The sequence below is a fragment of the Pelophylax lessonae genome (assembly GCF_965119305.1).
Source record: "Pelophylax lessonae genome assembly, chromosome: 2".
NCBI lineage: Eukaryota > Metazoa > Chordata > Amphibia > Anura > Ranidae > Pelophylax > Pelophylax lessonae.
This window is the reverse complement of record NC_138769.1, coordinates 582239551-582383729: the sequence shown is the minus strand read 5'-3', so window position 1 is coordinate 582383729 and position 144179 is coordinate 582239551. Positions and strand designations below refer to the sequence as shown.

The 144179-nt window shown below is 44.2% G+C and overlaps 1 protein-coding gene across 2 annotated transcripts; it reads left to right on the top strand.

The window, feature by feature from the left end:
- Window positions 1-50471: 50471 nt before the first annotated feature.
- Window positions 50472-122055, top strand: CSRNP2 (cysteine and serine rich nuclear protein 2). 2 transcript variants are annotated; one of them, XM_082246601.1, is made up of 5 exons: window positions 50472-50981; window positions 99690-99864; window positions 104340-104599; window positions 108203-108499; window positions 121053-122055. In XM_082246601.1, the coding sequence occupies exons 2-5, from the start codon at window positions 99705-99707 to the stop codon at window positions 121878-121880; spliced, it is 1545 nt and encodes a 514-aa protein (XP_082102727.1). In that variant the 5' UTR covers window positions 50472-50981; window positions 99690-99704; the 3' UTR covers window positions 121881-122055. The 2 variants fall into 2 exon arrangements, with proteins under 2 accessions (XP_082102727.1, XP_082102728.1); XM_082246602.1 differs by lacking the exon at window positions 50472-50981 and adding an exon at window positions 84913-85018.
- The last annotated feature ends 22124 nt before the right edge of the window (window positions 122056-144179 follow it).

Genomic DNA, 144179 nt, shown 5'->3' with positions numbered 1-144179 from the left:
AATGGCTTCACTATTTGGAAGCCAGGTACTGAGGGTACTGAGAAAGTAGTCTTACAGCAAGATATACCATCATACATGGATACATTTCTTTGTGTGAGTCGATTGGCGCTCATCCTCGATCCTTTTCTGTGGCTCAGATCCTAACCTTTCTTCAACAGGGCATTGATCAGAAGTTGGCCTTGGGTACCATCAAGGACCAGGTTTCTGCCCTGGCAATCTTTCAGCAACCCCTAGCCATGCACTCTTTCGTAACCTTCATTCAGGGGGTTCGACATGTGGCTCCACCTTTATGGTCTCTCTTGCCACCATGGGATTTAACTACTTTCGGTACTTTCGTTTCTCCAGAAATGTCCATTTCAGAATATTCGGGAGATTCCCTTGCCTATGTTATCCCAGAAGGTGACATTCTTGGTGGCTGATACCTTCGCCTGCCAGATGGTATACTCCCACTACCTGCTATAAGCATTCTGTTTTGTTGCAAGCAGTGTCAGAAGAAAAAAAAAATAACTCCACTCAATAGAGGGGTGGGGTGCTGTGTCCGTCAATGAACATCAGAGAAAATTATTTTACGGTAAGACAAAAATCCAATTTTTGCTTATCTTTACTGACATAATACAGCTCCAGAATCTTCTTGACCATTGGGACGTCCCAAAGCAGTGTCAAAACATGGGGTTGAGGGATAGAGCAGAAAAAAAAAAAATTCCTAAAGGCTAAACCTAGCCAACCAGGTAACATGGAGCTCACCTGAAAACAATAAATCCTCAAACTTGGTCCTCTCAAACAGCAGCCTGCAAAACTTTGCAGCCAAAAGCCGCATCCACAGATGCCTACACATCTACTTTGTAAAATTTGTGGAAGTGTGCACAGATGACCAGGTGGCTGCCTTGCAAACCTGCGTCACTGGCGCCTAATGGCAGAAGGCCCAGGAGGCACTAAGCACCCGCGTAGAATGCGCCTTACCAGAGAAAGGAACCTGAGCCTTGATTGAATAGGCCTGTACTACAGTCTGTCTGATCTATCTGGAAATGGTCACAGCAGATGCGGCCAACCCCTTGTGAGGTCCATCTGTAGGGAGAAAAAGTGAGTCTCATTTGCTAAATTACTCGGATGCTGCCAGGTACACCCTGATTGCCCAAACCACAGCCAGAGAATGCAAGGCAATCTCCGTAGGATGCTTAGGACACAGGGAAGGCAACACAATGTCTTAATTCAGATGGAAACCAGAGATAACCTTAGGAAGAAACATCTGACAAGGCGAAGCACCACTTTATCTCTGTGAACCACAAAAAAGGTGAACAAGACAAAGCTACCAACTCGAATTGCCACCAAGAAGGCTTCCTTCTAGGACAATGTAAGGAGGGGCATCTCCCAAATATTTTCAAAAGAAAAAAAAATGCTAGGCAGAAAAAAACTGAATGCCTATAGCAGGAAGTGGGAGTATACCCCCCTGGGACTGCCCCGTAGGCACGGTAAAGCTTTTTCCGGCCTAGTGTCCTACTCCTGTAGGGGGCAGCATAACCCAATGGTCATGAAGATTCTGGAGCTGTTTCCATCAATGAACGAAAGCGAAATCCCATTATTATAAAATAAATGGTTTAAATGTTCGTACAAATATCTATTTGAGCTCAAATAGAAAGGAAGAAAAAGTCACTGCAGTTAAAGAACATAATTAAGGGGGACACTTTATGTTCATTTTAAGAGTTGAGGGGAAGATGGAGTATGGTACCATTAGGCAGTTGGATTTATGCACAAATACAGCATTTTATAGCTTCGTTACCTCATCCGAAACGTCCAGGGGACAATTTATTACCAATAGAAAAATCTGTTCAGCTCTCCAAGAAATACTCAACACTTTAAGACCGGAAGGACTTGCCCCCTTCCTGACCAGGCCCTATTTTCGGATTCGGCACTGCGTTACATTAACGGACAATTGCGCGGTCGTGCGACGCTGTACCCAAAAAAAATTGACGTCTTTTTTTTCGCACAAATAGAGCTTTCTTTTGGTGGTATTTGATCACCTGTGCGATTTTTATTTTTTGCACTATAAACAAAAAAAGAGCGACAATTTTGAAAAAAAAAATATATTTCACATTCTGCTATGACATTCTCAAAAAAAAATTAAATTTTTTAAAATTTTAGGCCAATTTGTTTTCTGATACATATTTTTGGTAAAGAAAATTGCAATAAGCCTCGGTTCACACTAGGGCGACCTGTGAGGCGACCTGGTCGCCTCACAGGTCGCCGCAGGTCGCCTCACAGGTCGCCGCAGGTCGCCTCCCATAGGGAAGCTACGGACCCGTTCTAATAGGAGCGACACAAGTCGCTCCGACCTAGAAAAAGGGTCCGGAGCTTCTGTGGGGTGACCAGGAGGCGACCGCCATAGACTTCAATGTTATGAAGTCCGTGGCGGCCGCTCCGAGGTCGCGCCGCGCTGCTCGCACCGCGATCTCGGAGGTCGCCCCTGAAAGTAGCGTCGCACTAGTGTGAACCGGCGCTTAGAGTATTTTGTTTGGTTTGCACAAAAGTTATTGCGTCTACTAACTACGGGAAAGATTTGTCATTTTTTATGTCAATCTGCAATTTTTTTGCGGGACATTGTGGCGGACAGATTGGACCCCTAACTGACATTTTTGACACTTTTGAGGGTACCAGTGACATTACTGTAATCAGTGGTAAAAATAAGCATGGTTACTGTAATAATGCCATTGGCAGGGAAGGGGTTAACCCTGTGGGTGATCAGTGGGTTAAATGTGAGCCTAGGGGACTGATTCTAAGTGTGGGGGGGGCATGGCTTCTGAAATGACCATAGAGACGTGATCCTATATAGAAGGATCACATGGGCTCTATGATCATTTCAGGGAGAAGAATGGTCGGCTGAGCGATCGCGGATGTCAGGCAGCAATCGGAGCCACCTGACCCGTGCGTCGGCTTCCCCGCTGCTGAGTGAGGGTGGGAGTGCGATGCCGGCGGCGCGCGCTCTCCCCCTAGCTTCCCGCGCGCGACCGATATAGGTCAACGTCGGTTTGCGCAGGAGAGCCACCCTGCAGCAGTAAACAGGCGGGTGGTTAAAGTGGAACTTCACTCTCCCAATTAACATTGATTACTTTTAATCCTCATGCTGCTAGCATTAGTAAATCAATAGGAAACTATCTCATATTTACTTAGTTTAACATTTCTTCAGTTACTTCCTGGTTTCATGCCTAGGCAAATTATTTGATACATGCCAAGAGTCTTCAGGAGGGGAGGAGAGGTTTTCATAGCTCAGCAAACTCTCCTGCCTGCATACTTGAGCTAAGGGCGGGAAGTAAATGCTATATGAATTATTCCCCCTTACTCAAGATGGCCACAGCCAGAAATGCTAGGGGATGTTTTTTAAAAATGATTTCTCACCAAAATAAAGCATGGAGACATGGATGGATGGGGGAGTTTGCTTTGAATATTAAAAATGAATTTTAAAGTGTTTTTGGTTTGTGGTGCTCAGATACAGTGAAGATCTGCTTTAACTTCTCGTATTTATGGTGTATTGCCCCAGAAGGTTTTACGTACTTAATGACCAGGCCATTTTTTGAGATACGGCACTGCGTTGCTTTAACTGACAATTGTGCGGGCATGCGCCATTGTACCCAAACAAAATCAATGTCTTTTTTTTCTTTTGATGGTATTTGAGCACCTCTGCGGTTTTTATTTTTATTTTTTTGCGCGATAAACAAAAAGACCGACAATTTTGGGAAAAAAAAACGTTTTTTCTTTCTGCTTTAAAAACATTTTTAATATTTTTTTTAAAAAAATCACATTTCTTTATCAGTTTGGGCCAATTTGTATTCTGCTACATATTTTTGGTAAAAAAAAAAAATCCCAAAAAGCATATATTGGTTTGCACAAAAGTTAAAGCGTTTACAAACTATGGGATAGATTTATGTACTATTTTTTATTAGTAATAGTGGCAATTAGTGATCTTGCAGTGGACAAATCTGACACTAAGTGGCAGTTTTTGGAGATCAGTGATACCAATAGAGTAATCAATAATAAGCACTGTTAGAGCCGGTTCACATTAGAGTGATCCGACTTGCCGGGGCGACCTCACAAGTCATAGTCATATCATAGAAGTCAATGCAGGTCGCTCCGGGTCGCCCCAAAGAAGCTCCGGACCCTTTTTCTAAGTCGGAGCGACTTGTGTCTCTCCTATTAGAACGGGTCCACAGCTTCTCTATGGCAGGTGACCTACGGCGACCTTTCAGGCGACCAGGTCGCCCCAGTGTGAACGGGGTCTAACTGTAAAAATGACACTGCCAGGGAAGGGGTTATCGGGGGCGATCAAGGGGTCAATTGTGCTCCTGAGGAATTTTTTTTTTTTTTTTTTTTTTTTAACTTTGGGGGGAGTGGACTGACTGTAGTAAGACAGAAATCAGTTTCCCGGATTAGTAGGAACACACAATCTCTCCCTTCCTGTTTGACAGAACAGCCGTCTGCCTTGTTTACGGCTGTTCTGTCAGTCTTCTTGACAATCGCGGCCGCTGGTCTCGTGGACTGGCTTCCGCTGTGCCCAATCACAGTGGGAGCACGGCTCTGGCGGCACACGCGCGCCCCCTAGAGCCTTAAAGCAAAATTGCGTACATATATGTCATTTTGCGCTTAACGGCTGCCCTGCTGCAGTATATGTACGGTGAGCGGTCCTTAAGTGGTTAATTAGAGAGACAAAACCAAAAATATCCCCATATGTGCACATGTAAGAGCAAGAGCTTGGGCAGCTGAAGAGTGAACACCTGAGACTAAAGTTGGTGAGTTTTTCCTTGGTAGATCTGAAAACAAAGGAGACTAGTTTTAATGTATTTGCAAGGTGGTATATAAGCCCGGTAATGGCTAAGAAGTGTCAAGGAGAGTTGTGTTGTGCCTTGTGTTGGAGGGGATGTGACGATATAGAAAACTTTTTGACACGCATTGTGTGCTAGTGCCAAAAAATAAAAGTATTTTAGGAAGGGATTATACAAGAAATAACAGGCAAGCAGGTAGGTGGGATCCTTGAAATGCCAATTTCACTGTGCAGAAACATCAATGGCCCAGTACAGGAGGTCTTTATTTACTCAAATCTTTATTATTTGTATGTAAAAACATGGTGTGGGCTATCTAGTGGGAAGTTCTGCCAATCACACGCTGTTTAACACCCCTCCAGTCCATGTTTATTATTTGTATTTGCTTAGAATTACAGGGAGGTGATACCTCCATCAATCAACAGGTAATGTCCTGCTTCCAAATGTGTTAGGTGTTTAGTGGATATGAAGGAGGGAGTAGGCTGTCATCCAGCATGTATATGCCCACATGTATGACTCTGCAGTAGGGATGGGTGAATGGTTTGGCTCAATCATGAGTTCATTCCAAACATTGGCCTGTTAGCTGAGCGCTGCACAGTGCATTCTGAGGTCTAATTGGGCAAGCTTTGCCCAATCAGGGTGCAGTGTAAGCTAGTAGATAAGGAACAGGGCTGGCAGGCCAGCTGCAACGTCCTTAACTGCATCAGCTATCAATGGGTTTCCCCGCTGACGGCTGAAAAACAAAGTGCCCCACCCCCCCCCAAAAGCACCTTGTCTCCTTGTTGATGGGGGACAAGGGCCTCTTCCTGACAATGTTAGGCTGTGGTTGTTATAGCCTGCGGGCGGGGGGCTTTTCGGAATCGGGAAGCCCCCTTTAACAAGGGGACCCCCAGATTCCCCACCCACAATGTGAATGTCACTGGATGGCCCCGCCCCTTGCCTATATAAGAACTGTCAAAGTGCAGAGCGGGCAGACCTCCCAAGAGGTAACAGCCTTTTTAATTTTATTTTTTTCTGGTCCTGCGGGCAGCGTGATTGATGATAGATTTACATCAAGTGACACTATTTGTTTGTTTTTTAAAAAAGGAGTTGTCAAAAACTTGTGGTTATTACTTTTTGACTTTACAATGTACACGATAGCCATTCACATGAGGGGGCGTGATCTGGGGGCCCCCTTGTTAAAGGCGGCTTCCAGATTCTGATAAGCCCCCTGCCCACAGACCCCAACAACCACAGCCCAGGGTTGTCGGGAAGAGCCAGAGCCCCCCTGCCCCAAAGCATCCACCCTCCCATGTTGAGGGCATGTGGCCTGGTGTGGTTCAGGAGAGGGGGGGGGGGTGTGGGGTTCCCTAAAATTCCATACCAGATCCGAAGGGCCTGGTATGGACTGGGGCAACCACGCCCCTTTTGTTTTTCTTTTCTTTTTTCAATACCTGGGTGCTGGCAATTGTAACCGTAAGTCATTCTAAATGGAATGTGACTAGTTTTTTTTTCCCCTCCTTTACAAATGTCATTTTTTGCTGTAGCATGTTTTATGCATGCTACAGATGTGGCACATTAAGGGGATCCCCAGGCACTATATTTAGAGGAGTTTTTCATTTTTATTGTTGCACTTTAAGCATAATTAAAATCACTGCTCCTGAAAAAAAAAAAACGATCATTTAAAAATAAAAATGTTATTGATCCATGTCCCCCAGGGCAGTACCCATACCCCTTTTATAGCCAAATGCATATACGCCTTCAAAATGGGCACTTTAGATTTTTCCTGTTTGGCTTCCTTAGACTTTAATAGGGTTTGCCGTATGAACATTTCCCCTTTTTTGAGAGTTCTGCTGCAAACCAATCAGGGGGGTGTTTGGCCCATCCCTACTCTGCAGTCACATAGGCTACACAGATCAGAAAAAGAAGAAAATGAACCCCTTGGAAGAGAACTGAATTTGGGGCATGCTCAGTAGAAGTGGCAACGGCTGGCTTACACAATCCTGGGCAGTGAACAGCAGGATCACTTTTTTTTTCAGAATACAGAAAATGAATTCCATAGTGACTGAGTATGAATAGCATGTAATATAGTACATGTTGACATTTTTTTTAATGACATTTTACAGTAAATATCACAGCTCTCTTAATTCACCTGTTATTTAAGCATATTAAAAAGACTCTATCACCAACTTAAAAAAAATGAAGGTAAAAAAAACAGAAAAATAAATAAATTAAATCCCAACTTGCAGCATTCTTTTCCATGGGACCAATTCTCTGCCCTTCTAAAGCATATTTCCACTTTTGCAGTGAAGTTTGAGAAAACAATACTATACAGTACGTGTGTTCCTATTTACACAGCATAAAAAGTTACCTTATATATGCTTCTCAGGACAAAGTATCATGGCTGATTTACAAGAATTTTTGAACAATGTCAGCGTAAGTTTGTACACATTACCTTTCAATGTAAGAAGCCTAGCTTCAAAACATGTAATCTGTTAGGAAGGACAGTGTCCAAATCTATTTACAACTGATAATGGAGATCTGCCTGCACAGTAAATACAGGCCCTATACCTATTTGGGACCTCAGTTTGGTTCTCTCTGCCCTGCAAAACCACCTTTGGACCCATCAGGGAACCTTGGATTACCTCTCCTGCAAGGTAGCCTTTATGGTGGCTATCACGTCTGTCAGATGTGCCTCTGAGCTTGTGGCTCCATTTCATAAGGAACCATTCCTCATTCTTTACAAGGATGAAAAAAATCTTGCACACAAGATCCTAATTTCTTCCTAAGGTGGTGTCAGCCTTCCACCTCAGTGAAGACCGAATCCTTCCTTTCTTATGCTGTGCTCCTATTCACCCAAATTAGATTATCTTTTGCTCTGGACATGGTAAAAGTCATCAGCGTGTAACACAGAGCTACATTTTCTATCAGGAAGACTGAATCCATTTGTCCTTCAGCAACTCGCAAAGGCTATTGTTTCAAGATCCACCCTTGCAAGGAAGATAAGACAATTCACCTCAAGAGCCGACACCCAAAGGGATAAAAGAACCTCCTGCACCAATATGTGCTCACTCCACCAGGTCACTAGAAGCTTCCTGACATCAAGGTTTGTTACCACCTGGTCTTCTTTTCATACCTTTTGCTAGTTCTACAGGTGGGCATTTGATTCTCTGTGGATGTAGCTTTTGGCTGCAAGTTTCTTGCATTAGCACTCCAAGCTGGGTCTGTTGACCGGTTATTGTTTGGTCTGTTGGCATACCTGTGTGTTCCCTTGTTAACCATACATGATTCAATGCTTGGGGACATCCAGGGTTTGAGTTTCAAGACTGTGTCCTGTGCTGTATAATTTAGGATAAAAGGAATTAAAACTTACCTGTAAATTCCATACCTTGGAGTACAGTACAGGACATCTTCCCCTCTGTTCCAGTGTTACTCTGCATTGCTTGCTGGAAGAAAAAAAATGCAAGACATAAAGCTCCGTACACACATACCGAATGTCGGCCGAACGATCAGCCGTCTTTTGTCCGGTGCTGTCCTGTCGGTTGAAAAGTGCTAAAGACTGCACACGAATTTTGTCGGTCAACAACAGCCGACTGCAGAAGTGATGCCATGTGATGGTTAACTTTCCGTTAATCGTAGAGATGGTTAACTTTTTCTTCTCTGAGCATGCCCAGTCTTGCTCATCTGCTGTTTGTTCGCCAGTCAGTACAGAATTCGGCCGACTAACGGCCGTTCTGGTGACGGCCAACAAAAATTTTATAGCATGCACACCTGATTCTGTTCGGCCGAAAAGTCGCAGTCAGTTGTCAGAAGCATCATACTAACAAGTCGACAATCGGCCGATCGTTCGGCGGCCGAATATTTACGGCCGACAATCGCTACGTGTGTACGGGCCTTTAGTCCCCCAGATTAACAACTGCACTTGCGAATGTACAGAACACGCAGCTCTACTTTTCTGTGGAAATTCAGTCCATTTTTATCTTGGGAAGGAAATAATCTAACCTGTCTCAGAGCAATGTACATTATGGGATGGCATGGACAAGCAGGTTGTCTGTCCAGAAACTTGATGGCCAACAGCAAGTGGGAGCTGAATTACCATTTCCTCAAGATAATATGCCAGAAGTTGGGTACTCCACAAATAGACCTATTTGCACTGCCGAAGATGCAAAACTTCTTCTATCCTTTGCCAGATCTGACTGAAGTAAGCTGGGGTGGACATGTTAACTAAACCATGGAAGGGTAGTCTGGGGCATGCATATTCCCCCACTCCACTGGTCTTGAGGTTCGTGCAGGGCCATCTTTAATATTGATTGGACCCTGGGCAAACATTTTCTTGGGCCCCCCATGCAATTTCGCTCTCCACCTTCTCTGAGACATACAATAAACAGCAGCTAGACTCAAAATCTGTTTATTTAATCAGATCAGGCCGCAGTTGCAATTGGTTGCCAGAGGTTACAGTGTATCATTACTGCTCACTAACTGACTGCTAGAGGTTACAGCACACACTATGGCTCACTGTTTATTTGCTCAAGGTTACAGCACATGACTACTGCTTGTTGATTGGTTTCTAGAGATTACTGTACAATAACACTGCTCACTGATTGGTTGCTAGAGGTTACCGAACATCCTTAACACTCACTAATTGATTACTAGAGGTTACTGCACATCCTTCTCGATCAATATTTGGTTGCAAGAGGTTAGTGCACATCATTACTGCCCACTGATTGTTTTTTTTGTGCACACCATGGACTGGGGAGGTGAGGGGACCCATCAATAGATAGAAAACTCCTAGGGATACTAGGATTCAGGGGATACTGGGGATACTTGGATCAGTGGCATTGCCGGGAAAAGGGGGTGATCAGTGGCAATACTGAGGGGTAAATAAGATCAGTGGCAGTGGTGGAGGGATGGGATTAGTCAGGAGGCAGTACACTGTGGCAAATTCTGAATCATGTAGCGCAAAGCAGGAAATCTTTGGCAAGTATATAGTGGGGGATTCTACACTGACTACCAATGTGAAGGGAGATTCTACACTGACCACCAATGTGAGGGGCAATTTGCACTGACCACAATGCAATTGGTGATTTTACACCCCCACCAATATAAAGAGGGATTTCTACACTGACACCAATGTAATAGGAGCATTTTTACCAACCACCAGTGTAAGGGGGAATATACAATGACCTCCATGTAAGTGGGAGTTTACACTGACAAACATTGTTGAAGAGATTTGTACGGACCACCAATGTAAGGGCAATTCTGCACTTACCACCACTGTAAAGGGAAATGTACTCTGATCACCAATGTAATGAAGAAGTTACACTGACAACCAAAGTAAGGGGGACATTTACACTGACCACTATTGTGAATGAAAGGATTTTTCACCAAGCCCAACGTAATGAGAAGATTTACCCTGACCACCAATGTAACTGAGACATTTAGACTGCATTCACATTTCTTGTGTCAGGAAAACATGCAAAATTGCTTTCCTGACACCACAGAAATGTGCTGCCCTTTGCCTGGTACACAGCAGTGGCATTCATTGTTAATGACACCTTCACGCATCTGCTGAGATGTGCGTATTTACATCCACCAAAATTCAGGGTGATGTGCCACCATGGTGTTTTGAAAAAGGTTCCCCCTCCAATTTGCTTACCTTTGCAGAACAGGCTGATAAGCTTAATGATCTCAGTTGTAGGCAGGACTTTCAAGTCTTTACCTCCCCAGTGGGCAGCATTCAACAGAAGTGAAGGTGGATATGACCTCAGGGTGTCATGATATACATATGAATGCTGCCTCTATTTACATATCAATGCAGCTGGTCCGCGGCTATTTACATATTAATGCCACACAATTTACATATCATTGCAGGTTATTTACAGGTAAACACAGGGTCTGCAGGTGAGTCATCTGTACATTGCAATAGGGCAGAGCTGACCAGCTATGGGACTAAAACTTTAAGGGAATTTAAACAGGGATAGTTGGCAAGTATGAGGCAGCTGCTTTGGGCCCCACAACAATGATGGGGCCCAGGGCAGCTGCCCCTTTTACCCTGCCTTAAAGACGGCCATGGGTTCGTGCAGCAGCTCGCAGGGGAACAGATGGCATTACTGGCCTTAAACCCCTTCTGGCCATGCAGACCTTGGCTCATGCTACTGTCTCTTCTGATGACTGACAAGCCTCCAATAATTCTCCAATTTTTATTCTGGGATAAAGTACACCATCCCAAATCGTAGGCTTTGATTTTGAGGCCATAGGGGTTGAGAGACGCTGACTAAAAAAAATTTTAGGTTGTTCGGCCAATGCTACTACTCTTCAGTTGTCCAGGAAGAATTTAATGCCACTTACCAGAATATTGGGAAAGTTTGCCCCCTTCGCCAGAGTCTATTACTTGGCTGCAGAGTTTTTGCAAGCAGGCCTAAATCTGGGATTAGGGTTAAATACGATGAAGATGCAGGTATCAGCCTTGTTGGTGATCATTATTGTGGTTTGAGCAGTTCAGTGGGAGATTTCCCTAAAGCTGTATTGAGGATACAACCTCCAAGCACGAACCTTTTTTCTACTAGTGGGATTAATCTTTTCTAATTCTGGAAATCCTTTCATTCTCACCTTTTTCTTCCACACAGCAATGCTCTTTGATGGACAATAATCTTAAAACCAAGAGTTTTAAACAAATCAATATCACGCTGACAGATCAAAAAACAGCAGCTGGCAAAAACAATTAGACAAATTGAATAAAGAAATATAAAACTACATTGCCGCGCTAAAAGTGACCAGTGAAAATCAAAACAAGTGTGTCTTTATAGCCGCGCTAAAAGTGACCAGTGAAAATCAAAACAAGTGTGTCTTGATAAAGTATGAAAATAAAAATAGTCCCAAATTAGTCCAAATCAGTGAAAAATGTAATGTGAAGGAGTCTCTATTCAGATGTTCTCAACACGCAAGTGTGCCACAACCTTGAATAAAGAGGACTATTACCAGAACATATGGACTAGTGATGAGCCAAACAACCCTCGGTTCGGTTCGCACCAGAACACCGCGAACAGAGGAAAAGTTTGTTCAAACAAACGAACCCCATTGAAGTCTATGGGACTCGAACCTTGAAAATCAAACGGCCTCATTTTGAAGGCTTAAATGCAAGTTATTGCCCCAAAAAATTGTATGGGGGTCCGGGTCCTGACCTGGGGAACATATAGCAATGAAAAAAAAAGTTTTTAAAGGAGCACTGATTTTAATGAGGCTTAAAGTGAAACTATAAAAATGAAAAATTCCTTCAAATATCGTGCCTGGGGAGTCCCCTGAATGTGCCTGTAAAGTAGTGCATCTCTACGATGTATGTAGCCTGCTGCAGCTATACTGACATTTCTAAAGCAAAAAAATGTCATATACAAATATACATACAAGTTTCAAATCGCATGTACTTGTCATATGGCTGCAGAAAAATTGGGTCTTGCTTGTTGATGGTGCCTGAACACCGTAACCCCCTTGCAGTTACTCTTGGTGGGTGCAGGAATGGGACCTGCTGGTAAGAATTCCATGCAAATTTGAAATCGCATGTGCTATGCAAGTGCCAAAAATTGGGCTTTTGTGGAAGGTGGTGCCTGAACACCATAACCAAGGCCTCGCAGTTACTCTTGCTTGGTGAAGGAATGGGACCTGCTGGTAAGAATTCCATGCAAATTTTAAATCGTATGTGCTATACAAGTGCCAAAAATTGGGCTTTTGTGGAAGGTGGTGCCTGAACACCATAACCAAGGCCTCGCAGTTACTCTTGCTTGGTGAAGGAATGGGACCTGCTGGTAAGAATTCCATGCAAATTTTAAATCGTATGTGCTATACAAGTGCCAAAAATTGGGCCTTTTTGGAAGGTGGTGCCTGAACACCGTAATCAAGGCCTCGTAGTTACTCTTGCCCTGCATAATGAACCCCTTCTGCCTCATTTCTGCTGCCCTTGTTCATGATGCCAGTCCTGGTTACCCCTACCCATCTCTTCCCTGGATCTCCAGTTTTCCCTGATTTTACATACTGTATTTAGTTAGCTTGTTAGGTGTTTTGGTTATATGGTGTTGGTGGTGCACTTGCATCTTCATGTTTGCTGTGTTTCCTGTTTGCTGGTGTTTGCATGTCTTGTTTTACTATGAACCACTTGCCGACTGCCGCACGAATATATACTGTGCCAGTCAGCCTCTCCTGGGCAAAGTGACGTATCGGTATGTCATTTGCCCACAAGCCTGTAGAGGGGGGAACGCGCCAGCGGCAGCACGCTCCTGCCCCCGCTCGTTCACTGACATCTCCGTTCGTGTAACCGGCGGCGCCAATGTCTGCCGGCCACTCGCGATCTCCCTCAGGAGAGGGAGAAAGACAGACAGCTGATGTAAAATTCTCCCTTAGATCATGACAGAGGCTATGCAATCCTGCTATGTAGGATCGTATGTCTCTGTGATGATCTAACAAGCCATGCCCCCTGACAGTTAGAATCACGCCCCTAGGGACACACTTAACCCCTTGATCACCAATAAAGGTAACCCCTTCCCTGCCAGTGTAATTTTGACTGTAACAGTGCATATTTATAGCACTGATTACTGTAGTAATGTCACTGGTACTCCCAAAAATGTCAGTCAGGGGTCCGATCTGTGCGCCGCAATGTCGCAGTCCTGCAAAAAAAATTGCAGATCGCCGCCATTACTAGTTTAAAAAAAAAAACAATAAAAATGGCATAAATCTTTCCCGTAGTTAGTAAACGCAATAACTTTTGCGCAAACCAATCAAAATACGCTTATTGCGGTTTTTTTTTTTTACCAAAAATATGTAGCAGAAAACAAATTGGCCTAAAATGTTAAAAAATTTTGATTTTTACATATTTATTTTGGAGAATTTCATATAAAAAAATGTGGAAAATATTATTTTTTTCAAAATTGTCGCTCTTTTTTTGTTTATAGCGCAAAAAATAAAAAAAATCGCACAGGTGATCAAATACCACTAAAAGAAAGCTCTGTTTGTGGGAAAAAAAGGACGTCAATTTCATTTTGGTACAGCGTCGCACGATCGCGCAATTGTCCGTTAAAATTCACACAGTGCCGAATCGCAAAATAGGGCCTGGTCTTTGAGCAGCCAAATCCTCCGGGGCTTAAGTAATTAATAAATTTACTTTACTATGTATAGTCTGGTTTCTGTTTTGCAGATTCCTGTCAGCAGGCTTAGCTGAAAAGGAAAGGATGGAAATTCCCTGGTTGTGCCAGAATATCTATCCCTAAACCACCATCTTTTCTCTTCAGAGAAAAGAAATAAAGGGGGCTTTGCATTTTGCTAATTTGCAAAAAGGTCTGTCTGAGGAAATTCCCACCTCTCTGTAATTGTGAAATATACTTTCGGATTTTAACTACACTCTGCCTCCTTTGCCTGCTGCCTGCTTTGAAAATCAGCTACTTAATTCAGAGTGCCCTTGAGTTAGACTGCCATTAAGAATTCTACATTGGACACTGCCCACAAAAGAATCTCTTCTGCCATGGATATTCATGAATATTTGTATGCGATGACCTTGGAGAGTCTGAGAAAAAAAGATAAGGTTAGAGCAATAGGTTTTAATTCTTACCAATTTGATGAATTTGCTGCTTGGCCCTTTGGCCCTGCTCTATATTGTTTTTCAGGAGCTGGTGTCTGTGTGGAGAACTTTTTCCTCTGGGAGGACCAAAGTAGACCCACCAAGAGATTCTGTTGGTTCCTCCACCACCACAGTGATTATTTTACTTTGGTGGCTACTTTCACCATGGTCTCTAGTGAAGCCACAGTTCCATTCCATGCTTGTAGAAGTAATTGCTGAAGGGGACAGAAGTGCAGTTGTGTCCACTGAATCATTGGTATGGATGCATTTAATAGGCCTAGGGCCAACATCAGGCTCCTGATTGATAAGCGTGTATTGGATTGAAGCATGACCATGGCCGACCAAATTTTCTCTCGCTCGTCTCTTGGGAGAAAAATCTTCTGCTCCACCAAATTAATGCGAGAGCCCAAAAATAGATGCTCCTGGACAGCTACCAAACTGGATTTCTGATGGTATGTTTAAGATCCAGCCTAAACTCTCTAGATGGCTGCGTGCCAACATCAAATTTTTCCATAGTTTCTCCTCTGATCATTAATATAGAGAATCAGTGCAATGCCTTTTAGACTCACAGGCACTAAAGCTTTCCCCATCACTTGAAGATGCATGGTGTTGATGACAGACCAAAAGGCGGAGCCCTGAATTGGAGATGCCAAATGTGATCCCCTGATCTCAAAGCCAATCTTAGGAAATTCTGGGACTGACGACCAATTGGGATCTAAAGATAAGCAACCTTCAAGTCGATTGATGCCATTTAACAATCTTGCACTAGAAGATTTGTTCAACTGTTTTAAATTGAAGAAAAAAAAAAAGTATAGGTTCCTTGACAGCTTCCCCACCAGGAAAATATGGGAGTAGAAACCCAGATGTTCCTCCTCTGGTGGAACTGGTATTACAAGTCTCTGATGCATAAGGTCCTGAATCAGGGACTTCATAGCTAGACCAGCTCTTTTAGAATATCCGTGCTAAAAAAAATAAAAAAAAAACCTCTTCAGAAGAGACCCCGCAAACTCTCTTGTAACCCTGGGAAGCAATGTTCAAAATATACTGATTTAAACTGATGTCCTCCTACTATGCGTGAAATTCCTGTAGTCTTCCTCCATGGAAAGAAGCAAGCCATTGGGATTTTTTGGGTTCCACAGCAGAATGGAAAAGGACTCCAGTGTTGTCCTTGGATCCTTGTGATGTCAAAGTTTTCTTTTTGCCCTTCAATACTTGCTGCTGAGTTTTTTGAGGATGAAAAATACTCCTGGAGGATTGTTATTTCTGTTTCCTCGTCGGAAAATACTTTTTCTTATTTTCTATGCGGTCCAGGACGTGATTAACTAAGACTATTGTAGCTGCAGCTCCAGGCGCCTTCCTTAAGATAGACCCAGCCTAGTGGTGTGAGCAAGTCACTAATGCTGACCCGCCCTGCTCTGTTTGCATTGTACGGAAACTAACAGCAGAAGCACCACTCTGAGTGCAGTATAAACAGCACCTTTAATATGACAATCAATAACTTACAGGATGGATGAAAGGGGTCTACATCAAACCCTCCAGGAATCAGGAGGCTGCAACACAACCAGCATATCCAGGCTCAGCAGGATCTGCACAGATGTCAGCTCAGAGCAGAAGGCTTCCCAGCCGCAGCAACGGGACTGCGTGTGTACACACCACCAAGTTCCTGGTATGGGCGTGACGTCAACACAGGGCATGGACTGGGCATGGCTAACGTGTTTCAGAGCCGCCCACGGCTCCTTCCTCAAAGCGGGTGGCATTGATATGTAAATTGTTAGAGCATTCATACGTATGTCAAACGCCTTGAGCCCTGGTCAACCATCACCTTAGCTGATTGCTGTTGACAGTGGGGATGTACAACACGTTCAGCCTGCCCCAGTCACTGAGCCTGCCATCAGCCTGCAATGCAAAGGTGAACAGATGGATGGATGGGGTGGGGGGGGGGGGTGTCCACAGGAAAACAGAGAGGAGATAACAGTTCAGAGGGCAAATGTGACCAAAGATCAGCAGAGGCATGTGGAGTCATGAGATGAGAAGGTTTGCGGTGCAGGGGACGGTTTAGGGTGCAGAGGTTTTCAGGGGGGGATTTAGAATGCACAGGTGTACTTGAGATAAGGTGGATAAAGATGCAGAGAGGCAGGGAAGGGTCTTTCATCGTAAATAACCCTGTTACATGGTAAATGCAAGGCTCCATTCACATCATGCAGATTTGACAGAACGCACACGTTTCCATGCTTCGCATGTAGGGCAGCCCCTCCCACTCTTACCGCAATGTGGCTCCACCCCCAGTTCATGGTGGTGGGCTATGTGAGGGCTACACCCTTTCTCTCACCCTTTCTCTTTAATTTAATTTGTTTAAATATTTTATTTTTTCTAACAAAAATTGTTTGCATTTTTATTTTATTTCCATAAAAAGGCCCACCAAAATCTTCAGCATCAGGCCCATGATACTCCTAATCTGGCTTGACTCCAATTCAGACCCAAAAAGAAAATCACCCCAAATGGGATGCCACAAAGCTTTACTTTAGAGGCTGAATCGCCTAGCCAGGTCTTTATCCAAAGAGCCCTGTGGGCCGAATTAGTGATCGCAGCTGACCTGGCTTACATTCAAATGGATTTGGTTGAGGCATCAGCAATATACCCTACAGTCCTAGACGAGGTAGAAAATTTCTTCCTTGAAGGTGCCCGTCTTAATGTGTGCTGGTACTCCAGATTTCTCAACACACAAGAGGAAGCCATTGCAGGTTGCAGCTTTTCTATGGACTGCCAAAATCTCTTAAGGAATAATTCCAACCTTTTATCTATCACCTCCTCATGGTTACCCATGTCCTCGAAAGCTAAATCTGTACTTTTTGAGACCCGGTAGAAGGCTGTGGCTTGGGCATCTTGTTCCACACTGCTGAAGTGTCTTCGGGTTTGGTCTCCTCCCAGAGTCTAGCCACATTAATCACTTTTCAGGTGTACAGACAAGGAGAAAGCCACCATCAAAACCAGGATGCTGGAATGAGGAGTAGGAGTGCTAGACCCTCCTGACATGCAGACCCAGCAAAAGGATACAGCCTTTTCCCTACGCCGATGTCACCGTCGCTGCTGAAGTTCCTGCCTCCTCCAATGCAGAGCCTGCAGAGAAAAGCATGGCTGTAGAGAACCCGTTCTAGAATCTCCGGATGCACTGCTCCAGACTGGAACTGGAATTTTTCCTCTTCCTCCATCAATTGTGGCCGGAACTGATGCCATACACCCAACGCGGGAGTCCCACCCATTCCAGAAGTGACACGGACAAACGTCGCTGCATGGGTGAGGCTTAAGGTGCCCTAGTGGGGACGCTGTGAAACCATGCTTGCTAATGTCTGTATTACAGGCTGAAGCCGTGGTCCTGTGAATTCAGTTCATTAAGGAGACAGCAAGAGTTAGAAGCGAGCTGGACACTCTTGTACCATTAACACTTTCTAATCCTTGGCCATACTCCTTATGCTGTGGACACTACTATACTAAAGACAACTTCTTGTTAGAGATCTCCCCAGGTGTGCAGCATTTTCTGAGCTGATATCGCGGAGCTTGTACCAGTCCCCACCACCCCAGCAGTCTCATCACATCACTCCCACTGCCAATGTCCGTATGCTACTATTGGATAGAGGAAACACAATTCTTTATAGCTCCATGCTTGTTCCCCTCCCTGGGCTCCTTTCACATCTCTCTCTCTCTCTCTCTCTCTCTGATTCTAGGCTCAGTTCCAGCATGTGGGGAGCGGATTTCTAGTGAAGAGGTCAAGCAAACCACCTCCCTCACTACTAGAATATTTGTCACCCATGCCATGTCATCTGTTTCCTGGCCGATTGGTTGCTACAGCAAGCGACACAAATGGTAGTCTTTAGCAATGGCCATATACCTTCTTAAAACAGCTGCTAAGCTTGTTAGACTTGTGTACTGTATCTTCTCTAACTTTTTTTCAGTCTCCTGTTGTAAGCCCTGTTCTTTTGGGACACCTTACATGCACTCCTTTAAAAACTTCAAACCAGGCAATTTAGATGAACAAAATAAAACAAGCTGCGCTGTGAAGAAAAAAGTGACTCGCTTATATCACTCAAAAATGTAAATATGAACATAAACATAAGTGACAAAAATTATATCAGATAGATGAAGTGTCCATAATATATGAATCAAATAAATGTGTGCAATAAATCATAAAAATATTGAGTCTCTCAATAATCCAGAAGTTTCCAAGAACCGTGAATGAAGAATATGAAGAAACAGTATCCACCAGTATGTGTATTGACCTCCACCAGTAGTATATACTGCTTACCAGATCAAGGTGAAAAAAGAGCCAAAGATATCAAGCATAAACTGTTATGGATATTCAGGGGCAGCTCTCCGCTAGTCATCCAAGGATTTAGACCGTATGGACAGGGACATCCACCATCAGATCACAATAGCCTTCTTGCCTTGCATCTATCTCCCTGGTGCTCCCAGTCACATAGGCTTGTCTTCCCCCAAGCGCGGGGGGGGGGGGGACCCCGATAGAGCAACTGCTACATTTTGGCAGGCTTTCCCCTAACCAACCTTTTTAGGGCCCCAATGAGCCCCTATGTATATATTGTGACAGGTCAAGACTCTGTCACGGTGAGAATGGTCATATAAAAGGACACAGGGTGTGCACAGTTGTTCCGTGCAGGACTACAGAGCATAGACGTGCAGTGGAGAAAACTGCTTTTGCAGCTTTCTACAGGTTTTGGTATTCCTGGATGGGGCTCTGTAGTTTGGAGATTCCATAGTGTCTTGAGTGGGAAAGAATCACCAACCCTGTGTTCATGTTTTGTGAATGACCAGCAGGGTGTGTGCTCTGGTGCACAAAGCCGTTATAATGGAGGTGAAGGATTAACTCAGAGCTCCTAGTTGGAGACAGCTCTGCCCAAGAGAGACAGGAGGTCTCTAGGAGTCCGAAGCTGCAGGTGGCAGCAAGAGCATGTGTGTGTCTGCAAGAGACAGGTGACGGCCTGAGGACTAAGGCCAGAGTGAAGCTGTCCGCTTCGGAGAATTCATGGTCTGGGGTCCAGTATAAATAGGAAAGGGAATGCTACTGAAAAGCTGAGTGAGAGCTTAAGAGCCAGGTGGGCTAGCATTTTCTGTTATAGATTAACTGTGTGGGAAACCCTATATGTTATGGACTTTCCTTATGCCGTTTAAAAAAAAATAAAAATGGGCTGCCATGTGCTAAAACCAAAGTGCCGACTGATGTGAATACCTTGAAAAACGCATCTTCCACTAGAGCTAATGGCCCCATGTTACAATATATATATATATATATATATATATATATATATATATATATATATATATATATATATATATATATATATATATATATATATATATACACACACACACACACACACACACACATTCACAAGTGTACACCCCTCACATTTTTGTAAATAATTTTATTATATCCTTCTCGTTCGCTGAACCACAATTCATGTGCCACAAGTAAAGGTAAGTCTTCCACCATGGACTGCCACCAAAGAGTATTGCCCACTTTCCTAATCGGGTGTCTCCTCACCTGGTGCGTTGGACCCCTAAAATAATCAAGGTGGTCAAAAGCGCTTTAATCACATAGGCAACAGGTCAGCAGCACCCAGGTCACATCTCCATATTCTGCAGCTCTTCCAAACAGCACATTTATCTGCAAAGAAGATCCAATAGTGTAGTATTGCCAGTGAGGTTTTAATAAAAGAATACAAATAAGCAACACTCACAGTGTGCAGATACATACATATACACAGTGTAGAGAGTGAGTGTACAGCTTGTATAACTGAAAAATTTTCTATCCCCCCAAAATAAAACACAGCCATTAATGTCTAAACCGCTGGCAACAAAAGTGAGTACACCCCTAAGTGACAATGTCCGAATTGGGCCCAATTAGCCATTTTCCCTCCACGTTATCATGTGACTCGTTAGTATTACAAGGTCTCAGGTATGAATGGGGAGCAGGTGTGTTAAATTTGGTGTTATCGCTCTCATTTTCTCATACTGGTCACTGGAAGTTCAACATGGCACCTCATGGCAAAGAACTCTCTGAGGATCTGAAAAAAAGAATTGTTGCTCTACATAAAGACTCTAAACTGAGTTGCAGGACGGTGGCCAAGACCATACAGTGGTTTACCAGGAAAGGTTTCACTCAGAAAAGGCCTCGCCATGGTCGTCCAAAGAAGTTGAGTGCACGTGCTCAGCATCATATCCAGAGGTTTTCTTTGGGAAATAGACATATGAGTGCTGCCAGCATTGCTGCAGAGGTTGAAGGGGTGGGGGGGGGGTCAGCCTTTCCGTGCTCAGACCATACGCCGCCCACTGCATCAAATTGGTCTGCATAGCTGTTTTCCCAGAAGGAAGCCTCTTCTAAAGATGATACACAAGAAAGCCCGCAAACAGTTTGCTTAAGACAAGCAGACTAAGGACATGGATTCCTGGAACCATGTCCTGTGGTCTGACGAGACCAAGATAAACTTATTTGGTTTAGATGGTGTTAAGGGTGTGGCACCAAACAGGTGAGGAGTACAAAGACAAGTGTGTCTTGCCTAAAGTCAAGCATGGTGGTGGGAGTGTCATGGTCTGGGGCTGCTTGAGTGCTGCCGGCACTGGGGAGCTACAGTTCATTGAGGGAACCATGAATGCCAATATGTACTGTGACATACTGAAGCAGAGCATGATCCCCTCCATTTAGAGACTGGGCCCTAGGGCAGTATTCCAACATGAGAACGACCCCAAGCACACCTTCAAGACAACCACTGCCTTGCTAAAGAAGCCGAGGGTAAAGGGGATGGACTGGCCAAGCATGTCTCCAGACCTAAACCCTTTTGAGCAACTGTGGGGCATCCTCAAACGGAAGGTGGAGGAGCGTAAGGTCTCGAACATCCACCAGCTCTGTCATGGAGTAGTGGGAGAGGACTTCACTGGCAACCTGTGAAGCTCTGTTGAACTCCATGCTCAAGAGGGTTAGGGCAGTGCTGGAAAATAATGGGGGCCACACAAAATATGGACACTTTGGGCCCAATTTGGACATTTTTACATTTTTGGACATTTTGACTTTGTAACTAAGGGGTGTACTCACTTTTGTTGCCAGCAGTTTAGATATGTGGTATTTTGGGGGGGTCAGAAAATTTACACTGTTATACAAGCTGTACCCTCACTACTTTACATTGTAGCAAAGTGAAATTTCTTCAGTGTTGTCACATGAAAAGATATGATAAAATAGTTACAAAAATGTGAGGGGTGTACTCAAATGTGAGATACTGTATATATGAAATGACCTGTGGGGGCGATATCTTCCTGAAAAGAGTAGAGAAACCTGACCAGCAGCATTAAGCCTTCCTTCTCATGAACCACTAACTCACAGGTCACTCAGGTGTAATAAGCTCAAATTGTAACAAATGGCTTCTACACACAAATACAGTTGAAATAAGCAATCGTTAGAAAATGGGATTTTTGACTTACCATAAAATCTATTTCTTTGATGTTCATTGATGGACGCAGCTCTTCATCTTCATGACCGTAGGGTTATACTGACCCCTACAGGGGTAGGACACTAAGCAAAGAAAAAAAGCTTGAGCACGCCTATGGGGCAGCCCCTGGGGTTATACTCCCACTTCCTGCTATAGGTATTCTGTTTTGTAACAAGCAGTGGCAGAAGAAAAAAAAAAACAACTCCAAAGAGGAGCGGGTGCTGTGTCCGTCAATGAACATCAGAGAAATTAATTTTTACGGTAAGTCAAAAATCCCATTTTCTCTTTTGTTCACTGACAGACACAGCTCTTCATCTTCATGACTGTAGGGACGTCCCAAAGCAGTGTCAAACATGAGGGGTAGGAACAGCAGAAAACAAACTTCCCCAATGCTAAACATAGCCAACAAGGTAACTTGGAGCTCAACTAAACAACTGAAGCTCATCCGAACCCCCCCAAAGAGGATAAGTCCTCTAAATAGCAGCCTGCAAAATGTTTTGGCCATAAGAAACATCCGCAGATGCCAACACATACACTTTATAAAACTTTGTGAATGTGTGTACAGACCACCAGGTGGCCGCCTTGCAAACCTGCACCACTGATGACAGAAGGCTCAGAAGGCACTAAGCTCCCGAGTAGAGTGCGCCTAGACAGAAAGGAGGAACCTGACCCTTTATAGAATAAGCCTGAACCAGTCTGTCTGATCCATCTGGAAATGGTCGCAGCAGAAGCAGCCAGCCCCCTGCGAGGTCCATCCGTAAGGACAAATAATGAGTCTGACTTGTGAAACGACTCCGTAGCTGCCGGGTACACCCTAATTGCCCAAACCACATCCAGGGAATGCAAGGAAACTTCCTTAGGATGCTTAGGCTTGGGACACAGGAAGGGCAACACAATGTCTTTATTCAGATGAGAATCTAAGACAACCTTTGAAAGGAACGATGGACATGGCCGAAGAACCACCTTATCTCTGAATCACTCGGTAAGGTATTTGACAAGACAGCGTGCCGCCAGCCTAGACACACTGCGCGCAGAAGTAATAGCCACCAAAAAGGTCCCCTTCTTGGACAACATAAGTAGGGGAATCTCCCAAATATTTTCAAAGGGAGGTTTCTGGAGAACCAAATTGAGGTCCCAGGGTGGCAATGGAGACCGCACCGGGGGGGGGGGGGACCGAATGTCTCACTACCTGGAGAAAGGTACACACCAAGGAGTGTGTGAGTGTGTGGCTAATGAACGTTGAAAGAAAATGGCCAAGGCCTAGACCTGGTCTTTGATTGTACTCAAGGCCAGACACTTCTGGGGATTCACACCATGCAATGTAGGTCTTCTAAGTACGATGGTAAATCTTCCTGGAAGTAGATTTTCTAGCTTTTAAAAACATAGGAATCACCGATTCAGACAGCCCTCTATCCTTTAGCACCTGGCTTTCAACAGCCAAGCCGTCAAAGCCAGTGACTAAAGCAGGTTGGAAGATCGGTCCTTGGGACAGCAGATCTTCCCTAAGAGGAAGTCTCTAGGGAGCATCGGCGACCAGCCGTACCAAATCAGTGTACCAAGACCGGCGAGGCTGGTCTGGAGCCACCAGGATGAACCGGAATCCCTTTCACCTTGATCCTGTGCAGAGGTTTCGGCAGAAGCTTGAGAGGAGGAAAGGCGTATATCAGACGATACTGACTCCAGGGAGCTACTAAGGCATCTGTGGCGTCGGCTAGAGGATCCCGAGACCGTGCGACAAACCTCTGTACTTTTCTGTTGAGGTGAGAGGCCAACAGATCCACCCGAGACACAACTGATGGAACACCTATGGATGAAGTGACTATTCTCCTTGGTCTAATGCCTGTCTAATGAGATAGTCCGCCTGCCAATTTTTAACTCCTGGAATGTGCACAGCAGAGGAGGCTGAAACAAACCGTTCTGCCCACCTTAGAACGCCGCTACTTCTCAAACCGCCAGAACACTTCTTGTGCCCCCTTGGTGATTGACATAGGCCACAGCCATGGCATTGTCCGATTGGATCCATACTGGACACCCCTGGAGACGACTTGTCCAATGATCCAGACAAAGTCTGATAACTCTGAGCTCCAGTACATTGATCTTCCAGAGTCCAGACCCCCCCCCTGAGCATACTCTGTACTGAGGGCGCCTCCCCACCTGCATAGGCTGCCATCTATGGTAACAACCGTCCAGTACAGGGGAAGAAATTATTTTCCCAGAAGAAGTGCCGGAGAATGAAGCCACAAAACCAGGGACCCCCTTGTGTTCCGGGTCAACAAAATCAGATCATCCAGAGGCCGAGGATCCACTTCACCAGAATCTCCTTTCGCAGGGATCTCGTCTAGAACTGTGCAAACGGGACCGCCTCGAAGGTAGACACCATCAGGCCCAGTACTTGCATGCAAGCCCGCAAAGATGACCATCTGCTGGACAGCAAAAGCTGAATTGCCTCCTGCAACTTGTGAAGTTTTTCCAGAGGACGGAACACTCTGGCCGAGTTCAGAGTCAGACCCAGATAGTCCAGGCACATAGATGGGACCAGAGCAGACTTCTGAAGATTCAGATTCCAACTGAACTCCCTCAGCGTTTGCAGAGTAATCTCCAAGTTGGCCACCAGAGCAGTGGAAGACTCTGCTCGCAAAAGCAGATTGCCCGGGCACCCCAGTATTATGATCCCACGCTGACGCAGTCATGCTAGAACCGGGGCTTTTGTGAAGACAAAAGGAGCGGAAGCGAAAGCAAAGGGTAACACCACAAATTGATAATGCTCCTCACCCATGGCACAGCAGGGAAAGCGCTGATGGGCAACACGTGGGGATGTGAAGGTAGGCATCCTTGATGTGGATGGAGGCAAGAAAATTCCCCCTGATGTAAGGATGCCACCACCATGTGAACAGATTCCATTCATTACTTCTGTAGCCGCATGTGACGGAATCCGGACACCGGGACTGGGTATCTCCGCCAGTAACCTGCTTCCTAAGCTCTGGAACATGGGATCCGGGAATCTCTGGCTATAGTTACCCCAAGAACTAGACAGTACAAGTTTTGGAGTCAACCAGAATCAAACTGTTTATTCAAAACACATGCACACAGAGATATACAATCTGACAACCCCTCCCCCTTAGCCACACAAACATACACATCCCATAATAAGCTTACTATAGGCAGACAGGAACAATAGAACAATGGAATGCAGGTATTCAACAACAACAAACCCCCAACCCACTAGCAAGAGTCTGATTAGTGCAGAGCAGACCTGACTGGGGTTCTTGGACACCCTGTGCCCCTAATAGACACAGGGTGACTTACACATAGGAAGGACTGGGGAAACTGGACGAGGAGTCTCCCAACCTCCCTAAAGCAATCTGGGTTCCACAAGCCCCCCAACCAAAGTGACTCACGTCACATATCTCCCCTTTCGGCAGGAGACTAACACAGAAGGAGACCCCAAACGGTTTGACTTCGAAGTTAGTCCGTAGTTCCAGTCCCCCAATTGAGAAAGGGGAAAAAAGTTGGTAAAGGCGCTACCTGTTTAAGAGGAGATTGAGGTGGGAAGATTGTAAACAGTGCAAACTTTAAACATAAATCTCCATCCTAATAAAAATCTTAAATCCAATTTTCAAACATACAATATATAAATAGTTTGCTGATAATAATTAAAGTGCATGTGCAAAATAAATGCTAAATTGGGTATAAATCAAGGCCCAAATAGGGTGCTCAGTGCCAAAAGTAATTGTTTATAAACTGTAAATAAAACAGAATTGTGCACAGTGTGTGATAGAAATTTATTATCTTATACAGTGCTTATAGTGGTTGATATCAGTGAGGAAAGTACCAGCGTGGGTGGTACTCAATTATTGTTACCTTATAAATGTGTAAGGCGACAGTGCTCTTAGGACAAAATGACACTTAAAAAATAAATAAATAAATCTGTCCCTATAAGTGTAATAAATCAGTGCCAGTGAATGAGTCCAATGTGCTATTTAGCAAGTAGTGATGCTGGTGAATTTCGTGCCTATACCCGTTGTGCCCACTAGGTATTGCACTCACCCTCCTCAAACCCTCGAAACAGAGTTGTTTGATTTGACTGGTGATATTGGTAACCTCGAAAAGTGAATGGACAGTCCGGGGAGTCTTTTTATGCCTTTTTTTGTGCCTCCAAGAGATGTTCTCACGATCTAGGTAACTCAAACAGACAAAAGAACCCCATGGTGTAGTACATAGCATAATACTGAAAACGAGTGTAGATAACTCACAATTTGGAATGATCACGATCAGTGAGAGACGCCGGGATACTTCCGCGTTCCACGGCTACAGCTACAGCTCTCCAAACCGGAAGTGACATTGACGTACGAGAACTCCGCCCTATGCGTTTCGTCATACAGACGTCATCTGGAGCGGCCGTCAACGTCACTTCCGGTTTGGAGAGCTGGTATTGGAGGTTACCAATATCACCAGTCAAATCAAACAACCCTGTTTTGAGGATTTGAGAAGGGTGATTGCAATACCTAGTGGGCACCACGGGTATAGGCACGAGATTCACCAGCATCACTACTTGCTAAATAGCACATTGGACTCATTCACTGGCACTGATTTATACACTTAAAGGGACAGATTTATTTATTTATTTTTTAAGTGTCATTTTTGTCCTAAGAGCAATGTCACCTTACACGTTTATAAGGTAAGAATAATTGAGTACTACCCACGCTGGTACTTTCCTCACTGATATCAACCACTATAAGCACTGTATAAGATAATACATTTCTATCACACACTGTGCACAATTCTGTTTTATTTACAGTTTATAACAATTACTTTTGGCACTGAGCACCCTATTTGGGCCTTGATATATGCCCAATTTAGCATTTATTTTGCACATGCACTTTAATTATTATCAGCAAACTATTTATATATTGTATGTTTGAAAATTGGATTTAAGATTATTATTAGGATGGAGATTTATGTGTAAAGTTTGCACTGTTTACCATCTTCCCACCTCAGTCTCCTCTTAAACAGGTAGCGCCTTTACCAACTTTTTTCCCCTTTCTCAATTCCTGTACCCTTGTTTTTACAAGGGTAAGTTGGTGGCAGCTTACACCTGCATATTATATTCATATACACCATAGCGCTGGTCACATTTGTTTTTTTTCACTCCAGTCCCCCAATGTCTGCACCCACACAGTACCCCAAATTGTCCAGAACAGATCACTACTCACCCAGCCAACCTCTGCCTCTCTCGTAGAACACAACCCCTGCTGGGGAGAAGTGCGGACTGGTCCTTCTCCCTGGAGTCCATTTAGCCACCGGAGAGAAGACAGGGTGACTGGGCTCACTGCATCATGCAGTTGGGGATCTGGGCGGACTACCCAGCATTCCTGGGGTACCCAGATGTAGACAGTAGTCTCATATACTTTTTCTCAATGAAAATCTGCCAGTGCTTGTACAACAAGGCTGACATCCTCCTGTCCCAATGCCAGACCTTTTTCTGGGGTTGTGTAAGTGGAAACCGAAGTCCCATCCACTACCACAGGAAATCCATCTTCTGTTAGTTGGGGCAGAGGCCAGCAGCACTCTGCCCTGTTGCCAGCACTTCTGCTGGATTGCTGTCAGTGAATACCGCAGTCCCATCCACTGATATCAGCTCAAGCTGCAGTTGTGAGGTGCCGATTGCATTCTCTCCCTGGAGCTCCTGCAAAGGTGACTGTTGTGGGCAGAGGCCAGTAGTGTTCTGCCCAGCTGCCAGCTGTTCCACTGGGAAGTATATAAAAACATCAGTGACTTTGCACAAATCCTTCAGGGCCACTGATTGTTGTATGCAGGGGTCCACAGCACCATGCTCTGAAGTCAGCTCTTCTGCAGGAGGCTCACCGGGTTTTTCCTCCTCAATAGAAAAATCTATTAAATCCCCAGTCTCTGGTGGTGTCTGGGGATCGAGATTCACCATCACCTGTCTGTGGACTCCAGAAGAGGTTACTGGTGCTGGGCAGAGGCTAGCATAGCTCTGCCCTGTTGTCAGCACTTTAGCTTTGGGAACAGCAATCTCCATAGTTTCCACTGCCGACTCATAGGCATGCTGCTGAATGTGTTCTAGCAGTTTCCTGTATGCCCTTTCCAGATGCTGTTCTTTCCATAGCAAGCGTTCTAGATCAGGTTCAAGCTCTGTGACCCCTGTGAGACCGAGCATAGCCTCTCTGTATTCTCGCAGGTCCTCAAGGGTAGGTTCCCCTTCATCACCAAACACACACACATCTGTAAGGCTCTCCCACAGCAATCCAGGGCCACCAAAGTCATATCCCTCCGAAGAGCATTCTGATGTCTCTGCTAAATATTTCTGCTCTGCATGCCATTGCAGAGCCCGATACTGATTGTCCAGCTCTATCTCCTGCTGGATCAGCCTGTCCAACTCGGATACCCATTGCTCCTGGGGCCGCTCTCCCAGGAATGCCATCCGCAAATTCTGTTGATCACTGCCCATTCCCCTGGGGTTGGAAAGCACTTGCCCTGGTATATACCAGCAAGCTGGAGGGCTCCAAGCCAGAGCTCCACCCAGATATGTTGCCTGAGCTCCAGGTATTGATCCGCAGACACCGTCCTGGGGTATACTGAAAGGGCGATCCGCAGCACCCCCTCGAACTCTGATGTCAGGTCCATATCTCCGTTGTAGCGACCAAAGTCTGCTATCCCGATCTTGGATCCCGGTGGAGGTTTGGATGTCCCAGACTGCAGGAAGCATCCCACCGCTTGCCACTAATGTGACGGAATCCGGACACCGGGACTGGGTATCTCCGCCAGTAACCTGCTTCCTAAGCTCTGGAACACGGGATCCGTGAATCTCTGGCTATAGTTACCCCAAGAACTAGACAGTAAAAGTTTTGGAGTCGACCAGAATCAAACTGTTTATTCAAAACACATGCACACAGAGATATACAATCTGACAATCCCTCCCCCTTAGCCACACAAACATACACATCCCATAATAAGCTTACTATAGGCAGACAGGAACAATAGAACAATGGAATGCAGGTATTCAACAACAACAAACCCCCAACCCACTAGCAAGAGTCTGATTAGTGCAGAGCAGACCTGACTGGGGGTTCTTGGTCACCCTGTGCCCCTAATAGACACAGGGTGACTTACACATAGGAAGGAATGGGGAAACTGGACTAGGAGTCTCCCAACCTCTCTAAAGCAATCTGGGTTCCACAAGCCTTCCAACCAAAGTGACTCACGTCACACCGCATAAAGCAGTTTAGCGCCTTGAGGTCCAGAATTGGAAGCACCTTGCCTTCCTTCCTGGGAACCGTAAACAGGTTTGAGTAGAAACCTTGAAAACGTTCTGACGTTGGAACCGGACCATTCACCCCTTGAAGTAACAAGTCTTGCACTGCCCCATAGAGATCCTTTAAGCCAGTGGTCCTCAACTCCGGTCCTCAGGGCCCACTAACAGGCCAGATTTTAAGTATTACCTTGAGGAGATGCAAACTAGAATACTGCAATCAATGAGCAGCAAATTATATCACCTGTGATATATTTCAGTTATCTTGCAAACCTGGCCTGTTAGTGGGCCCTGAGGACCAGGGTTGAGGACCACTGCTTTAAGCGATCTGGGGATAAGTGCAGGTTGGAAGGCAAGAACCTTTCTGGGCGATATGATCGAAACTCGATCTTGTAGCCAGAGCAAATGACTTTGTGGATCCACTTGTCCTGAATTAGGAAGGTCCACAGATCCGGAAAACAGCAAAGATGCCCCCCCAACCTTGATACGGGTGAGGGGGCCCCTTCATGCGGAGGAATTTTTATACGCAGGTCTGGCAGAACCCGATCTCTGTTTGCCCAACCAAGACTTCTTGGAATCTCCAGTGAAGGCCCTGAAGAGTTTAGATCCCTTGTCTTGAGACCCTGATGGACGAAAAGGCTGCTTGTGAGCCGAAAAACTGCATTTTTGACTTACCGTAAAATCCTTTTTCTCTGAAGTTCATTGACAGACGTAGCTCCATTTTCTTCTTAACCATTTGGTTATGCTGCCCCTACAGGAGTAGGACACTAGGCAGGAAAAATTTTTACCACGCCTATGGGGCAGTCCCTGCAGGTATACACCCACTCGCTCTGCTATAGGATTCAGTTTTGTTGCAAGCAGTGTCAGAAGTAAAAAACACCAACCCACTCAGAAGTAGAGGGGTGGGTGCTGCATCTGTCAATGAACTTCAGAGAAAAGGATTTTACGGTAAGTCAAAAATCCAGTTTTCTCTATAGTTCATTGACAGACGCAGCTCCATATTATTCTTAACCATTGGGACGTCCCAAAGCAGTATTTGCATGAGGGGTGGGAAAAAAACACAGAGAAAGAACGCAGTTCCCTAAAGGCTATACTCAGCCAACCAGGTATCATGGAGCTTAACCAAGAACAACTGGAGCTCACCTAGAAACAACATACACCCTCAAAGAGAAGAAATTGCTCTTTTAAACAGCGGCCTGCAAAACCTTGCGGCCAAAAGAAGCATCTGAGGTTGCCAAAACACGTACTTTCTAGAATTTAGTGAACGTGTGCCCAGACGACCAAGTTGCCGCCTTGCAAACTTGTATTACTGACGCATGATGGCGAAAGGCCCAAGAGGCACTCAGTGCCCTAGCAGACTGCACCTTCACAGGGAAAGGTGGAACCTGACCCTTGGATGAATTTACCTGTACCACCGTCTGCCTGATCCATCTGGTTATCATCACAGCAGACGCAGCCAATACCTTCCGAGGTCCTACCGTGAGGACAAAAGGAGAGTCTGATTTCCTGAAAGACTTCGTAACCACCAGGCAAACCCTAATTGCCCAAACCACATCCAAATAATGCAAGGCAATTTCCTTGGGATGCTAGGGCTTAGGACAGAGTGAAGGCAGCACAATGTCCTCATTCAATGGAAATCAGAAGCCACCTTAGGAAGAAATTACTGATTAGGTCGAAGTACCACTTAATCTCTGTGGACCTCCAGAGAAGGAGAACGGCAGGACAGCGTCGCCAATTCAGACACTCTGTGGGCAGAGGTAATAGCCACCAAAAAGGCTACCTTCTGTGACAGTGTAAACAGAGGAATCTCCCTAAGTTTCCAAAGGGAGGTGTTTGAAGAACAGACAGTACCAAGTTAAGATCCCACGGAGGTAACGGGGACCATATCGGAGCCACATGACTAACTCCCTGGATAAATGTGTGAATCAAGTATTGCGTGGCTAAAGGGTGTTGAAAAAACACCGCCAAAGCCGACACCTGGTCTTTAATAGTACCCAAGGCCAATCGCTACTCAACCCCTCTTTGGAGGAAAGCCAATACCCTAGCCACTAAAAAGGAGCGTGAATGCACCTTAATCGATTCACGCCATGAGATGTGCGTTTTTCGTGTACGATGATAAATCTTCCTGGAGGTAGATTTTCTAGCCTTCAACAGTGTAGGAATCACTGAGTCAGAAAGACCCCTATCCTTCAATACCTGCCGATCAACAGCCACGCCGTTAAAGCCAGTGACTGTAAAGCAGGATGGAAGATCGGCACTTGAGACAACAGATCTTCCTTGAGAGGAAGTCTTCAAGGAGCATCGGTCACCAACCGGTGAGGCCAGTCTGGGGCCACCAGAATGACCTAAATCCCTTCCACCTCTATTCAGCGCAGAAGCCTCGGCAGAAGTTTCAGCGGAGAAAACGCATAGATTAGCCGATACTGACCCCAAGGAGCCAACAGTGCGTCTGTGGCGTCAGCCAGAGGATCCCGAGATCTGGCTTCAAACCTCTGTACCTTCTCATTGACCAGAGAATCTAACAGGTCTACATCGGGTGTCCCCCACCGGACACACAACAGGTGAAACACCTCCGGATGCAGGGACCATTCCCCCTGATCCTAATGACCTAACGACTCAAGTAATCCGCCTGCCAGTTCTCCCTTCCGGTATATGCACGGCTGAGAGGGCTGGAACATAATTTTCTGCCCATATTGAGATCTCGGCCACCTCCCAGGCTGCCAGGACACTCTTGGTGCCCCCTTTATGATTGACCTAAACCACGGCCGTGGCGGTGTCTGATTTAATCTGAACTGGACAACCCTGTCCAGTGACTCAACAAAGCTTTATCGCTCTAGGTTCCAGAATATTGATCGGAAGTCCGGACTCTTTCAGAGTCCAGGTCCCCTCGACACACAGCTTTCTAAGTACCCCCCCCCCAGCCTGACAGGCTGGCATCCATGGATACCACGGTCCAACACAATGGAAGGAAGGGCTTGCACTGATGCAGGGCCAAGGAACAGAGCCACCACAGAAGAGCACTTCTTGTGTTTTGACTCAACCGAATCAGATTGTCCAAAGATTTTGGATCCTTGTTCCACTTGACAAGAATACCCCTTTGAGGTCTCGTGTGAAACTGAGCAAATGGAACCACCCCGAAGGTAGACACCATCAGGCCTAGAGCTCACATACAAGTCCGCAATGAGGACAGAGTGCTGGATAACAGCAACTGAATCGCCCTCTGCAACTTTTGCAGCCTTTCCGGGGGAAGAAACACCCTCGCAGAGGCTGAGTCCAGAGTCAGTCCCAGATAAACCCTTTTGGAGGCTGGGACAAGAGCAGATTTTCTGAAATTGATGGTCCAATCGAACTCTTGCAAAGTTCGTACAGTGATTGACAGATCGCCCACCAGAACAGAGTGGGAGTCTGCTCTTTAGAAGAGATCGTCCAGGTACCCTAGCACTGCAATCCCCCGCTGTCACAGCAATGCCAAAACCGGAGCCAACACGTTGGTGAAACCCCTGGGGGTGGAGGTGAGACCAAAGGGTAATGGCACAAATTGATCATGTTCCTCTCCTAGAGCGAAGCGAAGAAAACGCTGGTGTCCAGCGTAAATAGGGATGTGCAGATGTGTCCTCAATATAGATAGAGGCCAAAAAGTCCCCTTGGTGTAGGTACGCCACTACCCTGCGAATGGACTCCATTCTAAACCTCTGTACCTGCACAAAGCGATTCAGAGCCTTGAGGTCCAGAATTGGGCGCACTTTCCCTTCTTTCCTAAAAACAGTAAACAGGTTTGAATAAAACCCTTGAAAGTGTTCCCGAGAGGGAACCGGCACAATCACCCTTTAGGACTGCCGATCTTGAGCCGCCTCTCGTAGATCCCTTAACCGATCTCAAGATCGGCGTAGATTGGACAGGAAGAATCTGTCCGACGGTCCGGACCTGAATTTGATTTGTAACCTGATTGGAGCAGCTTGTGGGCCCATTTGTCCTGAATCAAGGAGGTCCCTGGTCCCAGACAGGAAACAAAGACGTCCTCCACCCCAGATACGGGTGAGGGCGCCCCTTGATGCAGATGGAGATTTGTCCACAGACCTGGAAGGGCCTGTTCTCGGCTTACCTGACCATGTCTTCTTGGAACCCCCAGATGACCTAAATGGCTTAGGTCCTTTCCCATGCGTGCTGAAGGCTCGAAGGGGCCGCCTGTGTGATCAAAAATATGGGCCCCGTCTATTACGCGGTGACTTGCCCTTAGCCGATAGAGGAGGAAGAGTACTTTTTCCACCTGTGAGTCCTTTGATCAGTTCATCCAACAAAGACCCAAATAGACGGTCCACCGTAAAGGGGAGATCTGATAGAGCCTTTTTGGAAGCCTGGTCCACAGACCAGCTTTTTAGCCACATCATGCGTAGTTACCATTATTGCGATTAGAACAACTCCACTGACTCGCGACAATTTTGTCACAGTAGGCGGGAAAAGGGAGTACCTTTGCCTCTTTTAGAAGATCTGCAGGCCCCCCCCCCCCATGTTAAAAATTTTCTGCAAAGCCGCGGCCTAAATTCGAGACCCGATCTCGTTGCGAGCCCGCTGTCAGCTCTGTAATCTTCATCAGCAGCTCAGACAGCTCGGTTAGGAGCTCTGGCAGCCTGGTCAGTTGCCTGGACAGCTTGGTCAGTCACTCAAGACAGCCAGCTCCCTCAGCCATGAGTAGGGCGTAAGCCTCAGCCTCAATGTATGGCCCGATCTGGCCGCATGAGCCATCTGCCAGGCAGCTAGATCAGTCACCTCATCTTGGTCAGGTATCCGGACAGCCGCAAGTAGGCCACAAAGCTGAGGACTAAATTTGCAGCCTGACCCAGACACGTGAAGTGCAGACCTGCGAATGAAGAAACATCCGCTCCCCCCAAGCCTATAACCACCACAGGGAGCACAGAGGACATCCCTCCCCCGGTCACTAACCCCCAGGGGACCGGGAACTTGCTCAAAGACCCCCCGTGTGTGATCCAGACGGCCCGGTCAGCAACAACCCCATCCACCCCCCCTTACTGGAGAAAATGGCAAAGCCAGCTCCTACCTAACACTGGGAGGGGGGGGGGCAAAAGACCACAGTGACAGAGGGGCTGGGGGGAAATGAAAGGGAACCCGGGGTCTAATCATCCCAAGGAGGGGCCCACGTCCACCCCGAGACTGCAAGAGCTATGGGGGGGGGGGGGCGACGACACTCCTACTCCATACCAATGACAATCGGGTGGGCACCATTTCGGACAGACTACCCCTCCACTCCAGGTGGGGGTGCTGACGGCTAAGGGGCACACTGCGACCCAGCGAGATGTTTCACTCGTGGGCTAGCCCCTGTCCATTGGGACTCGTGGTCGTGGTGAGGCCTAGCGCAGGGCTATAACCTACAACATGCTTACTGGCCAGACTTGGAGACCTTAAGGATCTAGGGTATCCAGTTCGAAACCCAGTCCGGCTGTTGATTGCAGTTCTCTCAGGAACATAACTAGCTAAAAAAAATTCAATTTTAACAAAAGGTTCCCTTTAAAATAAAAAAAACAGGCTAATACCGAAGTCCCAGTCGAGAACTAGGTCCTACTCCTAAACTAGGCAGAAACAAACTGAATCCTATAGCAGAGTGCGTGGGTGTATGCCTGCAGGGACTGCCCCATAGGCGTGGTAAAGTTTTTCCCTGCCTAGTGTTCTACTCCTGTAGGGGGTAGCATAACCCAATGGTTAAGAAGAATATGGAGCTGGGTCTGTCAATGAATGATAGAGAAAGGAAGGTCCCTATCTGTGATGGGACTCCTTACCCTTGGAAGCCTGAGGAAGAAGAGAACTCTTTCCTGCCCGTGAGGCCTTTCCTGATGTCATCCAAGGAAGCTCCAAACAGGCAATCCCCCACAAATTGAAGATCGGACAAAACCTTCTTAAAAACCTGGTCCGCAGCATTTCAGCCAGATAATGAGCCGCAGGACCATTGCTGAGACAGTGTGAATGCCGCTCCCCTGATTTCTAAAGAGGTGTCACAGTAGAACTGTAGCCCTTGGACCAACTGATCCACCAGCTCCACAAAAGCAGGAGGGAGCGATCTCTACTCCAGGTCCTGGCATAAAATGTTGGCCCATTCAGTTATAGCTTGTGATACCAGGGTGATTGTAAATACCGGCCTAAGTGCTGACCCAGCCACAGTGACCATATTCTATTTAAAGTCGGGAGTGGGAATGTTTTCTGTAACAAAACCATGGACAAGGCCGAGAGAGAGAGAGAGAGGGGGGGGGGTGTCCTGGGTCCCCGAAGTATCTTTAGGTCTGGATGCTTGTGACATTGTGACCAGAGTACAAAAGCTGCACGCAGGAGAGTGGGAGTCACCCAGATTGGGAGAATTGAAGCCCTCGTCATCCAGGGGGCCAAACCTATTGAATATGGTTGAGCTTAGGGGGGTTCCCTAATCAGTCATGTTTGCCAGGGCCATGGTGACTTGCATTACTAGGCTGTGCAGCAGAGGGAGGAAGACCTCAGGGAGACATATTACCCCCACAGAGCCCAGAAGGGTCCACGTGTCCGATGTCTGCAGGTTCAGCAGAAGCTTTTAGACAAAAGGTGTGGGCTGACCAGATGCCAGAAAGGGAAATGCCAACAGCAAATATGACTGCAGCAAATACCAGTGTTATCTCATTCCCCTATGCCAAAGTGAATCTGTGGGTGCTGCCAAGGACTGCATTGGGCGCCTGGCCCTGAGCAATATAGATGGTCTCAGTAGGCAGCCTATACCCACACATGCAGTCTACCCAACCCCAGTAAACACACACGCACAGTGCCATACCTAGACCACCTGGTAGGGGGGAGGAGGTGAGTGTATCCCCTGGAAAACTATCCTCTTGCTAAAGCTGAGACTTCTAGATAATGGCAGGAGACCTCTGGCTGAGACTGCTAGGTAATATGGCACGAGACCTCTGGCTGAGACCACCGTTCCGCTTGCCATTGGGTGAACACAGACTGAGTGATCAAGACCAGATCGTCATATGTGACCCCCTACTTTCCCACCCCCTCCCAACATCTCACAAACTGTTCTGCTTATGGATTTGAGCTGTTACAGCCAAATCTGATGTAGGGAGGAACTGCATGTGCTTGATGGCAGGTCTGTGAAGGACTACAAGGATCAATATTTATCCAGCCTACTGATTAAAGAATCAGTCATGCTCATGTAGCAAAATTACTCCCAACTGAGCCACGGTAGATTTAATTAGTTTATTCCAAAACTGGTACAGAGCACACAGCAACAGTCTACTCACTCCAGCTCAACTTTCTAAACAGCAGCAACCCAGTCTTTTCACTCACAGCTGGGAACCATGAGATAGTCTGCAGGATAAGTGAAACTAGGCTGAAACAGTCTATAAGTCAGGGCTTAACAAATTTGCTTTAAAGATGTTGTAAACCTGCTCTTATAACTTGTGCCTATATGTAAGTCTTAATTTTGCACCGTTTAGGAGATATTTACTTTTAATCAGGGCCGGTGCAAGGATTTTTGTCTACACAGGCGAAGGTGCATTTTGGTGCCCCCCCCCCCCCCACTGTCTACAGCCTCGCTGGTACCTCCTTTATGTTTTGACCGTAATGTGATGGAGCGAAGCGTGAATGACATTACACAGCATTAAAAATTTGGGGAAGCTGGCAGGTGAGGCAAACTAAAATCTCCAAGCTCAGCCCAATAGGAGAGAGGGCGCGGCTTTAAGTAATGCATACCTCTCAACACAGAATGCAAGGGACAGGAATATTACACGCAGAATACAGGGGGCAGGAGTGTAATGCCCAGAATGCAGGGGGCAGGGGTGCAATGCCCAAAATGCAGGGAGCAGGGGTGCAATGCCCAAAATGCAGGGGGCAGGATTGTAATGCCCAGAATGCAGGGGGGCAGGAGTGCAGTGCCCAGAATGCAGGGGGCAGGAGTGCAGTGCCCAGAATGCAGGGGGCAGGAGTGCAGTGCCCAGAATGCAGGGGGCAGGGGCGTAATGCACAGAATGCAGGGAGCAGGAGTGTATGCACAGAATTCATGGGACAGTGTAGTGGTAAGGAGAGTAAAAATCCCCACTCCCTCCCCTTCAAAAAAATAAAATAAAATCCAGCACTAATTTGTACACTCCCCCCTCCTCCAGGCTTCCCTAGTCCCAGGCCAATCCCCCCTTCTTCTAATTTCCCCATTTTAGCACTCATCCCCACACCCTTCCCAGCACCAATCCTCTACCCTCTTCCAGCACAAACCCTCCTTTCCCCCTATACCCCTCTCAGAATAAACCCTCTTCCACCCCCCAAATGCTCCCTCCTAGCACAACTCCCCATTCCAGTACAAATTCTCTCCCACCCAAGTCCCCTTCCCAGCACAACAAATCGCCCCAAATTTCTTCTCCCAGCAAAACAATCCCCTAATACTTCTTCTAGCACAGATCTTCCTGCTAGTGTAAACCTTTTCCACCCCCTAAATACCCCTTCCCAACACAAATCCACATCCCAGCACAAATACACCACCCCAAATCCTCTCCAAGCACCTTTCCCTCCCAATTCCCCACGCCAGTACAACTCCGTTGCTTAGTTCCATCATAAATCCCACCCAAAACACCTTCCCAGTACAAAACCTTGCCCCAAAAACAACCCCCCCCCCCTTTCTAATGCAAATCAATTAACAATACTTCCCAAATGTCCTGCTTTTTGTGGGACCTTCTAGTTCATACTGAACTGCATTTAAAATGCACTGCAGTTGCAATAAACAGTGGGTGTCAGTGGTAGCTTAATGACACCCCAAACTTAGGTTGCAAATGTAATGCGTTTGCCTGCATCAGATTGTATGGTACAGTAGTACCATGTGATCCGCATCCGGTGCGTTTTATAACTCTTGGTGCAGTCTGACACGATTTCAGCCCATTCAAACGAATGGGCTAAAATTACACGGCACCTGGAATGCATGTAAATCGCACAGGAACGCACAGTTGATTCCTGTGTGATTCGTGGTGTGAACTGGCCCTGAGTCCTGGAGCGAGCCCAATGCCACAAAAACTTCTGCCACCTGTCTCCACTAAACTTGCCTGGCAGGGGAGTACTAGTGTGGGCACCTGGAGTGATTGCCCTGCATCTCTTGTTCAGTGCCCATTGTCCTAAATGCCAATGTATTTCCTATGTAGAAGCCAGCATCTCTTTGATTTTTTTTTTTTTTTTGAGGGGGGGGATAAGAGAATACTGTATGTCCTAGGGGTGCTTTGGGAGGAGACGGGACTTGTGCTGGGGGGGGGGGTGGTCCAATTTCACATCCATTCTCCCCTCCTAGCACAAGTTCTCTCTCCTACTGAAACACTCCCTAAGACATACAGTATTCTCTTATCTCCCCTCCTCCCTCCTTATCACTCTTTTCCAGCTGTTCACCTTCACCCTCCCTCCTATACTTCCCTCTCCAAATTCCTCCCTGCAAGTGTCCTCTACATTGTAAAAATCACAGACCTCCGATCAGCCGGGAACATTCACAGCAGAACAGCAGTGTCTCCTCCTTCCCAGCTCCTCCTGTCAGTGTATAGGAATACATCACAGCCGAGGAGGGGGGGGGAGCAGTTCAGTCCACGCTGTGAAAGGCGGCTGGTGGGCGGGGACTCGTGCAGAGTGGACACCAAACACCCTGCACAAGCTGCGGGGTAGATGACACTGGTGCCCACACCAGCGAGCCCCTGCACACTTGCCTCTGCTCTTGAATGCGCCGGGAGTCCGAGACTCCTCTCCATTACTAATGTAGGAGTTATGGGAAGGGAATTCCCCGCCCTCGCCACCCTAGCGCCCTCAGGCGGCTGACTGTGCTGCCTTATGTGTAGCGCCGGCCCTGCTTTTAATGCAGCTGATAACGTCATCGGAGCATGTGCTCTGAAGGAACAGCCAGCCGTGCCGTTCCTTCAGAGCCCTGTGCTGTAAGCGACGGCTCCAGCAAGCATAAGAACACGAACCAGGACAGCCGAATATGTCTGCTGTGTCACCGCTGAGCGGGCGGCACTGCAGGGGCTTCGTTCTAAGGTATTTCATAATGAGCTAGTATGCAATGCCTTTGTCCTACAGGGTTTTTTTATCTTTTTGGGGGGTTTACAACCTCTAACTTTAGGAGCCAGTTAACAAATCTTAAGCATTTAACATGTTCCCGAAGGTGATCCTTTAACCCTTTCACAGCTAGAGCTTTTTTTTTTTGCGCACGTTTAAAAACGGAATTTTTGTAAAATCCGTAAAATTTCTTTCTCCGAGTCCTCCGACAGTCGCCGCCCACTCATACAGTCTTCACCAATGGGGTATTGACTTCCTCTCCTTAGGAGTAGCTAGGCATTAGACTTGTTAAAACAAAAGCATTTACATAGACACACCCATGGGGGCTGTCCCACTGGTCCATTACCCCCCTGCAATAGCCATCCCAACTCAGTTTGTTTTCTGCCTAGTTCAGGAGTAGATAGGCTTCCCTGTGCTGGGGCTACAGTCTCAGCCTTCTTCTTCTATTTTATGATTTTATTTTCTGCAAATGTAATTTTTTCTTTGCATTACTAGCTGTTTTATTTTGTCAGCGTTAGTTAGTCGGATCTTCAGATGAAGACGGCGTTTGCGGAGCTGGGAATCGGACTGGTCCTCCTGGTGCTCTGGGAGCAAGCAGTTAAGTGTATAAGAACCCCAAAAGAGGGGCGGGGCGGCGACTGTCGGAGGACTCAGAGAAAGGAATTTTACGGTAAGATTTTACAAAAATTCAGTTTTCTCTTACGTCCTCTGACAGTCGCCGCCCACTCATACAGTCTTCACCAATGGGGATGTCCCAAAGCAGTGTAGACATGAGGGGTGGGAAACGCAACCGTCAGAAAAGGCAACGCAGTACCCACATCAGAGAAAGGAACCTTACGTGAACAGCAAGGGAACCTTCTGGGCAACAAAAAAGCTCAACAGGAGCAACAACCCAGGAAAGCAAAAAACCAAGGGGGTAAACAACCCCAACAGCCAGGGACCCACACAAAACCTGGGTCCCCTACGGTACTGCTGCACAGAGAACTTTGCGGCCAAAGGAGGCATCAGCTGATGCCAGAACATCAATTTTGTAGAATTTGGAAAAGGTGTGCACTGACGACCAATTCGCAGCCTTGCACACCTGGGCCACCGAGGCCTGATGCCGGAAAGCCCAGGACACACTCACCGATCTTGTAGAGTGCGCCTTGACAGGGAAGGGCGGTACCCGTTCCTTTAACGAATAGGCCTGAACAATTGTCTGTCTGATCCATTTTGCAATGGACGCAGCCATGCCGTTCCGAGGTCCTTCAGGAAGGACAAAGAGAGAATCCGATTTTCGAAAGGATTCAGTCGACGACAGGTAAACCCTGATCTCCCTGACAACATCCAAAGAATGCAAGGTATTCTCCTTAGGATGCTTAGGATTCGAACAGAGCAAAGGTAAAACAATGTCCTCATTGAGGTGAAAATCCGAAACCACCTTTGGAAGAAAGGACGGGTTAGGTCGCAAGACCACCTTATCTCTATGAACCGCCAGGTAAGGGGAGTGGCAAGACAACGCCGCCAACTCCGACACTCTGCGAGCAGAAGTGATCGCTACCAGAAAGGCAACCTTTTTAGATAGCAGAGGTAACAAAATCTCCCTGATGTTTTCAAACGGGGAACGTTGTAACACGGACAGAACCAAGTTCAAGTCCCATGGAGGTAAGGGCTCCCTTCGAGGAGGGGCCAAGTGACGCACACCTTGAATAAAGGTGCGAATCAAGGAATGAGACGCCACAGTGCGCTGGAAAAGAACAGCCAGTGCAGATACCTGGCCCTTAATCGTGGCCAACGCAAGGCGCTGGTCCACACCAGACTGGAGGAAAGCCAACACTCTTGCCACCGAGTATGAACGAGGAAACCCCTGGACTCACACCAGGCAAAATCAGCTTTCCATGTACGGTAATAAATCTTACCAGACGAGGCTTTTCTAGCCTTGATTAAAGTAGGAATTACCTCTGCGGAGAGACCCCTGTCTCTCAGGACCTGGCTTTCAACAGCCATGCCGTTAAAGCCAGCGACTGTAAAGCAGGATGGAAGATCGGTCCCTGAGACAGCAGATCTTCTCGCATTGGCAGCCGCCACGGAGGTTCGACGGCCAGGTGAACGATGTCCGTGTACCAGGACCGGCGTGGCCAGTCAGGCGCCACCAGAATCACCAGTGTTTGTTCCGAGGCCAACCTGCGAACGAACCTGGACAACAACTGAATTGGAGGAAAGGCATAGATCAGACGATACTGATGCCAAGGCACCACCAGTGCATCCGAGGCGTCTGCCAGAGGATCGCGCGTTCTTGCCACGAACCTTTCCACCTTGTGGTTTAGCCGAGACGCGAACAGATCCACATCCAGGGATCCCCACTTTGCACACATCTGAGCCGCCAGACCCTGGTCCAGGGTCTGGCGGCTCAGATAATCGGCCTGCCAATTCTCCACATCCGGAATGTGAACTGCCGATATCGCCGGGACATGAGTCTAGGCCCAAGACAGAATACTGGTCACTTCCTGAGCCGCCCGGGCACTCCTGGTGCCCCCTTGGTGACTGATGTAAGCCACCGCAGTGGCATTGTCCGTCTGCACACGTACAGGACGGCCCTGAAGACGATCCGATCAGTGGAGCAGGCACAGCCTGATCGCTCTCAATTTCAATATGTTTATCGGAAGGGAGGATTCCTCCTCCAACCAAGTGCCCTGGGCAGATAGGTTGCCCAGGACGCCACCCCAGCCCGACAGGCTGGCATCCGTGGTAATCACCGTCCATAGTAACGGCCGGAAGGATTTTCCTTCCGAAACAGCTGGGGACAGAAGCCACCACAAGAGATCCATTCTGGTTTGGCGACTCAGAGACACTCTCAGGTCCAAGGACTGAGGTAGTCTGTCCCACCTGGCCAGGATCTCCACTTGGCGAGATCGCGTGTGAAACTGAGAAAATGGTATCGCCTCGAAGGCCAATACCATCAACCCCAGGGACCGCATACAGGTCCTGAGTGACGAGGATTCGTTGTCCCTGAGGGACCTGACCTCGGAATGCAGGGTCCGGAGCTTGTCCTTCGGTAAGAACACCTTTGCCTGAGCAGAGTCCAGAACCATTCCCAAATATGGGAGACGAACCGAAGGAGACAAGGTCGACTTCTGAGCGTTGATGGTCCAACCGAACTCCAGGAGCGTCTGGACCGTAGTGGACAGATCACGCAACAGGCTCTGACTCGCACTCGACCTTAACAGGAGATCATCCAGATATCCCAAGACCGCAATGCCCTGTGCCCGCAACAGGCCCAGAACAGGCGCCAACACTTTGGTAAAGACCCTTGGAGCCGAAGCGAGACCATAAGGTATCGCCACAAACTGATAATGATCCTCCGCGATAGCAAACCGGAGGTACCTCTGATGACCCTCGAAAATGGGGATGTGTAGATACGCATCCTTCAGGTCGATAGAGGCCAGGAATTATCCCGGACTCAGGGAGGCCACCACCGAGCGGAGCGATTCCATGCGGAACTTTCGAACGCGCACGAAGCGGTTCAGAGCTTTTAAGTCCAGAATCGGACGCACTTTGCCCTCCTTTCTGGGCACAGTGAACAGATTCGAGTAAAACCCCCGAAACCTGTCCCGATGAGGCACCGGGACGATTACCCCCTGAGCGAGGAGATCCTGTACCGCTTGATGCAGGTCTTGTAACCGCCCTGGGGTCAAATGAAGATTTGAGGGAAAGAATCTGTCTGCCGGCCGTGAAAGAAATTCGATCTTGTACCCTGATCAAATGATTTCCTGAACCCACCTGTCCGGAACTCAGAGCAGCCAAGGTTGGAGGAAACCGCGCAAACGTCCCCCCACCCCTGAAAAGGGTGAGGGTGCCCCTTCAGGCAGAGGCGGACTGAAATGCCGCACCAGCTTGGCCTGATTTTTGTTTGCCGGCCCAGGGCTTCCTCTGGCCACCCTGGCCCTTGAAGGGTCCCTTGTACTGTGCCTTGAAAGCACGAAAGGACCCCTGATTAGGTTTAAAGGCGGGACCCCGCTTACCGCGGAAAAACTTGCCCTTAGGATTCTGGGGCAGCAGAATGCTCTTGCCCCCAGTGACTCCTTTAACCAATTCATCCAGGGAGTCTCCAAAAAGGCGAGACCCCGCATAGGGAATATCAGCCACCGCCTTTCTGGATTTCTGGTCAGCCGACCAGCTTTTCAACCATATCAGTCGATGGTTAAGCACCGCGACACTGGACAGGCGTGCAGCCAATGGGGCCTCATTTAAGGCCGCATCACACAAATACATGACCCCTTGATAAATCTGGTCCACCATCTCCACGGTAGTTGGGGGGGGGGGGGCAAGATTCAGCCCCGAGAGTGCGTCTTAACACCTTGGTCCAATCCGCCACAGCCTGAGCCGCCATGACAGAGGCGAAAATAGGCTTTAGCATGGAACCAGCCACCACGTAGATATGGCGGGCAAGAGATTCCAGCCTCCTATCCGTAGGATCCCTAAATACCGGAGAATCTTCGGTGGGAACTAGAGTAGCCTTGTTCAATCTGGCTACAGTGTGATCCACTTGAGGAGCCACACACCAGCGTGCAACCGTAGTAGACGCAAAAGGGTAAAGAAGTTGAAACCTTTTAGGCACCGTGAAGGTGTGTTTTAAATTGCGCCATTGCTCATTCACTGTGTGATGAAACTCAGCGGGGCAAGGAAAAACCTGCGCCGTCTTGCGGGTCCTGTGTGTACCCAAAGAGGACACAATGCCCGGAGGATTGGGCTCATCCTCTAAATGCAGTGTTTCTTTAATGGCAGAAATCAGCGCATCCATAGCTGCGCTTTCCTCGGGCGTCCCAGGGGGAGATTCATCCACCCCTGTAACCTCCGCCTCCCCCTCAGACTCTTGCGGGTCCTGAGAAGAGCGAGACCCTGAAAGGGGCACGCTACCTGCAGCAACCATGTCACATTCGGAATCAGAAGAAAAAGAAATCCTAGGCCTTTTTCTAGCAGCACGTTCAGGATTCAGAGGAACTTGAATCCCCCAACAAGGCTGGAGGGAATTTGCTGTCCTGGGATTCCGTTGCAAAAAAGTTTTTTTTTTTTTTTTTAAAAGGTACCGGCCCTTTAAGAGCGCCGCGGACCCCGCAGCACACTGCTACAATGACTGTGGAACACAGACCCCCCGCAGGGACAAACTGAAAGCCAGGAAGATTGCACAAGGGAGGAATAGAAAGACAGCAGAACAGAGCCCCACAAGTGTGTTACCACCGCAGTCGGTCGCTCCTGAGTGAAGGAAGGAAGTGATGTCACCGCCAGAGACTGAACTGAGGCTGCAGGCTAAGGAAACATGGATGCCCATGTAAAGTAATGGGAGGCTTCGGTAAAATGGCCGCCTGACATGTGCTCAGAACGATCAAGGCGCCAAAATACACTACATACAATGCTGTATAAGCACCCATAGTGAAGCCAGACATGCTGCCCACACCTAAAATGGCGGACCAGCGGTTTTTAACCCCGCAGCGGTCGCCGCACGTGTCTGTACCTCCAAGCACCCTAAAGTGACACAGGAGAGGGATCCCCCAAAACCCCACACAGTGCTGGCTGTGAGAGAAAAAACCCCCGCAGGGACCGGGATCAGGGAGCCCAAAACGCACAGACATAGGGGACACCACAGACACACAGGACTGCCGACCCCAGACAGAGGCCCCACACAGAGTGTACTTACCTGTACCCGATGGCGTGGGGTGCCTCATATCAAATGGGAAACCACCCGCCCTCAGATGGCAGGGGAGTACCATCAGCCAGAAAACGCAGGACACCAGCAGTACACGGACGAACCGTGAATGTGTCCGGTGAGGTAGCCACCTCACAGGCTGCATCCCTGAGGACAGGGATGGGTCATTTGCAAGGCCAGGGCGAACACATAGCCTGCCAAACGCTCGATTGGCTGCTGGGATTCCATCTGATCCTCTGTCCCGGAGCACCAGGACGACCAGTCCGATTCCCAGCTCCGCAAACGCCGTCTTCATCCGAAGATCCGACTAACTAACGCTGACAAAATAAAACAGCTAGTAATGCAAAGAAAAAATGACATTTGCAGAAAATAAAATCATAAAATAGAAGAAGAAGGCTGAGACTGTAGCCCCAGCACAGGGAAGCCTATCTACTCCTGAACTAGGCAGAAGACAAACTGAGTTGGGATGGCTATTGCAGGGGGGTATTGGACCAGTGGGACAGCCCCCATGGGTGTGTCTATGTAAATGCTTTTGTTTTAACAAGTCTTTTGCCTAGCTACTCCTAAGGAGAGGAAGTCAATACCCCATTGGTGTAGACTGTATGAGTGGGCGGCGACTGTCGGAGGACGTAAGAGAAATAATAATTTTAGGCCTGAAGATTACATAAACCCCCTAAAATATTATATATTTTCTAAAAGCAGACAGCCTAAAGAATAAAATAGTGGTAGTTCCATTTTTTTATGTCACACGATATTACCGCAAAGGTCTAGGAAACACAAATGTAGCACCCTACAGGTAGGTTCTAGGCAAATGTATAGTGGGCCTTGTCTGCCTAACAGCAGGGCCATGATTTCTTTTTGCTAGGGTGTCATGGCTTCCAGGTGTGCCTGCTGAGAGGGGAGTCTCCCCACTGGTCCCTGTGAGAGGCTTCTCGTAGGGCATTGCAGGAAACCCAATCAGGGGACACATTCAGGCTTGTAACTACCCCAAAAGGCAGATTATGCCGCAAGGGATTCTGGGAGTGGGTAAAAGTTTGTGGGAAGTGCGTGGCTGGGTGTCTTTGGAGCAGAGTCCCAGGAGAGAGAGAACGGCTGTCTCTCCTCCTGTTTCAGGAGGAGGATTTCATGGGTGCTGCCTGAGAATCCAGAGAGTGCTGAGTTGAGCTGAGGGGGATCCGGTGTGCTGAGAACCAGCGGAGAGAGAGAGGGGTCCAGTCCTAGGAAAGCCTACACAGGTCATAAGTACTGGGGATTGCCCTTGGCGGTCTGCCTGAAGTGTTAGAGGGGACCACTCCGGAGAAGGTTCTAGGATCCAGATATAAGCTAGCTGTAAAGGGGGTACCTAGGTTGAGGACCCTGAAGTGACAGAGGGGGTACCTAGTCAGGGGACCCTGAAGAGTTAAAGGGGGCACCTGCAGTTTGGGCCATGAAGAGACAGTGTGCAGTGTCTTAGTTGAGAGTTGCAGCCATACAGGAATTCACAACAGTCTACCTCAAGCCAGAGCAAGGCTGGAGGAAGAAGTTAGTGACTTTGCAGTACAGCAGTGTCCGTAGCTCATTGTTCTACAGTCCTGGATCTTCTGGACTCAAGGTTGAGGATCTAGCACTTCTTTCAAGTTACAGTGTGTTCTGAGCGTCAGTGAGCACTGGCTGGCATCAAGACAGCGTTAACAGGCATTTTTCTGAGAAAGTCCCAAGTTGTACTTAGTTGAGCCTAAAGGAGTATCCCAATCATTCCCTTCTCCCATCCCCTAAATACAATAAAACAAACAAAGATGCCGGAGTTGTCCATGTCTCAGTGCTCACACCCAGGGTTGCAGCTCACATGGGCTGGAGAGGTAACCGGTAACAGTGGCAGACCCACATCAGGCCCGATGCCTGGAAAACCTGCTACACAAAATTTCAGTGAAAAAAAACATAAAAAGTTAAATTTAGGGAGCACAAAAATGCAATAAAATACCCAATTTTTTTTTTTTGCGTTAAATATAAAAGCCAAGGTTGAACCCAACATGTCAAACATTAAACATGTCAGTACCCTAGATTTTCCATTGACGACACTTTAAAAATCCACTGGTGCGCAATCATGTTGGAACAGGAAGAGGCATCCCCAAACTGTTCCCACAAAGTTCGGAGGATGAAATTGTCCAAAATGTCTTGATATGATGATGCTTTAACCACTTAAGCCCCGGAAGATTTTACCCCCTTCCTGACCAGGGCCTATTTTGCGATTCGGCACTGCATGATTTTAACGGACAATTGCGCGGTCGTGCAAAGCTGTACCTAAACGAATTTGACGTCCTTTTTTTCCCACAAACAGAGCTTTCTTTTGGTGGTATTTGATCACCTGTGCGATTTTTTTGATCATGCGCTATAAACAAAAAAAGAGCGTCAATTTTGCAAAAATAACAATATTTTTCACATTTTTTTATATGAAATTCCCAAAAAAAATGTAAAAATCAAAATTTTTTAACATTTTAGGCCAATTTGTTTTATGCTACATATGTTTGGTAAAAAAAAAAAAAAAAATCGCAAAAAGCGTATTTTGATTGATTTGCGCAAAAGTTATTGCGTTTACTAACTAAGGGAAAGATTTTTGTCATTTTTGTTGTTTTTTTTTTTTTTTTAACGAGTAATGGCGGCGATCTGCGATTTTTTTCTTGCGGGACTGCGACATTGCGGCGGACAGATCGGACCCTTGACTGACATTTTTGACACTTTTGGGGTTACCAGTGATATTACTGCAGTAATCAGTGCTATACATATGCACTGTTACTGTAAAAATGACACTGGCAGTGAAGGTGTTAACTTTATTGGAGAGGGAGGGGTTAAGTGTGTCCCTAGGGGCGTTATTCTAACTGTGATTGGCTGTGGCTACTAGTGTAAGAACAGAGATCAACGGTCCTACATAGTAGAACCGTGTGATCTCCATTCTTACACAGGGGAGAATGACAGGCGGCTTTGTTTACATTAGCCGCCTGCCTTTCTTCCGGTGTAACGGACGATCGCGAGTGTCCGCCGGGCACACGCGAGGGGGGGTCCGTGACCATGCAGGAGCGCGCCTCCGGCCCCGCGCTCGCTCCCTAGAGCCCACAGGCTAGCGACGTAGTACTACGTCGCTTTGCCTGTGAGGGGCTGACCGCCGCAGTAAATAGTTGTGCGGCGGTCGGCAAGAGGTTAAGAGTTCTCTTCACTGGAACTAAGGGGCCAAGCCCAACCCTGAATAACAACCCCACGCCATAATCTCTCCTCCACCAAATGATTTGGACCAGTTCACAAAGCAAGGTCCATAAAGACATGGATGAGTGAGTTTGGGGTGGAGGAACTTGACTGCTCTGCACAGAGCCCTGACCTCAACCTGATAGAAGACCTTTGGGATGAATAATAGTGGAGACTGAGAGCCAGGCCTTCTCATCCAATATCAGTACCTGACCTCACAAATGCGCTTCTGGAAGAATGGTCAAACATTCCCATAGACACACTCCTAAATCTTGTGGACAGCCTTCCCAAAAGAGTTGAAGCTGTTATAGCTGCAAAGGGTGGGCCAACTCAATATTGAACCCTGCGGACTTAGACTGGGATGCCATTAAAGTTCATTAACCACTTTAGCCCCCAAGCCGATTTTTGACACATTTTGTTCACAAGTTAAAATCAGTATTTTTTGCTAGAAAACTACTTAGAACACCTCTGTTCTGGAGTACTCTGGAGAATAAAATGGCGGCCATTGCAATATTTTTTGTCACGTGGTCTTTCAAACGCCATTTTTTTGGAAAAATTACATTTCACTGCATTTACAAAATACTAAACAGTGAAGTTAGCCCATTTTTTTTAAATTGTGAAAGATGATGTCACGCCGAGTACATAGATACCCAACATGTTATGGTTTAAAATTGTGTACACCCGCGGAATGGCGACAAACTACAGTCAATAAAAATCTCCATAGGCAACTTTTTAAAAAATTACCAGTTTAGAATTTGAGTGTAGCTCTTTTTTTTTTTTTACTTATTGTTCTCGCTCTGGTGATTGTGGCGATACCTCACATGTAGTTTTAACATCGATTTCATTTGCGGCGCGACTTCAGTATACGTTTTCTTTCGTGCGAGCTCACGGCGACGGGGGTGGCTAAACATTTTTTTTTTTCCTATTTATTTATTTTTTTTTTTTCATTTTAGCGCAGGTTTTTTAAAAAAAAATAAAAAATCTGATCACTTTTATTGCTGTCACAAGCACTGTAAACATCCCTTGTGACAGCAATATGCAGTGACAGGTACGCTTCATGGAGGGATCGGGGGTCTAAAAGACCATAGACCCCTCCACTACACTTCCATGTATTCAAAATGCAGCAAACAGCATTTTTTAATACATTCACTTTTTAAATCTGTCGCCTTTAGCAGCCGAGTAACCCGGATGTGACGTCATGGACGCCACCTCTGGGTTACCTCATTGGAGACCCAATTGAAGCCGCATCTGGCTTTGATCGGGACTCCATCCAGCCGGCGGACGGGAGACCTCGGCGAGGGGAGAGGCGTCCCCTCCCACTCGCTGCGGTAACAATCGAGCAGCTCCCGAGCCTCATCTCTCATTACCGCCGAAAAGCCGACCACCGGCTCTAAAAAAACGGTACCGGGGTGATGCCTCTAGCGAGAGGCATCACCCTGGTACAACCACTTAAAGTCAGCCGACGTAGGTCTACGTGGCTGGTCGTTAAGTGGTTGGCAGGTGTCCCAATACTTCTTACAATATCGTGTATGTGTTTGAGGTGCATACCCTAATGCAGTGATGGTGAAGCTTGGCACCCCAGGTGTTTTGGAACTACATTTCCCATGAGGCTAAGCTACACTGCAGAGTGCGTGAGCATCATGGGAAATGTAGTTCCAAAACATCTGGGGTGCCAAGCTTCACCATCACTGCCCTAATGCAATAGGCTGATGAGGTGAGGTGAATTTTTGATTCACCAATGAGTTGAGGTGAGGCAATGAGGTGAATTTTTTTTTTTTTTTTTTTTGTACCCCAAACTTCTTCATATAGGCTTATCATGCAGATGTCTTTTCCCATGACCCCGCAGACCAGCCTTCCCCTCCGGGGATCACAAGGCCTAGCACTCTATCATTTTTCCCCTCCTCTGCTATCAATCATCTCAGTCTCAGCTCTCCAGGCACACTGCGGCTGATTGGAGCAGGGAATTCAAGCTGTCTCCCATAGCAACCAATCACAATTGACATCTGACGCTCCCACACCATAGGAGAGCCCGGATGGTATTTTTAGGTAACAATTGCACTTTGGTTTTCATGTCTTCCCTCCAGTGTGAACCATTCAGCCTCACAGCGAAAACAAAAGCATCCAATCCTCCCCACAGCAACCATCAAACCTGACCACAACCAGCACACCAAACATCGCGAGACTTCCCGGCCACGGCAACGCCCCTACACTGTACAGTAATGGTGATCCCCGAGTCCTTGCCGGGTCACAGCCGTACTACAACCCCAGTCCATCCCCCCTGCTCCCCATATCATGTCACTTCATTACACCCATCTACATCTCCATCGTCCCCGACCCCGCCCACACACTGCACCATCTCCCATCATGCCTTGTGCCAGGGCGGACTACATATCCCGACAGCCCACAGGGGCTCCGGTGACGTCACAATGCCTATAAGTGGTTACATTGTAGCGAGCTCAACCCATTGTTACCGATGTATCGAGCCGGGGCGGACAGGGCTGGACGTGGCTGCTGTCCCTGATCTCTCCCACATTGAGATCCCTGCCCTCCTCCTTCTTCCATAACTCATTCACCGCCCTGTACTGTGTGTGTGTGTCCGAGCAGATCGAGGAGGGTATGATCCCGATCTGACACCCCATGTCATTGATGTAGTCGCCGATCTCGTCTCCCTTCCGCCCCGGCTTCGATCAGGCTCGCTGCTGACCAATGCTCCATCCGTGCACAACCTGCCCACCGACACCCCCATACACACAGGCCGGATCGCCCCGAGATTGCAGCAGCCCGGTCACATCCAAACCTCGGGACTCGCCCTTCACTAGTGTGATCTGCACGTCTGGGGTCCCATCGGACAGCCAGCCTGGGAGGAGGATCCGCGGACACAGTACGTATGGTGAATGTGGATGGACATTTAAATCCCCAGCCTGGGAGGATGGCCTCTCCTCCAATACACCATCCATGACTGGACATGGGGCCCAGGCTGCTGGGGGGAGAGCACATCATTCTCTACTATAATCAGCCATCTCCCTATAGAGATCAGAGTGCACTTCTATATGGGGGGCTTCATATAGACATCCCATAATAGTCTGCTCTGCTGGAGGCTCCTTGTATTGGTGTACACAGAGCCTGCCTGCCTAAGCTCAGCTTTGTTCCAGGATTTTCCCAGCAATCAGCTGCTACATAGATCTGTGCTAATGGCAGGCCTGCTGCAGAACCTCTTATTACTGCCCTGCCTGTCATCTGAACTTCCCAATGGAAGCCATTCACAGACCTCTGTAATGTCATCTTTCATCAAGTCCTGGTGAGACCTGTCATTACAATGGTACTTAGCTGTAGGGGATCCCACCACCTCCTCATCCAGTTATTGGAGTTGGGTTTAGTTCCCTGATGTGTGATGGAGTGCAGAGTATATGGGGGGGGGGATGGATAGCTGGCCTCTTTCTGGATCACAAGGGGAAAGGTTTCTGTGCTTGCTTGATTGACATGGATGACGTTGGGGAGGTGGCCGCCAGTGATAGCTGGAGTGCCTGGAACTCCTTTAATTTTATTGTTGTTGACATAATTAACCTTTTTATTGTCAGCTTTACCTTGTAATTACCTACTGGATGGCAATGAGAGAGCCTATGACTGGCCAGTCAACGTCTCTAAGTTTTATATCTTCTGTATATGTGTTTAAAATGACTGCATAGGTAGAAGAATGTGTATCGCACCTTATTTGCTGCACATTTTATTTTATTTGTTGTTTCTCATAAGTATAGAGAGAGTTTTACTATATATATATATATATATATATATATATATATATATATATATATATATATATATATATATATATATCCCTCCCTCTTGGTAATATGTAGTAATTGGCTGGTGGACAAGAACGAAAAAGCCCATCTGTTTAATATTTTACTTTTAGTTATTTCTTTTTTTAAGTATTATGTATATTGTATATAGTGGATTGGGTATACAAAAATATACATGAGTATAAAATGTACTGTCTGCTTATTTTTTGGTGAACTACTGTTCGAAAACAAAGGTTTACAGCTGTGGTTCCACATCAGGATTCTATGGAAGGGTTCCTCTAGAGATGGGGTCTCCAAACTTTCTAAGCCAAGGGCCAGTTTACTGTCCTTCAGGCTTAAGGGGGACCAGACTGTGGCCAGCGAGAGTAGAAAATGCCCCAACATTAGTACCTCTTCATTGGTTTTAATTTGGAGAAACAGTGCCAAATTGTCAGTATCAAAGGAAGAATTGGGACCCATTGATCAGTAGGAGGAATGGTGCCCCATCATTGGTGTCAGTTGGAGAAATAGTGCCCCAAGAGCCAGATAAAGGCAAGCAAAGGGCCACATCCAGCCCTCGGACTGCAGTTTGGAGACCCCTGCTCTAGAGGGGGTCTCCAAATCTTCTAAACAAAAGGCCAGTTTACTGCCTTTGAAACTTTAAGGGGGCCAGACTATTGGCAGTTGGAGTAGAAAATGTTCCAGCAACAGTGGGAGTAAGTAATGCCATAGGCTTGGTGGTCAGTGGGAATAAAAAAATAAAATACATTGTTGTCAGTGGGAGGAATAGTGACCTATAATTGGTGTCAGTGGGAGAATTAGTTCCCCATCTCTGATATCAGTGGGAGAAATAAGCCCCGTACACACGTACCGATTGTCGGCCGTAAATATTCGGCCGATTGTAGGCTTGTTAGTATGATGCTTCCGACAGCGCATTTTCAGCCGAACAGAATCTGTCGTGCAGGCATTATAATTTTTGTTGGCCAACACCAGAACGGCCGATTGTTCGCCAGTCAGTACAGATTTCGGCCGACAGACAGCAGATTAGCAAGACTGGGCATGCTCAGAAAAGAAAAAAGACAAGGAAAGTTAACCATCACATGACATCACTTCTGCAGTCGGCTGTTGTTGGCCGACAAAATTAGTGTGCAGTCTTTTGCAGTTTTCAACAGACACGACAGCCCTGGACAAAAGACGGCCGATCGTTCGGCCGACGATCAGTGCGTGTGTACGGGGCTTTAGTAGCACATTGTTGGTGGGAGGAATAGTGCCCTGTTTGGTGTCATTGGAAGGAATAGTGCCCCAAAGAGTTGGATAAAGGTAAGCAAAGAGCCACATCTGGCCTATGGGCTGTAGTTTGGAGACCCCTGCTCTAGAGCAGGGGTCTCCAACCAATGGGCCAGTTTACTGTCCTTCAGAATTTAGGGGGGAAGGCTGTGGCCAGCAGAAATTGTTCTGCTGTCAGTGAGACTAAACACTGCCCCCTGTTTGATATTGGGGTAGGAATAATGCCCAGTTTTTGTCAATGGTTGGATTTATGGCTCATTGTTGGTGTCAGTGGGAGGAATAGTGCACCAAGAGCCAGATAAAGGCAAGTAAATGACCCTGGTTTGGAGACCACTGCTCTAGAGGTGTTTAGGGATTTTCTGAGCAGTAAATAATGTATGCCTCTGAAAAAAAGTCCCCAGTTACACCAATGATCCTTTGGGGTATCTGTAAAGGGGGATTCTCCGCCCTGAGCACCAATGTAAGAAGCATTCTTCCCATTGACTATCACCCTAGTGTACTGTAAGCTGTAGATTATATCTATGCAACCGATATGTTATTTCAGTCTTTTCGGTGTTAAAAAAGGAGTATTTTTTGTTTGTCCCCAAACCCTTACTAGTCATTTGCTATAATTTCTCTTCCTGGACTATTTGAATTTTTGCTTTGTGAATAACTGAGGCCTAGTAGCAAAATGGCTGCAATCCCAGCCCTTACATAGGTCCTTATCAAGACTGCATTCTCATAACTGTTCTTTTTAATCTAGTTCTACTTGCAAATATATGTCCAGATAAACACTTGTTATAACACGTTTTTGGTATTTAAATTCAGAGAATCCCTCTCCAGATTTGTAACCACAATTATTACTGATTTCTGCTTGACCAGTGGTCTTTGTCAAATGTGGTCTCAAATCGTATTACTCTGGAATTTAAGATATTTCTGGGACGGATGCCAAGACCTAAATGTATAGGATGGGGGAGAACATTTTCATTTGCCACCATGTGTCACCAGTAAATGTTTCTTTGTAAATTTTTTAACATTGTAGAGAATAAAGAAGAAAATGTTTCAGTGTTTATTTGGAAGTTGCAATTTCTGGGAATTCATGCAGCTGCTGAGTAGGGGCTTTGGAATATCCAGAGCGTCCATTGGGATTGTCTAAATTTTGCATGTTGCCTTTGAGGAATTGCAGCAACCGATGAATGTACAAAATAAATCTAACATTTCACCAGCAAATACTCAGCACTCTGAGGGTGTGATGGACTTTAATTCATAGTTGTAATTTTAAAGGTATAGATGACTTTGCACTTCTATAGTGGCAAGCAAAGCAGCCTATAGGCATCCTGGATGCATCAAGAGCTTGTACTAATTTTCACAACCAGGATTGGTGATATACACACGGATGGTTTTTACTATCGTGCTTTACAATGTCACAAAAGTTCATCTTATGTGGGTGGAGGGTTGGTGTAAACTATAGAGCAGAGCTGTGGATAAGCAGATCTATTCTCAGTCGAAATACATTTGTGTTGACTGTCTTTCCTACCAAAGGCATTTTAGTTCTCTTTGGAGTCATAAGATCTAGGGCAGTGGTCCTCCAACCCTGGTCCTCAGGGCCCACTAACAGGCCAGGTTTGCAAGATAACTGAAATACATCCCAGGTGATATAATTTGCTGCTCAGTGATTGCAGTACTCTAGTCAGTGCTGTATCTTGGCCTAGGCCAACAATGCCCAGGCCTAGGGGCGGCACATTGCAGGGGGGGGGGGGGGGGGCAGCAAAAAGCTGCACCCTTCATGAAAAAAAAACAGCCTCCTCCCGGCACGAAAAGGGTCCACGCCGACTTGCGCTACACTTTTTGTATAGTGCCAGTCTTATGTGGTGAATTGGGACAGAGGGCAGGGTCCAGGAGGCAAATCAGTCTGGTACCCCCATGATAATACCAGCCGGTCAGGTCATTCGGACAGACCGCAGGCCGCCGACCACACTTAATACAACTGGCCCGACGGCCACCAATGCTAATAAGTGTGGCACTGCAGCCAAATGCTCCGTATACTCTCCTCTGCCCCCAGGCACTGATGGGCACTCATATGCTGCACTGATGGGCGCTAATATGCTGCTCTGATGGCCACTGATGAGGCGGCAATGGTGGGTACTGATAAGCTGCACTGATGGGAACGAATGAGGCTGCACTGATAAGGCAGCACTGATATGCTGCATTGATGGGCACTGATGAGGCTGCACTAATGGGCACTGATGAGGCTGCACTAATGGGCACTGATGAGGCTGCACTAATGGGCACTGATAAGGCTGCACTGATAGACTGTGGTTGTGGTCTGTGGTTTACAAAGGACAGGACGGGTCGTAAACAGAAAGGGGTGTGGCATTTACAGGAAGGGGTGGGTCATATTTAAATTATGGGGTGCACAAGTTTAGTCAGGCCTAGGGCAGCACAAATCCTAAATACACCACTGACTCTAGTCTGCATCTCCCCAAGGTAATACCTAAAATCTGGCCTCTTAGTGGGCCCTGAGGCCCGGAGTTGAGGACCACTGATCTAGGGGACTCGGCCAGTAAATAATGCTGGGTACCTGACCTAAATGGCTGCAGGGCCTGATGGTGACTGCATTTAAGTTTTTTTTAAAGCATATCTTCACTTGCCTAAAAATTGCCCCAAATTGCCAGTGTTTAAGTAAGCTGATGGCCCACTTTGTTACACAAAGCCACAGGTTTTCATAGTGTAACGTAACATTACAGCCTTGGGTACTGTGCAGGCCATCTGCTAGTGTCCTAACATCGCTGACACCATTGGTTGATAAGGAGGACATAGGGCACCTTCACAGCCTCCCTGTTTGACCTCCCCCACAGCCCTCTGTCAGCACTGGGGTCACAGAAAATGAGGAAGAAACTAGTCAGTACCAGTGTGTAAAAGTGGATTTGCTTTGGTAGAATTAATCGCCTCTAATGTTGGGTGTCCTACATTTGTGGGGGTGCCTTGCGCTAGTTTCTCAATCCTTTTCCATGCACAAACTTATACAAACCCCTCCCAACCATCCTCCGTATAGCCCATATAGTAAAATATCTTCAGTGTGCAGTCCTCACACAAAGGTCCTGGCTGGGCTTTTCACCTCACGTACTCATGTGCACTGTGGCTACATTCATTCCTATGACTTAGTCTGCACTACAGTGTTGGATGGCATTGTCTGCTAGGAGTATGGTCCAACCGTAGGATTGAACCAAAATTGACATAATCCTTCTAATGCCATCTTTTGCATCCCAGGACTCCCAAATGTTGATATAAACTAGTGGGTTATTAATGAAAATTCCTAAACTTGGTGCTGTACATATGATCAGATAAGACACAAGCCAATTTCTGGCTTGACAAGTCGCTTGAGAGCTAACATACTTGACCTTGTCAAGTGGTGGCTCTTACCTTCTCACACCTTCATTTAGGCCCATTACTATTATGAATTGCCAGTAGGAAGGTGTAAGATGGGAGAGCATCATTAAGGGTACCTTCACCCTGAAGGCGGGTTTGAAATCGTGCAAGTTCAGCTAAACTAGTACAATTTCATACCTGCATTTCAGTGCAAGTTTGGGGGTGATTTAAAAGATATATGTGCAGGTTCATGCACAGATGTCTATTGAAATTGCCCCCGAAGTCGCCAAAAGTAGTGCAGGAAATACTTTTGGAAATCAGTGAAGCGCTGCAAAGTCGTCATCGCACTGATTGGGACAGTGCCATTGCCGACAATAGGCTGCGATTTGACATGTCTAAACGCCCCAATGTGAACGGGGGCTAAGTGTTAGCTCTGCATATTACCGCACCTTGGGACTTAAGTGATTGTAAACTATCAGTTTGTAAAACAACCCATTTAGAGCCGGTTCACACTAGCGCGACTTGTCAGGCGACTTGTCATGTCAGCCTGACAAGTCGCGGTCCATTGCCCGCTACAGGACCCCTTCTAATAGGAGCGATACAAGTCGCTCCGACTTAGAAAAAGGGTCCTGTACTATTTCGGGGCGACCTCGGAGCGACTTGCATAGACTTCCATTATGTGAAGTCCCTGCAAGTCGCTCCGAAGTCGTGGTGCATGGAAATGCACAAGTCGCCCCGAAGTAGTAAGGAGTCCTGTCGCCTCAGTGTGAACCGACTTAAAATAGAAATGAAAGGCAAAACATTTGTGTATAGATATAAAAAAAAATATATAAATGCCTTTTTTTTTTTTTTTTTTAAATAAGTGATCACATTTCCTTTGCTCTCAGCTGCATAAGAGCTGGGGGAGGAGAAACCACAGCACACCAAGCTTCCTGGGGAATGGCTGTGCCGGGGGGGGGGGGGGAACGACAAGTCTGCTCATTTGAGGAGAGCAGGCTTAGTTCCCAGGACAGCTCTAGAGAATTGACCACGGTGTGCTCTCCTGCTAGTGTGGTCAGTTTTTAATGGGAAAGCAGAGGGACTGGCAGGAATGCCAGGGATTTCGCACAAAGCAATACAAAGAGAACGGATACTTTCTCATACAAGTACATGGTACAGCAGGCACATATCAGGGATATGAAATGCTGGGGTAAAAAACACTTTTAAGGCTTCTGGTGCACTCTGAATGTATTAGTAACTTGCATTTTGCTATTGCAGTCAGTTTAGAGTGTCTGTTTTCCTTACTGATGGGTCCCTTAAAGGGTAACCCTACATTCGTAGGAAAAAAATTATCAAATAAAATATTGTAGCGCATACAATTGCAACATGTTATTACAAGTTACTTTTCACTTTTAATCTGCAGCGCTATCATTTTCTGTAAAATGCAATAATGGCTATGTGCCCCCCACCCCCCATATGTAATTTCCTACTTGTGTGATCGGTTCACAGATGTTCCCAGAAGTCTACACTAAGGTACAAGTCAGATTTTGAGCATCCCCTGCCACAAAAATTTCATTTTTGGTGAGATGCTCTCAAGGGGAAATCATATATAAAGACGTGCAGACTTTGCCACGTTCCTCATTAGAGCCCTGTAGGTGCAGCAGCAGCACATGGATAATTTTAAAACCACTCCCATACAAATTCAGGCCGGTCACATGACTCCCGGCCATCTCCTACTTCGATCCAGAGCTAAACCAGTAGGGGCTGAGCGGCCACGTGATCTCCCTTGCTGACGTTAGAGGGAGATTTCGGCCCCTTCTGCTGTAGCCTGGGGATTGGAGTAGACAACCGGCCAGGAGTCACGTGACCGGCCTGATGATAGCTGTAAAAAGGTATTTACTAGCTTTGTTTTAATAAAACACTTATACAGTGTGGTGTGCCTAGCTATTATAGAGGGGCTGGCAGTGATATTTATTGTTGTGGTAACAACCACTTTAAGCCCGCATTCACACTGAAGCGGCATGACTTGTTCACTACTTCGGGGCGACCTGTGAAGTCCCGTGCACCGCGACTTGCACGGACTTCACATAATGGAAGTCAATGCAAGTCGCCTCGAAGTAGTACAGGACCCTTTTTCTAAGTCGGAGCGACTTGTGTCGCTCCTATTAGAACGGCTCCTGTACTACACAGTGGGAGCGGGAGGACTGTGACTTGTCAGGCTGACAAGTCGCCTGACAAGTCGGATCAATGTGAATGAAGACTAAGACCCCGTTCACACTGGGGCGACCTGTCAGGCGACCTGGTCGCCTGACAGTTCGCCATAGGTCGCCTGCCATAGAGAAGCTGTGGACACGTTCTAATAGGAGCGACACAAGTCGCTCCGACTTAGAAAAAGGGTCCGGAGCTTCTTTGGGGCGACCCGGAGCGACCTGCATTGACTTCAATGATATGAAGTCCATGCCGGCCGCTCTGAGGTCGCGGTGCGAGCTGCGCACCGCGACCTGTGAGGTCGCCCCGGCAAGTCGGATCGCCCCAGTGTGAACGTGGTCTAAGACAGATTCAAGTACTTATATTCTTATGTTTGTTATGATCTTCATGACTAAGCCTATAAGGGTAAAACAAGTCAGAAAGGGGTGGTCTCCTGGTGGGAATGAACTATGTTGCTTTTATGGACGAACACAAATTTATTGACCCGGGTGACATGATCGGAGTGCAGCTTCTCCTTTTTTTTTACTTTTTATGGCTGTTAAAAAATGCATTTTCATGATGTCTACACCACCATTACCTCCATAGTATCACAACTGTACTACAGTATGTATTAAAGAACAGGGATTAAGAGCACATTGCCTCAAAGACCTCTATAGCAAGCAGGTGTCGGAAACAAATTAAACAATTGGTATTTTATTGATAGGCCCAAACAAGAAAAATAAATGCTCAGTAATTGGAAAACTGTCCTGTGGCTTTTGATAAGGTCTTACAGCTGCTGTGCATGAGTACTTCCAGGACCTGAGATTCTCTGACTTCTTGGTTTCAGCTCTGCTAGCTGCACAGCCCAGTGGTCAGACTTTCCACATCTTCTTATTATGTGCATATGATTGTACTTCATTGCACTGAACAGCGTGGCCCCTCAGTTTTTACATGTTTTCCTTTCTTATTTGATAGACGGCTGCATTTTTTAAAACCCAAAACAAGTGGCTTCTAAAAAATTTAAGGGACAGAGGCTTAAGGAAATGCTGACCTATTGCCCAGTGCATTCAGGCAAAAAGAAGCATCTGAAGAGAACTTGTGAGGGAATGCTTTACATCATTTCCTTCAGAGATCTTGGCACCATCCTCATCACCTCCAAACACCCATTTAATTCTCAACAAACCAACAAAGAAAATAATGCAGCACCTCCAAAGATAGAATATTACAAACCTATAGCATGTGCTATCAACACAACATTCATAATGTGCAAAAAGCATCTACAGTATTAAAAAAATAATAAAAATAAATCAGTGTGAATAAAGTCCAATGCAAAAGATTCCAAAATATGTGCTAAATCTCAAGTGTCTTCCATCAGCTTATGAAATTCCTCCCCACCACGCGTGAGCAACAGAACTAAAATGCACTTACCGTCATTAAAGCTGCCAGAGGAAAGCAGCAACATGCGTGTTTTTTGTCAACAGGATCCTTCACGTGGTCAACCAGCTCCATTCTCACAATGGGGAAACCCCACAGTAATGCTTTTCACCACTGGGGACACTCAGTGTCTAGGGAAAAAAGCGCACACCACACGGTGCCACAAGCAGGGGACCACATATAGTGTAGTATATTTATAAGTATAGACTCAACACCAAAAAGTAAAAGGCTTCATCCAAATGCCAGTAGAACGTTTGTCATGACAAATAAAACTGTGCACTTACAAAGAGAGCTGCCAGTTCCAAACATGCAAATGCATATCTTCAGGGATGCTAGTAGAAGACGTGCATTTGCATTAAACACATTGGAGCAGGAGCTACATGCTGACATCACGCCGACACTTCCATGCATGGAACATTATTATTCACATGTTCTAGTTGTCATGGGAGAAATATGTTGGCTGCCGTTACCGACCTGCTTCTGAAAGTGTTAGACGTCTGTTATGTTCAGTCTCTGGTTTTGATACTGTGTGTTGTTGACCCGGAAATCATACAATTGAGATGTTGCTTGTGGCATTTTCTTAGCAACTTATCTGTCAAAATGTTTCAACAATAAAATCCAAGGTCACACTCCTTCACGCATTCATGCACTGGGTCGGTGAGTGGTGTTCCTTATTTTTATCTGATAAAGGATGGGACTATCTACTTTTTTTTTTTCTTTTTCTTTTTTTTTTTCCTTCTTCTTCACCAAACCAGCCTCTTGTAACCTCCTACAGGTCTCATAACGGAAAAATCTGACTTACTCATCTTCTGTAATATTTAAGTGCCTGATCCTAAATCGGTTAATTAAGGGTTGCAGAGAATGGAATTTAATGGCACACCATAATCTTACAACAGACTAAAATTGTCTAAAAATACATTTTTATTATAATTCCTTTAAAAACAGTACACAGTGATGAAAAAAGATACGCATTAATAATTTCAACAAGGACAAGCATCCTAAGGCTCCATGTACACGGGACGCTGGAAATGGCCGTTTAGGAGCAGTTGGGCGTTTTTTTTCAGAAGCCCCTGAACGCAGCTCTATGTTATCCTATCTGTCCATGTACAGCAGGTCGTTTACAGTCATTTGCAGGCAGTTGCGTTCAGGGACTTTTTTTAGAACACAGTGTTTCCCGGCGTTTCAAACGCGTCCGAACGTGATGACCCGCGTTTTTCCATTTTAAAGGGGAATCATTTTTTTGACCTCTAGGAACGGTTCTAAACGCAAACGCCCGCTAAACGCGGGTACAAATGCGACCGAACGGACGTTTCAAACGTCCTAAAAATTCCAGCATTCAAAGGGACTTTTAACAACGTCCCATGTACATGGAGCCTAAGTGTTGAATATTTGTTTGACTAACAAGATTATTGTAACCAGAAGACCCCCAACTAGGGTATTTCTAAATAACAAGAAAAATGGACAAACAGCACCACAGGAGAAAATCCGAGGTTTTTTGGGGTACCCTAAGCCCGACATGTTTCGCGCCAATTTCGCACTTCTTCTGAAGCTCAATACCAACGTACCGAGGAATTCTATACAAGTAAAACAGAAAAAAAAAATTAATATACTCTTATTGGATGTAATTATGCATTTGTACAACATATTGCAATTCTTTATTACAAACAGCAGAGGAAACTGTAGGAGGCATAAGGTCATATGGAGCATACCACATGAGATTATCTTCTACCTTTAGAAACCTTTTATTTTATGGAAATGAATGCCCAAATGTCTTCTGGGCAATAGAGTTCTAAAATAAACAGAGGCTTCCTTCCCAACCACCACTGTGGCCAAAAAAGGCATGCTCTGGGAATGACTTTGGTGTATAGCCATTTCAGCCTGTACAATATATCTCAAAAACAATGAGTATTCTAGGGAGTATCGGGGTTGTGGCTCTGCACTACCCTTGACAACCATATATATTTGCATGATTCACATCTGTATAATCCCTAAACAATCTTCAAACGAGAGGCTTACATGTACAATTTGAAAAAGAAAAACCTACTTCTTCCTAATTATCAGCTGCTATGTAATCTCAGAAGACAGGAGACTGCCTTTTTAAAGAGATTGGAGTTTTTATAGAATAAAGCCAACCTTAGGCTGGGTTCACACTAGTTGTGGTCACAGCTCACAGCAGGGGTCACGTGCGTCCCTGTTCTCAGTTTTAGGTGTGAATCGGGTCCGAATTTTTTCCTGAATTAGGACTTGAAACAGAGCAAAAGACGCACAGGAATATTTTTCAGTGCAGACCGTGGCTGCCCCGGAGTCGTGTGAGACCGGCTCCACTGAGAGCCGATCACCCTCTCCTGTCATGTGAATTGGATGCAGGGAAACCTGCATCCAATTCGCATAAGTGTGAACCCAGCCTTAAATTTTTGGGATAGAGAGCAGAATGGTTAAGACCTGTCCATTTTTTTTTTTTTTTTTTTTCCTCAGTCTGTCCTGTTGAGGACCCTTTACAGGAAAGAAGCATAAAGCCCTTGTATACACGATGAGAATATCAGACGATTGATCATCTGTTTTTTTTTTTTTTTCTGTTTTGCATGCTTGTCTTCTCTCAAAAATGAAGAGGTTACTCAACTTGCGGAAATTCTCTAACGATAGACTACAACTTCAGAATTAATGTATTCTGTCATTTTCTGCACATGTGTGATCTTGCTCTTTTATGTTTTTTTGAACCAAAACTGTACTGATTAAACAAAAATCATACAATCTGGCATAGTATGAGAATTGTTCGTAATTTTCCCCTTTTGGATCATTTCGTATGAACTGTCATGTTTGGCTTTTAAAAGCTGTATACTAATGATCAGATTATTGTACGATTGCTTCGAAAGCTGTATTTTTGTCAGATTTTCTGATCATGTGTACTAGGCTTAATGGCTTTACATACTTTAAGCAGTTAACAGGCCAGCAACTGTCAGTCTTTTTAGGTGACCTCTAACCCCTGACACTTAAAGTGGAGTTCCAGCCTCAAATACCTTTTTTAACTAAAAATACCCCTATAATAATCCATCGCCCTTTACAGAACTGCTATTCTCATACTTACAAGGTGTACGGTATTGGATTTTAGTCAAAATCTTACTTTTAAAAACGCTGTCTGGGCGCGGCCATCTTAGACGTGGGCATCTGAAGCTGCAGTGTAATCTGCTGTGTCCTCCTTCCTGAATACAAGGAGTGTTCTGGGAGTTCTTCCTGATTCCACCCTCCTGGGAGTGATAACAAACCGCTCCCAGGATTCAATGCAAAGGCGGAAGTGATGTCAGTGGCCGTGGCCACAGAGGGGGGAGAAGAGGAAGTACATTAAAAAATGCCCTGAAAATAAGGTAAGGGACCCCCGAAAAAAAATTTAAAATGCCCAATTGTTGATCAGCATAGCGAGCACTCCAGGAATCACTAAAGTTGCAAAACAGGCCAGAACTCCACTTTAAGCTGAAAAGTCACACCTAAAGTAGCATGTATAAAGGTAATTAAAGGGACAGCTACAAATCTTTCATGGGAAAACGTTGCAAATTAGCATAAGACTAAATTTATCATATTCTTGCATGAGCCCAGATACAGTGCCTTGCGAAAGTATTCGCCCCCCTTGAACTTTTCAACCTTTTGCCACATTTCAGGCTTCAAACATATAAAGATATGAAACTGTAATTTTTTGTGAAGAATCAACAACAAGTGGGACACAATCATGAAGTGGAACGAAATTTATTGGAAATTTCAAACTATTTTAACAAATAGAAAAACTGAAAAATTGGGCGTGCAAAATTATTCAGCCCCCTGAAGTTAATACTTTGTAGCGCCACCTTTTGCTGCGATTACAGCTGTAAGTCGCTTGGGGTATGTCTCTATCAGTTTTGCACATCGAGAGACTGACATTTTTGCCAATTCCTCCTTGCAAAACAGCTTTAGCTCAGTGAGGTTGGACTGAGAGCGTTTGTGAACAGCAGTTTTCAGTTCTTTCCACAGATTCTCGATTGGATTCAGGTCTGGACTTTGACTTGGCCATTCTAACACCTGGATATGTTTATTTGTGAACCATTCCATTGTAGATTTTGCTTTATGTTTTGGATCATTGTCTTGTTGGAAGACAAATCTCCGTCCCAGTCTCAGGTCTTTTGCAGACTCCATCAGGTTTTCTTCCAGAATGGTCCTGTATTTGGCTCCATCCATCTTCCCATAAATTTTAACCATCTTCCCTGTCCCTGCTGAAAAAAAGAAGGCCCAAACCATGATGCTGCCATCACCATGTTTGACAGTGGGGATGGTGTGTTCAGGGTGATGAGCTGTGTTGCTTTTACGCCAAACATAACGCTTTGCATTGTTGCCAAAAAGTTTGCTTTTGGTTTCATCTAACCAGAGCACCTTCTTCCACATGTTTGGTGTGTCTCCCAGGTGGCTTGTGGCAAACTTTAACTGACACTTTTTATGGATATCTTAAAGAAATGGCTTTCTTCTGGCCTTTAAAGAAGAGTGGCAAGATTTGTGCAGTATACGACTGATTGTTGTCCTATGGACAGAGTCTCCCACCTCAGCTGTAGATCTCTGCAGTTCATCCAGAGTGATCATAGGCCTCTTGGCTGCATCTCTGATCAGTCTTCTCCTTGTGTGAGCTGAAAGTTTAGAGGGACAGCCAGGTCTTCATAGATTTGCAGTGGTCTGATACTCCTTCCATTTCAATATTATCACTTGCACAGTGCTCCTTGGGATGTTTAAAGCTTGGGAAATCTTTTTGTATCCAAATCCGGCTTTAAACTTCTCCACAACAGTATCTCGGACCTGCCTGGTGTGTTCCTTGTTCTTCATGATGCTCTCTGTGCTTTAAACGGACCTCTGAGACTATCACAGTGCAGGTGCATTTATACGGAGACTTGATTACACACAGGTGGATTCTATTTATCATCATTAGTCATTTAGGTCAACATTGGATCATTCAGAGATCCTCACTGAACTTCTGGAGAGAGTTTGCTGCACTGAAAGTAAAGGGGCTGAATAATTTTGCACGCCCAATTTTTCAGTTTTTTTATTTGTTAAAGTTTGAAATATCCAATGCATTTCGTTCCACTTCATGATTGTGTCCCACTTGTTGATTCTTCACAAAAAATTACAGTTTTATATCTTTGTTTGAAGCCTGAAATGTGGCAAAAGTTCAAGGGGCCTGAATACTTTCACAAGGCACTGTATGACTGGTTGCTCTTTAAATACTAGAATATGGACTAAGAAATGGTGAACTTCCTCTTGGACTGCCTAGGGGACCCAAACGGAGGTAGTCAAAACCAGGTACCCCCCCCCCCCCCCCCAAAAAAAAATATTGCGGTGGGAAAAGTGGGGAGGAACAGCGGAACTTACCGTTGTGGGTGAAGTTCTGCTATAGAAACATTGTGTTGAAAGCAGAACTTCACTCCCTCAATCAACACTGACTATTTGTATTCCTTATGCTGCTAGCATTAGTAAATACACTCATTGGCCACTTTTTTAGGTACGCCCATTCAATTGCTTGGTAACACAAATTGCTAATCAGTTAATCACATGGCAGCAACTCAATGCATTTAGGCATCTAGATATGGTGAAGAAGACTTGCCAAAGTTCAAATTGAGCATCAGAATGGGAAAGAAGGGATTAAAGTGGGCTGGTCTGAGTATTTCAAAAACTGCTGATCTACTAGGATTTTCACACACCATCTCTAGGGCTTGTAGAACATGGTCCAAAAAAGAGAAAATATCCAGTGAGCGGCAGTTGTGTGGATGAAAATGCCTTGTTGATGTCAGAGGGGAATGGGCAGACTGGTTTGACATGATGGAAAGGCAACAGTAACTCAAATAACTAGTTACAACCAAGGTATGCAGAATACCATCTCTGATCATACAACCCATCAAACCTTGAAGCAGATGGGCTAAAGCAGCAGAAGACCACACCTGTCGGCTAAGAACAGGGAGCAGGCTACAATTCCCACAGGCTCACTAAAGTTGGACAATAGAAGATTGTAAAAACGTTGCCTGGTCCGAGTCTCAATTTTAAGCTACGACATTCAGATGGTAGGGTCAGAATTTGGCGTAAACACGAAAGCATGGATCCATCCTGCCTTGAAATCAATAGTCCAGGCTGATGTTGGTGTAATGGTGTGGGGATTTTTTATTAGCACACTTTAGGGCCCCTTAGTACCAATTGAGCTTTGTTTAAACGCCATGGCCTATCTGAGTATTGTTGCTGACTATGTCCATCCCTTTATGACTACAGCGTACCCATCTTCTGATGGCTCCTTCCAGCAGGATAATGCATCATGTCACATAGCTCAAATCATCTCACCACTGGTTTCTTGAACATGACAATGAGTTTGCTGTACTCCAGTGGCCTCCACAGTCATCAGATCTCAATCCAATAGAGCACCATTGGAAAGTGGTAGAACAGGAGATTTGCATTATGGATGTGCAGCTGACAAATCTACAGCAACTGCGTGATGCTATCATGTCAATATGGACCAAAATCTCTAAAGAATGTTTCAAACATGTTGTTGAATCTATGCCACAAAGAATAAAGGCAGTTCTGAAGGCAAAAGGGGGTCCAACCCTGTACTAGCAAGGTGTACCCAATAAAGTGGTAGGTGAGTGTAGATAGGAAATGATATCCTATTTACTTGATGCTACGTGAATTGTCTGCCCTTATTCAAGATGGCCACTACCAGAAATGCCGGGTGGTGGTTTTTTAAAGTGATCTCGGCAAAATAAAGCATGGAAACATGGATGGGTGCATTTGCTTTTAATAAAAATGAATTACCTGTAAATAGTTTTTGGTTGGTAGTGCCCAGTGTGCTGTGTAGTTGCACTTTAAAGCATTAAACCTAAAAACAAAATGTTTTAGGGCTGGTTAATGCCAGCAGCTGCTGTGCAGTGCGATTCGGAACTGCGTTGAGCTCTGTGGATCGCACTGTTTCCTATTTAGGTTTTTTTTTTTTTACAAACTTTATTGACCTGTCACACAGACCTCTCATAAACTAGGGTTGCAAAAATACTGATACTAAGCATTTATATCGGTACTTGTGCAAATGCTGTGATATCTGGAACCGATACCTTTGCTGTGCGATTTGAGCCCATACAAAATGAATGGGCTCAAATGGCACTGCAACGCATCGCATGTGATTTGATCAGGAATGTGGTGCAATTCCAGTTTGAATCGCATGCAGTTTCCTCATCTGCTCCTGTCGGAACCTAGGCTTTTCATAGTGACTTCAGCCTGGGTTCACACAGTGCGAGAAACCGCACGTAAATTGGACACACACCATTCCTGCTTGCATGCAATTCTCTGCAGTGCGATTTGAGCCTATTAATTTTGTATGCACCACAAAGGTATCGGTACTTGGTATTGGGGAGTACTTGACTGAAAGTATCTGTATTCTTACTGGTAAAAAAACAGTATTGGGGAAACCCTATCATAAGATTTTATTGGCAGTTGCGCAGTGTGAGACGGAGTGGCGTTATGGGGTACCTGGACGACCTGTTGCATGCACGAGTCGTAACTCAGAACTGGAATTCAATCTGTCCTTTACCATTTGCACTTGCTTATTCTGTCACTTTGCCTAGAATACCTGGGGCTGGTCTTGTGGTCCAGCCAGACCAAGGTGTTGCTTCTGTTGGAAAAGCAACAAAAGCTTCAACTTTAGGTTAACCCACTGCATGTTGGCAGGTGGTTATCCATTTGCTATTGCATGTCTTTTCTGTCTCTGTCAAGGTCACTTACCTTGATCACCGGTCCAGTCATTTGGTTTTGTGTCTCGGCTCTCCTTTTGGATGACCGTCGGCATGGATCACCCCAGTCCTACTGGATCTCTGGTTCACTCAAGTCCCGTACACACGCAACGATTATCGGCCGACCGATCGTCCGTCTTTTGTCCAGAGTTGTGTTTTGTTGGTTGGAATGTGCCTAGACTGCACACAAATTTTCTCGCCCAACAAAAATCTGCTTCAGATGTGATGTCATGTGTTGGTTTGCTTTCTTTGTGTTCTTTCTTATCTGAGCATGCCCAGACTTGCTCATAAGATTTTTCCCTGTCGAAATCTGTACTGACTGCAAGAAAATCAGCCGTGTTTTGACGGCCAACAAAAATTTTATAGTTTGCACACCAGATTTTATTCAGCCGATTTTAGTCGGTTGTCGGAAGCATCATACTAACAAGCCGAAAATCGGCAGATCGGACGTTGGACGAAAATTCCCTGCCAATTTTCGATGCGTGTGTACGGGGCTTTAGGCTTCTTGGAGCCTGGAGGAGTCTGCTTCCCAGCCATGTGCTGGAACCTTCAGTGATCAGGCATGGCTCCGATTAGCTCTTTAAACGGCCATCTGTGCCTGTCTTAAAGTCTAGTGACTAGATTGGGTCAATTTATACACACCTGATAAATCACATATTATCCTGTCCTTGTCACTCTTACAGAATGGCTGTCCTGTTTTACAGGCCATTTCATAGAACATATATTTAAACCTTTAAACTCCCTTGGACTTAATGACGTTGCTGAAGCAGAAGGTATAATACCAAATTAATGTCACTTATCCCTGCAGATTTGACAGGCTGACTTTTTGCATGCTATTAAGTGATGAGTACATTGTAATTTCCGGCTAATATTGTATAGCAGTCATTCTTTTAGGGTTTTAAATTGAACTATTTTTTTTTCCGCAGGATGTTTTCAATTCCTGCTTGTTTTTGTGCTGTGACCTATGAACAGAGTTGTCGGCATAGCAGGCAAAGCTTGGGGAAAAAAAGAGGTATGGCTGGAGAAGTTGTATGTCATGGAGGCCATGAAAGGGATGGGAAAGACGGGATGTTATTGAAGCAGAAGTGAAACTAAATCCTTGGCTGTTCGTACAGGAGCATATTTCTGAAGCAGGTTATTGCGCACATGTCCTTGTCTAACCCTTCTTCCTTGAAGCTTTCTGTGCTTGATTATTGTGCTGTTTGGCAGCCCACAATGTCAAATAAGGGTCTGTACAGACTGCAGTGCAGGTGTAATGTACTGGCATTGTAGGAGGTGATGGGACTTTGGGGAAAGTTAAAGCCCACGCTTTTTTTTTTTTTTCTTTTTAAATCCTTTTAATATTTTCTATAGAAGCAAATGTTTCCTGGCTATTTAAGTCCTTGTTGCGCTTTACTTTGATTTGACCACCCAAATGCTAATCTAGAAAAGTCCTAATGCTGCATTGATCTTATTCTTGGGGTCTCCAAACTTTTCAGTATGAGGGCCACATAACCTAATTTACAAATATTCATGCACCCAAAACATCTGCTTTGTAAATTTAAGTGTATAAGTAACCTTATGACGATTACGTTTTTGCATAATCATCATATTTAATACAGAAAAAAAAACTTCAGTAAAACAAAGCACAGAAATTCCAAGTAAACTTGAGCCCCTCAGAGTTTCCCCACTTACATCAGAGTCCCATCAAAGTCTCCCTTACATTGGGGTTCACCTTACATCCAAGTACCTCCTTACATCTGGGTCCCCATCAGAGGGCCACATAAAATCTTTTCTTCCTTACATTGGGGTTCACCTTACATCAGAGTACCTCCTTACATCTGGGTCCCCATCAGGCCACATAAAATCTTTCAGCCTGCCACAGTTTGGAAAACCTTGACCTAATGGGACCCTGTAGCTTGTGTCTGAGCTTAAAGTGTTACTAAACTCACAACAGTAAAATCAGTCTGTATATGCAGTAAAGCATGCTTTTTATACTCACTGTGGAGCCTAAGGGGTTAATCCTGCACATTGTGTATGTAGCAGAATTCCCAGCCATTTTGCTGGATGTGGGTCCACCTGGGTTACCGCTAACAGCAGCACATTTAAGCATGTTTCTCCAAGTGTGAGCACTGAGACAATGACCAGTCCATCCAGTATCTTTGGTTTTTTATATTTATTGAGAACTTAAATGGGAGAAGGGATGAATGGGATACTCCTTTGGCTCAACTATACACAATTTGCTGGGGACAACTGAAAAATGCTTGTTGGCGCTGACTTGATGTCGGTCAACGCCGGTTAAAGCTGGTTAATGCTGGCCTCCTGCCTGTTAACTTTGAACTGACTTCTGTTCACCTCCTTGTGACTCAAAGTCCTCCTGAAGCTCCCCTTGGTACTCCTTGCTAAGGTAGCTACTTTATCACTGCTGCACTGCTGAACACTTGTACGCTTCAGGGCCCGCACCGGCACCCTCTCTCACACACACTTATCTTCAGGGCTTAGACACTGGCACCCCCTTTTCTAAGCCTTCTCTACTAGTTAGCTGGCTCCTGGATCACTCTGACCTTCTGGAGTGGTCCCCTATCCTAGGCAGACCCCTGGGCAGTTTACAGTACTCACGACACTGCTTTCCTGGAAACCTCTGCCCAGCAGCTCCACTTGGTCAACAGCACACTGGATCCCTCTCTGCAGTTTGGCTCAACCTTCCGTCCAGGCCGACTGCCCAGGACACATTCCTCCTGCTGGCAGGAGGAGAGACAGCCGTCACCCTCCTCCTGGGATTCTGCATCCCGCCAAAGACGCTCTGTCATGTGTCCCCCTCAGACTTATACCCCATCCCAGGATGCATTGCGGCAGATTCTGCCCTCTGGGATAGATACAAGCCCTTGTGCGCTATTGGCCAGGTTTCCTCCACTGTCCAATAAGAGCCCTTGGACATAGTGGGGAGACTCCCCAAGCTCAACAGGCACATCTGGAAACACATGGCAGCCTAGCTGAACGATCAGGCCCCCCTGATAAGCAGACAGGGCCTCCCTTATAGTTTTCCTTGCACCTACCTAGGAGGGTGCTACATGTAAAAGGACTAAGTGTTACTAAATCCACAACAGTAAAATAAGTCTGTTTATGCTGTAAAGCATGCTTGTTATACTCACTGTGGAACCTAAGGGGTTACTCCTGCACATTCTGTAAAAGGACTGTTTGATCCTGTCTTCTCTGATCCTCTCCTTCTTTTTCTGTTCCCAATCCATCTCCAGATAGAACAGAGCCTTGGAGGGAAAGCTGCACATGCTCAGTTTGCTGTATATTTCTAAAGAGCTTTTTTTTTTTTTTTTTTTTCTTTTGGGAGGGTGCATGTGATCAGCACAGGACCAATCAGCACTGTCCAAACAGTGTGTCAAAGGTCCTGCAGCCTCAGGACAGTCAGAGGAGAATGAAAACTCCTCCTACGAGCTTTAACCAGACACTGATAGAAGTCTAAGGCCCCTTTCACATGGGCTTTCAAATCAGGTCCGACTGTCGGTTTTTCAGGCGGACCTGATCGGATTCTCCCTGCACCCCTATGAATCAGCGGATGTCAGTGGTGACATTTCCGCTGACACCTGCTGCTATCCAATCTGATCCTGTCCATGAAATCCAGACGGATGGAAGGCTGTCTGTTTTCATCCGATACCCCATAGGGGAGAGCAAAGTTCTGAAGGGTCTGTCTCAGCACAGTGAGCGGAGATGGACTGGTCATCCGCCCGCTCAGCGGGGATTGGCGGATCAATCCCCGCTGAGCAAAACTGAGTCCGCCGGGTGGAAAGCCCGCGTGAATGAACCCTTAAGACTGCTATAGACCTGCTGAAGAGAAAATGTATTTATCAGTTTCTATTTACTAACATAATTGCAGTTCCATGTTCTGTGTACTGTGGGAGACCAGCTGTAGTAAATGCAGGGTCCTGGGTTTAGTAACACTTTAATAAGCTGTCTGAGTTTAGTTTTTGTACTTGATAATCATACTTTAGGTACTTCATGTGCATGAAGCCCCTTGGTTTTGCCATCTATACTGCAAGGGCTGAAATGATGAGTTTGGTGTTTCTAAATGGCTTTTTGTGTGGCTGTGGACACCAACTAGTGCATTTTATCATTTAACTACCATCAAACTGTGCAGCAAGTTATCTTCTATAAGCTATATCTTTGGTTCAGGAAGATGTGACTCTATAAGATGGTATTAAACAGATCCGTATAGAAAATGTGCAGTGTTGTCCTACTTCTATTAAATTCCAAATGGAGCAAAAATATCTCAAACTTTTTAAACCAGAAAAAACACTGTCAATTTTCAGGTCTTGGAACCCAAGAAGACCACAGAAAAGGAACTCCTCTGTCTGATTCGCATCTGTCTGGTTGTGACGTAGTGAGTGTTTCCCCCTCCCTGCAAGGTAGCAGAGCTTAGCACGTTGTAAAATAGTCTCCCCAGACCAGTTATCTACCCTGTGCACTTCCTCACTTCTATTTACTTCCCATCCCCACTACATGTTACATTTTTACTCCAAGAGTATATACTGCGTTTGGAAATTTTAGGAAAAATGCTTAAATAATGCATTTCAATTAACTACACCCATGACATTTTAGTCGACTAAAATGTACTGGAGATTTTGGTCGACTAAAACAAGTCATATGACAAAAAGACTATGACGAAATTGAAATTTGACCTCAAAATAAACACTGATGTAAGTGTGTAACTGTGAAAGTGAGAGTTAAATTTGCCATTTCTCGAGGAACCCTAGTTGAGAGGCTACACTAGCCTTACTACTACCACTGAATAGGTGATATAGGGAAAATCAAGTTTCTCTTTTGTTCATTGACTGACACAGCTCCTGATCTTCATAAACATTGGGTTATACTGCCCTCTACAGGAGTAGGACACTAGGCAGAAAAAGAATCTGGCTACGCCTATGGGGAGTCCAAGGGGGTATACTTCCTCTCCCTGCTTTAGGTACTCAGTTTTTTCTGCTTAGTCAGGAGTAAGGACCTAGTTCCTTGCTGGGATCCTTTGTCCTGGCAAATTTTTTGGGATAAAAGTTTTCTCCTGTTTTTTTTTTTTTTTTTTTGTGAGATCTACAATCAACTGCTGGATTGGGCGATGGGCTGGATAATCCTAGATCCAGTGGTCACCCCAGTCTGGCCAGCGAGTGCGCGCACGCGCAGACCTCAGCTATGTGCTATGTCGGCTGCAACATAGGCCCACTGGACGGGGGCTGGCCTACAAGTTTATTGCCTCACGAGGTCACATACGACCGGGTCTTGGCCTGAGTCGCAGTGTTCCTCCTAGCCGACAGCCCCCCCATTTCGATGGCGAGGGAGGGGTTCTGTCTGGAGTGGTGCAAGCCTGGTTCCTGGTATGGGGAGTAGCTGTCCCCCTGGAGGGTTTTGGGGTCGACGTGGTCCCCTCCTTGAGACGGTTGGACCCCCCGGGTTCCCATCCTTCCCCTCAAGCACCTCCCTTTTCATCTGTCCCCCTACCCCCGCCCCTCTACTCATTCTGGGGCTGTGTGGGTGGTCTGGTCCACCTCCAAGGGTGGGGGCAGGGTGCTAACTGGTGATGGGGGCCAGGGGGGATGTGCCGCCGGCAACCAGATGATCGGCTGTGCAGGGGGGTTGTACCTGGTGGGGGCTCCTGCCAGGGCCCCCCCCCCTGTCCTGCCTGGGTCTGTCCTGAGGCCTAGGGATCCCTTCTGGGAGCCTCGTGGTGCTGCAGGGGGCTGCCATTTTGCTGTAGCCTGTGTGTTTCTATGCACGGTGGCCATGTTTGTGTAGTCCTGGAGTTCTTTGTGTCCCGGGTGGAGGTGGTTGATGGGCTAGCTAAAACCACCCCCTGCCTCATCTGTCTCATCAGATCCTGAACCTGATTTGGCCACAGCGGACGTGGGTCATCCTGCTGGATCTGCGACTACGCGCCCGGAATCCTCAGATAGTGAGGATGATTTATCCACATCTGCAACCGCACATGAAAAGGAGCTGGTGAAAGCACTGATTGTATCTGTGCGTGAGACCATAAAGATGGAGGACGTAGCTGCGACGGAGGCGCAGGTTTTCTTTGGAACTCACAAACCATCCAGAGCGTCAAAGGTGTTCCCTTTCCCCGCTTATTTTGACAGAATTATCGCTAAAGAGTGGGGGCGACCAATACGTCCCCTTGGGGTCCCTAAGCTATTTACTAGGCATTACCCCTGTGAGGAGTCCCTTATTAAGAGGTGGACTGTTCCACCGGTGGTGGACCCTCCGGTTTCCAGATTGAACAAGGCAACCATGATTCCGGTTGAAGAGTCCCCAGCCTTTAAGCATCCGGTTGACAGGAAGGTGGACGCTGTGGCCCACAATATGTACACTCTGGCTGGTTCGGCACTGAGGCTGGTATTCACCATTGCCCTGGTGTCGCAAACTCTGACTGAGTGGGCTAAGCTTTAAGGCCATGGCCTGGAGGGAGACTACCTCCCCCCTACCTTTGCTGAGCTGGCAGGCCAGCTGGTCCAGGGGCTGCATTTTATCTGTGATGCCTCTTTGGATGCGGCTCCCCTAGTGGCCCGGCTCTCTGTTTCGGCAGTGGTCCTTCGGCGTGTCTTTTGGCTTAAATGTTTGTCTGCGGATCAGACTTCTAAAAAAGGCCTTGACTGATCTCCCTTTTCAAGGGGATCACCTGTTTTGGGCTAGCCTGGATGACATCATTAAAGGTCTCACAGGGGGAAAGAGTACTTTTCTTCCGCAGGATACTAGGGGCAAGGAAACTTGTCGTAGACGTGGGCCTTCCTTCTCGGCTCATAAGAAACGTTTTTTTTTTTTTTTTTTGTCCCTCAGGGTCGACTGACAAGGGCTCAAAGCCTTTCAGGGCCTTTTCTGGAGGACCCAAACGAACCTGGTCTGGCAAGCCGAGAGCAGGCTTCTCCAGACCCATTGACAAGGCTCCTTCAGCATGAAGGTGCGCCCTCACCCATATTGGGGGTGGGGGGGACATCTTCGCTGGTGTCTGGACCCGTGGACTTCCCTGGTACAAGGCAAGTGGGTGCACAAAGTTATTCAGTCCGGCTACAAGATCGAGTTTCACTCTTGTCACCCGGCATGGTTCTTTACTTCCAATTTGCGCCTGTCGCTGGACTGCTTAAAGGGTCTGTTTGGGGCTGTACAAGAACTGTTACTTCAAGGGGTGATTGTCCCGGTTCCAACTTAGGAACGTTTTCAGGGTTTTTACTCAAACCTGTTCACAGTTCCCAGGAAAGAAGGCAAGGTGCGTCCAATCCTGGACCTCAAGGCGCTGAACTGCTTTGTGCGGATGAAGAAGTTCAGGATGGAGTCCATTCGCAGTGGTGGTGGCATCCCTGCATCAGGGGGATTTTCTTGCCTCTATCGACATCCGGGATGCTTACCTTCACATTCCAATATGTGGCGGTCACCAGCGCTTCCTCCGCTTTGCCTTGGGAGAGGAGTATTATCAATTTGTGGCATTACTCTTTGATAACCTGGAGATCAAAATACGAACTCTGCGGGAGTTCGGCTGGATTCTGAATTTTCAGAAGTCTGCTCTGGTTCCATAAACAAAGCTGGACTGTCTGGGCCTGATTCTGGACTCGGCCTTAGCAAGAGTGCTCCTTCCTCTGAACAAACTCCAGAAATTTCAGGCTGCCATTCATTTGCTGTCCAGCAGATAGTCATCCCCCCGAACTTGCATGCGGGTGCTGGGCCTGATGGTGTCTACCTTCCAGGCGGTTCCGTTTGCACAGTTCCATACGAGGTCCCTGCAAAGGGAGATTCTGGCCAAATGGGACAAGACTCTGCAGTCTCTGGACAATCTGATCCGGCTGAGACGGGGAACAAAGGAATCCCTGATAATGGTGCCTTCATTCTCCTGTGTATTGGCCAGTGGTCACCACGGATGTCTGGCTGGGGAGGTGCCCTTGGCAAGAATTCTACTCGGGGGATCTGGACACTGGAAGAGTCTAGACTACCGATCAATGTCTTGGAACTCCAAGCGGTCAGACTGTGCCTGGACCATTGGACGGATCGTCTTCAGGGATGTCCAGGGCGCATTCAATCGGACAATGCCAGTCGGGGTTTATGTCAATCACCAAGGGGGCAAAAAAAGTGTCCTGGTGGCTCTGGAGGTAGTCTGTATTCAAAAGTGGACAGAGTGGTTTGTTGCAGCCACCCTCCGCCGTATACCTTCCCGGGGTGGAAAACTGGCAAGTGGATTTCCTCAGGCTTTGGACCAAGGTGGAGTGGTCTCTTCATCCAGAGGTGTTTCATCAGTTGTATCTCCGGTTGGGCATCCCCGAGTGTCTCGGCTCAACAGAAACGTTCAGAGGTTTGTGGCTGGGTCACGGGATCCTCTGGCAGAGGCCACAGATGCGCTGGTAGCCCCGTGGGGTCAGTATCGTCTGATTTATGCCTTCCCTCCTCTCAAGCTTCTGCCAAGACTTCTATGCAGGATCGAGGCAGAAAGGAGTCCAGTCATTTTAGTGGCTCCGGACTGGCCTCGTCAGCCTTGGAACATCAATCTAGTGCGGCTGGTCGCCAACGTTCCTTAGAAGCTTCCTCTCTGGGAGGATCTGCTGTCCCAAGGGCCAGTCTTCCATCCTGCTTTACTGTTGATGGCTTTGACAGCTTGGCTGTTGAATGCCAGGTGCTGATGGATAGAGGTTTATCTGAGTTAGTGATTCCAATGCTGTTGAAAGCTTGGAAAACTACTTTTCGGAAGATCTTCCACCGTATGTGGAAGACGTACATTGCCTAGTGAGTCTCTTGGGGTTCAACCTCGCTCCTTCTCGGTGGCTCGGATTTTGACCTTCCTTCAACGGGGCGTTGAACAGAAATTTGCCTTGAGCATCATCAAGGGCCAGGTTTCGGCCTTTGCAGTCTTCTTCCAATGACCCTTGGCCACATACTCCCTGGCGCGTATCTTTCTTCAGGGTGTCCGACTTTTGGTTCCTCCAGTGCGGTCTCCGTTGCTACCTTGGGACCTCAGTTTGGTGCTTTCGGTCCTCCAGAAGCCTCCTTTTGAGAATCTTCGGGAGATTCCCTTGCTTATGCGGTCTCAGAAGGTGGCATTTATGGTGGCTATCACCTCTGCATACAGGGTGTCTGAATTGGTGGCGATTTCCTGTCATTCACCTTATTTGGTAATTCAGAGATAAGGTGGTTCTTCACCCCTGTGCATCGTTCCTCCCAAAGGTTGTCTCTGATTTTTCATTTGAACGAAGACATTGTGTTGCCTTCCCTGTGTCCCAGGCTGAAGCATCCAAAGGAAATTTTTATTGCGTGCCTTGGATTTGGTCCGGGCAATTACGGTGTACCTGGTAGCTACAGAGTCTTTTAGGAAGTCAGACTCACTATTTGTGCTCACAGGTGGGCCTCGGAAAGGGTTGTCCGCTTCCTCTGTGACCATTTTTAGACAGATGGTGATTTAAGCCTTTTCCATCAAGGTTCAGGGTCCTCCTTTCCTTGTTAAGGTGCACTCTACTTGGGCGCTCAGTGCCTCCTGGGCCTTCTGTCATCAGGCATCAGTGACGCAGATTTGCAAGGCGGCTTCCTGGTCGTCGGTGCACACTTGCACAAAGTTCTATAAAGTGGATGTGTTGGCATCTGCTTCTTTTGGCCGCAAGGTTTTACAGGCTGCTGTTTAGAGGACCTGGTTGTTTTGTTTGAGCTCCTGTTGCCTGGTTGGCTACGGTTTAGCCTGGGGAATTTTTTTGCTGTTCCCACCCCTTATGTTCCCACCCCTCATTAACACTGCTTTGGGACATCCCAATGGTTATGAATATCAGGAGCTGTGTCCACCAATAAACGAAAGAGAAATGGGATTTTTGACTTATCATAAAATCCATTTCTCTGATGTTCATTGAGAGACACAGCATCCACCCTTTGTGGAGTAATAATTACCCTGACACTGCTTGTAACAAAACTGAGTACCTATAGCAGTGAGAGGGAGTATACCCCCTGGGACTGCCAATAGGCGTAGCCAGATTATTTGTCTGCCTAGTGGTCTACTCCTGTAGGGGGCAGTATAACCCAATGGTTATGAAGATCCGGAGCTGTGTCTGTCAGTGAACATCAGAGAAATGGATTTTATGGTAAGCCAAAAAGCCCATGTTTTTAACCCAACTGTGTAGATACAAAAGTGGTCCTTTTTAATCTACCCAGAAGCAGCACCACTTGTTTTACGATGACATTAATTCCCAGAATTTGAAGGCAACTGCACAGAACAGTGGCATCTTTTTGAGAAGAAAGGGAAAATGAATATCTATTCTAAACTGTTAAAATGACTTAATATGCATGCATGTGCTTAACATGAAAAGTCATTTATAGTTTGGTCCACTTTTATTTATATAGTTGATGCCTTTGATCTGCAAAGTTTTTATTGTAGGTGGGAACGGTTTTGAAAAATACATGTGAAACATTTTCACCAAAGAAGAATAAAAAGAAACTACACTATTAACTGGAATAGTATATCAGTGCATCCATAAACAGAATGTCAATAAGAACAGTGAATAGACAATGATTTGTTATCCTTAGTCAGTGCCTGCTGATGTCATAGTTGGCACAGGCTGCCAGTGAGATGGCCTAGTAAATGCATTTGCACTGCTCCAGAGTCATCCCCTTGGCAGATTATTCCCCCATCACAATGAGAATCCTGATCAGAGTTAGATGAACTTGTTTAGAATAGAAGAGGAGATGGGTAATTAAAGGGATTTGGCAGGCAGGAAACAATCTATTCCATCACAGGCCAGCACTATGCAGAGTGGTTATTTCACTTGCTTCTATCCATGCCATCCATATGTGGTCATGCCTTTAGATAGTGTTGGTTATGTTTTCATAAAATTTTACAGTAATTATCAGCAATTATCAGTTGTCATTTTCTATTAAACTTGAAATTGTACTTATTTATATTTTCCCCAAAAAAAAAAAAAAAAAACTTATTTTTTTTTTTTCACCTAAAACATTTAACCATTTAAGGACGAGGCCTAATTCTGACACTTGTTTACCAGTTAAAATCCGTATTCTTTGCTAGAAAATTACTTAGAACCCACGAACAATATTATTCTTTTTTTTTTAGCAGACACCCTAGAGAATAAAAGGATCCTTGCAATATTTTGTCACACTGTATTTGCGCAGCGGTCTTACAAACGCAATTTTTTTGGAAAAAATACTTTTTTTAAATGAAAAAATAGGAACACAGTAAAGTTAGCCCAATTTTTTCGATAATGAAAGAGAATGTTACGCCGAGTAAATTGATATCGAACATGTCATGCTTCAACATTGCGCATGCTCGTGGAATGGTGACAAACATTGGTACTTCAAAATCTCCATAAGTGACATTTTAAAAATTTCTACAGGTTGCTGCAAGTTCAAAGTGACAGAGGGGGTCTAGGACTAGAATGATTGCTCTCGCTCTAACGATCGTGGCGATACCTCACATGTGTGGTTTGAACACTGTTTACGTATGTGGGCGCGATTTGCGTATGTGTTTGCTTATGCGCGCAAGCTCGGAGGGATGGGGCGCTTTAAATTATTATTTTTTTATTATGTTACCTTTTATTATATATGTTTACACTGTCCCTTAAAAATATAATTTTTTTGATCACTTTTATTCCTATTATCCCTTGTAATAGAAAAAAGGAAGGCAGCTCCTTTTTAATGTGAGATCTGGGGTCAAACATAATTTATATCTCACATCTACACTTAAAAGCAAAAAAAAAAATGGGCAGTTTAAGGCCGTTGGAAGGAAGCGATGTATGATGTCGCTCTGCTTCTCCATGGCCATACATCCAAGTGGGGGCCATCTTGCCCTCACTCGACTTCCTGCCCAGGACCTGAAAGGACCAGATCTTTTTCCCCACTGACGGCTCCGGTAAGCTGGGAAAATGACCAGGAAGCGACCGGGGGGTGCAGCCGGCCATGAAAGTAAATCTGCTTCTGGGACCACTTTCTTTTATGTGAAAGAGGATCGCCCGCCATGTACAAAAATTATTATATTATTTAAACATACCATCAAACCCCATATTTGGATGCAGTTTAACCACTTCCGAACCGCCCGTGTATTTACGTTGGTACTTTTGACGTTAAATTCCCAGGGTTATGGCATCAGATAGCTGGGGTTTGATGGTATGTTTAAATAATATAATAATTTTTATTAGGGATAAATGTTTAGGCCCCTATTACACTTGTGCGACCTGAAAGTCACGCATCTTTGACGTGACCTTGATGCAATGCCTGTGTAATCAAGTCAAAGTCAAACCAAAGTAGTGCAGGGACTACTGTGAAGTCACTGTGACTTGAAGTTGCACAGATATGAATGGTACTCACTGGAAATCATGGGGTACGACTTGTCATGCGACTTTGCAGTCCCAAGTTGCAGGATGGGTCGCATAAGAGTGAAAGGGTCCTTAATGCCTGAAAATGAATTCTTGGAGCACTGCAGGTTAGCTATAGAGAATATGATAGAGCTGCTTTATTTGAGGCACAGATCAATTGAAAAGTCAAGAAAAGGAGCATAAAGCTCCACCTAATGGCTAAAAAGCGAGTGGAGCTATACAGGTCCCCTGCATGTTAATGTCCTAATATGCTAGAATGCTTCTCATACTAGCACATTATGAAAGACTTGCTATAAAATGACCCTCCAGCAGCGCACTGTCACCGCTGTCAGGGCTTCTACCTTCACCTGATCTGTTCAGGTTTGAGGGCCCTGGCCATTTGAACGGCCAAGCCACGATGACGTCACTCCCGCTTATGCACAGGAGTAAGCCGTACATTCAGAGCAAAGTATGCATGCACCGGTGACATTGTCGGCTGCAAAACGTGAATATTGCCTAAACAGTGCACATTTAGGAGATAATAATTTTACTTACAGGTAAGTTTTATTAGAAGCTTACCTGTAGGCAAAAGTGACAAAGGTGGAGTTTACTACCACTTTAAGGCAACTGTCAAAAACAAAGAGAAACTTACTTTTTGGATTAAAGTGTAAGATATGTAGAGGTTACTGGTCAAACGTTGTACAGCTTTCAGTCCCCACAATGCCCAACATACATAGTTCACACCAACTTCTATTGCAGAGTCCTTCTACAGACTAACAATGCAACAAAAGTTATAGGCATTGCCGCAGACTATGCCAGTGAAATGCAAAGAACAGGAAGATCTGTTCTCTAGATGTGCCAACCCTTGGCTCTTCCATTCATATAGATTACTTTATTGCAGTGTATCAAGATAATCTAAATGTACCCTTGTAACCGTATAGTACAGGTATATAAATGTACACCTGAGCACAGTATAGTAGAATGATAGGAATGTACATCTGAGCACAGTATAGTAGAAGTATAAGAATGTACACCTGAATACCGTATAGTAGAAGTTTAGGAATGTACACCTGTAACACAGTATGGTAGAGATATAGAAATGTACACCCGGCGCACACTATAGTAAAGGTATAGAAATGTACACCTGAGCACAGTATAGAAGAAGTATGGAAATGTACACCTGAGCACAGTATAGTAGAGGTATGGAAATGTACACCTGAGCACAGTATAGTAGTGGTATGGAAATGTACACCTGAGCAAAGTATAGTAGAGGTATGGAAATGTACACCTGAGCACAGTATAGTAGAGGTATGGAAATGTACACCTGGGCACAGTATAGTAGAGGTATGGAAATGTACACCTGAGCACAGTATAGTAGAGGTATGGAAATGTACATCTGGGCACAGTATAGCAGAGGTATGGAAATGTACACCTGGGCACAGTATAGTAGAGGTATGGAAATGTACACCTGAGCACAGTATAGTAGAGGTATGGAAATGTACACCTGAGCACAGTATAGTAGAGGTGTAGAAATGTACACCTGAGCACAGTATAGTAGAGTAATGGAAATGTACACCTGAGTACAGTATAGTAGAGGTATGGAAATGTACACCTGAGCAAAGTATAGTAGAGGTATGGAAATGTACACCTGAGCACAGTATAGTAGAGGTATGGAAATGTACACCTGGGCACAGTATAGTAGAGGTATGGAAATGTACACCTGAGCACAGTATAGTAGAGGTATGGAAATGTACATCTGGGCACAGTATAGCAGAGGTATGGAAATGTACACCTGGGCACAGTATAGTAGAGGTATGGAAATGTACACCTGAGCACAGTATAGTAGAGGTATGGAAATGTACACCTGAGCACAGTATAGTAGAGGTGTAGAAATGTACACCTGAGCACAGTATAGTAGAGTAATGGAAATGTACACCTGAGTACAGTATAGTAGAGGTATGGAAATGAACACCTGAGCACAGTATAGTAGAGGTATGGAAATGTACACCTGAGCACAGTATAGTAGAGGTATAGAAATGTACACCTGAGCACAGTATAGTAGAGGTGTAGAAATGTACACCTGAGCACAGTATAGTAGAGGTGTAGAAATGTACACCTGAGCACAGTATATAGTAGAGGTATGGAAATGTACACCTGAGCACAGTATATAGTAGAGGTATGGAAATGTACACCTGAGTACAGTATAGTAGAGGTATGGAAATGTACACCTGAGTACAGTATAGTAGAGGTATGGAAAGGTACACTTGAGCACAGTATAGTAGAGGTACACCTGTATGCAGGGCTACTGATAGGGGGGTAGAGAAGGCTCTCCTTTACTTGGCCCCATAAGCTTAGCAGGGGGCCAAGGGGCAGAGAGTTATCTTTAAATTTCTTTGGGCCCATGCATAGTAATCCTATGGGCCCTGGCTGTCAGCTATGTTGCTGTCCAAATGTGTTTCTGTTGCTCCTTCATCCAGAGTGTAGGCACTCGAATACAGGAGATGTATTACTGGCCAGATCACCAAGTGAACACATAGAGGAAAATGCTGCCACCACATATAATGATGGCTAAGCTGCAATATATTACTTAGTTACATAGTTAGTCAGGTTGAAAAAAGACACAAGTCCATCTAGCTCAACCAATAAAAAAAAAATAAAAGAAAAAGAAAAAACGCAACCATACAATCCCATATACACAATCCTATACCCACAGTTGACCCAGAGGAAGGCAAAAAACCCTGCAAAGCATGATCCAATTTGCTAGAGCATGGGAAAAATATCCTTACTGATCCCCCGAGAGGCAATCGGATATTCCCTGGATCAACTTTACCTATAACTATTAGTACCCAGTTATATTATGTACGCCTAGGAAAGAATCCAGGTTTTTTTTTTTTTTTTTAAAGCAATCTATTGCGCTGGCCAGAACCACCTCTGGAGGGAGTCTTTTCCACATTTTCACATCTCTTACTGTAAAGAAGTCTTTCCGTATTTGGAGGCAAAATCTCTTTTCCTCTAGACGTTAAGAGTGCCCCCTTGTCCTCTGTGATGACCTTAAAGTGAATAACTCAACACCAAGTTCACTATATGGACCCCTTATGTATTTATACATGTTTTTCATATCCCCCCTAATCTCCTCTTCTCGGGAGGGAATAAATTCAGTTCCTTTAATCTTTCCTCATAGCTGAGCTCCTCCATGCCTCTTATCAGTTCGCCCTTCTCTGCAATATCTCCAGTTCCCCGATATCCTTTTTAAGAACTGGTGCCCAAAACTTAACTGCATATTCCAGATGAGGTCTTACTAATGATTTGTACAGGGGCAAAATGATCTTCCTTCCTTCCACATTAAACCTCATTTGCCACATAGTTCCCCAATGAAACAGTGCATTGAGGTTGGCTTGTAAGTTGGAGACATCCTGTAAGGAAGTTATTCTACTGCATAGCTTGGTGTCATCTGCAGACTGAAATGGTACTTTTAATGCCAGATCCTTTATCATTTAAATTATAATTGTTTTTTTTTATATAATATAATTATATTTTGTATTATTAATATAATTATTAATATATATTATTACATAATATTATTCTTATATTTATATTAAAAAGTAAGGGTCCCAACACTGAACCTTTTGAGTACACCACTGATAACCTCAGTATAGACCACATAGGTCATGTCGTGGGGCCCTAGCACCCAGTTTTGCAGCTGAAACATAGCGGGGCTTTGGGCTAAGGTTGTAAACTATGCATAGTGTACCTCTAAACCATGCACCCTATACACAGTACACCCTGTACGTAGCGCATTCCTTAACCCTGCACTCTTCCCTTTTTACATGCACTCTTGAACCCTGCCTTCTGTACGTAGAGCACTCCTGAAACCTGCACTATGTACGTAGCCCAACCCTGAACCCTACACTCTGTATGTAGCATAATTCTGAACTCTGTATGTCACACACTTCTGAACCCTGCACTCTGTATGTAGCGCACCCCAGATACAACCAGCCCTTTGAGGGCAACCACACTGCTGATGCCTCCCGTGATTAAATGAAGTTTGACACCCCTGCTATAGAGTGTTGAGTGACAGCTCAGCATCCCTGAACTCTGTACATAGGGCACCCCTGGAACTGCAAGCTTAGGGCATCCCAAATAAAACCGGCCCTTTTTTAGGGCAAACACATAGCTGATTCGGCCCACGATTAATTTGAGTTTGACACCCCTGCTTTAGACCATTCAGAGTAAGAATCGTTAAAATTAGATTTTTGGTTTTAGATTTAACGCCATTTTAGGTTTGCAGACTGTGCTTGCTGGCTGCCAACTTGTTCTGGATCTGTTACTCATGGTATTGAAGCCAGGGACAGCCAGGCACTTTGCATGTTTAAAAGGAGGTCACCAGTGGTCACCTACTTCTCGGCACATGTTTTCTGATATCTCTCTGTCAATACACTGTAATGCGGTCTGCGTGCAGTCTAATGATTTGTTGCCAAGGAGCCTTTTATTAAATTCATTTCCGTAGACCCAGGCATTAAGGACCTTTCATCTTTATCAACATATTATTTCTGCAGTATGTGAAGGTGTAGTAAGGAGGTGGTGATGTGATTTCCCCCCCCCCCCCCACTATGAGCCCCCTCCTTCAGGCTTATCTGTTGCTGGTAACGCCAGCCTATGCTGCTGTTATTGGATGCAGTCACTCACTGTTACATAATTTTGCTAATTCTCCCCCATCTGCTCTCCCTGCCTGCCTAACATCACAAGGAGATGCATGCTTGATCCGAGCAACACTGCTCTGCGTTTCCCCTCGGAGATGTGGCGTGTCCCTCTGTACAGTGATCAGCCAGCAAGGTACAGTTTCAATACACTTCTAAATATATGATCTATAGGCTACTGTATTGTATATTTCCAATCTTCCACAAGATATTTATATTGTAAGCTCTCATGAGCAGGGCTCTCCTCATTCTCTTGTCTTAAATTGTATTGTAACTGTAATGTTCCCCTTTTTTTTAAAGAGCTGCACAAACTTGTTGCCACATAAAGCTTATAATGATATAGACAGTGGTGATTGTTGACCATATACTGTGATGGCCAGCTGTAATTGCTCACCATTCTAGGTTTTCTGTAAATGAAACATAAATAATGAATTTAGGAAAACCTATACTAAAGAATTGAGGCTCCCCTATTTCTGCTTCTTAAATTGCTAGTTTTCAGGCTGTCATGCTGATCTGATAAAGACCTTTAGGTCAGATATGTTTTTATGGATTGTAATAAAGGGTGATGTTTTATCTTGCGTAAATATTCATATCCTCTTGCAAGTTTAATGCTCATCTGTCAACTTCAGTCCTCAGCTTGCTTTATGCTTTGTCTTGCTCAGTGATGGGTACTGAAGCCAGACATTGCCAATCAGCTGGCGGTCTCTTAGGTTCAGCAATAGCAACCCTCATATTCTCTCATTACATTTTTACTTTAAAGCCCAATTGTAGGGAAAAATGAAATTTAAATGGTGCATTGTGCATCATGTACCTTACGTTTAGGTCTTGATTCCAAACGCCTCTTCTCTAGCCATACCACAGTGTAATGGATCACAGTCATGGTTTCATTTATAAGCCAAGCTAATTTCCTGCCCTGGGTAGCAGGGCTCTTTATCTTCTTGAGCACTCCCCACCCATGTGAGTTCTCCTGCCTCCAAAGCCTGTGTGAGAGGATGTGTCGCCTTCACCATAAGGAGGTGTTTCTTAGTTTGTAAGGCTGAATAAAGTCACTAGTCTATCCAGTTCAACGTGTGTATCGATAATCATTTCCCATATCCTCATATATTGTGTTCACTAAGAAGCACATCCAAGTCTTTAAAAACTATCAATACTTTCTACTGACACCACCAATTGTGGAAGATAGTTCCACATCCTTATTGCACTGAAAGTTAAAAACCTCCTATGCAGCTTAAGGTTCTCCTCCAATCTCATTGAGTGGCCCTATGCCTTCTTGCACTTGCTGAGACCAAATAGTTTTCTATCTACACTGGGATCACCATTGAGATATTTGTATAGTGCTATCATCGCTCCTCTCAAGCGTGTCTTCTCCAGGGAGAATACATTGTGCTTGTAGTTGTTCCTCATAATTAAGGTCCTCCAGTCCCGATATTAGTTTAGTTGTCCTCCTCTGGATTTTCTAGCTCCAGCACATCCTTCCTGAGGATTGGTGACCAGAACTGGACGGAATACGGGAGATGTGGCCTTTATAAAGTGGCAGGAATATAATTTTATCTCTGGCGTAAATTCCCTTTTTAATGCATGTTAATAGTCTACTTCCTGCAGCTTGGCGTTGCATGCTATTGCTCAGTCTGTCTTCTACTAGGACCCCCAGATCTTTCTCCATTCTGTATTCCCCCAGTAGTTCTCCCCCTAGTTAAACACTTGCGTTTATTTTTTTAACACCTAAGTGCATTACCCTAAATTTTTCAATATTAAACATAGTGTCATCTTTCACTCATAACCTCACAGAATCTAAATGACTGTGAGATGACCAGACACACCTGCACCACACAATCTCTCTAAAGTATTGTCTAAAGTGGTTCTAAAGACTGAAGGTTTTTTTACCTTCATGCATTCTATACATACAGTAACAAACCTTCAGTATGCAGCTTCCCCCGCAGCCCCTCCTAATACTTACCTTAGCCCGATCACAATACAGCGATATGCACAAGAGCAGCCACTCTCCCGGGCCTCTGCCTTCTCATTGACTGAGAGAACAGCCAGTGAGGAGGGCGCGGGGGTGGGCTGAGCCCTTTTATGTGTGTCTTATGGTCACACAGAATAGGGCTCGGGAGCGAGCACACACGAGCGGCTTGCTATGGGGGCAGTAGGAGAAGAGGGGGAACCAGGAGCATCGGCAGGGGACCCGCAAAAAGGAGGATTATGGCCGCTCTGTGCAAGACCACTGCATAGAGCAGGTAAGTAGAACATGTTTGTTCTATATATAAAAAGAAAAAAGTATATTTTTAATATCCCGTTACCTTTCCCAAGGCGTGTGCACCCCGTAAGACTCGGTGGTGAGAGGAACAGGTGTTTACCGTTCCTACTCTTCCCCCCCCCCCCCCCCCCCCATTTTTTTTTTCTGCCTGTTTGCTTTTGCCTTGTCCCCTAGTCTGCTCTGCTCTATTTAAATTTTTACGTGTGCAGAGGATTATACATATGCTGTATGTGGTGGTCGCTTTTTTGCATCTTGCACTGCTACAATGGGCCCAGCGAATAGACATTCGCATATTTCTCTCCATGGTTGTATGCCTTTCTGTTATTGTGCCATTGTTCCTGGTACTAGGTCTTTTCCACTAAGACCCCGACTGGGTCTTTTGTATGAATACCCTTAGTACTTTGATATATTGAAAATAAAAAGATTTGGAAAAAAAAAAAAAAAGATTAATTTGCTTTACCAAGTAGAAATTGTCTCCAAAATTGCAGCCTGATCTTGATGACTGACATAGCATTTTACAGAGTACGTGGAATCATTTACAATGATATCTTCACCTTAAAACCCAACTTCCAATACAATCTGGGGAATACAATTAAGTCCTAACCATTATTTTTTGATGGTAGTTTCTTTAATTACCAGAGTCAAATTCAGATAAGCATGCGCAGCAGTGGTTGATAACATTACAGTTGCCTTGCATCTACTTTTTTTAAGGAAGTTCATGCCTTGTACTTTGCCAGCACTGTCCTCATTAGCCTCAATGTTCTTTGATGGAGCACGGGTTCTTTTCAGTGTTTAATGGCACCCAGCATCAGTCCACTAACTTTTTGTGAACCCAGGGCATCAAGAATGTGCCCCCCTAGTATTATGTATTCATGAAGCCACTCTTGACCCATGGGATCATTCTGAAAATAGCAACATGCAGTTGGGCAGAGCACACCATGAATAATGTATGAAGATTTTTAAAAAGAAAAGGGGGCAGGAATTGGGAAGGGAAAGGAGAAATGGAGATGGATTTTAAACATGTTTGTTTGTACCTTTTCAAAATCTTTACTCTATATTATGCCCAGCTTTCAGTGATCTTGAAAAATTTGCTAAAACTTCTGGCTGTGAATAGTTCAATACAACCAAAGCTGTTGGTGGCCTGTGAACAGGTGTTTCCTTTGCTGTGTATCTGTGGTATAACGGAATAAACAAGGACAGGTGTTCGAACCAGTGGCAGTATGCTCAAAGTATATCTAGAATCAAAACTTTTTTTTTTTTTTGTGTAGTAACCCATCGGGTAGCCATGCTTTTATTTGTCCTGGTGACTGTGCGAAGACTAATCTGCCCAAAAACTCCCTTTTGGCATTTCTTCCTTTTTTTTTTTTTTTATTTACCAAAGTCATAGCTTTCACTTTCTCTAATAACATCAGCATTGCAATACCAATACAAACAATATTTGTTTTTGACAATCCAATATAAGCCTACTTGAAAAAAAATCTCCTTTCGTGTTATGCCTATCTGCTGGCTGTGGCCATCTTTCCACAACTTCCTGGATTCCCTGCATGCTTTGCAGTCTCTCCTCTTCTGTTTACATTCATTTTCTAAAGCCTACATATCCCATGGTACCTTGCTGCCTGCAAGCAGTGATTCTTGTACTGACTCAGCCTCTGTTGTTCAGAAGGCAGGCTCTGTCAAATGTGTGACACAGCAGTGCCTAGTTACTGGCCATAGTGAATTTGTCAGAGAATTCAAGGCTATAAATGTGTGGGGATCTTCACAAAGTAAGTTTACAAAATTCAAGATAATTTAGAATAATGGGAGTAGTCTAGAAATAATTGAAATGTGATGTGAGAATGAATTAATAATTTCACATTTGACCATAGATATGCTTTAAAGATGATTCTTGATTGGTTGCTGTGGGTTAATGTACTTTGCACATGATCAACACACGCTCCAATGGAAATCCCCTTTTGAATAAAGCAACATTTTCTGACAAATGTTTAAGTTGTTGGAATTGGTCAAAAGTACCATTCATGGACATATTCATATCAATAAGAAGGGGAAAATTGTTTTTGTTGGAAAAGGAGAGGAGAGGACATAGGGGGTGGGACAGTGGGATGACTGGCCATAATTGAGTAGGATTAAGGTGGATGGACATTTTTTTTTTTATCCTTGCATTAGATGCTAGGAAAATAACTTGGTGAGTGCTACCGTGAAACCGGAATTGAAAGCACACGTTAAAAGCGAATGCAAATATTAATGTAAATTCTGCAAAGCTTTTTAGTGTCAGGTAAATGTGATGGATACCTCTCCATACCGTCTTCTATTTTTAAGGTGGTTCTGTCATTTTAGTAAATTATTTTACTGGAATAGTATATGCACTGGTTTACATATAAATCTTGGAACTCTGGTCATATCTTTCTGCTTTAGGTAAAATGTGGAAACATTTCAGATAGGTGTGCGGTCACTTTTCCTTGTCTTTTTTTTTTTTTTTTTTTCTCCCTTTTTTTTTTTTTTTTTATTCTCACCGGTTGTTTTTTTTTTTTTTTTTTTTTTTGTTTTTTCATTACCACACTGCTCGACCTCCTGTAAATCTGATCACCACAAAGACTGCTAATTTGTGTTTATAATTTTATTAAAGTTGCTTAAATATCGGTCATGTCTCTTTAAAGTGTTTTATCTAGACAAATGTACCCCCCCCCCAGCATCAGGGGGTAAATCAGATCAGGTTTTGGTCTTAAAACACTTAGCTGGTACATTTGCAGGACAATTTGTTCTGTTGAAAAGCAGGCTTAGTGGCTGGATCACCAGATGAAAGTAAAGGAAAGCAAGCCTAAAAAACAAATTCAGCCATCAAATCTAAGAATCGGTAAGCTGGAAATCCTGTAAGATAAATTTGATGGCTGCAGGGCACTGGAACTAGTAGACCCTACCTATAACTGAAATATACATGTTGAGTTGTTTGTCCTAATGGATACAATTTGTGCCTGCTGGTACCCTGGAATTCTTCTTTAACTGATTATATAGCACAGCTTTATTGAAGTTTCTAAACTTTCTGTGAAAATGCTTGCTGAGGATTCAGTTTCTACCAGCACTATTTCCTATCTAGAGATTGCTCTTATAACTAGGGAAAGGAGTATTTACACACTGGGCATTGATTGACCTCAATTATTTCTTGGCCAATAAGTGGTGTATGAGGAGCCTCTAATATGGCTATGTTGTAAGCAGTAGAGAATCTAAAGGACCCCTCCACTAGTTCATTCTTTATAAAAAAAAAAATATTTGTAATATAAAAAATGTAAATCTGCCTTTAAAACTGGTAGGGTATAGTTAAAAAACTGACCTCTGTATTTTCCATAATATACGGTGGTCCTAAAAAAATGTTTACATCCAGGCATGTGTATGGTTGCGCTTATGTGTTTTTTTTTGCATACTTTTCTTGCATGTGCTTCGCTAAGAGAGATCACATCACATTATATGTTTTACATGTCATTACATTTATTTCAGTGGACCCTTAAAATGCCCTAGCATGCATTTATCATATGTAGTAGATAAGAACTGGGCTTTAGTGCACTTGTAATAACATAGTTGAGTACTCAATCACTGTTCATAAGGAGGAAAACATGGTCGTGTCATTCCATAGGAATTACAAATAAGACCACTAGATTCGTGTTTGGTCTCCAGCATTCAGTGTTGCTTTGCGTGAGGCACAGATTTTCAGAGCTGATAGCATTCTGTGTTCAGGTTTTTATTGCTCAAAGGCCTAATCCATGTGTGGGCTGCTTAATGGATTCCAGGTGTAACCTAGCTGTGTCCATTATCTGTCACCTGAGCATAGTCCTATGTCTTCCCCTCCCATAGACCAAAGGTCATCTGAAAGACCTTCTGTTCAGACAGATTCCTAAAACCTGTAGGCTTTAGCACCCTGTTACCTCTGGCTAAACAAACTTGGCATAGCTTCCACACAAAATACAAATGAAAAAAAAAAGGGTTTGATCAGTTATGTATTCGGACAAGTTGGACAAGTTCTTGGGTTGTCCTAATATGAATTTTATTTTGTTATTATGTAGGCATTTTAAGGTCTTCTATACTGTGCCTGATGTCTGCAAACATTAGCTGGTTGGATCATTGCTTGACTTTGCTAATGTCTCTGAGCACTCCTTCCATTCACTAATTTTGGAGCGTGTAAAAACATTTCTCATAAACAGTGTTGTTGCAATTGGTGGATTTGAGTTGGGGGTGTTCTTGGTGTTTAAAAAAAAAACATCAAGTGATTCTGATCTGGAACAGTTGGAATACAAGTGTCGCAGGCGGGAAAAGATACTTATCTAGGGATTTTTCTGTGTTTGCAAAAATCTCTCTATATACAGCGCCGAGCCTTCATCCCTCTATGATGGAAAGTGAAGAATACAAAGTAACAAGTGCATTGGATTAAGATTGCTGCAAGTCTGTAGTTTTTAAAGACCCTGTGGAGAAGTCCTTTTTTTGGAGAGAATTCCCAGTTATTGATCCGCCTTTATGCCTTGTTTCCACTGAGTGGCACGGTTCGGTACGCAATTTTTGCTATTTCCATTGTCAGAAGTTGTAAATGGTAATTCCGAACCCTACCGTACCAATTTTTTGGTACCCTTTCGTTGGGGTACCAAGCACATTAGTACCATACAAACAGGGTGGAGAAAATACTGTTGAGGTACTGTTGAGCTTAGGTTCTGTTGGCAGTGGAAACTCAAGCCTGATCAAGGTGTACCGAACCGTACCGTACTGCTCAGTGGAAACGAGGCATTAGACTCAATCACTAAGGTAGGGAGATGGTGCAGCAAGTCCTAGTAATTTCAAAATAAAGAAGTATATTATTGATGAAGAGCTTCGGTTACAGGTTTAGGAATATCCTGCAGTCACAGAACCCTGGAGCTCTGTAGATTGGATGTGTCAGCCAAATCGAACTCCATAGGCTGGATCTGTTGGCCAAATAGGGAAGACCAGTTTGTGGTCCTAGTAAAACCTACAGCTAATTGCTTCTAATTATATCAATAGTGTAATGAATATCTGAAGGTTATTTTAAAACCCAACATCTTTATGATGTGAACTGGAAATATGCAGTATTGCAAGGTTATCACAAAGTGTATACATCTGTTTTTTTGTTTTTTTTAAACATTTTAAGAATTTCTCTTAACTACACTGTATCTGAGCACTACAAACCAAACATGCTATTTAATTCATTTTTAATATTCAAAGCAAACTCACCCATCCATATCTCCATGTTTTATTTGACATACCTTTACACATGCGATCCATCCTTCAGTCTATTATGAATGCTGCAAGACTAATACACCTTACTAACCAATCCACGACCACTGACCCTCACTGCCAATCTCTTCACTAACTTCCCCAACCACATCATATAAAACTAAAAATACTAGTCACAACATAGCTACATACATCACCAACCTCATCTGCAGATATCGTCCAAATCATCCTCTCTGCTCCTTCCAGGACCTCTTGCTCTCTAGCTCCTTTGTTCTTTCCTCCCACACTCACCTCCAGGACTTCTCCATAGCCTCTCCCATCCTGTGGAACTCCCTGCCCCAGCATGTCCGGTCAGCTCCTACCCTGTCTGCCTTCAGGCGAGCCTTGAAAACTAATTTATTCAGGGAAGCTTACCCCACCTCCACCTAAGAACTGTACTTCACCTCCATCCAGATCATGCCCTGCAGCTGTTACCTTTTTTTTACCACCTCCTCCTCCCTTTTAGATTGTAAGCTCCATGAGCAGGGCCCTCCTATTCCTTCTGTACTGTAATTCTACTGTCCCCATTTATAGTGTAAAGTGCTGAGTAAACTGTTAGCATTATATAAATCCTAAAATCCTGTATAATAATAATTTCTGGGCGTGGCCATCTTAAATAAGGGCAGCGAGACCATCTGCCTTTAGCTTGGGCATGCAGGCAGGAGTGTGTGCTTTGATAAAAACCCTCACCCCCTACTGAAGTCTCCTGGCATGTATGACATAATTTGCCTAGACAGGAAAATAAGAAACTGAAAAAATGCAAAAATAAAAATTTAAAACAAGCAATTATTATTTACTTTCCTATCTGTTCACTAATTCTAGCAGTAGAAGGATTAAAAATAGTCAATGTTGATGTGGGACATTATTCCTTTATATAATTCATAGCAACTGATCAGCTTTTGGGTTGTTGTTGCTTGGCACATTATCACGGCCTTATGTACCGTGTGATTAAAAAATACACAATTCAGTGTACAATTCAGTTATAGGACTCATGTATCTCGGTTGCATGCACTTTAGAAGTCGATTAAAGAAGACTTAAAAATGTAGAGGAAAAATTAGCCTAGCTGTGAAAATTATTGAAACATGGGTGGCGTTCATAAAAGAATTGGTATTTTAGGACTTCTTGTCAAATTCTGAACTGTTTTGTTGTGCTTATTTGTGAGGGTTTATTGCAGTTGCTTTTGGTTTCCCAATTTAATGTTTGCAAGGCAATGTGCATCCAAAGAAATGTAGGCCAATGTATGGGACGATTAGCATTGGTGGTAAATAACAGAGCTCTGGATTATTATGTAGGACAGCCTTGTACAAATGAAAAGTCTAGTGTCGGGTGATAGTAGCAATCACTAGAGCTAGAGCTCTTATTAGTCAATGACTTGGAGGCCAAAGTGCTGGGAGAGGAATAAGGGGAATGTTTTTGTGGAACCATTAATAAGGGGGGGAAAAAAGTACACATATTTGGATGCCTTTTAGGTGACATCCAGAACTCTTAAGCAGTATAAATGAGTGGTAACTATGGTAGGAAAATATTAGCATTTGTGTAGTATATACTGATACAGTATAGTGAAGCACAACACTTATGTGAAGAATTATCAAGTCCATGCAAAACTGAATTCAAATAAATAAAAAAATTCAAAAATACAAAGTAGACATTTCAGCACCCAGTGCTCCGTGTTTCCAGAATTAGCCTCTCCTACTCATAATCAAATGCCCATCATCAATATAAGTATCGTGTGAGTGAAAAAATTCCTTTCCTGTGTTACTTGCTGTAATACTAGTTAAGGTGTTTTCACCTCATCCCCAAAATTAAATACCGATACAATATAGTGAAGCGCAACACTTATATGAAGAACTAACCTCAAGTGCATGCAAAACTGAATTTAAATCCATGAATAAAAAAATACAAGGAAAAACAGTCCAGCACCCAGTGCTTTGTGCTTTCAAAATGATCCTCTCCAAATCTTCATGCAACAAGTGCTTATCCACCACCAAATGCAATGCCTGGTCACCTCCCACAGAATAATCAAATGCCCATCATCGTTATCCAATTGAGGTCAGCCTTTCCTGGAGTAGTAGACCTCACTCCCTTCCACTCTGAAACTCAGGTCTGTCTCCTCCTAAGGATGGAGGAGCCGAGCCTGTGACGTCACGCCACCGACGTGCTCGGGATTGCGATAAAGATTCCAGTAAGTATTTTTAATAGTGGGGGGGATAATAAATCTACGTTATGCGGAGAGCACTATGGTGTTGCCCGTTTGCTCCTTGTAATATATGGTGGATGCAACAAGAGGAGACGGACCTTAGTCTAAGTGGAAGAAGGGAGTGAGCAGGTCTACTCCACGAAAGGCTGACATCAGTTAGATAATGATGATTGGCATCTGAATATTTTGTGGGAGGTGACCAGGCATTGCATTTGGTGGTGGATAAGCACTTGTTACATGAAGATCCGGTGAGGCTAATTGTGGAAGCGCAAAGCACTGGGTGCTGGACTGTTTTCTTTGTATTTTTGAACTTTTTTATTTATTGATTTGAATTTAGTTTTGCATGCACTCGAGGTTAATTCTTCACATAAGTGTTGCACTTCACTATATTGTATCGGTATTTAATTTTGGGGGTGAGGTGAAAACACCTTAACTACTATTACAGCAAGCAACACAGGAAAGGAATTTTCTAATTCGCACAATACTTATATTGTTTTTAGTGTGAGTTTTGTGGACAGGACCAAATCAAGTTAATATAACTAGCACCAACATCCCAGGTAGTCTGTAGTTTGAAAGGGTATGGGATACAGGATTTTTACGGTGCCTAGAAATGTAATAACACAAACCATTTTAATAAAAATTAAGACATTTATTCATCAAAAAAATGTATAAAAACATTCTGTACAACCATGTATTAACCAGTTCTCAATATGTTGAAGTGATATTCACTGCACTTTTGTTTCCAACCAGTTTCGCCGTTTCGGCTTCTTCAGGGAAACGTGTGAAGAATTCTACTATTGGATGAACAAAGATACAATGAAAATCAAATATAATGCTGTCAAGCAATCTTTTACAATTCTTAGTATGTGCAGTGTATAAAAAGTTCAAATACAAAAAACTATGACAATCAACCATGCAAAGGTTCCTATATTTGCTTCATACCTATTGGTTTATACAGGGTACTGAGGTTAAAAGAAATCAGAGTAGAGGCGAGTCTGTCACCCAGGGCCACCACGCACATCAGTGGCCTAGCGGAAACCTCCACAAACTGGATCCCCTGCAGAAGGGGATACAAGGCCAACAATCTCTATATAAATTAGACCTGTCTTAACTACGCATCAATTGCATTTCAATTTTTTTGTTAAATGTCTATATTTTTATTAAAATAACGTTTATATTGTTTTATGTTTACACTGCATATGTATCAAGTTGGGTAAAACATTATTATTGTGGCATTGCTGATTGCTTCAATATATTTGTGTAGTATAGGCGATGCCCAGACACTGTAGGTTGTAATAATGGAGCTCATCTGAATAATGTTTATGAAGTGCAGATCTAGATAATATTTAATTTTTTACCCATTATGAGGTCAGAACTTTTTTTGACTGCACAGATTTACAAGAGAAATACATATGAAGAAATGCTAGCTTTCCTGCCTGTCCTTTATTTGTCGAAATATGACCTTTTTACTAGATTTACTTGATTCTTACATGAACGATTTACTACATTTTCACGTTTTCCATGGCCTGTCTAGCTTTCTGATTCAGTTCTGCAATCCCATGCTGTTTGCCTGATATCTTTCTGCTTCTACAAAAAAACCAGGAAGTTACCATGACAACCAATCCAAATGACAAGGGTGGGGGAGGCGAGATGCATTCAACCTGCTGAGGAGCAAAAAAATAAAGACCTAGTCAGCCAGGAGAGAGGAAGCGGAAATCGGAACATTACAAATCTTGCTAGAGAAGCTTTTAGATTAAGCCCCTCATTGTTGAAAGCTGTACTGTGTGGTGGTCTTGGCACCCAGGCGTATTCCAGCTATTTGATTTCATTTTCAGTAGAAAATTTAAAGAGAACCTCTTTGTTATTGTAGAAAATATTTATACTTTCAGGTTCACACATTCTAAGCAGTTGGCGAGATGATATTTGGTTTATGTCTTCACAAATTTTTATACACTTGAATAAATTCCTTGTTCAAAATAAAAAAAAAAAAATAATAATTTAAGTGGAAAAAAAAATGATGGCTAACCATTTTATTACTGACCCACTGGTGGCTTTACCAATACTATTTAAAGCAGAACTCAAAGCAGATATGAAATACACAAATTGTGGCAGGCCATGTTTTCATTAGTTGGTAAATGTATTTTTTTTTTTAAATGGCAGCAATGTAAGTATGAGAATTTTACCTGGTATCTGTTGCAAGCCCCTGTACTGCAGAGCTCAAACGGAGGGAGTAGTAGTACAAAAAGTCAGAATTCATGCTAAGTAGGAGTTTGCTGACAGAAGGGAAAAACAGAGTGACCTACGAGTCTTATCAATCTGTCTCAGTGATACAGTAGGTTTGGGGCAAGACCAAGTTGTATTGTTTAACTGCAGTAGAGAAAAGTTTGGTCTCCTGCCTTGCCAGACAGTGCTGTGCTGTGTGGCAGAACTGCACTGCTCAAAAAAATGGAAGGAACACGTTCAATCTCAATGGGGAAAAATATCATGCTGTACCTATACTGATATGGACTGGGTAATGTTTGGAACGAAAGGATGCCACATCATTTTATGGAAATGAAAATGATCAATCAACAGAGGGCTGAATTCACAGACACCCCGGAAATCAACGTGAAAAAAAGATGCAGCATGCTAGTTATTTTTGCTGAAATTTCATTTCAGAAACTCAAAATGGTACCCAGTAGTTTGTATGGCCCCCACGTGCTTGTATGCATGCATGCCTGAGAACGTAAAGGCATGCTCCTAATGTGACGACGGATGGTGTTCTGGGGTATTTCCTCACTGATCCGGACCAGGGCATCACTGAGCTCCTGAACAGACTGAGGTGCCACCTGGTGGTGTTGGATGAACCAAAACATAATGTCCCATAGGTGTTCTATTGGATTTAGGTCAGGTGAGCGTGGGAGGCAACTCAATGGTATCAATTCCTTCATCCTCCAGGAACTGGCTGCATACTTTCGCCACTTGAGGCCGGGAATTGTCTTGCACCGGGAGGAACCCAGGATCCACTGCACCAGCGTAGGATCCTACAATGGGTTCAAGGATTTCATCCCGATACCTAATGACAGCCAGGGTGCCATTGTCTAGCCTGTAGAGGTCTGTGCGTCTCTCCATAGATATGTCTCCCTAGACCATCACTGACCCACCACCAAACTGGTCACGCTGAAAGATGTTACAGGCAGCATAACATTCTCCACAGCTTCTTCATACCCTTTCACGTCTGTCACATGTGCTCAGGGTAAACCTGCTCTCATCTGTGAAAAGCACAGGGTATCAGTAACGGACCTGCCAAATCTGGTGTTCAATGGCAAATGCCAATCGAGCTTCACGGTGCCAGGCAGTAAGCCCAGGGCCCACTAGAGGACGTCGGACCCTCAGGTCACCCTCATAAAGTCTGTTTCTGATTGTTTGGTCAGAGACATTCACACCAGTGCTGCCTTTCTCCTGGAATCTCCTCCATGTTCTTGAGACTGTGCTGGGAGATGCAGCAAACCTTCTGGAAATGGCACATATTGATGTGCCATCCTGGAGGAGTTGGACTGCCTGTGCAACCTCTATAGGGTCCAGGTATCGCCTCATGTTACCTGTAGTGACACTGACCCTAACCAAATGCAAAACTAGTGAAAAACAGTGAGGAAAAAATGAGTAGGTTAAAAAAAAAAAGTCAGTGGCCTCCACCTGTAAAACCATTCCTGTTTTGGAGGTTGTCTCATTGTTGCCCATCTAGTGCACCTGTTAATTTCATTAACACCAAAGCAGCTGAAACTGATTAACAACCCCCCTCTGCTACTTAACTGACCAGATCAATATCCCAGGAGTTTAATTGACTTTCTGCTATACCCTGATTAAAAAGTGTTCCTTTAATTTTTTTAAACGGTAGATTTAAAGTGGTTGTAAACTTCAGACAGGAAATATGAACAAAGCATATCCCTCTATAGTGTGTATTTGTCTTAATTAGGAGCACTAGGAGTCATTCCTATCTGTTGCTTCATTCCTCTGCCATTAGCACGAATCGCTTCTCACAAGTTTTCCTGACCTCAAGAGAACAATGGTGACAGGGGAAGGAGCTCCAGCTGATTGACCGCCTCAGCTCTGTTCCTGTGAGCTGTGTGTGGGGTGGGGGGTGTATGCCTTCTCTCCAATCAGCTCTCAGAGCTCTCCTCACTGAGCTCTGCAGAGTGTAGCTCTCTGCTCCTTTTTTTGTTTACTGAACTCTCTGGGAAGCTTAATAAATTCAGTACTTTGAACAGGTGTGGAGAAGAGGAGACTGCAGATTAACAGGTACAATTTATGTGGGAGGATTTATTTTATCTCTGTGTATGACCTGAGGCTAGTCACTTCACTGGGTATATGTAAGGGTTTACAAGCACTTTAAATCTCATAAATGGACAACTAGACATACAAGTCCTTTTGGCAGGTAAAATGGCTCCTATATATTTATATTATCCGTATATTTAGTGGTTGCCTGAAGTTGTGGAGAGAGCCAATGGTGCTTCACTGCTGCCTCAGCCAATGAGTAGGGAGGGAGAGTCCTGGACAGCAGAGTTTCTCATGCAACATCGCTGGATCGCAATGGGGCTCAGGTATTGGGGGGCTGCTGCACACTTTTTATCTTAATGCATAGAATGCATTAAGATAAAAAACCTTCAGCCTTTACAACCACTTGAATCTGTCCTTTAACGAGCCTCTTGCAATCCCATATACAACAGCATTCAGACTATTAAAGGCAGGGGCAGTACTAGGAGGCAGTTTGGGGCTCTCTTGGTTTTTACATTGCTAATTGTGAACATGCTTACAAGTGGGAAAATCCACAGATTACCAGATGATGCCTTTGTATTGCTCAATCATGGGTTGAGGGAGACTTGGTGACCCAAGTTCTATTGCTTTGTTGCAGCAGACAAGGTGAGGTCCTTGACCTGTGCTAGCAGCCTGGATGATAGGATTGGCTGCACACAATTACAAATCCTTTAACAATTCATGTATTTATCATTTTATAATTTTATGTGGAGTTCAGTTTTTTATTTAACAAAATGTACATCTTCGTAGCTACAGTTTGTTTATGTGTTCATTTTCTTCCTGATTTGCAGGCCACCCTTAAACAAATGGATGCTGTGACGAGCCGAAGCCTGAAAAGAAAATTTGAAGATGTTGACGTTGGCTCTCCTATTTCTACCCCAAAAGATTCAGATGATGAAATCTCAAACAGTGACAGTGCAGAAAGCTGTGACAGCATTAACGCTCCCACCACCACTGGACTTATCCGTAAGTTCCTTGAAACATAAAGCCTACTGCTGGCATACCACCATGTTCATGTAAATATCTCATCCAAATTTTCAGAGATCTTAAAGTCTGCTGGTCATCCCTGTGCAACAATGGTGGCCGTTTTTGTGATGGAAGCAGTTATTCAGAAAATACAATTATTTGGGCCTGTGACATTCTTTTGTGCAGCATACCCCAGTGATTTCACTAGTCCCTCCTTGATAAATAGGTCTTTTTTATTAAGTGGGAAATAGTCATTTTTAACAATTGCTTGGTAATGCAAATTTAAAAGTACCCAATGCAGCTGCAACATTTTCTGATTTAATTGTAATCTGTATATATTTAAATCCCACTTTTATTAAACACTTGACATTAATATTTTTATGCTTTGTATGTAGTAAGTGCAATAGTGGGTCAGTTCTAGGTTATAAAATCAGGACTGTAAATAAAAGTGATCTTACTTGACGGCTGAAAGTATTACCATTTATCTTCCAAGTAACACTGAGCTCAGGTAATATAATGAATTACTTTTATCAGTCCCATATCTAATATTTGTACCTTTTTTCTAAGAAGGTAAAAGAAAAATTGTGTAAACCCTAGCCGCAGTATCAAACCTTATACCATGTATAATTGAAAACACCAGGACAGTTGCTATATAGTTTTCTGCATTAGTTAAAGCACATTTTTTTTGAAGCTGCTTATAAATTGGCATTGGGTACGATGTTTTGGGTTTAGCTGTGATATAGACTGCACCCAGTACTCTTCATCACAGGGATCCTCAAACTACGGCCCTCCAGCTGTTGCGGAAATACACGTCCCATGAGGCATTGTAAAACTCTGACATTCACAGACATGACTAGGCATGATGGGAATTGTAGTTCCTGAACAACTGGAGGGCCATAGTTTGAAGACCCCTGGTATCATATCTTCTGGGGTGCACACTCTTACCAATGCTGCACTAGGGTCAGTAGGATCAGCACAGAGGTCAGTCAGCTGCACTCTTCCTCATGTGTGCCCATTGCATTTCAAAAGTCACAAGTGGAGCTTCAGCGCTCGAGTATACATACATGTGATATTCATTTGAATGTGATGCTTTAAAAGTTCCAGCTCAAAATTCAGAAATGCTTCATAACGAATGCTAGAAGCAAACCATGTGCAATAGACCTAGGAGGACACAATGTGGTTCTTAGGCTGAACATTCAGAATGTAGCTATCCCTTAAATAAACTATATATTAACCACGTCAGCCCTGGAAGATTTGCCCCCCTTCTTGACCAGGCCATTTTTTGCGATACAGGGCTGCGTTACTTTAACTGACAAGTTCGAGGTTGTGCAACGCTGTACCTTTTTTTTTTTTTTTCCCCCACAAATAGAACTTTCTTTTGGTGGTATTTCATCACCTCTGTGGTTTTTACTTTTTGCGCTGTAAACAAAAAAAAAAAGACAAAACAATTTAAAAAACAAAAAAAAAAATTCTGGTATAAAACATAGCCAAAAAAAAAAATGAAAAAAATCTAATTTCCTCATCAATTTAGGTCAATATGTATTCTGCTACATATTTTTGGTAAATAAAATTCCAATAAGTGTATATTCATGGGTTTGCACAAAAGTTATAGCGCCTAAAAACGATAGAATATTTTTAATTATTTTTTATTTTTAATTATTTTATTTTTTACTAGTTATGGGGGCGATCAGTGACTTATAGCTGGACTGCAATATTGCGGTGGACACTAACTGACTTTTTGGGGACCAGTGACACTAATGCAGTGATCAGTGCTAAAAAAATATGCACCGTCACTGCACTAATGACACTGGCAAGTAAGGGGGTTAACATCAGGGGTGATCAAAGGGTTTTAATGTGTGCCTGACCAGTTCTTTACTACTGTGGGGAAGGTGCTTGTTCTAGGAGAAGGCATGGATCGATGCTTAGCAGAGACACCAGATCCATGTCTTCTGTAGTGACAGAACGGCGATCTGCCTAGATTACATAGGAAAACCGCCATTCTGCCTGTGTACCGAAGCATTGGCAGTCTGCCATACTTGCCAATCAGCTCCCAATTTGTCTAACTACAGCGAGAGCAGACCGCCGACGGGGGCGCGCGCCCCAAACCCAGAAGTGCAGGCTAATGTACCTAGTACATGATCCTGTGCAGGAGAGCCGCGTTGCCACCGTATATCTACAGTATACAGTCAGCAAGCGATTATATTTTTGGATGTCTATGCTATAAATTGTGTAAAAAAATAAAATAATGGAATTTGTAAAATACAAGAAAATAATTATTGCTTACTCAATACAGTTTTTAGGCAATTTTTTCTTTTTTTTTACTTTACAGGCTGATGGGCCTCAGCCCACTTGCCTATATTATGCACCATTCTAGTGGCAAAAGGTGTTACAATATAGAGTCATCAAGACAGTCAGATTGTTGGGTAGGTAGTGATAGCCTCCAAGTTTCTCTCATCACAGGCTTTCTTTAAAATGTGATAAACCGTGAAGGATGTGTCTCCACTTCTCTAAACATAGACACCATGAGGGCAGCTGTCTTTGCCAAAGACCAAATTGAATGTTTTTCCTCAAGACACCTCTCCAAAAATAACATTGTCCTTAGTAGTCACTGGCTTGCAACTAGCATATGACAAGTAAAGTTAAGTGAAAGGAAAATATCCAGAACCTGCTGCACCTCCTTGAATTCTTTATTCAAACTTCATTGAATTATAAAAAAAATCACAGACCGTGCAAGAACAGAACATGCTAAATGCATTTCACGCTATAGAGCGCTTGCTCTGCTCCTTTTGTATTAGGATCTTTTCGTCTTATATGTACTGCTCATACAGATGAGACTAGTTGGAGCGGCTCAGCATTGTGTGGCAAGTAAAGTTAAACACCTGATTTGCATACTTGCTCCAGGTCAGCAACCCAGGAAGTTTTAAAGCCCTTTTTATCTTGAACCCAGTAGTTTCCTTACAGAATTAGTAATTCACTGATTTTAGCTGGTTGGCTGAAAGTTACTGTTTAAAGTATAACTAAAGGCAAAACCTTTTTTTTTTTCCTTTTGGAGTACAGAGGGATTAGAATGCTTGTCAGTTTTTATTGCTGACTGTGCCTCCCATTAGGGAGTTTCACCCTCCTTTTTTGTCCTGTTTACCATTATCAATAAAGTAAAAGAAAATCCCACATTTTGGGTTGTCTCCAGAATAATAATCTAGAATTGAATGTCCACCCTGAAACATTCATTGATATGTTTAATACTTCCCAAGTACTATGCAAAATATAGAAACGACCCCCTTATGGTAGGACTTTAAGGGTAACAAAAATACCTAATTTATCAGAACATGTAAAAGCATAACAGGAAACAAAATTACATAAAATAATTGATAAGAACTGCTGAATATTCCGTGGATAAACCCTGATTTATTGTATGTGTGGGTCCTCTTCATCCCACAACAATGTCTTTCATCAGGGATAGGTAGCGGACAAGTGCTGATTATTTGTTCTTCAATATAATTAACAGCAGTAAAAATTTGATGTAATCATAGCACCACAACTGCAGTCTAAAACATTGGAAAGCATACATACCATAAGACAATCAATGACACCAGGTTCAGCCATTTTTAAGTCTAAAAACAATGTCCACCATTGCCAATAGGTGAAACCACCCCGCTGGCCCCCCAAGGTTAGACCCCAAGCACATCCCTCACACTGGGATCACTGAGCAGCCAATCTAAGTGCATTACGAACGCTGGATCACAAGGATCTGAGATGAAAGAAATAATGCATATATGTAAGTAGGAATAACTAGGAGCTCTAGTGTTTTTACCCATTGGCAATGGTGGACATTATTTTTAGACTTAATGGCTATACCTGGTGTCATTCATTGTCTGATGGTATATACTCTTTAGAACTCATTTGTGGTGCTAGGATTACATCAAATTTTACAAATGTTAATTATATTGTAGAACAAATAACCTGCACCTCTCCTCTACCTACCTCTAATGAAAGACATTATTGTGTCTGATACACATTGGGATGAAGAGGAACACACAATTTCACCAAATCAGAGTTTATTTACTGAATATTCAGCCGTTCTCAATTATTTTATGTAATTTTGTTTCCTGTTATGCTTTTACGTGATCTTATAGGGACACTGGTTTTGGTGACCTGGGGATTCCCAAGGAATTCCCTTAGTTTGCAGGGGTTTCCTCGTACTACCTGTTTGGTTAAGGGACAGGAAGTGAGGGGAAATCTGCACAATGGGACACAGATGGTGGAAAAGAAATATGGCAGGGGTATAACCCTCCCTTGCTCTATCCAAAATGTAAAAAGTTCTACTTTAAGATTTGTGAAAGCATGTTCCTTTTTTTTTCTTTCTTTAATGTTAATTTGAAGACTTTGTACATTAGAGCTAATGGTGCTTTGTATCGAACAAGATTTTTTGTAAATTTACTCAAATATATTTCCAATATATATCTGTGTCTGTTCAGCGACATCCATCTTGAAGAGGCAAAAACTCCTGAGACAGAAGAATGTGCGCTTCGACCAGGTGACTGTATACTACTTCTCCCGGCGACAAGGTTTCACCAGCGTGCCAAGCCAGGGGGGCAGTTCCCTGGGCATGGCACAGCACCACAATTCTGTGCGAAAATATACCCTGTGTGAATTTGCACAGGAACAGGAAGTGACACATCGAGAAATCTTACGTGAGCACTTGAAGGAAGAGAAGCTTCACACAAGAAAAATGAAGGTGAATGTCTTGTCTTGTCCTTGTATCTGTTAACTGGTAGCCATTCATAATTTCTAAGCCTAGATGATCCTGTATAGAAGTGTTTGAAGGGAGATAGTTTTTGCCCAAAGCTTTGTAGCATAATAAAACTCAGTACTTTTTGCATCTGCAACAAGAACTGTTCTTCCTTCAATCATTCTTATCAACAAGGCACTTTGATATCAACATATGTGAAGTACAGTGTGACAAAAATGTCCCAGATATGTCAGTGCCTTACAGCCTATTTTAGTGTATTGTTCGCAGAAAACAGAAACCTTCACATAACAATGTCCTTAACCGTCTTAGGCTAGCTCACCTAGCAGTATGTGTTTTGGAGTGTTGGATAAAACTTGTCACTATAGGGTGTACATACAAACTCTCTATGTAGGTTAAGGTTCGAAGAAGAATTGAATACAGGACCCCACCTTTGCAGGGTCACCAATCCAGCAGTCTGAGGCCATTCATCATCGTGATGTACTTATTGAATTAACAGAAAATGCTCTATTCATGTCCCTCTTTTACCATATTCTAAGATTTGTTTCTCATTACCAAATTGCTTTTATTTCAGAATCTGATAGTTGCATTTTAATTATGGACATGGAGCTCCATACTGACAGCCTAGGCATCTTTCAAGGTGCAGCCAGAGGAAACTTAAGGCTGTTGTATTTTAAATGCACTTGCATCACCTTCACAGCCTCCTTCTCTCTTGTCCCCCTTGGGTTGTATGATGAAACCTCCCTTTGGAGAATTATGATCTGTCTGTTATCATTCTAGTTCTCAAAATAGCCCCATGCTGTAACTTACACATGCCTCCCCCACCTCCCTCCCGTTATGCAATCATTTTTTTCCTGCTAGTGTTTGGTGCAATTTAGGTATAAAATTAAATTAAACCAAACCAATTTACTATTTAAGTTGATGGAGCAGCAATACTGGAGCCAAAGGGCACAGTTAATACCAATATACTGCAATGCAAATGTAGAAAAAAAGAGCCTATAGTGTACTGATGATAATCTGTGTGCTATTATACTGACAAACCTATGAGAGGCTACTAAATCTTAACCTAAATAAGTTTGGACTAAATTTAAAATGCTATACAGAAACTTACTAAATGCACATTTTTTTTCTTAGTTTTGGATGGAGTGGACAGGGATCAGATCGCTTTTTAGTTTTTATTTCCGTTCCACTGTTAAGGAGATTCGCCCTATTTGTCCTGTTTACAATTATCATTGAAAATAAAAGAAAAACCCAAATTTTGGGTTGTCCCCAGAAAAATAAGAGCGAAAATTCTTCCAATAGGGACACTGGTTCTGGTGACCTGGGTATCCCCAAGGAATTCACTTATTTTGCTCCCTTAATCTATCCAAAATGGGGGGAAAACGTTTTGTCTATAGTTCTACTTTTTTAAACCAACTTAAGGCTGAGTCAGAAAAATACAAAAAGTTTCAAAAAATATATATATACCCCTGGTTCTGACTTATCTTGTCCTTTTTTATCTTTATACATTATTCCAACTCATAGCTTCATAACTTGTTTATATGGGTAATTATGTAATAGGAAATTAACCATTTATCTCTTACATTGACAACCACTGCTATAAGCAGTATATAGGATCCTTACATCCTCAAACAGCTGCAAATAATGCTCAGTCCCGCCACTCCACTACAGACTAATGCGATCCATTTGCTGCACATCAAGTCCCAATAGGCCACAGCTTGGGCACCAGGGGCTTGGTGCCTTATTTTCCCAGGAAGTGTTAACACCACCTCAAATGGTTTCTTGCATTATTTTGGGAACCATAACCCATGTGGTAAAACATTTGTAAATTGATGTTACTTTCAAAATGCCACTAAAATCAATAATGTATGTAGTCAATTTAGCAGATTAATGGAACAATGCTTTAAATGAAAAAATAAATCAGTTTATGATCATTAGTTTAAAAAAAACGAAATAAAAATGAATTTGCAATTGCAAAGCAACAAATTATATTTTTCTCGAAAGCCACATTTTTTTCTTAAATGAAAATGTCAAAGGTTTCGGCAATGCAAATTACATACTGTATGAAGTCTGCTTAGCACTATTTGCGTTTTAGATTGTGCTTTTGCGTGGTAAGTTTGAATGTGGTTTTAGTACAAACCTTTTAGTTTAGAAAAAGATACTATTTATGCTATTCCCTGTATCTTAACAGTCATACATATGTGAAGAATTTAACAGCCACCCATTTTACTTAGAATTTCATAGTGTTGTTATTCTCATTCTTAAACGGAACAGACAGAGATGCAAAATAATTCTTATTTCTTTTTTGAAGTGTTTAAGGTTAAATGTAAAAAAATGGCAATGCCTCTTTAAGCTGTTTACATGTGATTTCTCATGTCTGTTTTGTTTTACTGCCTGCCGATGCTCTAATATACCTGGTTGATCCTGCCTGTGCTGTTCTGTCAGATTAGGGAACCCGTCAGATCAGCGAACAGAATTGACTTTCCATCAGCTGACTTACTAAAAATACTGACTGCGTATGCGTTCCACCGTTAGCAAGTTTGATCTGACAGAACACCTGCAGTCAGAAGGCTGCAGGGGACATCTTGTTACTCCCAGCCGAGTCTTGAGTTTCAGACTCATTATAGCAATAAAGTGAGCATAAATGTTTATACAGTATTTTGAAACTTGTAAGACTGTTTAAGGATTGCATTTGAAAGGCTATAAGTTTGACCCTGAGCAGTGCAGGGTGTACCAAGATGGCAGTCGCCACCTTCTGACTGCAGGCTTTCAAAATTAAACATCAAAACAGTCCCACGGGTTTCAAAATACTGTAAATAAAGCATATATGCTCATTTTATTGCTATAAGTCTGTAATTCAAGACTTGGCTGGGTGTAACGATGTCCACTGCTGCCTTCTGACTGCAGGTGTTCTCTCAGATTAGCAAACCTGCTAGCGGTGGAATTCATGTGGAGTAACATGCGCAGTAAGTATTTTTGGTAGGTCTGCTGATGGAACGTCGCTTCCATTCACTGATCTGATGGGTTTGCTAATCTGGTAGAACACTGCCACTGCTACTAGTAAACTGATAATGGTAGCATGGCAGTCATACCATGCTACTGTAGTCAGTTTACATCTTGTCATCCCCGTAAAGATACTATTGCACCTGTATCTACCAATGCCAGTTCAAAACAGGTCTTTGGATTGCTGTACATCCAAGAGCGAGTACCTGATCTGCATTTTGGAAGCTGGACAAACTGTAAAAAAATCTTTTTTTTTTTTTTTTTTTCAAAAAACAAGGTTCACTGCCTATTTAAGCTTGATTTTGTCTGTTGAATTTGGCTATTCAGAAGGGTTACAACCACTTTAATATATCCTATCATTCGTATATTCCCAACCTGACTATCTGCTAGTTTTTGTGTATTCTGGGGTTCTTTAGTATTTTCATTTTTTCTACCTGCAATACACTTATCACATACCATATCTCCTCCCCCCCCCCCCCCCCCAAATAATGTCCCACTATGCCCTTGTGCTTGCCCCGCCATGGGGTTTTGTTCTACAGTTTTGTCCACTAAACAAAGTTTTGGCTTTTTGCTTCTCTCCATTGGCAGCTGACAAAAAATGGTACCATAGAGTCCGAAGAAGCTGATGGTCTCACCTTAGAAGATGTGTCAGACGAAGATATAGATGTAGATAGTGTAGAAGTAGATGACTACTTCTTTCTTCAACCATTACCAACTAAAAGACGTCGAGCTCTGCTCAGAGCAGCTGGAGTACATCGTATTGATGCTGAGGAGAAGCAGGAGCTTCGTGCCATCCGTCTCTCCAGAGAAGAATGTGGATGTGATTGCCGCCTATTCTGTGATCCAGAAGCCTGTCCATGCAGTCAGGCTGGGATCAAGTGTCAGGTAGGTTATTGGAGTCTGCTTTTAAGGTATTGAATACAGAAGGAAAACAAAGGCGCTGTTATTTTACTGGACATTCTAAAATTTTTGCGTAAGCCTCCTTTCTGCCTTGCTGTATCTTTAATGTGGATCTCCTTTGTCATGTAGAGGCAGCATTCAAAACATTGCACCTACTGAAAATGACTGCCAGAGCTAAATAAAGTTGACTTTTTTGTGCTTTAATTTGGCATTCTGCAGTACCTATGTAGCTGTCACTGAGCAAACTTTTTACACAACAAAGCATATGCTCATAAAGGGAAATTGTAAGTGTACTAATGGGGAGTGCAAAATGTATGCACAATGGTGGATTTCTGCTTTCGATTAACATAAGTCATCACTTTAAGATCCAATCACACATTTGCAGGTACAATGGTAAACGTGTATTTCTCTATCGCTCATTGACAGACGTAGTCCTCGGTGATACAGCACCTTCGGGTTATGTTGCCTCCACAGGAGTAGGACTAGACAGGAAATAAAATGCTCTGGCCACACCCTAGGGGCAGTCCCAGAGGGTATATCCTCTCTCTCTCTCTGCCTCAGCAAATCAGTTTTTTTCTGTCTAGTCAGGAGTAAGGACCTAGATACCTTGCTGGGATCTTCGGTCCTGGCAGGATTTTTTTCTTAGAAAATAATTTTTTAAGACGGCTTTTTTTCTCCAGTGTTCCTGTGAGATCTTCAAGCAAGAAAGCTGAACTGGGCGACGGGCTGGATGTTGAGATCCAGTGGTCACCCCAGTTCAGCCTACGAGCGCGTGCAGGCCATAGCTCCGCGCTGGGTCGGCCGCGACATAGTCCCACTGGACGGGGACTGACCCTGCGAGTTAAACGTCTCGCTGAAACGCCAAAGACCATGAGTCACGGCGCCCGTATTGGTCGACAGCCCTCCTACCTCGGTGGAGAGGGGTACTGTCAGGAGTTGGCGCCCGCCTGGTTCCGGTATGGTGAGTAGTATGTTCCCCCTTTCCCCCTGACGGGTCTTGTGGTGAACGCGGGCCCCTCTCTGTAATGGTAAGGATGGGTTCCCCTCTATCCTACATGTCACAGATCCCCCTAATTGAGTGTGATTTTTGTGTACAAGAAGCCAGGAGGCTTGGTTTGGGAGCTGACAATCTAATTGTAAAGATGTGTAAATGATTGTAGTCAGTGGCAGTACTAGAACTTTAATGTGATAGTATAAGGTATCCTACCTGTCAGTAGCCACAGGGCGATGTCTATACATGTATACTGCATTCCAGATCATTCCTCCAGCTAAGCAGCGGTCCGCATACGGCCCGCTAGGGTCCGGTACCTCCGACCACGCTGACCACCATGAGGGTGAAGGGTTGTGAGGCCGAGATCCTTCTGCAGACATGCCGCTATTCTGTGCAGGCCGCCGCCATTGTCTGGTAGATCGCACGAGGCCGCCATTTTGGTGTAGCCTCGTGTATCCAGCATGGGGGCGGCCATGTTTGAGATGACTCAAACACCTCATGGAGCCAGGGGGAGGAGCCGGCAGGCGTGTTAAGGGGCGGAGCCGCCTCTTTTACCCAGGAAATAGGGCCAAAGACTTCCTGTCTGTAACAAGACAAGCACTGAGCAAGCTGATGAAAACTTCTGTGCATCAGGGATGAGCCTTGGGGTCTGTCTCTCTCTCTGTGGGGTCCAAAAAGGCAGGTAACACTGAGGGGCGCTGTTGCGACTGGGGGACAAAAAAAAAAAAAAAGTTTTTTTTTACTTTGTCATTTTTTGTCGCTGGCAAGTGTCTTGTATAATCATTGACCCTGCCGCATAGGTATCCCCACCTGATCCCCTCAAGGTGGCCGCAGGACCCTCCAGTACCCCACTTGTGTTTTAATGCATTATCGGCAATTTTGGAGTCTTTGGTATCCCGGGTGGAGGTGGCCTGTCAGGGACGGGGGTCAAGTAGCGACCCCCGCCTACCCCTATTGTTGATCAGATACTTCAGATACGGATTCGGAACTGGTCAATGCAGTTGCAGGTCCCTCTTAGGGGGCTGTTGTCTCAGGTAATATCTCCTCAGCAGTGAGGAGCACGTTTCTGCCTCCGCCATAGCACAAGAGTGGTGGATGCACTAGTTGTGTCCGTCCGGGAAACCTTTAGTCTTGAGGTTACACCGGCAGAGGTAGCTGAGACTGAGATTCCTTTTTGGTACTTGTTAGCCTACCAAAAGGGCGAAGGATTTTCCTTTACCCAAATGGGGTCGTTTTGAAACGAACCCCTGTTATTTCCAAACGCATGGCTAGGTGCTATCCGTTTGAGGAATTCCTCTTTATAGGATAGACGGTACCACCTGCTGTCTTGCCACAGACTGTTAGGATAAAAAGACCTCGTAACTAACGAGGACCTTCCTTTTCTGCTCATATAGAGTTGTTCGTTCCGCGAGGGCGGGCGATAAGGCGAAACCCTCCAAAGCCCCTTTAGAGGGGTTTCAAAGGGCGCTGGTCGGGTAAACAAAGAGTCCGGCTCAGCCAAGCCTGAAGAATATAGCCTGATGCGCCCCTACCCATCTCTGGGGTGGGGGGGGTGTCTTCACCGGTTTCTGGAGGACACAGGATCGAGTTTCGATCACTTCCACCGGTGCGATTCTGCCCTTCTAACATTGAACGGTTTCAGGGGTTCTATTCGAACCTATTCACAATGCCCAGGAAAGAGGGCAAGGTGCGTCCAAATCTGGACTTGGGAAGAAATGGAGTCCATCCGTACAGTGGTGGCCTCCCTGCATAAAAGAGATTTCCTGGCGTCCATAGACATATAGGATGCCTATCTTTATATCCCCATCATCGCAGGACATCAGCGTTTTTTCGCTTTCCCAAAGATCATCCCTGGTTCCCACCAGGAGACTGAACTATCTGGGCCTAAGGTTGGATACATCCTGGGCAAGAGAGTTTCTCCTTGCTGGGAAACTCTAGAAGGTTCAGTCAACGATTCGGATGTTGCTGTCCGTCAATTGGCTGGGACTGATGGTGGCCTTCTTAGAGGCAGTACCGTATACCCAGTCTCATACCCGAATTCTCCTGAAGCAGATTCTTTTTTAATGGAATCAGAATTCCGATTCCCTGGACAATCGGATCCGGTTGAGCGAGCGGACCAGGAAGTCTCCGATGCTCAACCAGGGGAAGTCATTTCTTCCGATAGTATCCAGATTACCAATAAGGGTATCGGAATTGAGAGCGATCAGATTTTGTCTGATTTACTGGATCGAGCAGCCCGATTCGGATCCAATCGCATATGGCCTCTTCATCCAGAGGTTTTTTCCCTAGCTGTCCCTTCATTGGGACATCCCGGATGTGGATCTGTTGGCACCTTGGCCTAACAGGAAGGTGCAGAGGTTTGTAGCTCGCGCCACGATCCTCTAGCGGACGCAGCAGAAACGCTGATCGCCCCGTGGGGGCAGTATCAGCTACGGCATGCCTTCCATCCTCTCAAGTTGCTGCGGGAACTTCTTCGCAGGATAGAGGTGGAGGGAATTCCAGTTATTCTGGAAATTCTGGATTGACCTCGTCAAGCCTGGTACGCCGACTTGGCGAGGCTAGTCGCGGACGCTCCTTGGAGACTTCCTCTCAGGGAGGATTTGCGGTCTCAGGGACCGATCTTCCATCTTGCTTTACAGTCGCTGGCTTAATGGCCTGGCCATTGAGACCCAGGTACTGAAGGACAAGGGAGTGTCAGCTTCAGTTATTCCTACCTCCAGTTAAAGCAAGGAAAGCGACTTCCAGCACATGGAAGTCTTATATTGCATGGTGTGAATCTATTGGATTTTCCCCACATACCTATTCGGTGACCCGAATTTTGGTCTGTCTGCAACAAGGGGTTGAGCAGAAACTATCCTTGAGCACGATCAAGGGTCAGGTTTTCGGCGTTAGCAATCTTCTTTCAAGAAACCTTTGGCTAATCATTCCTTGGTGCGGAATTTCATCCAGGGGGTGCGACATCTGGCTCCGTCAGTGCGCGCACCCTTACCGCCTGGTATCTTAATTTAGTGTGGTCGGTTCTTCAGAAACTTCTCTTTGAAGATATTAGGGAGATTCCCTTGCTTACATTCCCAGAAGGTGGCCTTCTTGGTGGCCATTACTTCTCTACGTAGGGTGTCAGAACTGGCCGCATTATCCTGTCGTTCCCCAGATCTGGTGGTTCATAGGGATAAGGTGGTTCTTCTTCCGAATCCATCCTTCCTTCCTAAAGTGGTTTTCGTAAGACGGACTCACTTTTTGTGATCACGGATAGCCCTTGAAGGGGGTTGCCTGTGTCTGCCGCGACCATATCTACATGGATCAGTCAGACGGTGGTACAGGCTTATTCTATTAAGGGTCGGAATCCTCCGTTCCCTGTTAGGGCGCACTTCACTCGAGCGCTCAGTACTTCCTGGGCCTTTCGCCATCAGGCGTCAGTGGTCCAGGTATGTAAAGCGGCCACCTGGTCGTCGGTACATACCTTTACAAAATTTTATAAAATTGATGTGATGGCATCGGCGGATGCCTCATTTGGCCGCAAGGTTTTGCAGGCCGCAATTTGAGGAGACCGGTGGTCTACCTCAAGGGTTTTTTTCTGTTTGAAATTTTTTTTGTTGAGTCTCATCATTAAGGATGAGCATTGTAAACTTCTAGTTGGCACCGGTTGGGCCTTCTAGATTTGGATTTAATTTCCATTTTCCCACCCCTCATTTGTGATACTGCTCTGGGACTTCCCGAAGGTGCTGTATCACCGAGGACTACGTCTGTCAATGAGCGATAGAGAAAAATGGATTTTTGTAAAATCTTACCGTAAAATCCTTTTCTCTTAGCTCATTGACAGACGTAGTACCCGCCCCTCTGTTTTTTTTGAGTTGGGTTGGGTTAAATTCTCTAAAGACTGCTTTTATGACATAACTGATTTGCTGAGGCAGAGAGAGAGAGGATATACCCTCTGGGACTGCCCCTAGGGTGTGGCCAGAGCATTTTATTTCCTGTCTAGTCCTACTCCTGTGGAGGCAACATAACCTGAAGGTGCTGTATCACCGAGGACTACGTCTGTCAATGAGCTAAGAGAAAAGGATTTTACGGTAAGATTTTACAAAAATCCATTTTTTGTGCTATTGCGTTGCCTTGCACATGACAGTCGCACAAAAGTGCACCCACCTTTTTTTTTTTTATCTCATTGCACTGCAGCGCATGCCAATAAGTTACCAAGTGGTATGATTTGGCACATGTGCTTTGTGTGGTTTGATTGGGGTGCCATTGTGAATGAACAGCACCACAGCTGACCTGAAAGAAATCAACATTGGGCATGGGCTCACGTTGCGCAAGTGTGAACATGTAGGATTTCATTATATTATATTTAGGATTTCATTAAAATAACATTTTAAGTACTCCCTTTTTAGCCTGTAAATTTAAAATATTGCATTTTATATTTTTTTTAAGCCAGCAGGTGGAGCTATTGGCTGCTTTTCATGGCCAGATGTTATTTCAATACAGCCTATTTACAGAGATCAGTGGTAGGGATGGGCAAATCTTCCCGGTGTCCTGTCAGAATATCACTACTCATCAGAACATGTAACGGAAGGGACGTTCTCTGTGAAAAATGCTTACTGCGCATGCGCCCCAACATGGCCGCTATGCGGTCCAATGGGTTTGCTAATCTGATAGAACATAAAGGCAGTAGCGGGCATCTTCTTACACCCAGGCTATTCTTCAATTTCACACTTATTTTACCTGTAAACTCACCTTATATCCTGCAATACAAGATTCCATTTTTATTATTCTAGTATATACAGTGACAAACCTGCGGCAGAAGGTGGCGACAGCCATCTTAGTACACCTCGCACTGCTCAGCGCCAAACTGATTATACAGTGAAATAGTCTATTTTAGTATATAAGGTGAGTTTACTGCTAAAATACGTGTGAAATGTAAGACTTCGCTGGGTGTAAGAAGATGTCGGCTGCTGCCTTCATGTTCTGTCACATTAGGAAACCTATTGAAACGCGTAACAGGGCATGTTGGAACGCATAGAGCATGCGCAGTAAGCAATTTTGTTTGCAACATCACTTCCGTTGCATTTTCTGATGGGTAGCGGTATTCTGATAGAACACCGGGTCCTGCTAATCTTGTTCAAGGTTTTGGCAAATCTAATTTGAAGTCTGTAGGGGTTGATCCTGTTAAGCTTTAGCCATTTTATGGATATTAGGCAAACTACTGTCAAAAATGCATGGGAGGTTCAGCACTGCCATGGAGGACATGTAACAATGGAAAAAAAAAACCTGCAGCGTGGAAAGGATCTTTTCATGAAGCTACAAGGATAGCATTATAACTACACAAATTCTTCAAAATAACATGTGCAAGGCATGCCTTACTGTGGTACTTGTTGTTAAAAAAACCGGTATGATTTTCATAGACCAACATACTATGCAGCCTTTGTGTGGGGCTTTAATAAAAGAATTAAAGGAGTTGTAAATTCAGAAGGTTTTTTTTATCTTAATGCATTGTGTTCTCGCCATTCGAGATTCTCCCTCCTGATTGGCTGTGTCACAGCAGCGGCGCCATTGGCTCAATCAAAGCCAGCTAGCCAATCAGGGGAGAAAGGGGGTAGGGCCCGGTTGGGGCTCCGTGTCTGAATAGACACAGGGAGCTGTGACTCAGCTCAGGTGCCCCCATAGGAAGCTGCTTGCTGTGGGGACACTGAACAGGAGGGAGGGGCCAGGATCACAGAAGAGGGATTTGAGAAGAGAAGGATCCGGGCCACTCTGTGAAAAACCAACTGCACAGAGCAGGTAAGTAAAACATGTTTGTTATTTTTATAGGAAACCAAACAAGACTTTACAATCACTTTAAGATACTGCAGATGGTACATCAGTGTAAATTGGGACAACAACAGGACAGATTTAATCAGGGATATTAGGAGAAAATGTAATAGAGACATATTACAGACAGGTGTGCTACAAAGGTAAGACACAGTAGGCAATACATTCATTTAAAATTGGCCAACAACAGGACACGTTTCTAAATGAGCAATGCTAGGCCCAAATTTACTAAAGTACACAGGCTTGGGGTTTCACTACATGAATTAAGACACTGCAGAGAATACATAGTGTAAAACTGGCCAGCGGCATGACTGTTTTAATTAGGGACAGTAGGTCTAACTGGTATATGCCTGACTTTTATTTTCTCTATGGGGGGTAGGTGGTACAGTGAATGTATGCGATACGATGTGAGGAGGATTAGTTGCACAATATTTTTGCACTTCACTTTTCTTTCTTTCAAATGATGCAGTGGCATGCTGCAAACAAAATGCAGTTTCAAGAACATATGGTCAACAACTAGTGAATGTTTGTTTTGCTTTGAGCACCCCAAATTAAAAAAAAAAAAAAAAAAAAAAAAAAAAAAGCGCTATTAATATAAAATAAAATAATACTGAACAAAAGACATAAATTGTAAAATACAACTGTTAAAACAAAAGTCTCTCTTTGAGACTCTCTGTGATGGAAAAGCAGCTGCTGACCTCAAATCAACCCAAAAATATAAATGAGACAAAAAAAAGCCTACAATGATAACACCTCTCCCTCTGCAGTTTGTCCGATTTCCTTATGCTTTCCCTGCAGAAGCTTCCAATTTAATGACTCTGTACCCCTCTGTATAGTGAAGGGGCTGGTTTAACCAACATCCACCATTTGCAGCGCATTATGGTCTGAAAAAATTATTCTGGGGAAATCTGCACATAAATTTGGAATCTGGGAATCCTGAACTTGAGGGATTTGCCTTGATCCCATAGTATTGGCGACTGCAAACCTCATCCCTAATGAATATTAACCCCACCCCCCCCCCACCCGACCGCATCTCGGGTCTTTAAGAGTTCTTAAAGCCGGAAGGCAGGCATTCGGGTCTTGTGACTGCTGTGACTGTCTGTCACAGCGGTCACATGATCGGAAAGGTCCTGATCGTAAGTATGCATCAGGAGCTTACCGATCCCCGCTGGCTACCATGCTAGGAGCGTGCAGGGATCGCACTCTCAGCACTGTAAGTTGTTTACACATGGACACATATATGCTAGCGTAAAGGTCCACCCACTGAGAGGCTGCATATATTCGTACCGTCGGCGCCAAGGGTTAAGCTGTATTTTAAACACACTCTCTTTAGCAAATTAATAGTACTTTCGGAATTTTTCATGTATTGAATGTTTATTGGTAAAACAAAAATTTTAGTGTAACCTTAAAAGAAAAAATTACCCAAAACCAACTTGAATCCTGGGTGTTATAGGCTACCATTCTAGTCAAAGCCAAGATTTCATAAAATATGGTCTCGGGTCTTTCGGGAGGCAGTTATACAGGGCTGTAGCTATACTTGCGTGTATGGAGAATAGGGCAGTCTTTTGTTTAGGTACAAATTCTGAAGAGGTTTGAGGCTGTGTGCTGCCTTTGGCTGAAGAGAGCTCCTTTTAAGGGGTAATTTGTGCTTCTAATGGCTTAGATTAAAACATATCAAAACCCAAAAACATATTTGCCATTTACTATTTCTTAGATGAGGTGCCTGCATACATTTTTAATGTTTTTGGGTTTAGATATACAATACAATTTTAGCTTCTAGGAGCAGAAATAAAAAGCTAAAAGCAGCTTCTGGAGTTTAAAAAAAATTTCTAGTGTGCATGGAGCCTACACACATCAGAAAATCATACAAAAATACCACTTTCCAATTGATTTGTACGTGAATACACAGCTTTCGAAAATCTTTCTCGTACGATTTTTGTTTAATCAGTACAGTGGTAGCTGAAGGTCGGCTGTCTTGTAATGACAACCGAGCGCTCGTCTGTCATTACAAGGAGCGGGAGGGGAAGTCCCCTCCCGCCGCCTTCTGCGGCTCGCCTGGATCTCCCGTCCCACTGGGAGACCCGATTGACCAGCCTGCACGGCCGCCGAAGACCCGATCAAAGCTGCATTCGGCTCTGATACGATCTCCATGTACTTGGCGCCAGATTTAAAAAAATTACAGCATTCAAAACAGCCAAACTTGGCATTTCAAATGCTTTTAAGTGTAGAGGAGGGGTTTGGGGTCTTTGAGACCCCCAGATCCCTACACAAGAGTACCTGTCAAGTTCTAAAAATAAAAAAAAACATTTTTTTTTTTAAATGTACGAAAATATCGGCCAATACCCATCTGCAATGGCCAAAATATTGGTATCGCCAACAAAAAAACGATATTGGTCGATCACTAGTTCAGAGTATCTAATCTGCCATTGTAGGCGCTGAATTCTTTTCTCTCTAAGGGCACATTCACAACAGATGCAGTGGTTATTTATGGCTTTGCATATTGAAGACATTAAGCCGGGCACACAAGGCTACAATAACACAATTGCAACAAGCCATTCAGTACAAAATCTTGAAAAAAAGAACATAAGCTGTGCAAAGCAAGATGGAAATAATGCACAGTTAGGCTAACCTGGCTCACCCAAAGTCAAGTGCATACCAAAACTTGAGACTAGAACATGTAACTGGTCTTGTGGTAGGTGGTATGCACTAAGCAATAGCAAATATAATTAAAATTAAAATGGGATGCATTTTTGACTGTACTCCAACTGCATAGACAGTCCAGGTTAGCTTATGGGTATAGTTCACATTATTGCAGTGATGTTAAAAATTACAACAAGCTGGATTTTTCTGTCCTGCAAATGCACAGAAATGCAAGTAAAGGCACGATAATGCACTGCAAGGCAGTGCAGTGCACATAAAACCACAGTGAAGAAAGAGGACAGACGTGATCTTAAAGGAAAAATGCACCACAAATGCATGCAAAAGCATGTAAAAAAACACGCTTCAACTGCATGTCACTCCACATGCAAAAAACATGCAGTTTCTCATGTGAATGAGTCCTAAATGTAGCTAAACTGAATGCAGGAAAATGCACAGTGTGGACTCGACCGTTTAAAAATCATGACATGCATTTATATGCATTTAGATATTTGATATAGAGGAGATTCCGCGCAAAATGGATAAAAATTAAGAAGCTAATTGGCTGCAGCCTACCCCAAAAATATAGTATAAGGCTATATTCAAATAATATGAAATAGTAGGGTATGTTGGCGCTGCCAAATAATGTTAGTAGTGTAAGTGAATCAGTGGGAGAAATGTGTACCTTATAAACACCACTTAAATGCAGACAATTTGGTCCAATTAATGGACAAATGGAGTTGTTGGTAAACCCCAGATAAATATGGATAATATCACTAATTTGTTGCACACTAATAACATAAATAAGGATAATATCACTATAAAAAGTACATACAGTGGTAAAATCAACTTGAATATAAATACATGTGAATAGTATGGTGCAAAATTAAAGTGACCAGTGACAGTTTATAAAAACATAAAATCAATATTCAGTTAAAAAGTGACAGTGGTGGTGCTAGGTGATTAAAAAGATATTTTGAAACATCCCAGGTGAGAATAAATACAAATATATAAATATTGTGATGCCACGTGAATAAATTAGTTAATTAAAATAAGAATGTGTAAAATAGTTATATGCGATCCTAAAAAATCCAAATGACTGTAAACCAGTGATATAAATGATAAAAGACCAAATATCAATAAACCAGTGACATATAGTGAATAATAAAACTAATAAGTGTATATAGTTAAATCCATATATGTGATCCAGTAAAAAAGTCCAAAATAAATAGATTTAGTATCCAAAAAAAGTCAGTGGGTGAAATGGTTCTAGTAAACCACACAATAAACAACAGTCCTTATAGGAAGAGAAAAGGTGTATCCCAGAGGTAGCTTCAAAACGTGGGTGCTGGGTGAGGTACTCAGTGCTCCCCTCTCTATAATGCCCGCATTCACCAGAGAGCGGCACCCCTACAGGGGTAACCAGCGTTGAAACCTTAGGGTGGATCCCTCAGTCAAACCCGGGTAAAGCCTCCACTCCTTCTGGGATTATTCCCAATTCCTCTCTCCCATAAATATATTTAGCAGCGATATATCATCTCAGGCAACACTCCAAATGGTGAATACACTTTTTAACTGAATATTGATTTTATGTTTTTATAAACTGTCACTGGTCACTTTAATTTTGCACCATACTATTCACATGTATTTATATTCAAGTTGATTTTACCACTGTATGTACTTTTTATAGTGATATTATCCTTATTTATGTTATTAGTGTGCAACAAATTAGTGATATTATCCATATTTATCTGGGGTTTACCAACAACTCCATTTGTCCATTAATTGTCCATTAATTGGACCAAATTGTCTGCATTTAAGTGGTGTTTATAAGGTACACATTTCTCCCACTGATTCACTTACACTACTAACATTATTTGGCAGCGCCAACATACCCTACTATTTCATATTTAGATATTTGAGTACTTACAGCAGTCAAGCAGACCCTAGTCAAGACGTGGAAGGAAACGAAACTAAAAATAGGTTTACACAGGCCACAATTCATGATATAACCGAGGCAACATTAGTGGATTAAAGTCTAAAAAACATCATTTGACAACATGTCATTCGTAGTTCTCCGAAAGCATATACAACAGTGACCAGATAGAGCCAAAACAGGCCCTTTGCCTGCCCCATGGCTTCCCTGAAACCCCTTCCCCCCATTCCTTCCTGCCCTCTACCCCCACCTACCCAATCCACACCTTTCCTTGTTATGAAGTTGGTTTCCACAATCAAACCTACAGTCTAATCCTCAACATGGTATTGTATGAACTTTAATGACTTTTTTTTTTCTGTTATATGTTTTTGTAACTACCATTTCACCATCATTACCTTGTGATATGATTGTACCTGTACTTTAGCATTCTATCTTGGAAACTCAATACAATTTTTTTAAACATTACATGCATTCATATGAATTTAGAAATATCCTAAAAAACTCTCATGTAATTGCCATTGTGAAAAAGGCCTTACGGATTTTCTCTTAAGTTGTTTCTATAACTAAAATATTTGTATAAATTTTAAATGGAGTGGGAAAGAATTAGATAGCTTGTCAGGATTCTGTGTTCCAGCTGAGGAAATTGCCTCTCATTTGTTCTAGTATCCATCATCATCAAAACAGAAAAATACAGAAAATGCTACATTTTCCAGTTGGTATCAGATAAGGAAGGGGGAAGGGAAACCTTCCAATGAGGATACCTGTTCCAATGATTGTCTGAGAGGGCACTTCACTCACTTTGTAGAGATTTCCTGTTTGTTCTTCGCAACAAGATGCGAAGGGACATTCCAATAATGAGCACAAAATAAACTGACCTGGTTATTAACACTTCACTCCATAATTTAAAAGCGTTTTTGGTAAACATACACTTTTTTCAGTTCTAGAAAAAATGGGATAGCTTCATTATCATTAAAGTTTGCAGGTGTGTGAGGTCTCAAGGTAGAGCTCTTGCATCACTTATTGTCTGCCTAAGTTTCAGGACCTCAAACTTTCAACTCACATCTGTTCCTCCAATATAATACACACCATATACTGTGTTTTAATCTAAAAAGATGAGAGGTCCTCCCTACCCCTAGTTTTAATCTTTTCTGTATTTTCTTTGCATTGAATAGGTGGATCGTATGTCATTTCCATGTGGGTGTTCCAGGGATGGCTGCAGTAACGTAGCTGGTCGCATAGAATTCAACCCTATTCGTGTGCGAACTCATTACCTCCATACTATTATGAAAATTGAGCTGGAAAATAAACGCCAACAGCCACGACCTCCGCCACCAGAACAGGAGATTCCTGACTCCCTCACTGCCCAACAGGAGACACAGGACTTCCATGAATTTATAGCTGAGAACTATCACTTGGAGAACGAGGCTGCTGTCCGGCACCTGCAAAGTGCAGAGGAGCGCCAGAGGCTGCTTGATGAAGGTGAAGAGACCTCTAGTGGCTCTAGCCTCAGTCTAGACTCCAGTGTAGAGAGTTTAGAGGTCTGTCTTCTGGAGGCGCCCATTTCGTTGCCACCGTCCGATTGCCATTCCTCCGACAATCCTGTCTTGCTGTCTTCTGACTCCTCTGTTCTCTGTTACACTGATGAAGACTCTGGGAGGCCAGCCTCACCACCGGACTACACAGATGACAGCATGGTGTCCATTTATGATCAGAACTCAACCAGCTTAACTCCAGGGTCAGACATGACAGAGTCTATTGCCTCTGAGACTACGGAGTCAAGTGGCTCAGTCCAGATAGATACAGAGGATTTCACAATGATGACTCCTTACTCTAAAGAGGAGCACCTAGAACCAGAGCCTGCTGGGAATTCCTCTGACTTGGTAACACAGACAAGCAGGCAACTAGAAACCTCTATGAGTGAAGGAGGGAGGTTACAGGAAAACACTGACAACCCCTGGTCAGGCCAGCACTTTTCTGCAGAAAGTTCCCTGACCATGTGACACTTATGGCAAATGTTTTGCACAAGCTTCTCCATTTTCTCCTTTCCAATCAAAGTCCTTTCCTCAACTTTCCATGTGTGTATCTGTGGGAGATCTATTTATATTAGCATTGTCTTCATTTACAAATGTCTTTTTATTATGCGTAAAAAACAGTGGATGTTTGAGAAGGGGGGGGGGGGGAGAAACAAAATCTAAAGATGGTTCTGGGCCTTCTTACAACTTTTCTGAGTTTGCCTAAGCCAATGATATGCCAGCTCACCCTTGGGTATGTTTAGCTTTATAGGGAGGATGGTTGCCATATTGCTGGGTTGTGTTGCAATATTATCCATGTTTGAAATTTGGTGACCACTATAACTTTGCAATAGGCACACTGCTCAAACCATTGTCTGATAAATGCAAGACTTTTACTTACAAACTAACAGCGCTCTATCTGTAGATCTACCACCTTCAAAAACGCCTGTATGTGGCTTGGCAAGATTTGCTCACCATGTGGCAGGCTACTTTTTTCCTTTGCATGGTTCCTTACTTTTTGGATTAATCTGTTGTGGCTCCCTAGCATCTCGTGTCTTCACTGCGACAGTCAATGTAGGAGGAATGGGAGCCTAACATGTAGACTACACAGATATACCCAGACATAGTATGGTGCTATTGAATAGGCTTAAGTTTCAAATGATGGTGCAAAAGCACTTTAACTTCAAGACAAGACTAACCTACAGGACTCAACTTTACGAAGCTGCTAATCTTCAACGTGGACTATTTAAGGGGACAGTTGTACTATTTGTGCATTCAAATGTGCTAGTCTTTTATTGGAATGGAACGGTATTCATTTTAAGCACTGCCCCTATCCCCCACCCAAGCATTAAAGGGGTTTGTGCGATGTACAGTTTTTATTTTTTTATGTAGATTTTTACTTTGAAATATGTGTGTTAAATTATGAGATCACCAAATACGCCAATGAAAAATATTTATTTATAGGTAATAAGTCAACCTGTTACATTTTGGCAAACATTTTAAAAGCATACTGTCACTGCAGTGTTTTTTAGTAAACTGCGACTTTTCTTCCTTGAAGTAACTCAAATATGGTCCTAGCTTTATTGGCAAAATTCAAGACTCCTTTTACCCAAGGACTAAATTAATAAAATCAGCCAATAAAGTTATTGCCACCAACAGCTAGGCTGGAACTTATTTGTCTTTTGTCTTTCTTTTTTCTTGACATATATGTCTTATTGTTTGCAAAATCATTCATGCATTATCTTAAAGATAACCGTTTAGAGCAGTATTAAACCCAAAAGCAAATTTCAGCTTACCAATCACTAGATGTGGCTGCATTCGTTTCTGTTTTTTTTTTTTTTTTGGGCTTTTCCCCCCTCTGTTTTCACCTGATTTTCTAGCCAGTAACACCCCTCCTTTATTAGTGTCCTCACTCTAGATGGAGCACAGGGGGGAACCCTTGGACAGCAGCATTGGTAATCTGGGGGGGGAGGGGACTACCAGATTTAGATTCATTAACAAACTAAAGCTGAACTCCAGCTAATACTTTATAAGCGGTTATAACAACTTTTTTTCTCTTTTTTTTTTTATTTTGGCATAAAGGTTTTACATAAAAGAAAAATAAGTTGATCACTATAAGCACCCCTGTCAGTGGAAAATGGCTAGTCTCATCCCTGTAACTGCTACATCTGCTAGAGAGCTTGTTTTGAAATAACACTCACTGGTCAGATCACCTGGTAAAAATGGGAGAAGAAGCTTAAAAAAAATGAATGCAGCCACCACATCTAAGAATTGGTAAGCTGCAATATAACAAATATTTGTTTTTGGGTTTAATACTGCTTTAACATCTAATAGCAGGAGTATACAGTACCTTGTGTAGTCTGGTCTGGGTAGTAAAAAATGATTTTCTGTGTACCCTCTAGGAGGAGGGTTATAAAAATTAATTCAATCTTGTGGTAAGAAAATTTGGCTGACTATAGAGTCTAAAGCCCCGTAGACACACGATAAGATTATCGAACGATCTGTCGTCCGTTTTTTGTGGCATGCTAGTCTGATGTGGAAAGTGAAGAGGTTATTTTCATACGAATTTTCCCGTACGACAAAATTCTACTTCAGAAGTGATGTCATGTGCTGGATTGCTTTGTATGTGTTCTTTCGTCTCTGAGCATGCCTAGTCTTGCTCTTAAGATTTTTTCCCATCAAAATCTGTACTAATGAGACGAAAATCGGACGTTGCGTTACGGACAACAAAAATTTTATAGCCTGCACATTAGGATTTTGTCAGCCGAAAAGTTGGAGTTGGCTGTCGAAAGCACCATACTAACAATCCGAAAATCGGCAGATCGGTCGTCGGACGAGATTTCCCTTTAGATTTTCTTATCGTGTGTACGGGCCTTTAGTGTACCCGATGCAAGGTAGTGAGGATGAAAGTATTCAGCTGCTCTGTACGTGGTGCTACTGCCCTGATATCAGTGTGCTGTCAACTCTGTATATTTTAGGTTTATTTTATATCTCTCTCCCTATATGTTGGGAAGAACATCAAAAATCTACTGTACCGTGCTCTAGGCCCTTTCTACTCCTGCTAATAGACTGTAACAAATTATATTTTATTTAAGCCAGTGATTGGGTTAGATTGAGGAAGGTTGGGGATATGTTTTAGCCAGGCTTTGTTTTAGGAATCCTACTGGGGTTTCCTTGTCCTGGCCTGTTACCACCCATTGGTAGAAAGATGCTAGCCTAACTTTGAGCAGTTTGCAATCCTAGACTAATAATAACCCCCAATTGGCTCTTCAACTATAGTATTATGTATAGTTATTGACACACGTGGCTTTCATAAGAGAGGATACCTATAAAATACAATTGTATTTCCTCCCAGTTTCTTCAAATGTAGCCTGTTTATCACAGGTGAGTATTTTGCAGAGATGTATAAAGTGTGCTAAGAGGTTGTCTAGGGGGACCTTCAATGTGGCTTGGCACCTTAGGCAAATATCGGTAAATGCCTTACATTTCATAATAGGCGCATATTGCATATGCTTAACACTGTGCATATTGTCTTACTGGACAGCTGTATGGTTATCCTATTTATTTTCTACCTGGTAATGTACAGGTTTTACTTCTCCTCACATAAGTGTTGTCACTTGTTCCCAAGTCTGATCACTGTAATTAATATGGGTACAGTACGGCCATGGGTATGCTATAGCCATAGCATGGCCTAAGTGTAAACAAACTTTGCAGTACTGGCTCATAAACTAATGCGAATTATTCTCTAGAAGTCAGAGGGCTTGATCACGATTACAAATATTTGAGGATTTTGGCTATTACGAACAGCACCTTGAAACTGGCTGCCACTGGTGATATCACCTTTTCAATGTCTTTCATTAGGTTAGGAGCCTATTTCAGTGTATCGTAAGGTGAGATCAATTTTATTCAACACCAATCCATTTTAAGGGTGCAGAACTGTATCATATTTAATGAGTTGATTCATTTTCATATCTGCAATTGAAAAATGTAATGTAGGCAAGCGAGATAAACTTCAGACTTGTTTGTAGATGAGGCCTAGTACTAAGAATCGTTTGTTTACCTGTGTTTGCTTTTTACGTAATAGAGCAAAAAAATTGTTAACCTTTTGGAATTTTATCTGTAATATACATTTAAGGCCTATTCTTCTGAATTTGATGTAATCCAGAGCTAGCAAGCTGATTACTCTGCATAGAAATGATGCACTGATACTAAGGACCAAAACAGAACAATGAGCACCTGCAAATTACAGTACATCACGGTTTGCTATGATTGAGGGGATGCCATTTCTAGTCCTTCTATGACAACAATTTTCCTGATTTTAGTAAATTTTTTAAAAATCACAAAAATTGTGTTGCGCTGTGAATATACTCAACCATATATTCAAATAATCAAAATCATGCAGTGCTCATACACTGATGAGAACAAAGTACTAGTAGTGCAAAAAAAGAAAATTCATCCATATATACATTAAAGCTGTAAACGGGTACATTCATAAATTATATCATTCAATAAAATGGCAGGTAAGCTAAACAGATTACATATATTCAATTAAAGTGACAATTATTCTGTGCAAAGCATAAAAAAAACCTCAAATAATGTTTATTTAAAATGTCAAATCTTCTAATGTGGCATACAATTTGTGAATGCTATAGAATGCGAATCCTAAGTCTAAATATTCATTTTATTTGTGAGTAGAATACTGTTCTTTTAATACATTTCTTATGCTGGGAAATCACGCAATAAGCGATTACGTTCCTTTCTTCATGCACATGCGTCGTTAATGAATGACAACTAACTGGCCACATTATCGGGTGATGTTTTGGATGACACCTCTAACATACGGGTCCTGTGAAGGGAGTGTTACCTACATACCCACAATGGGGGGTGTTGCCCACTAATGCGTTGCTAGGCGTTGTTTGGGGTCTCCTCATCTGGTAAGCGTCCATTCATTATTATATATGGTGGAGCACAGACAAGGGATCACTTGGAGCACTTTTGGACTGTAGTTAAAGGAGATGTATGGGAATGTTTTTTCTTCCCCAGTTATTTACCTAGGTGGATACAGCATTGGTCCCCCGGCGCCCCTTTCACTGAGAACTGAGTGATCGAACACTGCCGATCACTCGGATCTGACAGCTCCAAGCTCTGCTCTGCCCCCTCCTTGCTCACTGGAGCCCTGAGCTGTGATCGGCCAGCTCAGGCTCTCAGCGGCTCGCTGAGAGGCCGAGCCGGATGTCAGTCCAGGCACCTGGCGGATCCCGACTTCCATTGTTGAGATGACGCGGTGCCTGGACTGACTTCTGTGATGTCAGCAGAGAGTGGACTTAAGCCCGCTCTCTGCTGAAAACAGGTCACAGGAGTGCAAAACAAACTGCACTCCTGTGCTCCATAGGAGAAGTACAGCCAAACAAGCTTTGGCTGTACATCTCCTTTTAGCACACGTGGAGCACCTGTGTCACCACCAGTATTTGGAATTGGGATTCCTCATTCTATATTAGTGATGGCCAACCTTGGCACCCCAGTTGTTTTTGAACTACATTTCCCATGATGCTCATGCACTCTGCAGTGTAGTTGGGCATCATGGGAAATGTAGTTCCAAAACCTCTGGGGTGCCAAGGTTCACCATCACTGGTATATCATTCATCAATTTTATGCTACATTTGAAGATTTGGCATTTGACTGAACATTGACTGTTTTTATGCTTTGCACAGAATAATTTGCACTAAATTGAAAATATTCAATCTGCTTACCTTACCTGGCACTTATAGCACTTTATTCTTATCAGTGTATGAGCACTACATGATTTTGATTATTTGATTATATGTTTGAGTATATTCACAGCGCAACACCATTTTTTTGAGAGGTATGTTTTAGTATAGGGTTGTGCAATACAGTGAGTGCAGCTTTTTAATAATCATTCATCGCTGATTTTAGATCACATCTCTTAGTGCAGATTATTTTCCTCGTTTAGTTCAGTACTTTTAAGTCCTCAACCTGGAGGAGTCCAAAGTAAGAACATCCGATCTGCTAATTGTTTCAGGTTAATGATTAAAACAACTTAATTTGCTGGATCAGACAGCTAGCTTTTTCATAAAGATAAGTCTGCAATGGCAGCCACAATTTTTATGCACAAATTTCCTTTAAAATGGACCTTCCCAGTCACTTTTAGATTTGGGTTTTAAAAATTGATCTATGTTGGATTATGGGAGTATGAAAATTAAAATCTGATTAGTGGTTTGGGAAGATACAAGTTCTTAAGACAAAACATGAATGAGTTGAGTATTTTTCCATTGATAAAATGACCCAGCAAGAATTAGAACACCAGGCTTCAGGCTGGGTTCACATATGTGTGAATTGGATGCGGTTTTCACTGTATACAATTTGCATGAGCCGGTTTACATATATCCAGGGCGGCCGTGGTGCGAATTCCAAAAGGGTCCTGTGCATTTTTGGGTCCAGGTAAGGTGTGAATTCAGGCAAAAATTCAGACCTGAATCGCATCTGAACTAGTGAACAGGAACGCACCAGACCCAAGGCTGGAAACTGTGGCCACACATATGTGAACCCAGCCTTAAGGGAGTTTTTAATTGTCCTGTTGACAGTTTCTTCATTGGCCAAATCCCTGAAGATGGAAACAAGGGGGGTAAATGTCTTGCTAAAAGAGTTAAAATGTGTGGCCCCAGTTCAAAAGCACAGCTCTCATAAATGTACTACTGGTTGTAAAGACCTTAGTTGCCCTGTGACTTAATGGGATAGCCTGCCTCACTTGCTCTGGATATGACAGTCCCTAGGACTTGGTGACACACCACAAATTCATCAAGTAAACTGTGAAGTCTTCTTTATCAGCCCTGAATCCCTTAGAAAAATCCACTAAGCTTTTATGGAGGTTTTTTAATTAGACGTTTTAGTGCCAGTTCATTTGAATAGGCTGAAATTGCACCGGATCGCACCAAAAGTAGAGCACGCACTATTTTTAAAAATGCACTGTACCTGGATAGAATGGTACTGCAGTACTATGTGATCCTGTGCAGGTAAACACACTGCCTTTGCGATCTGTGTTTGGGGTGGGGTTAGGAATCTATTGACACCTGCAGCAGATGGCACACCCAGTTTGTTGGGTAACGTGCACAGAACACAGGTTTCCTGCATCACCTTCATGTGTGAATGAGCCCTTTATCATGTAGGCAATTTTCTCTGACTGATCTTTGATGTTCATCTCAGACTGGAATAGTCTTAACCAAAGTTTTTTGGTTACATTGTTTTTAAAAGCATCTTAGCCATTTTGTATTGGCTATTTATTTTCTAATTGTCTAATGTGATATGTAACGTGCCGTAGAGATAAAGATATCGGCCAATCAGATGCCGTGCTGGATTGAATCACTACAGAAATCTGAAAGGAACGGTTCCCAACAATTGCTTTTAATTAGGCATGTCATACTGGTGGTTTTGGCATGCACATAGCTCTTACTCCTTTTTTTATTTTTATCTTTTTTTAGGGGTTGGATTAAGGATATCATTTAAATGAGGTCCTAGTCATTCTATAGTTAATAAAAGGTTACACTCCCTTTATATAATTTTACAAATTAATAATTCAGAAAAAGTTTTTATAGCCCCTTTCTCTGGGGTAAATATAGCTTGCAAATATTACTATAATAATTAACAAAGTGCAATACTCATTTTCTCAAATTAAGTAGGCATGAGGTCGCACACATTTTTGACCACTCCATTTTAGTTTGATTTGCCTTCGCTAAATGTTGCTCATAATTGGCATTGACTGCCCTTATGTTAGAATCACTAAGCATATTCAGAAGTCTAGGCGCCTCCATCAGATAACTGACATTTCCAGATCATCTCCCACAGTGGGACCCAATTTTCAAACACCTAGTGGTCATTTTTCATGTTATATTTGTGATGGCTGTGACCTTTGCCAACTCTTTCATTTATCTCCTTTTTTTTTTTTACCCTGTGCACCAGAATGAGAGAAGCAAACAAAATTTTGTCTGGTTTTGTGTGTAATCTAAATTGTTGGGGAAAAAAAAAGTCCCATAAGCTCGCATATTTCCATTCTGAAAGTTTCCTTTTCACTTTCATGCCTGTGTCTAAGAAGGTATAGTTGATATTCTATCTACACTTTACCTATCCTCATTGAGTAAATCATACTACATGCCAACTGAACATGAAGGCCTGCATCAGAATGGGAGACCTATGTCTTACCCTAGGACCAAAAATTTCCAGAAGGCTATAGTAATTCATAAAAGCGCAATGCTACCCACAAGCGTGGGTGTGTGTTTCTAGTTACACTTATTGCACCAAAATTGTTTTCATGCTTTACTGATGTTAGACGTATAACTCCCACCACCTCAAGGATCTGTGGGCGTAGGGTCCATATAACCCTGCTTGGTTTGGGCTTAAATAAAGTTCTATAGTGGTATATAGTGTGGACACTTTAACCAACTGTAGAAAAAAAAAGACCTTTACAATAGCAGCTTGGCTTAGAAAAGTTGAGATATGTTCCCAGTTGTACTCCCACATGGTTTCATTTGACCTGGAGAACCCAGCAGCATTTTACAGACTTTGATTTGCCCACACCTGATGGGCATAATGGTGCATTTATCTATTCAGTGACACAGGATCATGCAAACTTTAACCTGCCCCCCCCCCCCCTTCTATAGCCAACTTTATTCCACTCGTCTGCACTTCTGGCTGGTATATGATGCACAGTCTGCCTGATCTATACTTGAAATAACTGTAAGTTAAGACAATGGGGTGTGTTCGTTTTGTTACACACAAATACTATATGTTAAAAAAAAATATATAATGTGCCCTTGGTTGGGCAGTAAAAGACTGGTACATGACTTGCACAGCTGGATTATTATCCAGGATTACATTGATAAGGGGTCGTGCAAGAATTTAATACTTTATAAACTTTTTTGTGTGTTGCTACAACAAGGTGCAATGACAAACTTATATATATATTCATGCATTATTCATGGAGAATTAATGCATATATATCTTGGTTTTTATGACCATAACAGGATATAAAAGGTGCTGTGAACAGCTTGGCTATCTGAAAAAAGAGAAAAGCAGGGTGGTTATTGATGTACAAAAATGTCCATAGAATTTCAAAAATTTTTATCAATTTTATATAGTTAGTATGTACTTGATTTTTTTTTTTCCTCTTTTTATTCCTCACTCATTGCCCACATCGGAAGATTGCCTTCTGCGGATGTTGACAACAAGAACTCCCGGCATGCTTACTTGATTGGCTGAGAGTTCACATCTGCAGAAACTGGGTTGTTGACGCCTGATCTTTCCCATGCAGCCACCTAGTGGGAGATGTAACTTACTACATCTTGCAGAAACATGCCTTTAGCTTACATGAGACAACTCTAATTTTGTAGTGTTAGCTTAATCTAATTCCCTAGCTTGTTCATCATCGTAGCACATTATTCACCTCTAACCCTTTCCTTTACAATGCTGTGCACAAACGTATCTTTTCAGTGTAAATTCAACGCTTTGCCATGTTTTTTTTCCCCAGCCTTTTGCATTTCTAGGATTTCTGAATTGTGACAATTCTGTATTTAAGAGACTATTTAAATGTAAAAACAAATAAAATTATGCTAAAACTATATTTGTTCTGATGTTTTTTTTTTTGTCAGTCAAATCTGCTGTTGCTTTCAACTGGATGAATAGTTCCATTGTTTTCATTCTATAAAACTTGATCCATTCATATGGAGATGGTTTGATGTGGTTAAAAACAGCATATATTCAAAGGAAGCTGTCACAAATAAAGTGATGTGTGACACGGGAACATTGTGGCCTCAAAAACAGCCCTGTATGAAATTTATTATAGCCATGTCATTATCAGTTCAATGTGTAATATTCCATAAGAAACTATTAGATTTTAGCTTACTGCACTCATAATTTAGGAGATTGTAATGAGTATGGGGGTGGGGCTGAGCAGCGCTGTCTGTGGCTATAGATGCAGGCAATGTGGCTCAGGAGTGAGCCTGCAGGTGGTACCCCATAGGAAGTGGCTTCTTGTGAGGTACCACTGCGAAGAGGAGGAGCCGGGAGACCCAAAAAGGAGGTTCAGGTCCACTCTGTGCAAAATCATGAATATATGCCTTTACAACCTCTTTAAAGTCAACCTGTAGAGAACATTGGGAAGGCTAAACTTCATGAAACTTCATGAAAACTTCATGAAACCTAGATAAAAAAGATTACATTGCATTACTTCGGCTGCCAATATTCTGGATTAATGCAATATTTCAATATGCAATAACCTCTGCTTATGCATTCATCATATGCTTAGTTTGCTTTGTAACCGGGCTCTTTTAAAGGAATGCTGCAGTCTTTGACTTCCAGGCAGCTAAAGAGTCCAGTTATGTAATCGTGCCTTGTATTTTGTGGAAAAAAAAAAAAAAAAACTTTTGTGACTAGGTATATGGAGTGACCGCAGCCCTTCATTGCAATTAGCCACTGCGCTCATACCTGCAGCACCCAGAAGGCCAGTGGAGCTAGCATGTAGGTATGATTTTTGCTATTCTATAGCAACACCACATACCTATTCTCTTTTTTACTACAATGCTGGTGCAGCATTTACAATAACCTTGTTACTAGAGTTGGGAAAAATGCACACAAGAGGTATTACAGATAATTCATACTATGGAAATAAACAAGACAAAATGATTGTGTTTAGTCTGCTCCAGTGTTATTAATGTGTTGTATTATGCTCGGGAAAAAAAAATCTAGACTGCTACTTCTGCAAAATAAAAATACTATTTTATTCCTGGCTAGCAGCCATGATCACCTGTGCGTTGTGAATGGAAGTCATTCTAGTGACAGTGGCTGAATGCAGCTTACATCTCTGCTTTACATCACATTTTTATTGTGGAAGAGGGAAAAAAAGACAGTATAGTCATAGAACAGAATGAATACTATTTTGTATTGAAGTCAAAACCAGCCAGGCACTTAGCATGTTCAGGATGACGCTAATGACAGACATTTCCCTTAAGACCGGTGTCCTCATCACTTTGTGTATACCTAGGTGTCAGTTCAAAAACACAAAGCTCCTTTTTGTGAGAACATTAGTTAGAGCGCCTTGAAAAAAGTATTCGTACCCTTTTGAAATTTCCCACATTTTGTCATGTTACAACCAAAAACAGAAAGAAACATTTTTTTATTGGGATTTTATGTGAGACACAAAGTGGCACCTAATTGTGAAGTGGAAGGAAAATGCTAAATGGTTTTCAAAATGTTTTACAAATATCTGAAAAGTGTGGCGTGCAATACTTTGTAGAACCACTCTTCGCTGCAATTACAGCTGCAAGTCTTTTTGGGGATGTCTCTACCAGCTTTGCACATCTAGAGGGTGACATTTTTGCCCATTCTTTGCAAAATTGCTCAAGCTCTGTCAGATTGGATGGAGAGTGTCTGTGAACAGCAATTTTCAAGACTTGCCACAGATTCTCAATTGGATTTAGTTCTGGACTTTGACTGGGTCATTTTAACACATTGAAAAATCTTTGATCTAAATCATTCCATTGTAGCTCTGGCTGAATGTTTAGGGTTGTTGTCCTGCTGGAAGGTGAACCTCCACCCCAGCCTCAAGACTTTTGCAGACTAACAGGTTTTCGTCTAAGATTGTCCTGTATTTGGCTCCATCCATCTTCCCATCAACTCTGACCAGCTTCCCTGTCCCTACTGAAGAAAAGCATCTCCTCAACATGATGCTTGCACCACCATGTTTCATGGTAGGGATGGTGTGTTCAGGGTGATATGCAGTTAGTTTTCCATCACACATAGCGTTTTGCTCTTAGGCTAAAAAGTTACATTTTGGTCCCAGCTGACCAGAGCACATTCTTTCACATGTTTGCGGTGTCCCCCACATGGCTTCTCTCAAACTGCATATGGGAATTCTTATGGCTTTCTTCTTGCCACTCTTCCATAAAGGCCAGATTTGTGGAGTGCACGACTAATAGTTGCCCTGTGGACAGATCTTCCCACCCGAGCTGTGGATCTCTGCAGCTCCTCCAGAGTTACCATGGGCCTTTTGGCTGCTTTCTATGATTATTGCTCTCCTTGCATGGCCTTTCAGTTTAGGTGGAAAGCCATGTTTTTGTAGGTTTGCATTTGTGCCATACTCTTTCCATTTTTGGAGGATGGATTGAACAGTGCTCTGTGAGATGTTCAAAGCTTGGGATTTTTTTTTTTTTTTTTTAAACCTAACCCTGCTTTAAACTTCTCCACTACTTTATCTCTGACCTGTCTGGTGTGTTCATTGGCCTTTATGGTGCCGTTTGTTCACCAAGGTTCTTTGACAAACCTCTGGGGGTTTCACAGAACAGCTGTATTTATACTGACAAATTACACAGGTGGGCTCTATTTACTTCTGAAGGCAATTGGTTACACTAGGGGTATCAGAGTAAAGGGGGCTGAATACAAATGCACGCCACACTTTTCAGATATGTATTTGTAGGAAATTTTAAAAACCATTTATCATTTTCTTTCCACTTCACAATTATGTTCCACTTTGTGTTGCTCATAACATACATTTATGTTTTTGGTTGTAACATGACAAAATGTGGAAAATTTCAAGGGGTATGAACAGTGGTGGGATTCAAAAATTTTAGTAACCAGTTCCGACTTTCAGTAAAGGGGTCCGATCTGTTCGCCGAAAATGTCGCAGTCCCGCTAAAAAAAAAAAAAAAAATCGCAGATCGCCGCCATTACTAGTAAAGAAAAAAAAAAAGACATAAATCTTTCCCGTAGTTAGTAGACATGATAATTTTGCGCAAACCAATCAAAATACGCTTATTGCGATTTTTTTTTTAACCAAAAAGATTTAACAGAAAACAAATTGGCCTAAAATGATAAAAAAAATTGATTTGTGGGAGTTTCACCTCAGGGGTCTCATCATCCCCGTTGGGCAGCAGTAGGTCCCCCAGAACCCCCTGTAGGGAAGGAGCTCCTGGTGGGAGATGGCCACGGAGAAGCCTTAAGGCGAGAAGGGGTCCCTGTCCATCGCCCTGTCTCCAGGGAGAGAAGGGGTCCCTGACTCCAAGGGGAGAAGGGGTCCCTGACTCCAAGGGGAGAAGGGGTCCCTGTCTCCAGGGGAGAAGGGGTCCCTGACTCCAAGGGGAGAAGGGGTCCCTGACTCCAAGGGGAGAAGGGGTCCCTGACTCCAAGGGGAGAAGGGGTCCCTGACTCCAGGGGAGAAGGGGTCCCTGTCTCCAGGGGAGAAGGGGTCCCTGACTCTAGGGGAGAAGGGGTCACTGTCTCCAGGGGAGAAGGGGTCCCTGTCTCCAGGGGAGAAGGGGTCCCTGACTCCAAGGGGAGAAGGGGTCACTGCCTCCAAGGGGAGAAGGGGTCCCTGACTCCAGGGGAGAAGGGGGTCACTGCCTCCAAGGGGACCCTGACTCCAGGGGAGAAGGGGGTCACTGCCTCCAAGGGGAGAAGGGGTCCCTGACTCCAGGGGAGAAGGGGTCACTGCCTCCAAGGGGAGAAGGGGGTCCCTGACTCCAGGGGAGAAGGGGGTCCCTGACTCCAGGGGAGAAGGGGTTCCTGTCTCCAGGGGAGAAGGGGTCCCTGACTCTAGGGGAGAAGGGGTCACTGCCTCCAAGGGGAGAAGGGGTCCCTGACTCCAGGGGAGAAGGGGGTCACTGCCTCCAAGGGGACCCTGACTCCAGGGGAGAAGGGGGTCACTGCCTCCAAGGGGAGAAGGGGTCCCTGACTCCAGGGGAGAAGGGGTCACTGCCTCCAAGGGGAGAAGGGGTCCCTGACTCCAGGGGAGAAGGGGGTCCCTGTCTCCAGGGGAGAAGGGGTCCCTGTCTCCAGGGGAGAAGGGGTCCCTGACTCTAGGGGAGAAGGGGTCCCTGTCTCCAGGGGAGAAGGGGTCCCTGTCTCCAGGGGAGAAGGGGTCCCTGACTCCAGGGGAGAAGGGGTCACTGACTCTAGGGGAGAAGGGGTCCCTGACTCCAGGGGAGAAGGGGTCCCTGACTCCAGGGGAGCAGGGGTCCCTGACTCCAGGGGAGAAGGGGTCACTGTCTCCAGGGGAGAAGGGGTCCCTGTCTCCAGGGGAGAAGGGGTCCCTGACTCCAGGGGAGAAGGGGTCCCTGACTCTAGGGGAGAAGGGGTCCCTGACTCTAGGGGAGAAGGGGTCCCTGACTCCAGGGGAGAAGGGGTCCCTGTCTCCAGGGGAGAAGGGGTCCCTGACTCCAGGGGAGAAGGGGTCCCTGACTCTAGGGGAGAAGGGGTCCCTGTCTCCAGGGGAGAAGGGGTCCCTGTCCCCAGGGGAGATAGTGTGGGGTATGGGATGGTGTGTGGGGGATGGGGTCATCTCACTCACCTTTACAAAGCTGCAGGACATTCATCCACAGTCACGGACCTGGGCTTCTTCCAGCAGCAGCATGGATGGGCAATCAGCTCCGAGGGTGACCTGTGTTACTGTGTATGACAGGGGGGAGGAGGGGGGCTAGCCTTGCAGACATCCCTGCTGTGTCCTCCGGCTCTCTTAGTGCACCTGGCTGTGTGCTTCAGTTCATTCACTTGAATTGCGCGGGAGCCGACTGGGGGGGAGGGAGAGGGGGAGTGAGGTCGGGACTCTGGCTGGGGAGGAGAGGAGACTGTGCTGCCTAGTGGAGCAGGAAGGGGGGGCGACTCAAGACAAGGAGCAGCCAGCGCAGAGGTGAGCAGGAAGCTTTGCTGTCCACCCCCAGAGACGGCTCTTTAATTAGCAACTGCCTATTTAAAGAGCCGTCTCTGCCGCTGCTCTCGGCTTCCACCGGTTCCACGAACTTGTAAAATGTTAGTAACAGGTTCGGTGGAACCGGTGAGAACCGGCTGAATCCCACCACTGGGTATGAATAATTTTTCAAGGCACTATATTACAGCAGAAAACTAGCAATGCACACTTCTACACATTCCTAGTTTTCAGATCCCCATTGTAAAACTGACAAGTTCTAGTTTTTACAGTGTTTTTTAAAAAAAAAATTACTTCAGTGTTATCTGAGGAAATGAACAATTGATACTCCATGAATATTACTTTTTTTTTTGTTAACCATTAGGTCCCTCTCTATTTTTTCATACTAAAGATATTACATATTTACAAGAAAGTACTTTATCTGGGTTTACACATTATCACCTTCAAAATAGTCCCCCTTGGTCCACCAATAGAGTGCTCACAAAATTTCTGCCACGTGTCCTGGATGTCTTCTTTTCAAAGCGTGTCAAGCACATTCTGCAATTCTCTCAGGGTCTTCGAAATGGTGTGTGAGAAGTGAGATCGTGTTGTTTTTGGAGAGAAACACACCTGTGAGGTGAGCTCAGTCACATGGTGCATTGTCATCGAGGAGCATCCAATTGTTCACGTTTTCTCTTTGTTCTAACTTGCTGTCCATGATGAAACCAGTTGCACAGCTCCCAATGTACACGAGACAATGTCTTTTGGCACACTGACTTATGAAGGTCAGTGCTCCCTGTGACTGTGCGTGGAGTCTTGTGCTGCCATCTGTTGGCATGTTACAAAACATTTTGATACCACCTTGTATCATATATTAAATAATAAAGGAACTGATATGATATAAAGAGCAACACAATCATGAATTCCACATGTGAACTTTTTTTGAAAGGTGAAAATGCTTTAGATACCTCGAAATTAAATATACGGAAAGGCTTTTGTTTCTGCATCCCTGCTAGCACACTTGCCTTCACTTCCTGTCCTAAGACTGTGGTTTTGAGAACAGAATATGCAAGGAAATCTCCTAAAAGTGGTTTTTGGAGGACTGTGTCAAGGACTGGATTTGCAAAGTTTCTGGGGACTCGGTTAGTGAGATCTTCCCATCATAGTTCCTGCCTTGATGATTTAGATCAGGGGTCTCCAAACTATGGCCCTCTAGTTGTTCAGAAACTATAATTCCCGTCATGTCTGTCAATGTCAGAGTTTTACAATTCCTCATGGGATGTGTAGTTCCAAAACAGCTGAGGGCTGTAGTTTGAGGATCCCTGATTTAGATGTTCCTGCTCATATTTCTGATATTCTCCATTATATAAAATGAACTAAAAATCCATTAAGAAAAGTGGAAGCCCCTTTAATGAATACAGTAAGTGTACACACTTGGAAAGCCCAGAGATCTATCTCACTACATGAGTCCAAGACAAAAATGAAATCACTACAAGGTTTAACTTCTCGACATCGACATATAACAGTTTCCCATCTGCCCTCATTTCCATTCTGCCTTATCCTCTATTCTATTATTTCTGGGAACAACTGCTCCCTCTCTTCCTTTGAGCCGGACAGACCTTATCACTGGGTCCTGTCTCTCTTCTATTAAGGGGCTGTCCCCCATTTTTGACTTAAAGAGTCAGTCCACATGAAAGTGTTATATTAAAGGTGAGCGCATCATAAAGGAAGATGGGGGCTGGAGGGGGGTAGTTAACCAGACAACCAGCCTTTTTTAGGTGCTTTACAGATGCACTGTTCTCAAATATTTTTAAGCCAAAACAAATACCTTGACCAGATGATAAGTCCTAGGCCGGTCCCTCAAAGTACTGACGCCAAAGGGACAGCAAGACAGACAGCTAGCTTGTTGAGAAAGAAAAGGACAGAAATGGCAGCCTGTTTTTCTCCCATGACAGCATTCATTTCATAAAAGAAAACCCAATTACAGAACAGGAAGTCTAATTTTACCAGACACAACTTGAAAAGAATACGCAAAATAAAAACCATAATGCCATCTATAAAGTGAGCATTAACACGAGTTTTTGTTTTTCTGAGTACCCCTGTAACAGTTTTATGGTCTGTTGCTCCTACTGGTGGGTCAGTTATTATGGGGGGGGGGGATAAATGGATTTTTGTAAAATCTTACCGTAAAATCCTTTTCTCTTAGCTCATTGACAGACGTAGTCCTCGGTGATACAGCACTAGACAGGAAATTAAAAAGCTCTGGCCACACCCTAGGGGCAGTCCCAGAGGGTATATCCTCTCTCTCTCTCTGCCTCAGCAAATCAGTTATGTGAAAAAGCAGTCTTTAGAGATTTTAACCCAACCCAACTCAAAAAACAGAGGGGCGGGGACTACGTCTGTCAATGAGCTAAGAGAAAAGGATTTTACGGTAAGATTTTACAAAAATCCATTTTTCTCTATCGCTCATTGACAGACGTAGTCCTCGGTGATACAGCACCTTCGGGACGTCCCAGAGCAGTATCACAAATGAGGGGTGGGAAAATGAAAATCAAATCCCAATCTAGAAGGCCCAACCGGTGCCAACTAGAAGTTTACAATGCTCATCCTTAATGATGAGACTCAACAAAAAAGAGAAATTTTTTTTTTTTTTTTTTCAAACAGAAAAAAACCCTCGAGGTAGACCACCGGTCTCCTCAAATTGCGGCCTGCAAAACCTTGCGGCCAAATGAGGCATCCGCCGATGCCGTCACATCAATTTTATAGAATTTTGTAAAGGTATGTACCGACGACCAGGTGGCCGCCTTACATACCTGGACCACTGACGCCTGATGGCGAAAGGCCCAGGAAGTACTGAGCGCTCGAGTGGAGTGCGCCCTAACAGGGAACGGAGGACTCTGACCCTTAATAGAATAAGCCTGTACCACCGTCTGTCTAATCCATTTGGCAATGGTCGCGGCAGATGCAGGCAAACCCTTTCTGGGGCCATCCGTGATCACAAAAAGTGAATCCGTCTTACGGAATGATTCCGTAGCTTTCAGGTATACCCTGATTGCCCGAACCACATCTAAGGAATGCAACGCATGTTCCCAATGATGCTTGGGCTGAGGACACAAGGAAGGTAGTACAATATCTTCATTCAGATGAAAATCTGAAACCACCTTAGGAAGAAAAGATGGCTTAGGATGAAGTACTACCTTATCCCTATGAATCACTAGGTATGGGGACTGGCATGATAATGCAGCCAGTTCTGACACCCTGCGAGCAGAAGTGATAGCCACCAAGAAGGCCACCTTCTGGGATAAAGTAAGCAAGGGAATCTCCCTGATGTTTTCAAAGGGAGGTTTCTGTAGAACCGACAAAACCAAATTAAGATCCCAGGGCGGTAAGGGCGCGCGGACTGGTGGAGCCAGGTGCCGCACCCCCTGGATGAAATTCCGCACCAAAGACTTGGTAGCTAAAGGTTTCTGAAAGAAGATTGCTAATGCTGAAACTTGACCCTTGATGGTGCTCAAGGCTAGCTTCTGCTCAACCCCTTGTTGCAAAAAAGCCAATATTCGAGTCACCGAATAGATACGTGGAGGAAATCCTAAAGATTCGCACCATGCAATATAAGTCTTCCATGTGTGATAATAGACCTTGCTGGAAGTCGCTTTCCTTGCTTTAATAAGGGTAGGAATGACTGAAGTAGACAAACCTCTGTCCTTCAGTACTTGGGTCTCAATGGCCAGGCCATTAAAACCAGCGACTGTAAAGCACGATGGTAAATTGGTCCTTGAGACCACAGACACTCCCTGAGACGAAGTTCCCACGGAACGTCTGCGACTAGCATGTCCAAGTCGGCCAGGCCGGCTTGACGAGGCCAGCCTAGAATTTCTAGGACCACTGGCGCTGATTGGATCTAAACCAGGCGTCCCTAGAGGTATCTGGCCCCGACCATCCGAGAAAGTCTGGTCGTTTTCTGTTCCCACACATTTATCAGATACCTGATTGTTATCAGGAAGGGTGATCTTTTCTGGTTGAACCTCAGGGACCGAAGTCACCCGACTAGAGGCTTCTTGGCCTGTCTGGTCAACCAGATCCGATTCCTGTGAAGCATAGGGACTAATCTTAGGAAATGGTAAAGGAAAAGATCTATTCAGGGAACGGTAACTACCGCTTCCTGTAGTACTTAAATGTTGGAAGGGAAGAATCGCACCGGTAGTAGTGGTTGATGTTCGATCTAATGTCCTGAATACCGGTGAAAACGTCCCCCCACCCTGAAACCGGGTGGGGGCGCACCTTCAGGCTGTGTACTCCTTTGCTTCGGGTTTGGCTGGGTTGGTCCTCTGTTTGTCCGACCAGCCCTTCTTGAACCCTCCTGGAGGAGTCTTGCCTTTCCCGCTTGTTCCAGCCGGGCGCCCTTTATGGGCGGTAAAGAAAGGTCCTCGCTTGTTGCGAGGTCCCTTAGCTTTAGCAGCCTGTGGCAAAAAAGTGCTCTTGCCCCCAGTGGCATCCTTAATGATTTCATCTAGGTTGGCCCCAAATAGACGATTCCCCTGAAAGGGGAGATTTGTCAAGGTCTTTTTGGAACCTAGGTCAGCTGACCAGCATTTTAACCACAGCACACGTCTGAGGATGACCGCTGACATAGATGCATGCCCTAATAGGGGAGTAGTGTCCAAGGCTGCGTCACAGATAAACTGTAGCCCTTGTATAATCTGTTCCATCAAATCAGATGTCTCCTGGGGAATATCTTTTCCCCTAAGGTCTTGGCGTACCATTCTCGCCCATTCCGTAAGTGTCTGGGAAACTAGACCAATAACAATTACTGGTCTAAATGCTGACCCTATCAGAGAGAAGATGGTGCGGGACTCTGCTTCCATCTTTCGATCCACCGGATCCTTAAAGGACGAAGTGTCCTCCACTGGGATAACCGTGGCTTTATTCAGCCTGGAAATAGGTGGATCCACCACTGGTGGTACCGTCTATTTCTTAATGATGGATTCCCCAAACGGATAGCGTCTAGCAATACGCTTGGAAATAGTTAAAGGTACGTTTAGAATGCTCCCATTCTCCTTTAATCTTATTACCAAAACACTTGGGTACAGGAAAAACCTTCACCGTTTTGATGGGCTTGTTAGTACCAAAAGGAATCTCTGTTTCAGTTGCCTCTGCCGGTAAAACCTCAAGTTTTAAGGTTTCCTGCACTGCCACAACTAGTGCGTCCACCAATGCTTCTTCCTGAATTATAGCGGGAGAAGAAACGTCCTCCTCACTGTCTGAGGGAGCTTTACCTGAGGTAACAGCCCTTGCAGAGGGACCTGCAACTGCAGTGACCATCTCTGAATCTGAGTCAGAGGTGTCAGATAGTATAGGGGTAGGCGGGGGTCGCTTCCTTGACCCCCGTCCCTGACAGGCCGCCTCCACCCGAGCCACCATAGACTCCAAAATTGCTGTAAATGCCTCTACACTCTGTGCACCGGCGGGTCCCGTGGCCCCCTCGAGGGAAACAGGTGGGGGAATATGTGTGGCAGGGTCCATGATAATTCCAGTCACTTCCTGGATAATATAATTCAAAAATAAAAAACTTTTTTTTTTTTCAGACCCCCAGCGCCACAAAAGCCCCTTAGTGTTACCTGCTAGGGATCCCTATCGATCGAGAGAGAGAGAGAGATAGACCCCCAGGCTCACCACTTGATGCTCAGAGTTTAACTGCAACAGGTTACAGCGCTGTCTTGACAAACAGGAAGTCTTTTGGCTGGCTGCCCAGGAAGAAAGGAGGCGGCTCCGCCCCTCTGCACGCCTTCCGGCGCCTCCCCTAGCTCCACGAGGTGTTTGGATCACCTCAAACATGGCCGCCCCCATGCTGGAGACACGAGGCTACGCCAAAATGGCGGCTCGTGCGATCCAGCAAAAAAAATGGCGGCGGCCTGTACTGAATAGCGGTGTGCTGCAGGGCACACAACACTCTCTCTGCATGGGGATTTGGCGTGGTTGGCGGTACCGGCCCTGGCGGACCGCATGGCCGTTCGGGAGGCCTGCTTATAGCTGGAGATCTGATTTAGGAAGGCAGTCTACATGTCCGTGGCTTCTGACTGGTAGGTACCTTATTCTTATCACAGTAAGATTCCCAGAATGCCACTGATTACAATCTTTTAAACATGTATACAATTAGATTGTTAGCTCCCAAACCAAGCCTCCTGGCTTTTTGCACATAAAATCACACTCAAAGTAGGGGGATCTGTGTCATGTTATAGGATAGAGGGGGACTCTATCTTACCATACAGAGAGGGGCCCGCGTTCACCACAAGACCCGTCAGGGGAAAAGGGGGAACATGCTACTCACCATACCGGAACCAGGCGGGCACCAACTCCTGACAGTACCCCTCTCCACCGGGGCGGGAGGGCTGTCGACCGATATGGACGCCGTGACTCATGGTCTTTGGCGTTTCAGCGAGACGTTTAACTCGCGGGGTCAGTCCCTTAATGGGACTTTGTCGCGGCCGACCCAGCGCGGAGCTATGGCCTGCACGCGCTCGTAGGCTGAACTGGGGTGACCACCGGATCTCAACATCCAGCCCATCGCCCAGTTCAGCTTTCTTGCTTGAAGATCTCACAGGAACACTGGAGAAAAAAAGCTGTCTAAAAAATCTTTTAAGAAAAAAATCTTGCCAGGACCGAAGATCCCAGCAAGGTATCTAGGTCCTTACTCCTAACTAGACAGAAAATAACTGATTTGCTGAGGCAGAGAGAGAGAGGATATACCCTCTGGGACTGCCCCTAGGGTGTGGCCAGAGCTTTTTAATTTCCTGTCTAGTCCTGCTCCTGTGGAGGCAACATAACCCGAAGGTGCTGTATCACCGAGGACTACGTCTGTCAATGAGCGATAGAGAAAGCTCTGTTTGCTCTACGGTGGCTAAGGTAGTCTTGAATGGACATGTGGGTTTTGATAAACTGTTAAGATCCCCTGCCACCATCTTTAAAAGAAAAAAAAAATCCAGGCAAAGCTCAGAATAAAAGTATTTTAAATGCTTTCTTGCTCTATTTTTCTTTAGCAATCATATTGTATGCACCTGCAATGTGCTTTGAATGAAAACATAACTATTTCAGCAAGAGTCAATTTCCTAAAACTGCCCTCTCTCCTTCAATGTCATAACCCTCTGCTCTTCTAGGAGTAATCACAGTACTTTGTCTTGACCCAGCTTCTCCACCCCCTCCATAATCATATATGTAGCAGCAAGTGGAGGAGTGAGGGGGGATAACAGTACCACTTGAGTGACAGCACGGTGTCTGCTGGGGCGACTGACATATCCAAGATGGTGGTGCCCAGAAATAGTCTCAGGACTCATAGAGCTAATGGTTGTAAGCAGCCACCCCCCCATAGGTAATATTTTATTAGTCTGAACTTCCATAACTCACTTTTTCTGGAAAGCTTAGTCTGCATGTAAATATGCAGACTCAGACAGCTACCATTCCATTTGTCTCTATAATTGTCCTCTACATACACCTATCACACCCTCTTTATAACCTAGAATTAAAGTGTTTGTCAATGAAGTAAAAGGCCAAGCCACAGTTTAAACAAGTCTATTTAAAACAAGCATTCTTTCCATAACATGCTGTATGCGTGAAAGATACATTCTCAAATCACTTACACTCCCCTGACCAACAAATAAAATATTCACAAACCCATAATAATACCATACATAAACAATAAAAAAACTCTCATAGAAAGACCAATATTTTTGAAATACAGTTCTAAAATAATATTAAAAAGTGGTTTGTTTAGAAAATGCCACTGGTATAACAGAAATTTCATTGAAAATAAAAGGTGCAATTCGAGGTACGTATAGATGGATATAGGAAGAGTGATTAGAAGACACATTTTGGGCTTATTCCATCAACAGGGCAAGGAGCAGAATGCAGAGATCCATAACAACCAATCTGAATTCAGACCAATGAAAGTTGCATTCTGATGGGTACTGCACTTTGCCCACTGCCCATTTTTCTGACTAAGCCTGACAGAGCTAAACTAGCAGGATGTCAGTTCCTTGACATAATGATGCATGGACATTCAGTAAACCAAAGAGCAGAAACCCATAAAAAAAATTAGCAGAACTCATGTT

What these genes read in the sequence shown, in the direction of transcription:
- CSRNP2 (XM_082246601.1), top strand. Translation starts at nt 99,705, where the DNA reads ATGGATGCTGTGACGAGCCGAAGCCTGAAAAGAAAATTTGAAGATGTT. An exon ending in CACCACCACTGGACTTATCC is followed by an intron (nt 99,865 to 104,339) that starts GTAAGTTCCTTG and finishes GTGTCTGTTCAG; the next exon opens with CGACATCCATCTTGAAGAGG. An exon ending in TTCACACAAGAAAAATGAAG is followed by an intron (nt 104,600 to 108,202) that starts GTGAATGTCTTG and finishes CTCCATTGGCAG; the next exon opens with CTGACAAAAAATGGTACCAT.